The sequence below is a fragment of the Miscanthus floridulus genome, chromosome 1 (genome assembly GCF_019320115.1).
Source record: "Miscanthus floridulus cultivar M001 chromosome 1, ASM1932011v1, whole genome shotgun sequence".
Classification (NCBI taxonomy): Eukaryota; Viridiplantae; Streptophyta; class Magnoliopsida; order Poales; family Poaceae; genus Miscanthus; species Miscanthus floridulus.
The window spans coordinates 135,428,511-135,552,454 of NC_089580.1; the positions used below are offsets into that span (position 1 = coordinate 135,428,511).

The following is a 123,944-nucleotide window of genomic DNA, read 5'->3' on the forward strand; positions in this document are numbered from 1 at the left end:
GCCATGTTTGCTGTCGGCAGTAAAAGAAAGAAGTGGCAGAAAAGATTAAGGCATTGTTCGGTTCGAAGGGACCGTGGCCCTGCAACAGTTATAACCAGGACTGCTAGACTAATTTATATAACCGTGGAATTCGGCTAACCGAACGAGCCCTAAGACTATGTTTTGTGCACGGAGGGGCATGAGACTAAATTTGATGAGAGGACGAGAGGCTAATTAGGAGGCACCTCCGAATTTAGTTTTGATGTTTTATATAAACAAGAAACATAGAGTACCTTTATTTCGTAACCGAAGCTTTGCTGACAGGAGGGGGTATATATTAACTACTAGTAGCGCACAACAGATCAGAATTATCCTAATAACCTGTTTCACTTTATACTCCTATTTTGCTTAGGATCCATATCCATTGATATGGACATAAAGCTTTATTAAGGGCACATGCTGATGTAGGATCTCGGGTGGCTCGCATGCACGCTCTGTGAATTAGTACAGTACTAACCTGTGATCTATTGGAGGGGAGAGGCGGTGCAGTTAACTTTCTTGCACTGTAACTGCATGCCTATGATATGAATGTGAAGTACAGTAATTGAACCACTCTGATGATCTGAGCCGGCCATATCACTCATCAAACCACAGCCATCTGCAGCTGTCAATGCTCCGACGCCAGTTGGTAGCAGCAGTACCATCCATGCCGAGGTGAGTGACACCTCGAACGCGCAACAGGCCCATGGCAGAACCTGTGAGGAGGCGCTCATGTAACGTGGCCCAATAAAAAAAAAATTAAAACTGCTATATACGGAGTAGACAAGTAAGTAAGCCTTTGTTGCTAACTTGTCTTCAAGCCAAGCATTTAACTTTACTAGCTCGGGAGGAACGAGGACCTATTTTATTTCATAAACCAAACAAAAAATATGAAGAATAATAAGTAGATATGGACTAACCCATTCCTCAAAACAAACACACTCTTAATACGTCTTCGTATAAAACTTATAGCTCTCTTGATGATAAGATACACACGACTCTGTAGTTGGAAGTAGTTGGATTTTGTCTATTTGGAATCATCAAAATCTCAATCAACATTTGAAGAGTTAACTACACGACATAAGGTATCTTGCATGCATGTGACATAAGGTATCTTGCTATTGTGTTATTGCCCCTACTTTGACGTCCAGTTGTGATTTTACCCCTGCTTTTGTCATCGTTGTGATTTTACCCCTGTTTTTTGAAAACGAAGCTTAAGTTTACCCCTATTCCGTGAACAATAGGTAATGGTGTCAAATGGGCTCAGTAAGGACAAGTTTACCCATGCGAAATTGTCCCTACTTATCTGAATCCTGGGTACGCGTAGCATTTTACTGTTTATTCTACTGTGTACGAATCCTGGGTACGCGTAGCATTTTACTGCGCCACAGTGGCTGACGCGTGGGTCAGGTCTGTGGGGCTTGGCTGCCAGCACTGTTTCATGAGCCGATCTCGTGGACTCCTCTCTCTGTCTCTGTATTTCAATGGACCGTGTCCACACAGAGGAGGAGGAGGAGGGGGATGGTCACTGCCGTGTGGGGCCCCAAGGGCGAGGTGGCGCCTCCCCGTTGGCCCAAACGACGTGGCCTGGTCACGGCTTTGGATGCCACGACCTCTGTGTCAGTCGTCCTCGTCCTTCATCTGTGAGAAACAGAGGGAGAGCGGAAGAGACAGGGAGGGACAGAGAGAGGAGGAGGAAGGGGCAAGGCTGAGTCGAGGCAGCAGCAGAGAGAGGGAGGGGCATCCTATCGGCGGCAGCAAGGACAAGGGAGCAGCGTAGGGGAGAGGAAGAGCGCGGCGACGGCGGCGGCTTCGGCATGGGTGGAGAAGGAGAGCGAACAGGGGTGAGGTGGGGGTGCGTGGCACCGGCGACGACGGCGGCGTGCGGCGTAAGCGAGAGAGCGGGGCGACAGTGGTGCGGCACGGCGGAGCAAGGTGAGGGCGGCGGCGGTGCTTGCTATGGAGGCTCAGAGCAAGGCAAGGGAGGGAGAGCAGGGCACTACGACGGCGGCGGCCTCAGCGTGACGGCGGTTTCGCGGCGCTCCGATGGCTTCGGGCTTCGGCATCCACGGCCTCGGCTCGAGGTGCTCCTGCGGAGGTGGGGCGCGGTGCTCCCGTGCTTGCCTCGGCGGCAGCCACGACCGGCCTTTTATAGGCGCGCAACCACGAGGGACCGTTGTAGAGTCGGTGGAGTTGCCCCCACTGCGGCGCGGGCATGGACGGCCAACAGAAGAGCGCAGCGCCACCAGCCTGCAGGCCGCACACGAAGCCTCGCCCCGTGGAGACCTCGGCGAAGGCGATGATGGACTGCGCGATGGGGTTGGAAGAGGCAGAGGCGTTGGAGGAGGAGTTGGAGTTGGAGGAGCCCGGGGGCCACGCCCGTCCCTCGTCGCCGCCTAGCCGCACCCCACACTGAGCCGCTGGGGCCTGCTCGCCCGACAAACGGGGCCTGGCCGCTCAGGGCCACGCCCGTGCCCTTGTCGCGCGGCGCAAGGAGCCGCCTAGCCGCACCCCACGCCCACGCCGCCCACGCCCTGCCCGCCCGACGCCCGAGCGCCTGCCCGCCCGATGAACGGGGCCTGGCCGCTCGGGGCCACGCCCGTGCCGTCGTCGCGCGACGCAAGGAGCCACCCAACCGCACCCCACGCCCACGCTGCTGCTAGGGTTTTAGAGGATTAACGTGAGGAGAATGAGAGAGATAGAGAGGATACGGTAGAGGATGGGGGATTGGGGAGAGTACGAGTGGATAAGGGGTATTGTTGTCCTTTGGTCTTACTATGAATGGTTTTTTTGTTTTATTTATTTATTTATTTTAGATACAACTAACAGAGTTAAAAGTAATGGTAAACTGAGCCTTAGTAGTTACAAAGCAGGGGCAAAATTACAACAATGAAAAAAACAAGGGTAAAATTACAACTGGACGTCAAAGTACCAGGGCAGCCCCAGTTGTACATCGTGTAGCACACTGCAGAGAGGGGGTTTGCCCGAGAGTATTCCCGAGCTCGATCTGATTCTCACCCTGTTCGCTGGTTGGTTTCTGGGCTGGTTTGGGCTGGCTGGTGCTGGTTTTATGTGAGAGAAAAATATTGTTGGTTGACTGGTTTGGGTTGGTTGAAACTGATGTTAGAAGACCCCTGCTACAATAAATATGTCTTGTCGTTACGAAGGGATCCGTTGCAACAACTTGCAGAAGCATCGGTCAACTGTTCATCATTTATTGACAATAGTGTATGTACGCCGTAATCATAAAAGTAATTCGCGAAAGTTTAAAAGATCGGGATATATAGCATAAATGAATTCAACGAAAATATGACAACTCTAATACGTGCATCGCATAACTAAACCATATATTCGTTATGTCAAAATAGCACAAACCTCTACCTCGGATCACATTTGCTTCTTGCATCTTGGACGTGTTTCTCTCCTCGATCTTCTTTACCTTGCTTGTTTTTTTTATGATAATAAATAAAAGGACCACTAGTAGTACTTATACTCTTTATTCTAGCAATCAATAACCTATAGATAGACCCCCCGTAGACCTAGCATAGAATTACTTTTCATTAATTATTACGTGACCCACATGGGCAAGGGCAAAGCATATACACCCGCTCTGTTCGAATTGGGAAAGGAACGCACACCTACTCGACATCAAAGCAACAGTGTACACCGGCCTACTCCTCTTCAAGTGGGGCGTGTTTGATTGAAACCTGGGTAGAAGATGCTTGACATGTAGCGTGACTGGATGCTGCCTGTGCGGTATTTGGATGCAGCTCTGGTGAGCTACCTGTCCCAGGCATTAGCCCCCAGGCTCAGGCGCACGAAAACGGTCGTAAATGTTGGCTTGCCTGGACTAATCACCCGTCTAATCACTTATTGCCTTATTTACTGCTATTCTTTGTATTAGCTGGTACCGTGTACACGAAATTCCACGGAAAAAACGTATACCACTAAACCTAAACTAATCAGAAGTCCAGATTGCTTTTTTTTTTTTAGAAACATATTACGTTCTTCTTTTCAGTTCTCTACCAATAAACTGCACTAGCATCGTGTATACAATGTAATTATAAGGGCCTGTTCGGCTGGTATTAGAACCGGTTGATAAGCTGGTTGAAGCTGTTTTGTTGTGAGAGAAAAATGCTGTAGCTGATAAATTCAAATGAACATGCCCTTTATTCCTCGTACAGTCGTACGTCTTTCCTTGTGACAATTTTTAAATAGCTAGGAAAACTATTAAATTTATTTGTAATTTCAAATATATTGTTAATTGATAAAATATGTTGATGATTTTATTTATTTATTGTATGTACATTCTAACAGTAACCATGTATGTTTTAAAATGGTATTATATCTTTTATTAGCATTCTAGGTACATGCTTCCAACCAAACGAAACATCTTCTACCTTACCTGGCTATGTCGATTCCATCGAATTTCCAGGTAGGCAACACTTTTTGCTAGACAAATATTCCAAGCTTCCGTCCAAACAGGCCCGTGGTGCATTAATTACTACTCCCACCCTATACAGTCCATATAGTTTGTCATGTCACCTAGCTCATCATCTGGTACTGGTAGAGAACATACGGCAATCGGCGTTGTTACTGCAGGCTCCTAATTTTCAGAAATAATAGTTTTAACATGTTGTATATATGATCTCTCAAATTAACACGCACACACAGTAACACATACGCACGCTCAAGTGGAGATGAATTAAATGCGAAAGGCTGACTTCCCTGCTACTGCTACTGCTATTGAGGCATTGTTTAAAGTTTTTGGTATCACATCGGATGTTATACGAATGTGTCGTATGGGTTGGTGGGATACTAATAAAAAACTAAATTACAGAATCTATCAGTAAATCACGAGACAAATTTATTAAGCCTAATTAATTCAGCATTGACACATGTGTTACTGTAGTACTTTATTGTTAAATTATAGGCTAATTAGTCTTAAAAGATTCGCCTCGTAAATTAGTCGTAAACTGTGTAATTAGTTATTTTTAGTCTATATTTAATACTCCAGGCATGTATCAGGGTGTAAAGTTTTAAGGTGAGACCTTAAACAAGGGCTGGATGTCTCGCCGTCCATGCATGTTCCTCGCACATGGTGTCTCGCCATGAGCAGGTAGCTGAGATATATCATCGATGCACATATTGATGGCTGTCGCCGGCGGCGAGAGAAAGAAGCAATGCCAGCACGACGACCGTAAACTTCACTGATGAAGCAGCGCGCGCGCCTTCAGCTTCACACACACACACACACACATCGTCACATCGACACTGGAATATATTTGTCGTTTTCACAAGTATTGATTTGTACAGCGCAGAGCCACATGACAGCTTTACTTTTCAACAATCATGCATGGTGCTGTACATTTTTTAGGACACGGAGGGAGTAGTAAACAAGTGCGACAAAGACCATGCAATGCGCATGCTCGGTGTGTTCTTTTTTTTCCCACAACCGTGCTGTGTTATATTAAGGGGTGTTTGGTTTGGGCTGCTAAAGTTTACCTGGCTAATTTTAGTCTTATTTAGTTACTTTTTATCCAAACACTATGACTAAATGAGACTAAAAGGGCATTTAGTCAACTAGTCACGAAGAGGTTGCTAAATGGGACTAAAAGGCCAAAAGTACAGGGGTGCCCCTCATCAATGTACTCCCTGGTCCCTGCCCCCATTCCTTCTCTCCTATATCCTCCGCCCTTCCTCCTGTCGTGCCCTTCGTCGGCGCCCCTTCCCTTCCTCCTCAACTGTAACGGCGCTCCTTCCCTTCCTCCACCGTGACGGTGCCTCTCTCTCTCTCTCTCTCTCTCTCTCTCTCTCTCTCTCTCTCTCTCTCTCTCTCTCTCTCTCTGAGCAAGGGGCCGCCGACGGCGAGCCACTCCGCCTCCACCTCGGTGCCACCTCGGTGTCTCTACCTCGGGCGCGGCCGGACCCGGTGGAGGGCGCGAGCGGCGGCGCGGGCGAGGCAGATCCAGTGGAGGGCGAGGCCGGTGGCGCGGGCGCTGTGGATCCGGTGGAGGCGCCCGCCCCTCCGACGAGCTCCCTCCGTCGACGAGCGGGGTGGCGGATCAGGCGGGCGGGTGGCGGATCCGACGAGCTCCACCACCACGAGCTCCAGATCCGGTGGGCGGGTGGTGGATCAAGCGCTCGGACGCCCACAACTCCGGCTCGAGGCTGCGCAGGCCCTTGTCGGTGGGGAAGAAGACAGGTGCTGTGGGGGGTGTTTTGGTCATCCTACACATCATGGTGTCAGGTTTATGCCCTTTTAGTCCACCCAACTAAATAAGGGCGACTAAAGTTTAGCAGCTGCTTTAGCTGGCTAAAAATTAGCAGTTTGAACCAAACAGGCCCTAAGAGGCGTGCGTAGTGTGTTTTTTTTCCCTCGTGCACATTTTTCCCATTCAATGGAACTCAAGAACGCGACAGATTACCGGCCGGAATTCTTTCTCCTGCTCAACACGTATAATCGCACAAAAAAGAGTTTACCATGAACACGTTTGACGATGACAAAACATTGTAGTCTTGGTAAATCGGCTTAACCAGTTTCCTAAATTGGCTGAGATGCAGATTTGGTAACATTATCGAATCATATATTAGACTTCATCGTTTCGTAGCTCTCATCTAGATAATCTAAATGCATATATAGAACACTTGGTTTTGAATCCGAAGTAGAGACTTAGTATAGCTACGAAAACACCTATATCCATGAAACTTATCAGGTCCAAACCCGACATCACTATTGGAATCGGACTCGACAAAGAGTAATTAGCAGCGATGGAGCTGACCCGACAGTGATAGCTAGGAAGATATCACTGTGGGGTCAAGGCTAGATCTTACAGTGATGGGATGAGGGGTCACTGCATATGAAGCCTCTACCCATCAATAAGAACATGATACTCGTTGCCGAGTCAATGGCTTCATTTCGAAATTTTGTTGATATATATTATTATTACATTAATAGACGTTACAGCATACTAATACTTTCTATTTGACATTTTGAATGTATCACATATATGGCCTTGGCGTCCCTGATCTTCGGATTCTTGGGTTCGCCCTCCGTCTACGTTTGGGAATGGATGAACGAGCGCGCGCGACATCAACTCGGTGCAGTCTTCCGTCGAGACCGGATAAGGTGGTCCGGGCAGATGTTTCAAACTTCTATATTTGTCACTTTTGGAGATGGCTCCTCGACGAGATTCTGCACTGATTCCTGGCTCCCTGATGGCCCAATCTCCTTTCACTTGGTGCTACCACATCAATATATTTTCTTTCCTCCTGCAAAGCTCGAAATTGGACGTATCATATCTGAAGTCCGGCACAAAGTCCAGATAAATAAATATAACTAGTATTGTGACCTGCGTAGCGAATAATAAGCTGGGATGGGCTCACATGTATGTATGTATATATATATATATATATATATATATATATATATATATATATATATATATATATATATATATATATATATATATATAGAACTACTATCCTGTAGCTGGCTACAGAATAACTTATTCTGTAGCCACTTTGAGTTATGATAATTACTATGTTAATTTACGAGATTATAGTAACTCCTTACTAAGTGGTTTAATATAACGTTATGGTAAATATCCCCATGTGTTATAGTAACCCAACTATCGTAAATATGTATTGACATTATGGTAAATTAGTATATAAAATTATAGTAAATGGAGGTGGCTACAGAATAACTTATTTTGTAGCCGGCTATTGAATAGCCTCTCCCTATATATATATATATATATATATATATATATATATAGAGAGAGAGAGAGAGAGAGAGAGAGAGAGAGAGAGAGAGGAGTTTTCTATACGACCGGAGTAGTTACTCGCACCGAGAGTATATGCATCAAGCAGGAGTCGGGGCTGGTTAACGGGCAAAGAAACGTGGACCTGTTTGGACCGGTGGCGGTGGCTATACGGCAGCCGTATTAATCTGGATGTATATACACGAATTAAAAAAGGCCTGTGTCTAGATAATTACCGGAAAAAAACGGATCTGGGCTATGGTGGGATGCTTATAAAAAAGTATGAATATGTACTCCTTTCATTAAAAAAAAGTATGTATATATACTCCTTAAAAAGTATGAATATATACTCCTTTCATGAAAAAGTATGCATATATACTCTATTTAAAAAAAGTATGAATATGTACTACTTATGACCATGTTCGCTTGTTTTATAATCCGTACTTTTCAGCTTGTTTTTTTAGTCGGAACAATATTTTCCTCTCACAACAAATCAACCGAAACAGTGTTTCGGCTTGTTTTTTCAGCGAAGCGAACGGCTTGTTTTTTCAGCGAAGTGTTTTTCATGAAAATAAAGTACGAATACATACTTGAAAATAAAGTATGAATACATACTTTATTATGCGTAAGCCCGCACATACCTACTTTACATACATACTTTAAAAGGTTACGTATCTGAGCATACTCACCAGGGGCATCTGGAACATGCAGAGCCACGTGCCATATGTATATTTGAATTTTTTTAAAACGCAGCCATCGGCCGAAGTTCACGCAACAGATTCAATCATTAATGGGCCGGGTTTGCCGCCTGACATACTTGATCCGCAAACCTCGTGAGGATAAGCTATCCCACGTTAGTTAGATAGAGGGAGTAGTTACCCTGGCAGGCAGTATAGAAAATGCGGATCAAGTAGCTAGCTAGCTAAAAAAATAAGCTATTTTGTAGCCACATCTATTTACGATAATTTTATATACTAATTTATGATAATATTAATATATATTTACGATAGTTGAGTTACTATAACATATGAGGATATTTACTATAACGTTATAGTAAATCACTTAGTAAGGAGTTACTATAATCTCGTAAATTAACATAGTAATTATCATAATTTAAAATAACTGCGTGATAAGTTATTTTGTAGCTATACACACACGCGCGTGTAATGCCGCTGCATGCATAGTGTACGCGCAGACCATCCTGCACATTTAATAGCCACCTCTATCGTTCCAGCGTCATCCTCTTTCCTCCCTATATCCTAGTGGGAAGATTTAATTTGTACCTATATAAATATATAGCCATATACTACGGGCCGTTAGGTAAAAACAGCTCCCTGGAGATTTTTTTTTATTTTTAACATGAGTAAATTTCACGGCCGATCCTTAAAGTATTAGGCGGGTTTCATCTATGTCTCCAAACTACGAAATCGCACGTTTAATTTCCTAATGTATTTAAGTGATCTCATCCAGGTCCAAAATAAATACGAGGAGGGTTAGAAGCTGACGTGGTCGCCGACATGGACATAATTTAAGCGTGGACATGGCATATGGGGGCAGCAGAGGCAGCGGACGGCGGCTGGCTTGGCCATCACGTCGCGCGGCCATGTCGTCGTCGAAGCGGTGGACGTCCTGCTCCGGCACGGAGCTGTCGGGCTGGTTGTCGCCGCTCCCCGCCTCCGCGCTCTCGCCAGTCCGCCAGAGTGCTCGGCGCTCAGTCTCCCGATCGGAACAGGCCACAACAACATCCCCCGTCGCCGTCTCGATTGCTTGCACGCTCTGGCCATCCTCCTCCACCGGCAACAAGAGTGGCAAGAGCAAGGCCCCGCCTGCACCACCGTCTCCATTGTCCTCTGCGCCACCGCCGTCGCCGTCCACGTCCGTGGCCACGCTCGCGGACCACCTCGTCAGAGATGACGCGCCACGGGCTCTCTCCCGACAGCGCAGCTGCACCGAGCTCCCACGCTTCGCCGACGTGGACGCAGAGGCCAGGAAGACCGGGAAGCCGTCGGGGATGAAGGGCGTCGCCGGCCACACGTTCGTCCACTCCATGCGCTTCCTCCTGTCCACGAGGCCTACGGGCGTGACGCTCACGCCGGGCCGCATCGCGCCGTCAGACCTCCGTAGGCTCACCAACGCAGCGTCCCTGGACACCGCCGCCGACGTCGCCAGCTCCGGCTCAGAGTGTAGCGACGCCTCTAGGGGCTCCGCCACCACCACGCCAAGGACGACCTCCACCAAGCCGCACTCTCTGTTGCTTCCGCACACGGGCTCCGTCCGCCTGCTCGGGTCGAGCAACACGCAGTGGGTGCTCTCGCCCACCGCGTCTGTCCAGCCTTCCGACGCGAGCCATCAGGTCCACCATGCAGCCGTTGGGCGCGTCCTTCGACCAGTTCCTCGACGAAGCCGGCGGCAACGTCACCTTCTCCACCGACCCCAACATCCGCGATGCCAACGGTAGGACGTTGGGACTCAGCGCGTGTTTGACCAGGCGAGCAGCTGCTCCGAAAGGTCATGCTCGCCAACTTCACTAGCGTCATGGGCCACGTGCAGTTCTAGTTTAACGCCGATGGGAATGGCGCTGGAAGGCGGTGGCAGCGCTGGGTGCGCGAGCGCGGCGCCCGGGACCACGCCGGACACCGCGTTGCCCGTGAGGTCCAGCACCCACACCACGGGGAGCGCGGCCAGCGTCGCGGCGCTCAGCGGCCCGTAGAAGGAGTTGTTGCGCACCACGACGGACCAGAGCGACGGTGGCAGTGTCCCTAGCGCGCCGAGCAGCGAGCCCGACAGCGCGTTGCCGCTCACGTTGAGGTGGACCAGCGAGTGCATTGCGCCCAGCCTCAGCATGGGCCCTGCGAGCGCGTTATGCTGCAGCTCGAGCCACGTTAGGGCGCCCGGGAGCGCCAGCTGCGGTGGTACCCCACCGGAGAAGCCATTGTGGGAGAGGTAGAGCTCCTACAGCGCGAAGGAGGCAGTGAACAGGGACCCTGGGATGGTGCCAGAGAAGGCATTGCCGGAGAGGTCGAGGATGCGGATGCTCGGCGGCAGTGGGACCCCCGTGGGGAGCTCGCCGTGGAAACGGTTGTCTGCGAGGGACAGCGATGCGAGGAAGGGGAGTGTAACACCCCAGTGTTATGCCTGCATTTAGGCACTGCAAATCATACATATCATGTATCATCAAGCATCCTAATCATACATGCCTAATCATGTAAATAACAATTGAAACACTGCTTCGAAACATTTGAAACATGTGTGAAACCTGAATGTTACATACACCTGTTTAAGAGTTATTTTGCCCTAATTATGTTGCTAGGCTAATAAAACATGTTTGGCTATCATGGTAAATCATCTAGAAATGTTTAGTTCAAATTTTGGAGCAAGGTTTGTATTCAAATTAATTCAAAATTTTGCTTCAAAAATAATTTCCCAAAAATTAGGGTTTTGAGTTAAACATCGACTTTGATTTTATAATTCAAAATCTAGAAAGAATTTGGCTTTGGTCATTAAAGCAAAGTTGTAGAGAATTAAATTCTAATCAACTTTCATTTTTGGTACATTTTCAAAAGTTGTCATTTTCTTGCTCAAAATGATATTTGAAAGCTGACATTTAAAATTTTCTTGAAAATATAAATGGAAAAAGGGCTTTTCTTATTCGCGGGCCGCCGCCTCGTTTCCGGCCCACGGCCGAAGCCGGCCTGGCCTGCAGCCGCAAGCCTCCTGCGCCAGCGCCACGCTCCTCACCAGCCTAGCCCAGCCCAGCGTCATGCCTGGCCTACCTCCGCGCTCGCTCGCCCGCTGACGCGCCGCGTCGTGTCCCGACCGCGGTAGAGCTCGCCCGCCGCGTGGTGGCCATGCGCTGTCGACACCGCCGCGTGTCGTAGCCGGCCTACGCTCACGCCCACGTGCCCGCCTACTTCTGCTGGAGCCGGTGCGCTCACTTGCTCTCTCCCGTGCTACCTCTCCTCTCCGCAAGCACCGAGCGCTCTCACTCTCCCCCTCGCCGCGCCACCGCACCCGCCGGCAAAATCCACCGCGTCTCCTCCACCTCGGCCAGCAATCGTGCGCTCGTAGTTCTGCCTCGCTCTCCGGCACATTGTGCTTGCGCCTGTGCCGACTGCTAAGCCCAGGTAGCGCCGTCTCGCGCCTCGCCACCATCGGCCATGGCGCCGCCGTGCTCGGCCGCCATGGAAGGCACCTTCCTCCTCTTCTCCACCCTGTCTAGCTACCTTCCCGCCTTCGCCATCTTCTCGCGAACCGCATACGCCCGCTAGCTCGCCCTGTCACAGCCGGAAATGGCCGTCGGCCTTGTGGCCGAGCCGCGCCGCCGTGGCGTCACAGTGCCGGCGTGGCCTCCGCCTCAGCCGAAGCTGGGCCAATGAGGCCATGGGCTGACGCCCTGCCAGGCCGCCTCACCCTTCCCTTCGCTCGGGCCGCGCAGGCCAAATGTGGCAGTGGGCCGATTGATTCCCGCGGGCTGGCCCAGTAGCGATAGGATGAATTGTTTTCAATTTTTCTTTATTATTTGAAAATAGAAATGGTTTGGAAAATGTTTGGGTACTCAAATTTGCTCCAAAACTATTGAAATAAAATTTTCTAGGTTCCTTATCATCAGATCTACTTGGGAAAATTATTGCATGTCATTTTTGAGATACTATTCTATAGAATTTTATTTAATCATGTATATTGCTGATAACTTGAAAAATATGTAGAAAAATCTATAGGCTTCAAAAAAATATGATTCTAAGTTTGTTAATCTTCTTATGTAATGTACTTCCTAGGAAAAATATGTTTGATGCATGTGCTGTGGGAACATTTTTAGGTGTAGTTCAAGTACCTTTAATGGCTGATTTTTGTTATTTTAGCTAGGGAGCAAACTTTGTATAAAACATGCATGTGATAATTTTTGTACATTCATTGTATGCTATGAAGAACCTAGGAAAAATATTAACTCTGTTGTTTGAGACTTTTCACAGTTCAAAGTATTTTTATGTTCATAATCATGCCATAGCTTGTTATTTTTGTGTAGGCTAATCCACTCATTCAAATACCATGAAAATCTGATAGTAGACTACTTAGGGTAGTACTATGCTGTAGTAATTTTCTAAGATTTTTCTAAGAAAAATAGGGGTTGCTATTCAAACCTATATTAATTAGGGTTTAATTAAGTGTTGCTTTTTGTGGGATTAAGAAATTAGTAAAGCTTTGGTGTATCTTTGAAGCATTTAATAAGATGTGTTGACTTAACATATTAGTAGTAGAAGAGAATGCAGTAGATGACATGTGCTTGTAGTATATTTTCTTGGATGATGTTGACTACCTTGCATTCAAACATATCCATTGTATTCATCTCATCCGATGCACCGATTGCATAAGCACTTACGCACATCGCATCATACAGGATCACAAACCGAGAACCCAGTCATCATACCCGAGGAGTCCGAGGAGCAGCTCGAGGTGCAGCCGCAGGAAGTGCCCGAAGCCGACGAGGAGGACGTTGAGGAACTTCCAGAGTGCCCCGATCACCGCCCGAGCTCCTTCGAGAGAGGCAAGCCCCGGAGCATTTTCTCCTAGTTTGCGATTATTAATTCAATGCTTTACTTTAATTGATACATTACGTTCAGGAGTTGTTTGCAACCGTTGCCGCATTATACCTTGTCTACCTTTGTTATACTATATCCTTGTTACCCTAGTATCCGTAGTCGAGTCAATGCTTAGCTGGCTTAGACCGGTAGAAGTCGGGTGATTTTTTGTCACCTGCGAGCTATAGGTGGTTACCTGGATCTGCTTGGATGACTATGAAGTCATGGTATAACTAATTGTTAAATGAAGTTGAGACCGAACGGAGACTTCTAGAGTTTTGGACTGTAGTGCTTTCCGTCTGTGTCGATTAAGGACCGACCATTGTTGGGCCTCGAGTCATGTTGAACGCATGCCTTACATTTAGCTGGCCAGATAAAGTACCTTCCGACCACGAAGCTGGGAGATTATTCGGGCCGAGTAGATTGCTCGCAACGCACTGTGTCGGAGCAGGTGTGGTAGGACATGGGGGCGAGATGATAAGACCAAAGTGTAGTCGGTCGGCCCTCGGGTACATGTGGTTCCTGGCAAACTCAAGATTCCTGGATAGTTGACTCGGTGATCAATATCTCAGTTTAGCGGGTGAGTGAGGTTTGTGTAAGGAATAAATCACCAGCTGGTTAGGAATCGATTCGAATCACCATCGCTCCTGGACAGTGAGCACTTGACTTGAGTTACTTCATCGTAGTAAATGTTTATGGAACACTTGGACAGTTATAGTGAATATGACAGTATGAAAGTTGTTTAATGATCATTGGTTATCATTATCTGCTTAATCACATGTTTGCTCTAGTATAGGTGCAAATCTAGTCGATAGGTTAATAACAATTAACTTGACAATAATACTTTAAAAAGGGTCATGAAATGCTAAAAATGCTTCTTTTTGCAAATAAGTCAGCTACCCTACTATAAAGCCCTTCATAATCCTTGGTGTCACTTATTTTTGGTTATGTCGGGTAAGTCTAGCTGAGTACCTTCTCGTACTCAAGGTTTTATTCCCACTAGTTGCAGAAGGGCAGATGTATTACGGCTACTATATCAACTGCCTTTATCCTACGATGGGTGATGCTTAGGACCATGGGCATGGTCATTCCTTATGTCTCGTCTGATGCTTTTGTTGGAGATGATCATTCGCTGGCACTATATTTGAACTCCGCGTGAGTGGGTGTGTGGTTTGAACAAATAACTTCCGCTACTTTTATTCGAACTGGTTTTGTAATAACTATGTTTTAACTCTGATGTATCTGAGATTGCAAACTTTTATGTAATATGTGATGGTGACCGTTAAACTTATTACGATCTTGGCTGGAATGGAAGTTGGTTTGAAATCCTTCGTGATTTCACGGACTACCGGGTTATACGGGCTTAAGTTTGCTAAATCGTCTGCTCTGGCGAATGATTTTCTTACTTAATTTCGTATAATTGGTCGGTTCTGTTACAGGGAGCGAGGACAGAGGGGCCACGGGGAGCGCACCAGTGTAACCCATGGGGGTCGAGCGCGACAGTGGTGATGCGGAGGTAGGAGGAGTTGGTTGCATCGACAGTGGCACAGGCCAGCGTGGCCTGAGCCAGCGGGAGGCGCAGCAGCTTGTCCATGGTGGCATCATTCGTTATTGCTGGCGACAAGAGCACTCGTGCAGCACGACTATGGCAGAGCAATAGCAAGGCGCAATCGCGGATGCTTCTACTGCCTAGGGTGACCCCGAATCGAGAGAGAGAGGCAAGGCAGAGCGAGATCGAGGGAGGATGACCATGCATGAGCATGTGTCCGGCGGCCATGACAGCTGTCGCTCTGAGATTTGGCCCATGGGGCCTCTACCTTGGATGAGCAGTGACGCAATCTAGTGGAGAGGGTGGAGAAGGCCTTGGCATAGCTGGAGTGGAGGGGAACTAGACAATGGCGAGACGACAATGTCCGTGCGCCAGCGTCCTCCTCCAGCTCTGTGCACCAGCAGCTGCACGGCATGCCAAATCATGTCCATATGGACGACTACACCAGCTTCTAACACTCCTCACGTCTAACTTGGAACTAGATGAGATCACTTGAATACATTAGAGAGCCAAACGTGCAATTTTGTAGTTTGGGGACCCAGATAAAACCCTCCCAATACTTTGAGGACCGGTCGTGTAATTTACTCTTTTAACATTTTTTGTAAACTATTTTTAAATCTAACACTGTTTATTTTTTTTTTCAAAACTAACACTTTTGCCCGCGTCTATTTTCCTAGCGCGGTGAAACGCCTGTGCCATGCTATGCATGGTGGCACGGCGAGAGAGATGACGTCGCGACGACCAGGACGCTGACCGGTGATGTGGCAGGTTCTGCCACGCCATAGCCCACGACACGATAGAGCCGGCTAAAGGCCCATGGCCCAGTCCTACCACGCCACGCCCTACCCACCCTCTTGCCCACACGCACCCATCGCACCTGCCCGCCGGCGCGCCTGCGCCGCTCCCATTGCTCACAAGAGCATTATCATTGCCTAGCGCATGATCGTCCGTGTAGCCCACACGGCGCAATCGATAGATGTACCACATGGCCCACACGGCGCAGTCAACTAATCAGGGGATGGATAGACCATAGATTATATTGTTCAACACTCAACAGAGTAAGCTGTACCACTTTGTTCCCTTATCTAACAAAACAGAGTAAGCTGTACCCTTGCCAAGCATAAAAGCTTTAATATCACTACTACAAAAGTTGGCACCAACGGCTGACATACATGACCATAAGCGACTCTTATCAAACCCAAAAGCACAAGTCGAAAACAGCAGCAGAAAAGCACTTCCCAAATCTCACTCTTTGCGAATGATACACACATTCATCCTGTACTTCTTGGTCTTCAGTGGCTCAAAGAGGCAGATATCTCCCGGCTGCAAATTGTTATCACGTGCAAACCGTGCCCACCCTTTGGAAAACCTTTTAACTTTGCGTTGAGCTTTTGGAACCTGAATACAATAAATCACTTCCCAACTCTTGCCATGACACTGAAGAATCAACACTCTGCTCTTCAATGGAAGACATACATCAGAGTATTTTCTGGAGAACTTCTGGTTATAGAGGGAAAGGGTTTTCAATGTTCGAAAGTCAAAACAGTTGAAGTTTTCCATCAAACTTAGCTTGTAAATTTCTTCAAGGAGTCTACGAAGCTAAGCAACCTGCTTGCTGAAGGACGTGCAATTGAAATGCAATATTAATATCAATCTAGAACCGAAAAAAGAGAAAAACATAACTCGCCATAGCTTGAGATCTTCCAGAAATGTTTGACTTCTTCACGACACACACATAGATGGGGATTTTAGAACAAATGGCTAGGAGTCTCTCTTTCAGTTTCTTCTTTTGCATATTATCAAGGCTGGTGCCTCGTGGGAGCATGTAACTCGGAATAGAATGTGCTTCATCGCCCTCTGAAGATGTCATTCCTCCTATGACCAAACAAAACAATGATGTCATGATCTTGTAGATATACATAGATGCTACTAGGTTTGATGACATCGTGACTCAACCTGATGAGTTGGATAGGGATCTTGATGAACTGATACTGATCCTACTCCTATCCCTTTGCTTCAATGCTTTCTTTTTAGTTTTTGGTGTTCTCATAGGAAGATTAGCATAGCTGCTTGAAATGTCAATGGGTTCTTCTCTCTTCCGTCCACCACTAATAGCATTTTTCGTGACAAAACATGGTGGTACTTTCTCGCAACCACTAGGATCAAATATCATAACCTTCATCCGAGACATCCCATCATACTTGAATACCAAGAAGTCCATCTTTTTCAAGTCATGGGCACTAAGAAATGACTTCCACCCAGATTGAAGCACTATTCTACCCATATTCTTTGCAACTTGAACATCAAAAGTATAACCGCCAAGTGATTCAAGAGTAATACTTCCTTCTATTTTGTCTCCGAAATGTTTAGCAAATTTACCCGGTATGACCTGCAACAACAAGATTAACGCAAAACAAAGTTCAGATGAGGTAAGGGAACTGTATAAATTCTGCATCGCTGTATTGCAAGTTGGTTGATACAATCACAGCTAATTATCTTTAAACAAGTGATGCACACCATCATATGATGAAACACAAAATTGATTCCTGATTGCTCTAAAATAAAATTGCTAATATAGTCTTGTAAGTGATGCTATTCCATTCATGGCTACCAACATAGATCTTTACATTGATCAGTAATCTTAGGGACAACATGCTAATATTAATTGGAAACACTACCACAGTCCATAGTATTGAATTAGTAACAAAAGTTAGGGTGCGTTTGAATAGCGGCCACAGCTCACCACAACTCTCGCGCCCAAGCTTCGGTGGCCATTTGGTTCGTCGCTGGACTTACGGTGTGCCGCAATGTAGCCACATCTCTCTAGTTCATTTGGTTGCCATAGGCTGCCAAAAGTCTAGCGCCCGAAACGGCCGCCGCGTTTTTCGTGCAGATGCAGCTTACTTCACTTCACTTCTTAGATGATAATGACCACATTCCAGTATTCCACAAGCTGAATAGCCGGAAACACGGTGTGCAAGAAAATTGCTCGCCAATCTTTTATGGAAATCACCAATCAATATCTTAAAGAAATGCTTGCCATGGTCATCTGTGTGACCATTCCGGTGGTAATTTGCATTCCTCTCCTTGCATCCCTTGGAAGGTTTTCTCATCTTGGTACCGTACCTGCATAAAAAAAACTTTGCTTTTTACCGTTTCTTTGTGCTATGACCTGTCCAATTTCCTCTAATCCTCCCCTTTTAAGTTTTAACAATTCGACATTCTATTCTTTAAGAAACTTAAATGCATTATAGAGGGAAAAACAAACTACATGAACGATCATCTCACACACAAAGAGAGAGATTAGAAAAAATGGAACTAACAAGGGGGACAGCTAGATTACGGAAGAAACAAAAGCACGAAACTCCAATGATGTATAGGTTAAAGGAATTTCCTCGACTATCTAAATAAAATAAATTGATAGAAATCACCAGAGGATAAGGAGAGCATATAGTGATTTGCGTAGAAATGTTTTCTACAGAAGAGGAGAAGAACAGGATAACCTTCCGCCCGTTCCTCTTTGGAGACAAAGACAAAGAATGGGAGAGCTTTTATTGGATATATATGATCTATATAGATGGAATGTGTCATTAACTGCTATTTCTCTCTTCTCTGGTGAAGCCACGCCATCACTAATATTTCAGCCATCCGATCTTAAGTAACTGTGTTGATCATGGCCATCCGTCCTCTCAATCCCACTAACACTCTGTTTAATTGCTTTTGCCGTACATGATAGAGATGACGTGGACATTTTTTTGTAATTAATAAGGAATGATATGGGTTTAGTGGGAATAATGTCATCTTGCATGAAAAGATAGAACATTTAGTGAGTGACTTAGTGAGAAATAACGTGGACATCTTGCATGAAGAGAAAAATTATCTAGTGAGGTTTAGTTTTATATAAGAGTATTATAGATACAGTACTCCACACCAAAGGAATGGGCACAAGCCTTATTAATGTTGCGTCCAGGTCCTGCCGCGCTGTGGGCCTTGGCGCGTCAGTGCCGCTCCAAGATCGGTGGCACGACAGACCTTGCCACGTCACCGGTCAGCGCCCCGGTCGTCGCCACGTCATCCCTCTCGTCGCGCCACCATACATGGCGCGGCACAGGCGTTTCGCCGCGCCAGGGAAATAGGCGGGGGCAAAAGTGTTAGTTTTGGGGGGGGGGGAATAAAACAATGTTAGATATAAAATTAGTTTACAAAAAGTGTTAAAAATAAAAAATTCTCCCTGGACAGCTCCTGGAGCCGTTTTTGCGCTTCTTCAACCAAACGGGGATAAACAGCTCCGCTTCGTGCTCGAAGTCACGGAATATGCGTTGAGAGAAGAGGAGAGAGAGAGAGGGGGTGGGAGTTGAAAAAACGTAGCTTCCACCGGCTCCGCTTGCTCCCATGGGCCCGGCGCAGGGCATCGAGCGGATTTGTCCTCACTAGGCCGTGCGGGCGCCACCGAGCATGGGGCCGCCAGGGTCACCGAAGAGCGAGCGCTCGGGGGCGAGAGCCAGTCCACCGATCGTGGGGAAGCTGTACGGGGCCGCCAGGGTCACCAAGGGGCGCCGCCGTGCGAGCACTCAGAAGCGAGGGCTACACCGCCGGGCGCGGGAACACCGGGCCCATCAAGCTCAAGGAAGATAGGGCTGCTGGTCGATGGGTGCCATCGGGCGCGAGCCATCGAGGCCGCCAAGCGTGGGGGCGGAGGTCCTTCAGCGGCCATACACGAGCGGCCAGGAGATGCCAAGAGGATGAGAGAAGAAACTGAAGAAGGGGGAGAGGAGAAAAAAATAAAGAAAATAATTGAAAGGGGTAGTATAGTCATTTTACCTTTTTCATATATCGTGAGGAGCCATTTACCAAAAGTCCTAGCAAAATAGCTTCCTTTTAATTCATCAGTGAACCTATTCTACAGAGGAGCTAGAGCCGGAGCCATTTTTGGACGGAGCTAGAGCTCTGCCAAGCCAAACAGGCCTACATGTGCATAGTATATATGGAGGTGCCAACGCAGGCATCTTCGGGCAATCCATCACACTTCGCCAAAAAAGCAGCAAGAGCTAGCTAGAAATGATGGCGTCGCAAGGGCTGGCAACATTGGTGACGGTGAAGCTTGGCTCCTTGAGCTGGAACAACTACTCGAGCGGAGGAGGAGCACTCAGGCTTCTATCCCCACCACAGCCCAGGTACTCCTATATAGGAGTATTGTTGCCATTGAAATTTAATTAGCTTGGTTGGCTACTGCCTACTGGTTAGGTTAACACGCAAACGAACTGAACGTACTGATCGATTTCTTGGCCGGGTGCAATGCGCGGCGCTGCTAGTGTGCACGCACTGCGTGCGTGCTCATCATCCAGCTGCAGCAGAGGCGTGGCAGGGAGATGGAGCGCGGGCGCCTCATCAGCTACCTCGGCTCCGGTCGACAGCAGCTCGGAGTTGGAGTGGCCGCCGGTGCCGCGGGAGCAGGTGGAGGCCATCCGGTCGCTCAACGGGTGGGTGGCGGAGAACATGCTCCCGCTGCTCACGCCCGTGGAGTCCGCCTGGCAGCCGCACGACTACCTGCCGCGCTCCGCGGCGGCCGGCTCGGAGGCCAACAAGGCGTTCACGGAGGAGCTGGCCGAGCTGCGGGCCGCCGCGGCGTGCCTTCCTGACGACGTGCTCGTGTGCCTGGTGGGCAACATGGTGACGGAGGAGGCGCTGCCCACGTACCAGAGCATGTTCAACCGCACCGAGGGCGGCGGCGACGACACGGGGGCCAGCGCCCTCCCCTGGGCGCGCTGGCTGCGCGGCTGGACCGCCGAGGAGAACCGCCACGGCGACCTCCTCAACCGCTACCTCTACCTCACTGGCCGCGTCGACATGCGCCAGGTGGAGGTCACCATCCACCACCTCCTCCGCAACGGCATGGTACGTATACGTGCGTGCGCGTGCATGTTCATGTGCAAAATTAAACTGATTAAACGACTGATTAATAACCACGCATTCAAAAAATTAAAGGAAATGCTGATGCCCAAAAGCCCCTACCACAGCCTCATCTACGCCTCGTTCCAGGAGCGCGCCACCTTCATCTCACACGGCCACACGGCGAGGCTCGCGGTGAAGCTCGGCGACCGCACGCTCTCCAAGATCTGCGGCGTGGTGGCCGCCGACGAGAGGCGGCACGAGGCCGCGTACACCAGGGCCAGCGCCGAGCTCTTCGACGTGGACCCGGACGGCATGGTGCGCGCGCTGGCCTACGTCATGCTCCGGAAGATCACCATGCCGGGCCTGCTCATGTCGGACGGCCTCGGCGACGGCGACGGCTGCGGCGACAGCCTGTTCGCGCGGTTCTCCGCGGTGGCGCAGCGCGCCGGCGTGTACACGGCGAGCGACTACGGCGACATGGTGGAGCACTTCGTGCGGCGGTGGCGGGTGGCGGACCTCGGGGGCCTGTCCGGCGAGGGCCGCCGCGCGCAGGAGTACGTGTGCGGGCTGGCGCCCAAGATCCGGCGGATGGAGGAGCTGGCGCACCGGAGGGCGGCCCTCCGGGAGCCCGGCATGGCCCGGTTCAGCTGGATCTTCAACAGGGCAGTAGTGGTGGGCTGAGCCTTTTCCTCAGGGAATAAACTCAGACTCTTCGTGGGCCGTGTGTTGTATCCGTGCTTGATTTCTTTTACCGATCGAGTATTGCTTTCATGAAGGTCATATAGACCGTTGTATGTATCTACTCTGCTGTGTTGCCGTCTACTTCCTCAGTTTGGAAATGTAAGTCTGTCTTTGTCTTTTTCCTTACTACGTGAAACTTCTCTGACTTCCTTCAAATTGGAAGAGGGACAAGAAAAAATAGAAGAGGAGAAAGAGAGGTGAATGAGCCGGCCGGCCTCTATCCATTGGTCCTAGTGTTCATGTACAAACTCTTTTGACCCTTAGGGCGCCGCTAAGATACTTATTATCTATCATAATAATACAAAGATGCGGAAATATTTTGCGTGATTGGGAAAAAAAAGGAACGGAGGGAGTATTATATTCTTCCCTACTACTATGTGAAATGGTTGAAGTTAACAACGAACAAAGACAATTACGTTTTCTTGTAGGCCGTGTAATGGCATGCTTGTAATTGTAAGATCATTTTTTTCTAAGAAATAGCCAAATAGGAGAGGAAGGACCCTACTGATATATTTTTATTTAAAAAAAGTAGTACTGCCAAAAATTACGCGTATGGTACATACAAAGAGAGAGAAAAAAGGAGCTGGACAAAAAAAAAGGTCATCCTGACATCCTTCAATCTTAATCAAACCCAGCCTGATCTCTTTTGCAAGTTCCGTTCAGAGAAACGCCCGTGGGTACAGTTATAGCGAGGTGAAGCCGACAAGAAGTGCATTCTCCAAGTTTGTCCAAGTGCTAAAGATGACGGCGATGCATTTTTTTTTCTTCCTTTGGATGGCCAATGCTAGAATTGAGTTTTGAATGGCATTTATTTGTTGCTTCATAAGTTTGTAGTAAGTGATCTTATTCTCTTAGTCATAAGAGATGAACTCGATTTTATTTTAATTATCTAAAAAATTCTATGTTTTCCCATATCCTCAAAAAAGTGAAGCTGCTTAGAGTGGATTTTTTTTTCTTATAATAACTTAAGAGTGGGTTTGGGCTCGTCTTTATGATGTGTGATGTGCGGGCCTAATTCTGGAACATCAACTCTATCCTGTAATAGCTGGTAACCCCAGCACCCTGTTTTTGGTCTCCATGAAGCTGGAAGAAGCCTTCTGTCCAAAAAAAAAGGTCTAAAGAGTAAAACTTTCATTAGCAAACAAAGTATTCTGATGGTGAATCCAGAATCATATATCTTAATGACAATATTGGCTTACTTGCTTCTATCTAGGCCGGTGATTGAATTTTCAAAACATTGACTTGTCGGAATTCCAAAACGAAATATATTTTAAATTCGATGGAGTATTTGAAAATATAGAGCCCCAAACGGTTTAGAACCAAAAGTCATTCCAGATGCCCTTTACATGGATTTTGATGGGAGAAGTCGAGCAGCACAGAAAATATCGGAAGCGTATGCGGCATTATTTCTTCCTAAGAGCTTATTTGGATGTTACATGTCTATCTCAATCCATGTGTGTTATGGTGGGTTGGTGGGTTATGTGTGAAGCAATTAGCACAGAAAATTGAGGTGGATACATTGACATCTAATCAAGCCCTAATTGTTTTAGATGGCATTTGAAGGATAGGAGTCCGTTTACCTATTTATATTGACAAAAGGAGAGCATGGAAGTGATGCATTCCGAACTCCTTGGATGTCGCCATGACAAGACACGCTGAGTCCTGACAGTGATCTTACACCTGCATTCTGTGTCTGTAGGTAAAGGAGATAACCCAAATAGGAGTATATTGTACTTAGGGATAAGACCGTGATTCCACATCATCGTCAAAACAGAAATAATATCTTTTTTTTCCATGAATAGAAACCTATATAACATCAGAAACCGAGGGTTCTGAGAAGGGCTATGTTCTTACTTCAGGCAATAGATAGCACTTTGTCGATATTTTTCTCAAATATTTTTAGTGAAATTTATCTTATATATAGCTGCCATGCTATTTTCAGACTTTACAAGAGTCTGACATAGGGACACTGGATATAGTAAATTTCACATTTTTTTTCAGAGTCAACACACAAAACTTACAATGAACAACTGCATAATCTGTGAAATCATATGACACCGTAAAAGAAACTAGTCACTGAATGCTATGTGAAGATGAGCGACAATTTCAGGAGAAAAAACCTGTGAAATAACTGTTACATGTGTCAAATCCCAGGGGGGGGGGGGGGGGGGGGGGGGGGGGGGGGGGGGGGGGGGGGGGGGGGGACTTCTATTTCCAATCAAGCATATCTAGAAGCCACAAGATTTCATTCTCTGACCTTGCCGCATCACAGAAATCTAGCTCAATACCAAACACCTCAATGACATTTGCTCCTTTGTACAGGAAAAGCAATGACATCCATGCCCGAATGTCGGATATGAATGGGTGTCTGGGTGAAAACCTGAGATACTCATAAGCCAGAGCACGTGATGCATTACTGTCAATGTAATCAAATGTTGACTTATTTATGATGCAAGCCATCTTGTTCGAATCCTTGCAGTGGGCAAGAACAGATATAGTGATGGTTGGCCCCATGGGAATTGACAACTTGGGCTCCACTTCAAGCATCAGGATGCAGTCTTGGGAATTCAAATGTGCTGCAAGTATATCTGGAATGCCACGGGGAGCGCACTGTAGGCCTGCTCGGAGGGTGGAGCCTGAAACTGCTTGAGAAAAGATGAGTGATCCTTCAAGCCACATATCAATATAGAAAACAATATCCTCGAATGTGAGTCTTGGTACAGGAAGGTTCTGCATCTCCCGTGGCTTGGAGAAGGTTAAATAAAGCTTTTTGTAGTTTGCGTCAGAAGGGGGCAGTTTGCAAATGGACGGCCACTTCCGTGAGCAAATGCATTTCCAGAAGTAATCATCCTTTGCGATTTCGTGCCATTGATGGCACACAAGCATGCAGAATACTAGATCTTTCCCATCCAATAATGGGAAAACAGACTTAAGAACTTCATCAGGAAATTCACTTGCCATTGCTATCCAAGAACTGAATGAAACTGAATGTCCTCTACACCTCCAGGAGGCAAGATTCTGGGGAAAGAAACAGAAGAAGCAATCAGACATGCCTCATTAAATTGTCAAAAGATACTAACTAATTCATGAGCACCAAAAAACAAGAGAAACATAGAAAGGCACTTCAGCAGTGCATGGAACAGCGGTTGCTGCTTTATATATGTAGTCCGGTAAGAATAGCATCCAAATTCCATGAAAAACAAGAATTTAGAGATGTAAGGTCAACCAGAAGTAATGGTTAATCACAATGGAGTCTTCCAACCGTGGTGGGTGGGGTGACTGAGGGGGGTTCAACTAGGGAATGCCTGAACCCCATCACCACAACTAGATGATAGGGACAGAGCACCAAATCAATATCCACTGACACAATGGAGGCATGGAGGTAGAAGTTCAACATCAAGGAAAAACTTGAAGTTATTAATATTGTTGAGGAATCATTCTCAGTATCACAAGATTATGCCCTTTTATAGAGTAAATAAATCAAATATTCAAAAATCACTTCATTTTCCCTTTTGGGTGTGTCGTTAATCAGCAGATTTACTCTGAAGCACAGACCCTGCCGAAGAACACAAGCTCTTCACAGTTTCACACATCTTGACCCCAGTCATTAATTTCTAATAAATCATCATTTAGTAAGCATGGTACCTTTGAAAATAAAAAAAGGGGAACGGTGCTTCAGAAAATGAGCATCACCATTCCCCTGAATTCATCAAACGAAACTATTGCATGGTGGGGAGACAAAAGTTAATTCAAACAAGACTCAAAGGTAGAGCAAGGGGTAGATTCACCAGTATGGTACAAATGTTGGATCCAGAATTCAGAAGATTTAACTTACAGATGATCCTCTATGTATGCAAAGTCTTCTCCAGGGGCGGACCTAGTAAAGCACTGTGCACCCAATAATTTGTGCAAAATAATCGAAGTTACTAGACATGTATTAGATCAGATCCGAATACAAATAGCCAAATAGCTTAAGTTAGGGTTCAGGTGCTCAGTTTCGCACAGCAGGAACGGAAAGAAAAGGGTGCGCATACCTGGTGGTGGTGGGTGCTCGTCGCCGGCGAAGGACGCGACGAAGGCTGGCGAAGGGACCATAAAAAAATCCGGGCACCTAGGCGTAGGGCGTCGGCGTCGGCGGTCGCCCAGTAGCCGCACGAGAGAGAGCGCGCACGCCGGATAGACGGCAGAAGAAGAGACTAAGCCCCTGTTTGGTTGGGCTTTTGGCTTTCGCTTTTGGCCCCAAAAGCCAAAAGCCCAACCAAAGGGGCTGTTTTTGGAGGGCGCTTTTTCAGAAGCAGCTGTTTTTCCGTAGTTCATTTTTGAAAGCTGGGTTAACCCTGTTTTTGGCTTTTGGCTTTCTGCTTTTCGAAATTGGTGGAATAAAAAGCTCTTCCATAGTTGTTTCAAGAGAGATAAAGATAAAAGGTATATTTTATACTTGTTGAACCAAACAGCTTTCAGCTTTTCTACAGCTCACAGCCCACAGCAGCTTTTCCACAGCTCACAGCTCACAGCAGCTTTTTCCCACAGCCACAGCTCAACCGAACAGGACCTAAATACAGTAGGCGGTAGCTACACGGATCCTGGTCCGGCCGGCGTAAATCAGGGCTGAAGTCCGAATGTTTTGTTCAATTTGACTGATAGACCCGATTAATTTATAGTATTTTGTTAGCTTGATGCGGCCATTGGGTGTTTAGATCTTTTGGAATGGCAAAACTTTTGCTCCTAATATTTTGCTGTAAAATTTGTGTCATTTAAACTTTTTGTATTTGGTGTTGAGATATATGGTAAAACTTTAGCCATGCGGATACAGCACGCGCTTCCAAGACATTTTTTTATTCAGTTTTGGGCCTCTTAGATCTCAAATACTAAAAGTTTTACAGCCCAAAATTTATTGTTTTTGTCTATGGTGTTTAAATCTATTTTGCCAAAAGATAGGATAAAATAACAAAAGTTTTAGTGAAAATGGGGAACTAAACATACCCTTCATTTATAGAAACATAATAAAATTGGTTTGGTCACCTCGTGATGATACGAGACTTCATACCAGATGCGGACATGGTCTTCACATCTAAGGCCTTGTTCGTTTCTCTTAATTTATTTTTTTAGTTTAATTTTTTAGTCAGAATAGTATTTTTCTCTCACAATAAATTAGCTGAAACAATATCTTAGTTTGTTTTTTCAGCGAAGCTGACTAGGTCTAAATCGGATAGGACACGGATGCGTGACCTCTGAACAGAGGATCATTCGTACTGGGTGTGGACTTGTGAGCAGGATCGAACATTTCAGTCTTTGGCGTAGAGATATATATACTCCACCGATCGTAATATAAGTGCACATCTCTAATGATGTTGGGACGAAACTGACACTAAGCCATGATTAGGAGAGCCCGCCCCGGCGTTGGCCTTGGTGGATGGGGTGGGCAAGCCCGTGGCGGCTACAGCTATAGCAAGGGTCGCGTCAGGCAGGGATGGGGGCAGGTGCGAGCGCACAAGACGATGGCAGGGGCGACAATGGTGGACGGGATCGAAGGCAAACGATAAAGAAAAAGGAACATGAAGACGAAAGAGGCTAACATACGAGCCTTGCTTAACGGTTGTCTAACAAACCTAAAATAGTGATACCTTAACGACTTAACGTCATTGAGATCCTTTTATTTGGAGGAATTAAAATCTACTTAATAAATTAGATCAATTGGTTTAGAATTTGAATCCAAAGTTCACATATAAGTCTATTTTAAATTTATAGGATGAGAGATGAAAATTGATTTTATAGATCATCAGTATATGTTTCTACTTTGCAACGTATAACACGCTCTTCAACTCGCTCCCTTAAGGTAGAAATGCAACACAGAAGTATCTCTCTCGTATAGTCAACAATAATATACAAATATAATCCACATACAACTATATTAGCTTAATTAATATGTATCTAAATTATGATAATTAAAATAAATTCAATTTCAATCGTCCAAACGAGGGCTTAGTGTTTTCGTCTCTAGTATGAACATAGAATAGGCTATGCTTTTGTTAAGGGGCCTAGGGCTTCCACTCCTCTTAAAAAGCCCGGTTCTGACTCCTCATATGATAGAAGAAACTTTTTTTTCTTCTCCAGTTCTTTAGTACAAAAGCGGCACCAACCCCTCCAGACTTCCTACAAGGAGTCGCAACAAGCCGCGTAAAGTCGTAGCAGACAGGGCTTCAATCTCAATCCTTTAATTAAATATAGAAATGAGATCATTTTATTATTTAGAAAGGTCGGATGAACCCGCTTTCATCTCTGTACTCCAACCAAATACACCCGTTCTAAAAAATGCAGACCAAATTTGTACAAAAAAATTAATAATATTTATTGTACTATGAGTATGTATCATTAGATTTATTATGAAACATAAATTTTATAATATTTTTATTTGATATCATAAATATTAATATTTTTATCTATATATTTAATTAAATTTTAGATACTTTATTCGACAATGCACTTAGAATTATTTTGGGGGGGGGGGGGGGGGGGGGGGGGTGCGGCGGTGGTAGTACACCATAAGAATACGCTTTTACTGGTTCATTCACAGGAAACGTGACTCAGGAATGCGCTTTTGAGCTAAACAGGAAGGACGAAGGAGCCCCTGCCCTGTCCGGCATGGTCCTCGTCCAATCGTCGCCGTCGTGGGCGTCTGGGCGACAACCGAGCACTCGCTTGAGTGGCCCGCGGCGGGAGCAGCTGCAGCGCGCCGGTCGGCACGCTCCCACGCCTCGACGGTGGGCACCAACGACGGCTTGCTGCTGCGGCGCGCTTCAACGGCCGCAGCAGCAAACTACGGTTTTCTCCAGAACTCTCCTAAGCCTCTGCTCTACCTGCGACTCTCTTGCTCCCATGGTAGAAATCCTCCCTCCGCCCATACAGAATCCACGCGGTGCGCGTGCACATGGCTTTTCTGTTTTCCCACAAGAGTCTTTCGATGGAATTCGATTGCATCTTCCTGTGTTCCATTTCTAGCTCCACCACATCGTTGAACAGTAGAAATCTAGGGATTGAAATTCACATTTGGTTTCCTTTCGAGATGTGTGGTGATAATGCTCTGTGGATCCTCAAAGCCCCAATTCACAAGTTAGAGTTGCTCATACGTCACCCCCAGTATGTAGTATGTACACGACCTGGATGAAGGCGTGCAGCACCTGCCCAGACTGGAATTGGAATATCAGATTACCATGGAGTAGTAGACACAATTGGGCATCGCATTCACACATGTTCTGTACACCTGTGTGGACGTGTTACCTGATCCAAGTCAATCAGTCCTGCCCAAGAAGTCCATCCATGAGAAGTTACCCGGTAAGGACCGACATGAGTCCCCCAAGTGTTCCTGCAAATGTCCACCACATAACCATTGATAGGCTATGCACTATAATACAGGGTGTTTTGTTGTCTCTCATCTTATGGGTTCAGCAAAGGGAAATGTAATGGCCACGATGCAGCTGCTGTTGGTGTGGAGTTTGGCATCTGCTGTCATGTTGGTGGCATCTGGAGCCGGTCCTCCCTCTCTTGCTACTCTTGCACACTGCCCCAAGACCTGTGGGGATGTGAGCATCTGGTACCCCTTCGGCATCGGGCCTGGCTGCTTCCGGCAGGGATTCGAGGTCACCTGCGATAGGACCACCATACCTTGGAAGCTCTTCTTGGGCAAGGGAAACACCACCACTCAGGTAACTGCCCTCTATCCTGCAGGAACTGTCCTTGCCTCTATTGTGTACACCATCACCATGGCACCAGGTGTTGGCACCTACAACTTGTCCTGGCAGTCTCCTGGGCGTAACCTCAACATCGAGTCTTACAATTACTTTGCGTTCCTTGGTTGCGGAATTGGGATCTACTTGTTCCACCCAGACACCGGTGACCTTGTAGGCCATTGCACAATCAAGTGTTCCTCCATGGAGGCCATGCTCATAGCAACACAAGGAGGGAGCTGCAATGACATGGGCTGCTGCACTGTCACGTTCCCGGTGCCGTTTCGAGGGTTCAGAGTGACCATCGTAAGCAACAACGATACAGTACCAGAACCCTTCCATGATATCACCGTCAAGGCTTTCTTAAGCTTCCGTCCATATAAGTTTAGTATTATGGATCTATTGTCTGATAAAATAAATGCAAGCATCGTTGCTGCTTCATCCGCATACCTCTCAACTGTCATCGCTGATGAACGCAACTGCAAACAAGCCCAGTTGGATAATAAAACACAGTATGCCTGTGGCAATAGTGATCGCATGGATGTAAAAAATGGAGGCTACTCTTGTGCTTGCTCTGGAAATTTTGATGGTGGCAACTGGCAACCCATACCTTCTTGATGATTGCAAACAAGGTATGCACACAACTCCTCTCTCACTCACTCTCCCCCCGGTGCTTCTTTTTGTCACTGATTATTATATTGTGACACACTTTTAGTCATATTTTGATTTTCTTAACTGGAGCAGAGTATAACCTAACCCCCAAGACAAACTGTTCTCGATCATGTGGAAACACATATATTCCTTTCCCTTTCGGGCTGGAGCCAGGCTGTTTTGCTAAAAGGAGATTTCAATTGAATTGTGCATCCAATCGCACTCTTATTGGAAGACCACCTGCAAAATATGAAGTGACAAATATTTCATTAGATGAAGGACTTGTATGTCAATAAGCTTTCAGAATCTTAAGACGCCAACGCAAATTATTTATCGATATACTATGGAGGTTCTGAGTACTTTGGCCAGCAACTAATTTATGGTCTGGAGAAATCTGACTTATCTGAAGAGTATGGTTCTTGGAGTTGGTCAGTAACCAATTTGACATGTGAAAGTGCAAAACGCGACAGAACTTATGCATGCATCAGCAAACAGTGAGTGCCTTGGTGTTACACATGGGACGATCTATATTGGTTATCGTTGCAAGTGCTCTCCTGGTTTTGAAGGAAACCCTTATGTTCAAAATGGATGTACAAGTGTGCATTCCTTAACCTATCCAATGCATGCATTTGATTGTGCAACAATAGGCATATTTGACAACAATTGCATGCTATCCATTGAATTTGACTGTATGCCATTTGCATATATATATTAATGAGGTGTGGTTGAGACAAAGCAATAGGACCATCATCAAAAGTGACATTTTATCCACTCCATTTTTACATTGTTTGGGATTCTGTTATCAGATATTGATGAGTGCTCGATACCAAACTATTGTAACGGGACATGCTATAACTTTCAAGGAAGCTATGGCTGTTGCCCCCAAGGTATGCATTTTGATCCAGTAAGAAGGCAGTGCACTTCTAGTAAGCGGCAAAGTGTTCTTTTGGGTATGTCACACTTTCCTTGCCATTTGATGTCTCTGCACTCCAGTTGTCAAAAATATAACTTCACAATTGTTGCAATTACTCAAGTAGGTATTGTTGTCGGAATTAGCAGTGGTTTTGGAGTCCTACTTCTTACATTGACTGCAATCGTATTAGTCAAAAGGTGGAAGATAGACACACCAAAGAAAATCCGAAGGGCATACTTCCGGAAAAACAAAGGCCTACTCTTGGAGCAGCTGATCTCTTCGAGTGAAAGTGTTACACATAACACAAGAATATTTTCCTTGGAAGAGTTAGAGAAAGCAACCAACAACTTTGACTCGACACGTATTATTGGACATGGAGGCCATGGCACAGTTTACAAGGGTATTTTATTGTAACACCTTTGGTATTACGATCTTGCTTAGTACTTAGATTAAGGCCAAAAAGAAATTAACAAAATAAGTTTTCAGGTGTTAAAAATTTTAAAACTCATAAGAAAGGATAATTAAATTGTAGATCTCATTTCTATGAGAAGAAAAGCGAACGTGATATTGCGAGTTGGTTCAATTAATGTGTAAACATGCTTATGAAATTATAATAAGAAAAATAGGATAAGTTGTTTTAGATGTTCGACATGAAAAACAGTTTCTATAAAAAAAATGTGACACGGCTTATAATTAGAAAGTGCCATTTTTGAAGAATTTTCATGTGCAAAATACTTAAAATAGTGCTTTAATATTTTGTTCCCACGAGTAGTACGAAGTATGGACTAGTTCATAACATGTTGTCTAGTTGAAATTGACAAGTTCCGACCTTTTAAAAATTCAATCAAAGGTGTTGATGGTTGTTTAGTTCAAGCGGCCTTTCTAAGTATGTAACAATAATCGACGATGCCATTTTGACATTTAAATTTCAATAAAAATGTTTAAGCAATTTTTATATGTTGGAGCACTTTTGGTTGTCCCAAGGTAAGCATAGTGTAGGTTATAATCGCGTTAGTTGTTGCGATACTCTCGCATAAATTGTTTGAACTTTGCTAAGAACGCGCTGCGAATTACAATCTGGTGCTCGTTCACGAACCAGCCTTCAGCGCTCGTTCACAGCCACTCATTTCACCTACCACAGCCTACTCTGTCCTTGCGTCCACTGCCGAGGGGAGCACATGGCTCTACTCCTGCCTACGTGAATGGTTGAGATGGCGACTAGAGGAGGGTGAATAGTCTTTTCTAAAACTTAATCGCGTCGGCTAACCGATACAAATGCGGAATTATAACTATCGGTCTAGCCAAGACTATACCCCTCTATCTATGTTCACTAGCACCTTGCAAAGATACTAATTATGCAACTAAGGTACCGGGCTAACTAGAGCTCTCCTAAACAATTCTAGAAGCAAGGTCACACAAACCTATGCCGCTAGTACTTTAAGCAACAAGGGAGCTCCTACACATGCTAGTAAGCAAAAGCACAAAGCTAACTAAGCTCACTAGCAATGCTCAATAACAAGGCGACCAATGCCAAATTAGAGAGCGCAATTACTTAGCTACACAAACTAAGTAATGTGACTAACAATGTTACACAAACCAAATTAGCTACGCAAGAGAGCTACTTCTATGCTATACAAGCATGAAGGTAAATAGCAAGCTATACAAGCTATCTAATTACAAGAGCAACAACACAAGCTTAATGTATATGAAAGTAAACGCAAGCTTGTGTAACGGGGATGCAAACCAACGGGAAGAACAAGGTTGACACGATGATTTTTCTCCTAAGGTTCACGTGTTTGCCAACACGCTAGTCCCCGTTGTGTCGACCGCTCACTTGGTGGTTCGGCGGCTAATTAGCATCATCCGCTAAGCCCGCACGTCGGGCGCCACAAGAACCTACCCCTTGAGTGAGGGTAGCTCAATGACACGCTTTACTAGAGTTGCTCTTCGCGGCTCCCGCGGGGCGAGCACAATGCCCCTCACAAGCACTTCTCCGGAGCGCCGCACAAGCTTCTTGCGCGCTTCGACGGAGACCACCACCAAGCCGTCTAGGAGGTGGCAACCTCCAAGAGTAACAAGCACCACCGGCTTGTAACTCGATCACCTAGTGCCACTCGATGCAACCTCACGATGCAATCGCACTAGAATCGCTCACTCACACAATCGAATGATCACTATCAAATATATGTGTGATGGAGGGCTCTCAAGCACTCACAAGCATGGACACTAAGTCCCCTTAGGTGCTCTGCACCAGCCATGGCCGAAGGCCACTTCTATTTATAGCCCCAAGGGCTAAACTAGCCGTTACCCCTTCACTGGGCAATGGTCGGGCCGACCGGACGCTCCGGTCGTGTTGACCGGATGCTGGACCTCAACGTCCGGTCGCCCGCAGACGGCCACGTGTCCTGGTTCCAACGATCACTTGACCTGACCGGACGCAGCAGCTTTCAACTGACCGGACGCTGAACCCCCAGCGTCCGGTCGTTTCCAGTAAGGTACCGACCTCGACCGGACGCGTCCGGTCACACTTGATCGGACGCAGCCAGCATCCGGTCACACTCCAGCTTCTGCGTCATCGTACATCAGCCTGACCGGACGCAGCCTGCCAGCGTCTGGTGCGTTTAGATCCAGCGTCCGGTCAGTTGACCGACGCCAGCATCTTTACGATCAACTCATTCTCACTTCTAGCTTCTTCACCCTTGCTCCAATGTGCCAACCACAAGAATTTGCATTCGGCGCAATAGAAAATAGGCATTCCATTTTCCCGAAAGCGCCGATCTCACCCCTGCAAACACCACCAAGTGTACACCACCATGTGTATGTGTGTTAGCTTTACACAATCATTTCCCAAAGGATGTTAGCCACTCAACTTGCCACGCCACTCGATCCTAGCGATAATGCAAAGTTAGATCACTCGAGTGACACTAGATGACCGATATGCAAACAAGTTTGCCCCTCTTGATAGTATGGCCATCTATCCTAAACCCGGTCATAAACTTCTCTACACACCTATGACCGGTGAAATGAAATCCCCTAGGTTATACCTTTGCCTTGCGCATTCCATTCCATCTCCTTCAATGTCGATGCAACACATGCATCAACACGATCAACAATGATATGATCCATTTCATATCATCACATGATCATATTGGTTCATCGATCTTGACTCTACTTGCTCTTCACCATTGCTATCGTCCATCGGCACCAAGTCTTGCTCAAGCTTCACCGTCACGCGGTCCATCACTCCAAAGCCTTCGACTTGCCCTTCACGCTTGCAACCGGTCCATCAAGCCAAGTCTTGTCTTGATCTTCTCCACCTTGATCACATGACTCAATGTCATGTCTCATGTGCATTTAAGCTCCTTCATCATCACATGTGTGAGCTTTGCAACATTTCTAAGCCATTTTCACCTTCATGGCATATGTTGCTCACACACATATACATGTGGACTGATCACCTGTGTATCTCATATAAACACAATTAGTCCACCTAGGTTGTCACTCAATTACCAAAACCAAACAAGGACCTTTCACTACGTCCTTGCCATGTTGCTTGTCTGTTGCTTCGCGCGCCATTAAGTCAAGGTCGAGCCGCTGCTGCCCTCGCACTCGCCCCTCTGCCCTATCTCTCGCGTGCTCTCCTTCCCTCTCCTTGTCTCTACCAAGCCGAGAGCACACCATCGCCACCGTAGAGCGCCATGGCCGCCGCCCCTGCGAGTGGCCAGGGCACTCTTGGTTGCGGCCGGTCGGGCCGCTACCGCCCACGCCTGCGGCCAAGACGGACACAGCTCCACGCCACCACAGTGGCCTCCGTGTTGCTCGTTCACTGTCGCCGTTGCGCCCCTGCCGGCCACCGGTGCTCGCGACTGGTCCATCTTGGGACGCCTCTAGCGAGGCCGCAACCATGCCGTAGCCCCTCCACCACCTCCTCGCCCTTCCCTGGCCTGTGTCACCCTCCTGTGGCCCTTGCCACGGCCACGCGGCTACCTCCTGTCGGCCCCCACGGCTGGTCCGCTGGGCGCCGTCTCCGTCGCTGTGGGAGCCCACTACGGGCGCGGGGAGGCCATCCGGGGCCCTCAGTGCCCCCAGCCGCGACCGCTGTGGTCGTCCAGGCCAAGATGGCCGGCCGATGTTTTCCCTCCCCTGCTCTCGTATGACGGGTGAAGAAGAGGGGGCTCGAGGTAAGGAGGAGTTTTTGGGGGTTTTCTTTAAATATACCAGAGAGGAGAAGTTTTGTATTTTTGTGTAGAACAATTTCTCATTACCAAGGGGTCCTTTCTGCATAAGTCATGGGGAGAGTGGAGGAGCCGGCTAGGCCTTGCATCCTGCTCGGTCGTGGGCCTCCGCCACCGTCGGGTCCATCGGCCGCGCCCCCCGCTTTGGCCGGCCTTGTGCCGCCCACGCCTGGGCCTCGTGTGCACGCTATGCGCCTGGGCCGCGCATCCTCATGGGCCACCGCGGCTACGGGCTGGCCGCGTAGCTCAGTGCCCGGAGGAAATTTCTTTTTCCTTTTTCTTATTTGCAGAAACTTCATAAATCCACCAAAAAGTGTAGAAAAATCACAAAAATGCTAAACCAATTTTGGTAGATTTCTAAAATCATGATCTATCTGATAGGGTATTTCGTTTGCATAGGTTGTATATGTTTTTAGGGTTACTCTAATTATTTTAACATACTTAATATGGTTAAGACATAAACTTGTAGGAATTTCCATGATAAATCAGTGATAGTGTTAGCTCTAAAAATTTTACAGTAGGTTTAAAGTGTTATCAGGTGTTCTCTGTAATTTTCGTATCCCAATAATAATTAGTTTACTAGAGTAGTTAATGTGCCCTAGTTTTGAGTATATTAAATCATTAATAAATAAAAAAGGGACTTGATTTGGTAAAAAGTAGTACTTGTTGATGAAAATGATGCTTTGTTTAGTGAAGTTAATACTTAGCTAATATATTAGTGATTAGAATTAGCTTGTTAGCTTGATTTGTGCACTCATATTTTAAGAAATGTTGTTGCATGTTGATTGATTGCGACATCTCTGCATTTGCATCAATACATATCATAATAGGAACGACGGTGGATCGATGGTATCAAACGGAGTAGCTAAAAAGGTGGTGCCAGGGATGAGGTCACAAAGATGGAATACTAACTTTTGGTTATATGTTATCTAGGCAAGGCCCGATGCATAACCCCTACTTTTCTTCACTTTATATTATGTTTGTGCATTAAGTTTTAAGGAGTTGAATGAAACCCACTTGCATATATTTTTATCCTATGAGTCTTACTAGTACGACAGGATCGTGTAGATTACTATGATACAGGACTCCGGTAGAAGTCGAGTGATTGCCTATCACTCGCGAGAGATAGGAAATATATTATTGTTGTTACTATTTATTATCACATGGAATATATATGAATGATAATTAGAGCCCGAGCGGAATGGTACTTTGGATCTAGACTCAGTTTGGCATTCGAGCGAGGCTCGGATTGCATTTTTTTCGCCTGTATTGGTTAAGGATCGGCCGTTGCATTGGGTTCTAGGCAGGTCACAAACTTATTATCCTGAACACATACTTGTGTATGGGCGTAGGAAGACTCATTACTCTCTTGTCATGGGTTATGGCTCTTTCCAAGCCGACTGATTGGAGGCATGGATGGTGGAGGTCTAAGCACCGCACTGAGTTCGGGACTCAGGAGCGGGGGCTTGGAATCCAAGTTTGGATGGGGACCTAGACCCTATGACAGGAGGGTAGTGGGTTGGTCTTGCTTGTGCCTAGGGTATAAGCGGGGCGTGTGTTTTAGGGTACCCAGCTGGGACACATTGATTCGTGAATCGTCGGGCAATCTGGTATGACTTGTCTACGGTCTAGTAGCGTAGTAAGAACTAAAAGATGAAAGATGGTAAAATGATTCTGATTGTTTACCACCTGCTTGAAAGTAGCATATGTGCTTACATAGAATGGTTAGTTAATGAACTAATGCTGCCTGCAAAAAAATTGAATATAAGGACGCATGTTTAGTAATGCTTCCTATAGATGCAATAAACCCACAAGCCAGATAGCCTTGCATATCCTTGGAGCCTTTTCTTTCCTCATGTCGGGTAAGTCTTGATGAGTATAATTGAGTACTCAGGGTTTGTTCTACCTTGTTGTAGGTAACAGGAATATATGGAGTTGACACTTGTGTGTGGAAACCTCCTGGTGGTTTCAGAGAGGATTCCTTACGCTGTGATCTTAGTTTTTAATTTTAACTCCCACTAAATGTTTTATAAATAGAAGTTTTATAATCTGTTGTCATAGCGTATATATCAATGCTTCATCATGTCATGAATAGATATTTATTTTCGCTGTAACTCTGATCACATGTTTATATTCCGCTATTAAATTAAACTGTTCATAACTCTGATCACATGGGTATATCCCACTGTTATAATCCATAAATATTTTACTCTGATGTTGCATGAAAAGTGATATAAGAAATGGCTAAATTGTTGTAAGCTTTATTCTCTCATTTGTGATCATGATGAAAAAATGTGGATTTTCAGGTTCTCCCTTGGGGTGTGCTCGACGGAACCGAGTAATATAGTGTCCTCCCTTAGGTACTTAGTGTCTAATGGAAGATAAGTACTCTTAGGAGGCATTAGATTAGGCGGTTCTGCCACAGGTGGTATCAGGGCATAAATGAGGAAATAAAGCTTCAGAACCTATTTCTAAAATAAAACTTGACAACAAATTCTTTTCAAAAAGTTAGGACGTTGCATGCGAAGTTATATAAGTAGCCCTATTACTATGGTTATGTATCTAGGATAGATGGCACTCTGCTGACTTAGGTAGGCTTAATCAAGTTTTCTGCAGGTACACTAACCCCGAGCATAGTCTGATAGTGTCGACTAGCTACAAGGAGGGAACGGTGTGCCAAAAATCTGAGAACGGTTGCCCCATATGTTGGCAACAATAGAAGGATGTATAGGATGTGCATTCATGCATATCCTGTTTGTGCATTGTAGTGCCCTTATTGCTTGCAGATACGCTATCCATAGGTGTCATGCGTGTCATGTTGTACATGACTAAACCATCCTTGTTCTAGAGTTGTTATTGCACTATGACTTCATGCTTCGTGTTTGCCTGTGGTTCACGCCTGTTGTGACCCATGTCTCCCCTTACTCTTTTCTACGCTTTTGTCGAACACTTGCCCTATAGTCATACTAATCATTAATGGCCTCGGACATCACACGCCTCGAACGCGTGAAAAATTCGATCAATTCATTTATAGTGATCTCATGCTAGAACCTTGGTGGACCATGCCAGGATCACTGACCGCTCTACCTTTATAAGCAGGGCCTAGCCTAGCCATTGGTACCACCACTCGATGCACTTTAGCTCGTCTAGCTTTTCTTTTGAGCAACCTTTTCGCTTAGTCCTTCTTTACGACCATTGCTAGGGACGACAGGAGCCTAGGTTAGTAGTTACTACCTGAACGTTGAGGGTTTTCCTAGAATCCTGCATACCACCCTACAAAAGCTTGAAGTCAAAGATCGTCCCAAGTATGAGGGCCATGAGTATGAAAAGCATGGCACTAAGCGGTGTGAGGTTACCGTCTACATTGGGAAGAGTGAAGAGTTCCCTAACATCACTGAAGCTTGGAATGTGACCACAACTGGGTTTCGCTTCATCGACACCTATGAGGTTGTGGCCCGCAAACCCTTATGGTACCTTTGTCAGATCTATGAAGAGCCCATTGCCCGTACCCCCGTGAGGTTCTTTCCACCTTTGGAAAAGAATCGACGGGCATGGGGGCTCGCATGGAGGCTTTGCAAGGGCGGGATGCGCAAGAGGATAGTTCTACCATGGTGCACTTGACCACGTACCTGCTTGCTCTAGATAAGTAGTATGACCGGCAAGCCTCGAAGCTAAGAAAGTGCCTCTAGCGTGCCGAGGAAGCCGAGATCTTATCTAGGATGCTCTAGGTGCTACTTGCTAAAGCGCATGCCAGTGCGGCAGCCACTGAGAGCCATGAGACTGCCATGTCAGAAGCTCTGAAGGAGGCTAAAGATTGGCTTGTCCATCAATTAGGGAGGCCTACCTGGTCACCGGGGCCAAGTGTAGGACACTGGCTGCTGAAAGGTAGGATCCCTTGATCGTGGAGGGAATCTCTGTCCATCTGATAGAAAGAAGGAGAACTGGTGTTGCAGTACCACTAGCATCTTCACCCTCGAAAGTGTCAGAAGTAGAGCCTTTGCTTCCCCTCACTTAGCCACTACCCAGAGAGGAGGCAGATCCATAGCCAGGGTGGTAGAAGAATCCGCTGAGCCTAGGAATGAAGATGCGTGGTTCAAAGTAGATTAGTTGCATTGGGATGATGTACCCGTAGTTAGTAGTGTCTTTCGTCGCTGTCATCCAGTATTGTAGTCTTTCCATTGTATTTCATCCGTAGTGGTTGAGGTCGTTCGATCATAGGGAAGGTGAATGATGTGTCGTGAATGGGAGAGTGAGTGCCTATACGCTGTACCCATATAAGACCGTTCGGAATGTGCATTTTATTTATTTTGTTGTGTTTATTATGTCCATCTGCCCTTAGGTCTTAGTAGACGTGCTTATGGTTTTCAAGGATGATGTTAAGTGGGTTATAAGAGAAGTTACCATTCAAATACCAGTAGACCAACCGTGATTCGAAAACATAGGACGCTATATCGACTAATTATGGATGTCCCAGCAGAACACTTGAATCTCTTTAAATCAAATCTGTTGTTGGATTTGAATTCCTTATCCCATGTTGTGAAAGGAACCCTTGTTGTCTGAATCTTCCCTTGCAATACTCCTCTTATTATTTGGTCTATGACCCCACCGCCTTCATTACATGTAAGTTGGTAGTAGTTGCCTGATTAATAGCTTATGATGCCGTGATGAAACCGAGGCCCCCTGTGGACCAGCTGCCACATGGTGACGTTGCTCGACATGCACTAGTATCGAGGTTGTTGACGAAGCACCTTTACCAAGTTACACCGCTGTACCGCTTTTGATACAAATATTCTTGGAAAATTCGAGTGTTCAAACGGGAAATCCACAACGGGTTGATGAAATAGTGTTCTCTCAAAGTAAACAAGAGGAGATGTTTTCGGAGGAAGCATGTATGTTGTGATCTCAGTTCATATCAAATGTTGGCGCATATGGTGAATGAGGAAGAGAAGGAAATAGAAGAGCAAGAAGGAAAAAGTTAGCCTCAGGTAGTAGGGAGTACTTGGAAAAGTCTGAGCAGACATCAAGTCCCGAGCTCTGTATCCATGCAGACCACATTGCGCATACTGGTCACTGTTGCCACATGCCCTACGGACGCTGTCTGTGTTGGGACCATTATCACCCTGTTCTCGTGTGGCCACGATATCGTGCCACACTCGCCGTCCTCATGCACTGTGCGCTTCTCCTTTTCCCAGCATCCGGTCGGCTCTCGATCCTCGCTCTCGTCCCCATACTGGACCCCCCTTCCCCTCTCCTTTTCTTCTTTTGGGGACACGGTCTCCCGCATGCCTCCCTCATCAAGCGAATCCCCTCCTCTCTCTCTCTCTCTCTCTCTCTTATCCTCGTTCCGCTCGCTCGCGCAGGGAGCGCACCATGGCCGAGTTTATCCCCACAGCATGAACCGATAGTGTATCCCATCCATATCGTCTCCACTTCTGGCATGTTGCGTCCCATCTCCGTTCGCCACTATAAGATACCCTTGGTCCTTCTCTCCTTCCTCATCCCCGTCCACTTGAATCCAACGTAGGGCTACGAGATCCAGTCATCATTGTGGAACTAGGCTCATCAGTCCGAGGTGATTGTGTAATCTGAGAAGAAGAAATGATCTAGTTTTCTAAGAAGTTCAAGTCTACCATTGGTTAGTTCAGTCTTAGGGTTCACGATGTTTGACTTCTCAGTCTCCTATTTCTGGATATGTTGGTCATACGCCATGTTTTGGATAATCATTATCTTGTTGTTTCTCCATTGCCCTCGTTTATCTTGACTTCTAGATTAAGCCTTGGTTGTACTGGGCTGCTCTCAACCATGTATCCCTAAACCCCCGTGTGGTTTGGTGTTCGATGTCGTATAATCTTTCGTGTAATTTCAGATTTATGAAATGTAATCGCGTTCTCCCCTCTTGTGATTCTTGCTCTGAATCTCAAGATGAGATTCTTTTTAAGAGGGGTTGGTTGTAACACCTCTGGTGTTACGATCTTACTTAGTACATAGATTAAGGACTAAAAGAAATTAACAAAACAAGTTTTCGAGTATTAAAAATTTTAAAACTCACAAGAAAGGATAATTAAATTGTAGATCTCATTTCTATTAGAAGAAAAGCGAACATGATATTGCGAGTTGGTTCAATTAATGTGTAAACATGGTTATGAAATTCTAATAAGAAAAATAGAATAAGTTTCTTTAGATGTTCGACATGAAAAACAATTTTTGTAAAAAAATGTGACACAACTTATAATTAGAAAGTGCCATTTTTGAAGAATTTTCATGTGCAAAATACTTAAAATAGTGCTTTAATATTTTGTCCCAAGGTGAGCATAGTGTAGGTTATAGTCGCGTTCATTGTTGCGATACTCTCGCATAAATTGTTCGAACTTCACTAAGAACACGCTGTGAATTACAATCTGGTGCTCGTTCATGAACCAGCCTTCAGCGCTCGTTCACAGCCACTCATTTCACCTACCATGGCTTGCTCTGTCCTTGTGTCCACTGTCGAGGGGAGCACATGGCTCTACTACTGCCCGTGCCCTTGCCATGTTGCCTGTCTACTGCTTCACGCGCCATTAAGCCAAGGCCAAGCCGCTCCTGCCCTCGCGCTCGCCCCTCTGCCCTCTATCCCGCGTGCTCTCCTTCCCTCTCCTTGGCTCTACCAAGCCGAGAGCACACCATCGCCACCGCAGAGCACCATGGCCACCGCCCTTGTGAGTGGCCAAGCCACTCTTGGCCACGCCCGGGTGGGCCACTACCGCCCGCGCCTGCGGCCAAGACGGCCATAGCTCCACACCACCTCCAACTGTGCCCTGCTGCACCACCACTGCAGTGGCCGCCTCCATGCTGTTTGTTCGCTGCCGCAGTTGCGCTCATGGTTGGTCCATCTCGGGACGCCTCCAACGAGGCCGTAGCCATGCCCGCTGCTCCTCCACCACCTTCTCGCCCTTCCTTGGCCTATGCTGCCCTCCCATGGGCCTTGCCGCTACCGCCACGCGGCTACCTCCCATTGACCGCCATGGCCAGGCCGCTCGGTGCCATCTCTGCTGCTGTGGGAGCCCGCTGTGGGCATGGGGGTGCTGTCTGGGGCCCTTAGTGCCCCCAGCCGTGGCCGCTGTGGTCGTCTAGGCTGGGATGGCCGGCCGGTGTTCTCCCTCACCTGGTCTCGTATGACGGGAGAAGAAGATGGGGCTCAAGGTAAGGAGGAGGAGTTTGGGGGGGGGGGGTTCTATAAATATGCCAGAGAGGAGAAGTTTTCTATTTTTGTGTAGAACAATTTCTTGTTACCAAGGGGTCCTTTCTGTATATGTCACGGGGAGAGTGGGGGAGCTGGCTGGGCCTTGCGTCCTGCTCGGCCGTGGGCCTCCGCCACCGCCGGGGCCTTGAAAGGTCCTAATATGGCTAGAGGGGGAGGTGAATAGCCTATTTAAAAATCTATAAATCAACTAGAGCAATTTGATTAGTATGACAAATAGCGAAATGCAAACTTGCTCTAGCTCTGCAAGGGTTGCGAGCCACCTATCCAACAATTCTAGTTGCAATAATTACTAGGCACACAACTTGCAATGTTACTACTCACTAAGAGCTCTCAATCTTTCTACTCTAAAAAGCTCCACTAGATGAACTTAAAATAACAAAACAAGCTCTCAATTCTAATTACACTAAAGAGCTTGCCACAACAAGTTTGCAAGAATATAAATGAGTGAGTAGGGTGATTATACTACCGTGTAGAGGAGTGAACCAATCACAAGATGAATACTAAATCAAACACTGGGAGAATACCAAAGGGCAAGAGACAACCAATTTTTCTCCCGAGGTTCACGTGCTTGCCGGTACGCTAGTCCCCGTTGTGTCGACCAACACTTGGTGGTTCGGCGGCTAAGAGGTGTTGCACGAACCTCGTCCACACAATTGGACACCGCAAGAACCTACCCACTAGTGAGGTAACTCAATGACACGAGTAATCCACTAGAGTTACCTTTCGGCTCTCCGCCGGGGAAAGCACAAGACCCCTCACAATCACCACGATCGGAGCTAGAGACAATCACCAACCTCTGCTCAATGATCCTCGCTGCTCCAAGCCAACTAGGTGGTGGCAACCACCAAGAGTAACAAGTGAATCCCGTAGCAAAACATGAATGCCAAGTGCCACTAGATGTAATCACTCAAGCAATGCGCTTGGATTCTCTCCCAATCTCACAATGATGATGAAACAATGATGGAGATGAGTGGGAGGGCTTTGGCTAAGCTCAAAAGGTTGCTATATCAATGTAAATAGCCAAGAGAGTGAGCTTGAGCTGGCCATGGGGCTTAAATAGAAGCCCCCATGAAATAGAGCCATTGTACCCCTTCACTAGACATAACACGGGGTGACCGGACGCTCTAGTCAGTTCGACTGGACGCAGGACCCCAGCGTCTAGTTGCCCGATGCTTGCCACATGTCATCGGCTTCAAACGCTGATCACCCGATCTCAACGGTCAAGTGATGACCGAACGCGTCAGTTAGAAAGTGACCGAGCATAGGACCCCAGCGTCCGATCGTTTCCAGTAAGGGTCCAAACACAAAATTTCACGACCGGACGCGTCCGGTCATGCTCGATCGAACTCACCCAGCGTCCGGTCACTCAAAGTTTCTTCTATGCGCCTCACGTCAATGTACGTTAGCACTGACTGGACTCAAACCATGAGCGTCTGGTCAGTTTACATGCCAGACTGCTATCACTGACCGAACTCTGAACCCAGTGTCCGGTCACTGCACCACCAGCGTGCGGTCACTCTGTGAACCCCTGTCTTTTCTATATAGGGCGCCGGTGGCACCGTCGGACTGTCTGCACTCTACGGGCAGACACTCCGTTGGTGAAGTTTCTAACCCTTGCTCAAATGTGCCAACCACCAAGTGTATCACCTTGTGCACATGTGTTAGCAAATTTTCACAAATACTTTCAAGGGTGTTAGCACTCCACTAGATCCTAAATGCATATGCAATGAGTTAGAGCATCTAGTGGCACTTTGCTAACCACATTTCAATATGAGTTTCACCCCTCTTAATAGAACGGCTATCTAACCTAAATGTGATCACACTCGCTAAGTGTCTTGATCACGAAAACAAAATGACTCCTACTATTTATACCTTTGCCTTGAGCCTTTTCTTTTTCTCTTTCTTCTTTTCCAAGTTCAAGCATTTGATCATCACCATGCCATCACCATCGTCATCATCTTCGCCATTGCTTCATCACTTGGAGTAGTGCTACCTATCTCATAATTACTTTGATAAACTAGGTTAGCACTTAGGGTTTCATCAATTAACCAAAACCAAACTAGAGCTTTTAGGCCTCCCGCCGCGCGGCCCGCTTGGGCCGGCCTCATGCCGCCCGCGCCTGGGCCGCATGTCTACGTGGGCCGCTATGGCTGTGGGCTGGCCGCGTAGCCCAGTGGCTAGTGGAAATTTCTTTTTCCTTTTTCTTATTTGCAGAAACTTCATAAATCCACCAAAAAGTGTAGAAAAAACACAAAAATGCTAAACCAATTTTGTTAGTTTTCTAAAATCATGATCTATCTGATAGGGTATGTCGTTCGCATAGGTTTTGTATGTTTTTAGGGTTGCTCTAATTATTTTAACATACTTAATATGGTTAAGACATAAACTTGTAGGAATTTCCGTGATAAATCGCTGATAATAATTAGTTTACTAGAGTAGTTAATGTGCCCTGGTTTCGAGTATATTAAATCATTAATAAATCAAAAAGAGACTTGATTTGGTAAGAAGTAGTAGTTGTTGATGAAAATGATGCTTTGTTTAGTGAAGTTAATACTTAGCTAATATATTAGTCATTAGAGTTAGGTTGTTAGCTTGATTTGTGCACTCATATTTTAAGAAATGTTGTTGCCTATTGATTGATTGAGACATCTCTGCATTTGCATCAATACATATCATAATAGGAATGACGATGGATCGATGGTATCAAATGGAGTAGCTAAAAAGGTGGTGGCAGGGTTCATGTCACAAAGATGGAATACTAACTTTTGGTTATATGTTATCTAGGCAAGCCCCGGTGCATAACCCCTACTTTTCTTCACTTTATATTATGTTTGTGCATTAAGTTTTAAGGAGTTGAATGAAACACACTTGCATATATATATATATATATATATATATATATATATATATATATATATATATATCCTATGAGTCTTACTAGTATGATAGGATCGTATAGATTGCTATGCTATAGGACTTCGGTAGAAGTCGAGTGATTGCCTGTCACTCATGAGAGATAGGAAATATATTATTGTTGTTACTATATTATTATCACCTGGAATATATATGAATGATAATTGGAGCCCAGGAGGAATGGTACTTTAGATCTGGACTCGGTTTGGCATTTGAGCGAGGCTCGGATTGCATTTTTTCGCCTGTGTCGATTAAGGACCGGCCATTGCATTGGGTTCTAGGTAGGTCATAGACTTATTATCCTGAACACATACTTGTGTATAGGCGTGGGAAGACTCATTGCTCTCTTGTCATGGGTTCTAGCTCTTTTCGGACCGACTGATTGGAGGCGGGGATGGTGGAGGTCTAAGCACCGCACTGAGTTCAGGACTTAGGAGCGGGGGCTTGGAGTTCAAGTTTGGATGGGAACCTAGATCCTATGATAGGAGGGTAGTGGGTTGGTCTTGCTTGTGCTTGGGGTACAAGTGGGGCATGCGATTCAGGGTACCCAGCTGGGATACATTGATTTGCAAATCGCTGGGCAATCCAGTACTACTTGTCTATAGTCTAGCAGCGTTGTAAGAACTGAAAGATGAAAGATGGTAAAATGATTCTGATTGCTTACCACCTACTTGAAAGTAGCACATGTGCTTACATAGAATGGTTAGTTAATGAACTAATGCTGACTGCAAAAATTTGAATATAAGGACACACTCTTAGTAATGCTTCCTGCAGATGCAATAAACCCACAAGCCAAATAGACTTGCATATCCTTGGAGTCTTTTCTTTCCTCCTATCGGGTAAGTCTTGCTGAGTATAATTGAGTACTCAGGGTTTGTTCTACCCTGTTGTAGGTAACAGGAACATATGGAGCTGACACTTGTGTGTGGAAACCTCCTGGTGGGCTCAGAGAGGATTCCTTACGCTGTGATCTTAGTTTTTAATTATAATTGCCACTAAATGTTTTATAAATAGAAGTTTTATAATCTATTGTCATAGCGTATATATCAATGCTTCATCATGTCATGAATAGATATTTATTTCCACTATAACTCTGATCACATGTTTATATTCCGTTGTTAAATTAAAATGTTCATAACTCTGATCACATGGGTATATCCCGCTGTTATAATCCATAAATATTATACTCTGATGTTGCATGAAAAGTTAAGTAAGAAATGGCTAAATTGTTGTAAGCTTTATTCTCTCATTTGTGATCATGATGGAAAAATGTGGATTTTTAGGTTCTCCCTTGAGGTGTGCTCGACGGAACTGCGTAATGTAGTGTCCTCCCTTGGGTACTTAGTGTCTAATGGAAGACAAGTACTCCTGGGAGACATTAGATTAGGCGGTTCTACCACAGGTGGTATTAGAGCATAAATGAGGAAATAAAGCTTCAGAACCTATTTCTAAAATAAAACTTGATAACAAATTATTTTTAGAAAGTTAGGACGTTGCATGCGAAGTTATATAAGTAGCCCTATTACTATGGTTATGTATCTAGGATAGATGGCACTCTGCTGACTTAGGTAGGCTTAATCATGTTTTCTACAGGTACATTGACCCCGAGCATAGTCCGATAGTATCGACTAGCTACAGGGAGAGAACGATGTGCCAAAATCTAAGAACGGTTGCCCTATATGTTGGCAACAGTAGAAGGACGTATAGGATGTGCATTCATGCATATCCTATTTGTGCATTGTAGTGCCCTTATTGCTTGCAGATACGCCATCCATAGGTGTCACGCGTGTCATATTGTACACAACTGAACCATAATTGTTCAAGAGTTATTACTGCACTATGACTTTGTGCTTCGTGTTCGCCTATGGTTCACGCCTACCGTGACCCACGTCTTCCCGTACTCTTTTCTGCGCAAGAGGGGAGATATTTATTTCCACTGTAACTCTAATCACATGTTTATATTCTGCTGTTAAATTAAACTATTCATAACTCTGATCACATGGGTATTGAAAGGATCAAGATGCCCAAGAGGAGGGGTGAATTGGGCTAATTCTAAAATTTTTTGCAATAATTAAACCCTACACTTAGCCCACTTCACCCCTTATGCCTAGAATGTGTTTCTATTGTTCTACCGCACAAAAGTTTTGCACCCTAGGTTCCAATCATACTCTTGCATGGCAATTCTAAGAATATAAAGACAAGAAATGAATTGCTCAAATGTAAATGCTTAAAGTAAAGAGAGGGAAAGGAACGAGGTGATGTTTTGCCAATGTATCGGAGAGTCGCCACTCCCCACTAGTCCTCGTTGGAGTACCCGCACAAGGGTGTAGCTCCCCCTTGATCCATGCAAGGATCAAGTGCTCTCTATGGGCTGATTCTTCGACACTCTGTCGCGGTAAATCGCCCACAACCGCTCACAACTTGAGTTTGGTCATCCATAAGCTCCACCGGATGATCACCAAACTCCCAATCACCATCAAGCCATCTCGGTGATGGCGATCACCAAGAGTAACAAGGACAAACTTTTACTTGACCACGACAAGCCTAATAAGAAGGGTGGATGCACACTTGCTACTCTCCTTGCACTAATGAGGCCTTAATCTTGGATTCTCAAATCTCAATCACCTCACTAGGCTCTTGCACTCCTTTGCACTCTCAAGGTTGTCTCTTAGCTGAACAAATGGGCAAGAGACCTCCTTTGGATGAGTGGAGTAAGTATTTATACCCCCTCATTCAAAACATAATGTTTGGAGGCTGAGTCATCACTCTACAGGGTGACTAGACGCTCCGGTATGGATAACCAGACGCTCTGATCAGTTATCCCTGCCACTATGTCAGAAAGAGTCATTAAGTTCTGACCGGTCTCTGACCTGCGTCTGATCACAAAAAAATGCTCTCTGGAACCTTACAGATGTTGACCGGATGCTGGCACCCAAAGTCCGATTACTTCGCGGTTCAGCGTCCGGTCAGTTACCGGATCCTGACCAATGTCCGATCAGCACTGACCTGATGCATTTGATCAGAAAACTCCCTCTCTAGAACCTCTCTAGAGTTGACCAGACTTTGGCACCCAGTGTTCGGTCACTTTTCACTCAGGGTCCAGTCGCAACCAGATGGCTCCAGTTGATTAAATGAACTGACCGAACTCACCCTTCAGCATCCGGTCACAACTAGACCAGCGTCCGGTCAGTTATTTGACCCTCCATTCACTTCCAACTCGAAATCATATGTAAATGAAGTTTGCTCCAATTGATCTTAGGGCTATTCCTGAGCTACCTAGTGCTAGATTTAACAAGTGTGCACCACAACTAACCCACTAGACTCACCTAGGTCAAGCTACTAGTCCATACCCCCCTTAATACTATGGCCAAAGGAAAAACAAAGTCCTAAACTACTCTAAGTGTCTCTTCAACACTAAATGACACTTAGAACTAGTCTATCCTTAACCTTGTCATCCATCCTTTGAAAATCGAAATGATTTCCATCGTAGGGGCATGACAACCATGATTGCCCAATCAATTGTCATTACCATGACCTAACTTAAATTGCCTCTGCAAAACACATGTTAATCATAGTAATCTCGTATTGTCATTAATCATCGAAACCCAACTAGGGGCCTAGATGCTTTCAATCTTCCCCCTTTTGGTGATTGATGACAATACAACCTCGAGTATGTAAAAGAGATGATGTTTTCAACATGCTTGGTTCATATAAGCTTTTGACAATAAGAGCAAAGGAGTTAGACATGCTTATATGACCCAAGCCAACATGGCATACTCAATAGATATGAATTAAGCAAGAGTACAAGAAGTAGAGCTCATTTGAATCGGAGTGAAACACGGAAGCACAGTAAATGAGCATAACCAAGTGACATGACATATATATAAATTAAAGTAGAGAGCACACATATCACATAAGTATCACCACCATAAGTATGTAATGCAATGCATAAAGGTAAACATGAATGCATAATGTATCACACATAACAAGCCAATAGAAATGAATCATAAGCTATAAGCTCCCCCTAGATGTAACACTCCCCCTAGATCTAATATACTCGATCCCTCTCCCCTTTTAGCATCAAGCACCAAAACCTAAGGGTACAATGGCGGGGCAGGAGCAGACGAGTCGGGCGCTGAGGTGCGGTGAGAAATCTAGAACTGTGCAGCTGAAAGCTCTAGTTTGGTTTTGGTGAATTGATGAAACCCTAAGTGCTAACCTAGTTTATCAAGTGATCATAAGATAGGTAGCACATTCCAAGTGGTGAAGCAAATGAAGATCATGACATGATGATGGTGATGCCATGGTGATGATCAAGTGCTTGGACTTAAAAAGAAGAAAGACAAAAATAAAAGGCTCAAGGCAAAAGTATAAATGGTAGGATCCATTTTGTTTTGGTGATCGAGACACTTAGTGAGTGTGATCACATTTAGGATCGATAGCTGTACTATTAAGAGGGGTGAAACTTGTATCGAAATGCGATTATCAAAGTGCCACTAGATGCTCTAACTCATTGCATATGCATTTATGATCTAGTGGAGTGCTAACACCCTTGAAAATGTTTGTGAAAATATTCTAACACATGTGCACATGGTGATACACTTGGTGGTTGGCACATTTGAGCAAGAGTGAAGAAGATAGAGTTGAAAAAGAGTTAGTCACGTGGGTAACACAGTGACCAGACGCTAGGATCCTACGTCCGGTCAGTAGAAGCAGTGAAAACGCTGGCATCGATCTTTGACCAGACGCTGGGTCACTTCATGATTAGACACTGAGTGGGTGTGTCTAGTCCCACTGATGTGGCAGTGCATAGAGGAGACGTTGAGTCACCGAATGCTGGGTGAGTCTGGTCGAGCATGACCGAACGTGTCTAACCGTGATTTTTCATAGCTAGAACCTTATTGGAAGTGACCGAACACTGGGGTCCTATGTCCGATCGTAGCACTATGCAGCGTCCGGTCATCACTTGACCATTGGGATCGAGCACTCAGTATTTGAAGAGAGGGATGATGTGGCAGCCATCTATTGACCGAACACTGGCAGGGTGCGTTTGGTCAATCAGACCGGAGCGTCCGGTCACCCCGTGTTGTGCCTAGTGAAGGGGTACAATAGCTTTATTTCATGGGGGCTTCTATTTAAGCCCCATGGCCAGCTCTAGCTCATTCTCTTGGCCATTTGCATTGACATAGCAACCTTGTGAGCTTAGCCAAAGCCCTCCCACTCATCTCCATCATAGATTCAACATCTTTGTGAGATTGGGAGTGAATCCAAGTGCATTGCTTGAGTGTTTGCATCTAGAGGCACTTGGTGTTCGTGTTTCGCTGCAGGATTCGCTTATTACTCTTAGTGGTTGCTGCCACCAAGATAGCTTGGAGCAGCGAGGATCATCGAGCGAAGGTTGGTGATTGTCTCCGGCTCCGATCATGGTGATTGTGAGGGGTTCTTGACCTTTCCCCGATAGAGAGCCAAAAGGTACTCCAGTGGATTGCCCATGGCTTGTGTGATCCTCATCTTGTGTTGGTTGTGCGGAACCCTATTAAGGGTTTGGCGTGTGATGCCAATTAGTGCGTGAACCTCCAAGTGAGTGAATCACCACAATGAAGACTAGCTTACCGGCAAGCAAGTGAACCTCGGTAAAAAAATCATTGTGTCATCATTTGATTCTGAGGTGATTGGTTTTCATTCTTGTGATTGAGTGGTTCATTCCTCAACATGGTGGTATAACTATCTTGCTCTCTCTCTTTATATTGCCGCAAACTAGTTATCAAGCTCTTTAGTATAGCTAGTTGTGAGAGCTTGTTAGTTTGGTTAGTGTGGCTCTTTAGTTAGCCTTTGAGAGCACACTAATTTAGTGTAGTGCCATAGTCATTGTGTGGTCAGAAACAATAGAAACTAGAATTGTGGTAGGTGGCTTGCATTTTTAGTAGGCTAGCGCAATACTTGCTTCGCCTCATAATTGTCTAATCGTTTTGCTAAGTGTTGTTGTAGAAATTTTTAATAGGCCATTCACCCCCCACTAGCCATTAGGACCTTTCAAGTGGTATCAGAGCCGAGGTTACCATGATTTGAGGCTTAACAACCTTCGATGTAAAAATAGCTCAAATCAACAACACCAAGAAGCCACCCTAATTTGATGGCTCAAATTGTCCCTATTGGAAAGCTAAGATGACAACTTATATCAAGTCAATCAATAGTAAGGTTTGGAAGGTGGTGGAGACCAAAATTGAGATTTGAGGATGAAAAGGCTCCCACCGTTGCTGAAGAGATGCTACTCCAAAATAATGACATTGCTCTTATTGCCATCCATGATGCTTTGGATAAGAGAACATTTGAGCAAATCAAGAACATTTAGAGAGCTCATGAGGCATGGAAGAAATTGCAGGAATCATTTGAGGGCACTCAAGCCGTGAAGGGTGCAAAGGCATACATTCTCAAAGAAAAGTTTGCAAGCTTTAAGATGGAGGATGAGAGTGTGCCAGAGATGTTTCATAGGCTTCAAGTGCTTATTAATGATCTTAAAGCACTTAGAGAAGAAGTGAAGGACAAGGACTTCTCCCACAAGTTCTTAAGATGCTTACCTTCAAGATTTGGCACATTTATCACTATTCTAGTGAGGAGTGGTTTGGACACCATGACACCAAACCAAGTGTTGGGAGATATAATGACCAATGATACATATAGAGATGATGATGAGAAGGAAGAAAAGAAGGAGAAGAAAGATGAGAAGAAGAAGAGTGTGGCATTCAAGGCCACATCATCTAAGGGCAAGGCAAAGCAAGATACATTAAGTGAAGATGATGGTTCATGGGATGTTGATGATGATGAGAAGATGGCTCTCTTTGCCAAGAGATTTGGCGAGTTGATGATGAAGAAGGGCTACCATGCTAGAAGAAAGAAGTCTTCATCCAAGAACAAGGAAGAGTCAAGAAGGTGATTCAATTATGGAAGCAAAGATTATCTTGTTGCTCAATGTCCATATAATAGTGACAAAGATGATGACAAGAAGAAGAAGAAGAAGGACAAGAAGGAGAAGAAAGAGAAGGACAAGATGACCTTTAAGAAGAAGAAGGGTGGTTCATATGTGGTCACTTAGGATAGTGATGCTTCCTCAAGTGATGATGATGATAGTGATGATGACAAGGCCACCAAGAAGAAGGCACTTGCAAGTATTGCTATCAATGAGAAGCCTTCTCTCTTCGACACTCTATCATGCTTCATGGCTAAGGCCACTAAGGTACAAATTTGTGATGATGGAAGTGATGAGGAACATGATAATGAAAATGAAAATGATAGTGATGATGATGAACCTACTAAGGATGAACAATTTGACATGCTAGAAGATGCTAAAGGACACTTTGGCATTAAAAGAAGGGAATGCAAAAGCTTGCATAAGGAACTAAAAGCCCTTAAGCAAGCCTTTGATGAGCTTAATGCATCTCATGAGAGGCTAGAGAAAGCCCATGAGAAGCTTGGCAAGGCTCACAAAAAGCTTGAAAATGCTCATTCCTCTTTGCTTGATGAGCAAAATAAAAAGAAGCATGTTGAAACTTGAAATGTAGGCTTAACTTGTGATATAATTGATGAATCATTATCTATGCCTATCATTGTTCCTCCCGCTAACCCTTCTTGTAGTACTTCTACTTCCACCTCATCTAGTAGTGATGGTTTCACTTGTGATGCCTCACTAATGGTCGAGAATGAGACCCTCAAGAAGGAGGTAAATAAGCTCACTCACACCTTGGCTAAGGCCTATGGTGGTGAGGACCGCTTGCTTATATGTTTGGGTAGCCAAAGAGCTTCTCTCTACAAAGAGGAATTGGGCTATATCCCCAAGAAAGGTAAGGCGGCCTTTGCTCCTCACAAGACTAGTTTTGTGAAGAACAATGGTTGGTTTTGCACTAGTTGCAAGTAAGTTGGTCATAAAGAGCATGAATGCAACAACAAGAGCAAAAATACTAATGTATCCTTCATTAAGCTTGATTCTTTCTACATGCTTACCACGGGTGCAAATGGTGTAAAGGCTAAGTTCATTGGTAAACCATGGATGGGCTCAAAGAAGAAAGCTATTTGGGTGCCAAAGAGCTTGGTCACTAACCTTCAAGGACCCAAGCAAGTTTGAGTACCTAAAAAGAATTGATCTTCTTTTGTAGGTAAATTATAAAGCCGGAGGAAGGCATTGGGTTTTTGATAGTGAGTGCACTCAACACATGACCGGTGATGCAAGAATGTTCAACTCAATCAACACCAATGGCAATGATGGTTATGATAATATCACATTTGGTGACAATGGCAAAGGCAAGGTCAAAGGGCTTGGTACGATTGCAATATCCAATAACATGAGCATTTCCAATGTGTTGTTAGTTGAGAGCTTGAACTTCAATTTGCTATCCGTGGCTCAATTGTGTGATCTTGGATTCAAATGCATATTTGGGGTAGATGATATAGAGATCATAAGTGTAGATGGCTCAAATTTGATCTTCAAAGGCTTTAGATATGAGAATCTATACTTGGTTGATTTTAATGCTAGTAAAGCTAAATTATCTACATGTTTGTTCACTAAGTCTAGCATGGGTTGGTTATGGCATAGAAGGCTTGGTCATGTTGGGATGAAACAATTGAATAGATTGGTTAAGCATGACTTGATTAGAGGCTTGAAAGATGTTGTTTTTGAAAAGGATAAGCTTTGTAGCTCTTGTCAAGCCAGCAAACAAGTTAGAAACACCCATCCTAAGAAAAGCAAGATGAGCACTAGTAAAACATTTGAATTATTACACATGGATTTGTTTGGGCCAACACAATACACTAGCATTGGTGGTAACAAATATGACTTTGTGATAGTGGATGATTATACTAGATACACATGGGTATTCTTTCTAGTGGACAAAAGTGATGTGTTTGCAACATTCAAATCATTTGTAAAGGGCATTCACAATGAATTTGAAACAACCATTAAGAGAGTTAGAAGTGACAATGGTAGTGAGTTCAAGAACACTAAAATTGATGAGTTATGTGATGAATTTGGAATTAGACATCAATTCTTGGCCAAGTACACTCCACAATCAAATAGCCTTGTTGAGACAAAGAATAGAACACTCATTGATATGGCAAGGTCTATGCTTAGTGAATACAATGTGAGTCAATCTTTTGGGCCAAAGCTATCAACATGGCTTTCTATTGTAGCAACCGCCTATATTGTCACCCATTGAAAGAGAAGACACCATATGAGCTCTTGAATGGTAGAAAGTCCAACATTGCATATTTTCGTGTCTTTGGTTGCAAATGCTATATCTTGAAGAAAGACACTAGATTGGGCAAGTTTGACAAGAAATATGATGAAAGATTCCTACTTGGTTATTCCACTACAAGCAAAGCATATAGAGTTTAGAATTTGGATAGTGGTACTCTTGAGGAAGTTCATGATGTTGAATTTGATGAAACCAAGGGTTCACAAGAAGAGAATGAGAACTTGGAAGATGTAAGAGGCATTCAACTTTCAAATGCCATGAAGAACATGGATGTTGGTGAATTGAGGCCTAGGCAAGTGAATGATGATGAAGATGATCAAGTGCAAGTGCTCTCTAACTCAAATGTGCAAGATGATACAAATCAAGCTAGTACAAGTGGCTATCATGACAATGGACAAGATCAAGTGGCTAGTACATCATCTCAACCCAATGATCAAGTAAATACAACAAATCAAGTTCCAATGCTCCAACCAACAAATATTGCAAGGGATCATCCATTGGACACTATAATTGGTGATATTTCTAGAGGTGTACAACAAGATCAAGATTGGCTTCATTTTGTGAGCATTTCTCATTTGTGTCATCCATTGAACCAAAGAAGATAGATGAAGCATTAAAGGATGTTGATTGGGTGAATGCTATGCATGAAGAATTGAATAACTTCATAAGAAATCAAGTATGGGAATTAGTAGAGAGACCAAAGGGACACAATGTGATTGGAACCAAATGGATCTTTAGAAACAAGGAAGATCAATATGGGATAGTAGTAAGGAACAAAGCAAGATTGGTAGCACAAGGCTATACACATGTTGAAGGTCTTGACTTTGGAGAAACATATGCCCCGGTTGCTAGATTGGAAGCAATTAAAATCTTGCTAGCCTATGCTTGTGCCCACAACATCAAACTCTATTAAATGGATGTCAAGAGTGCATTTCTCAATGGTTACATCAATAAAGAAGTATATGTTGAGCAACCTCCCAGTTTCAAAGATGAAAAGAAGCCCGACCATGTGTACAAGTTGAAGAAGGCATTGTATGGCTTGAAGCAAGCACCTAGAGATTGAGGGACTTCCTACTCTCTAAAGGGTTCATGATGGGCAAGGTTGACACCACTCTTTTCATCAAGAAGATTGGAAAAGATTTATTTGTGTTACAAATCTATGTAGATGACATCATATTTGGATCAACCAATCAAGATTTTTATGAAGAATTTGCAAAGATGATGGCTAATGAGTTTGAGATGTCCATGATTAGAGAGTTGAGTTACTTCCTTGGTCTTCAAATCAAGCAATTTAAAAATGGTACATTTGTGAGTCAAGGCAAGTATATCAAGGACATGATTAAGAAGTTTGACATGAGTGATAGCAAAGCCATTAGTACACTAATGGGAACAAATGGCAACTTGGATAGTGATGCAAGTGGCAATATGGTGGATCAAAAATTGTATCGGTCTATGATTGGAAGCCTACTCTATGTGACCGCATCAAGGCCGGATGTCATGTTTAGTGTATGCATGTGTGCAAGATTTCAAGCCTCACCAAGAGAAAGTCATTTGAAGGCTACAAAGATAATATTGAGGTACTTGAAGCAGACACAAAATGTTGGGTTGTGGTATCCCAAAGGAGCAAAGTTTGAGCTAGTTGGTTACTCCGACTCAGATTATACAGGATGCAAGGTTGAAAGGAAGAGCACCTCGAGCACATGTCAATTGTTGGGAAGATCACTTGTTTCATGGTCATCAAAGAAGCAAAATAGTGTTGCATTATCAACCACCGAAGGTGAATATATATCCGTTGATAGTTGTTGTGCACAAATACTTTGGATGAAGACCACTTTGAGTGACTTTGGAATCAAGTTCAAGGAAGTGCCATTGAAAGGTCCTTGTGTGGTTTTGGTAATTGAGTGACAACCTAGGTGGCCTAATTGTGTTTATGTGAGATACACAGGTGATTAGTCCACAGGTACATGTGTGTGAGCAACATATGCCATGAAGGTGAAAATGGCTTGGAGATGTTGCAAAGCTCACACATATGATGATGAAGGAGCTCATTGCACATGAGACATGACATTGAGTCATGTGATAAAGGTGGAGAAGATCAAGACAAGACTTGGCTTGATGGACCGGTTGCAAGCGTGAAGGGCAAGTCAGAGGCTTTGGAGTGATAGACCGCGTGGCGGTGAAGCTTGAGCAAGACTTGGCGCCAATGGACGAAGGCAACGGTGAAAAGCAAGTGTAGTCAAGATTGATGAACCAATATGATCACGTGATGATATGAAGTGGATCATATCATTGTTGATCGTGTTGGTGCATGTGTTGCATCAACATTGGAGGAGATGGAATGGAATGCGCAAGGCAAAGGTATAACCTAGGGCATTTCATTTCGCCGGTCATAGGTGTGTAGAGAAGTTTATGACCGGGTTTAGGATAGATGGTCGTACTATCAAGAGGGGCAAACTTGTTTGCATATCGGTCATCTAGTGCCACTCGAGTGATCTAACTTTGCATCGTCGCTAGGATCGAGTGGCGTGGCAAGTTGAGTGGCTAACACCCTTGAAAATGTTTGTGAAAATATGCTAACACATGTGCATAAGGTGATACACTTGGTGGTTGGCACATTTGAGCAAGGGTGAAGAAGTTAGAGTCAAAGAGGAGTTAGTCGCGCTGGTCATAGAGTGACTGGACGCGTCCGGTATGTAGATGTAACACCCTAAAATTTGCAATATTTTAAAATAGGTGAATATGATTTAATGATGCCTTTTGTGAGCATTTGAATTTAGAAAAATAATCATTTTTAATAAAACTAAAAGTCAAATATAAAATCAAACATGAATGTGCATACATGCCACTGCATACTATTTTGAATTGCTTGGTTTGAAATTGGATTTCGAGTTGAGTTGGAATTTCATTTTAAAACTTGCTATGAAGAAAAATTCAGAAAAAAAAGAATAACATTCTTCTCCATGCTCAGTCTTGGCCTGTGGGCCTATTTTTCTTTTCCCGTCCGCTGGCCGCTTGGTTTTTTTTTCCCGACGCTGAGGCCCGCTCGGCTTTGCCCAGTTTCCCTAGCCCAGCTCGCGCAGCCAGCGTCGTCGGCCCATGCCGCAAGCTAAGGCCCAGTTTCCCCAGCCCAGTCGCGCGCCAGCCGCTCCCGTGGGCTCACACAAATGCCTTCCTTCACAGCTGACTGGCCGGGCCCGCAAGTCAGACTCATCTCCTTCCCCTTGTTCGTGTTCTAGGCGGACACTGTGCCGTCGCCGATCGAGTCCGCCTCGGCCACGCTCTCCTTGACGTCGCGCTCAAGTTTTCCGTGCCCCATAAATAGCGGTCGTGCCCCTCCTCTCTCCCCTATCTCATCCGGCGATCGTTTTTCTTCGCCAAGCATCCGTAGCCGCTTCTCGCTCGAGCGCCGCCGCCGATCTCCGCTGCCAGCTCGCGCCGGGTCGCCTCTACTGCCTCTCGTCCTCGGTGCTCGGGTCCGGTGAGTTCGCCGATCCGTCCTCTCTTCCCCTATGTTTTTGTTTCGTCGATTGGTGCACTGGAGGTCGAGGTTGGAGAGCTCCAGCACGCCGGCCATGGAGCCGCCGTAACTCAAGCCGCCGGAGCACTGTTCCGGTGCTCTTTTTCTTTTTTTTACCAGATCGATTCTCATCCGTCGGTTTCTAATCCGACGGTTCATAAAAGAAGATACCCCTTCGCTGCCTATTTTTCAAATACGCCCTTATAACTATTCCAGATTCAACCCGCGGTCCTTTGCGCGTTTCACAGTTTGCGTTTCTTTCTTTCGAAAGCGTATTTTGGTTCGGTTTTAGTGAAATACGTTTTCAGTTATTCACAGTTTTGCCATCCAACTTGTTTTAGCCGTAAAATCTCCGTTTTAACTCCGATTAAATCCGTTCAAGTTGCGTTGGGTTCGTAAATAAGTAATCTACACGTTAATGCTACTGTACAGTAGGTTTCCAACTTTTATAATTCGAGCTTAGATCTAATCTATTATTTGTCTATAGGAAATCTTGTTTAAACCATAACTTTTCCGTTTTAGATCCGATTTTTGTGATCTTCGCGTCTGCGTGTTCATAGCGAGACGTGGATTCGTTTTCCAAACTTTTCATCTTGATTCTTTGCTGTTGGTGTACTGTTCTAATCTGTAGCCTTGTTTGCTTTGCATGATTGCTCCTGGATGCTTGTATGTTGCTGTGGTTATCGAGTATAGACGGTGAGCAGTTCTCGGGGGATCAAGGGGACGACTTTGACGAGCAGGACCAGCAGGTGTACACTGCTCAAGGCAAGTATAGCATGGGATCATCCTTGTTTCCTATTCACTTTAATTCATTAAATTCATATTGCATGTGTCGCCTTGATAGGGATTTCCTAGAATTGAACTATTACCTTGTCACCTATGGGTTATGCATGTGGGTAGCTCTGCTAGAGCTCAATTGAACCATGATCTTGTAACTTGACTAATGGTATATGCAATAAACGCTAAAATATGACTTTTAGCAACATGGAAACAGGGGGCTGGAGTGTTTAGCTACTTTCTAAATGCTTCAGATTCCTCTCCCTAAGGACTTATCTGTAAGTGATCATCCGGGACTTATAGTACAGCTGGGAGAGCTACATGGCTCTGGCTTTAGCTCAGTATGAGGACCTTTTCTAGCTTGTTAGTGGTTACCTTTATTGGCGTAAGAATGGCTTGACGAATCGGGTACAGAGCGGCCTCTGGCCTTATGTGTATAGGCTGCGTGTCAATGTGCCATCAGGAAGGGGGGCTCTATATCTGTTTGCCGAGTGAATCTAATGGCCCTAACTTGTTAGACGAACCTTTGAAAGGCTTCATAGTGACCCCTGCCTGCTCACCTTGGAAGTGTTTTGGGAGTTATAAACCCAGGCATATGGGAATCACGACTCACAGTGAAAGTGTACAACCTCTGCAGAGTGTAAAACTGGTATATCAGCCGTGCTCACGGTCACGAGCGGCCTTGGAACCCTTATGGAATAGATGAACACTAAGTAACATTTGTTTATGCTATTCATTATTCATGTTTACATTTGATCATGTGTTTGGCAATGGGAATTGAAACAACTTGATGCTACTCATAAGCTAAAATTGTGACAACTAAAAGCTGATCGCTGTTAAGCCTGTGTCTAGCCTTTGAGCCTCATGAACCCCGTGATACACTTGTTGAGTACAACATGTACTTACGCTTGTTTATTTTCATTACTTGGATAAAAATCCCAGATGGGTAACAGATGACCTTGAGGATGATGATTTCCTTGAGGACTACTAGACTTGTGGTCAACCAGTCGACGTCCCTGTGAATTGGAGCTTCCGTGAGAGATCTTTTTATTATTCCCGCTATATTTATGTGATAACTCTGTCTTATTCGTGATGTAATAAACATTTGTGATGATACCATTCATAATTTGTCGGCTTATGTGTGTGACTGATCTCTGGGCACACATAAGGTTATGCACCCCATTTTATCCTTAAAATTGGGTGTGACAGTAGATCGGACACGTCCGGTATGTGGCTCAGGACTGAACTGCACGGTGCGACCGGACGCGTCTGGTCACCACACCGGACACGTCCGGTGTGAATCTGAAAACACAGTGTTCAATAGTACAGTCGATTGGACGCTAGCAACGTCTGGTCTGGTGTGACCAGACGCGTCCGGTCATCAGTGGGTGCTTACTGTACTCGACCGGACACTGAGGCTCCGCATCCAGTCAGTTTCTAATAGACGCGTCCGGTCGGCCCTAGAGGCTTACTGGACTCGACCGGACTCAGTGGTTGAGCATCCGGTCATTTTGGACTGTGCGTTCGGTCGTCTTGTTGGAGAGCCGCTGGAGGCAACAGTTGGACACGTGGCTATCCAGCAGCTACCGGACATGTCTGGTATAGCGACGTATTCGCGTCCGGTGTGTCCAGTGCAGCGTCCGGTGCTACGTCCGGTCGACCCAAAAAATGCCCAGTGAAGGGGTAACGGCTAGTTTAGCCCTTAGGGCTATAAATAGAAGTGTCCTTCAGCCATGGCTGATGCTGAGCACCTTGGGGGACTTTGTGTCCATGCTTGAGAGTGCTTTGGAGCCCTCCATCTCACACATACTTGATAGTGATCATCCGATTGTGTGAGTGAGCGATTCTAGTGCGATTGCATCATGAGGTTGCATCGAGTGGCACTAGGTGATCAAGTTGTAAGCCAGTGGTGCTTGTTACTCTTGGAGGTTGCCACCTCCTAGATGGCTTGGTGGTGGTCTTCGTTGAAGCCTATAAGAAGTTTGTGCGGCGCTCCGGAGAAGAGCTTGTGAGGGGCATTGTGCTTGCCCCGCGGGAGGCGCGAAGAGCAACTTTAGTAAAGCGTGTCATTGAGCTACCCTCACTTCTGGGGTAGGTTCTTGTTGCGCCTGACATGCGGGCTTGGCAGGTGATGCCAATTAGCCATCGAACCACCAAGTGAGCGGTCGACACAACGGGGACTAGCGTGTTGGCAAACACGTGAACCTCGGGAGAAAAATCATCGTGTCAACCTTGTTCTTCCCGTTGGTTTGCATCCCCGTTACACAAGCTTGCGATTACTTTCATATACATTGAGCTTGTGTTGTTGCTTTTGTAATTAGTTAGCTTGTGTAGCTTGCTAGTTACCTTCTTGCTTGTGTAGCATAGAAGTAGCTCCCTTGCGTGGCTAATTTAGTTTGTGTAACCTTGTTAGTCATATTGCTTTGTTTGTGTAGCTAAGTAATTGCGCTCTCTAGTTTGGCATTGGTTGCCTTGTTATTGAGTATTGTTAGTAAGCTTAGTTAGCTTTGTGCTTTTGCTTACTAGCATGTGTAGGAGCTCCCTTGATGCTTAAAGTACTAGTGGCATAGGTTTGTGTGACCTTGCTCCTAGAATTGGTTAGGTGAGCTCTAGCTAGCCTGGCACCTTTGTTGCTTGATTAGTATCTTTGCAAGGTGCTAGTGAACATAGATAGAGGAGTGTAGTCTTGGCTAGACCGATAGTTTTAATTCTGCACTTGTTTCAGTTAGCCAATATGATTAAGTTTTAAAAAGGACTATTCACCCCCCCCCCCCTCTAGTCGCCATCTCAACCCTTTCAATTGGTATCAAAGCCCGGTCTCTTATTTGTGGTCTTCACCGACCCGAGAGGATGACGAACTTTGGGCTAGAAGTTGTTTGTGACACACACATTTTTTATGGCACACACTATGCACGGTGGAAACGTCATATGCTTGATCATTTCCGTGAATTGGGTCCCAAGGCATGGTGGGTCATAGTTATTGGTTTTTCTCGTGATGCCTTGGATAAGGATAACCTCACCCAAGCGCAAGAGGATTGCTTACAACTTGATCATAGTGCTCTTTATTATCTAACGTGTGCTATACATGATGATATCTTTAGACGTGTGTGGGACATGGAGAGTGCTCATGATATGTGGCTAGCACTCCAAGCCTTTTACAGTGACTCCTCCACATGGGATGATGGTAAATTTAAGAAGGAGGCGCATGAGTGTGTTGAGCATAACCATAATTTGGTGAGTGTGGAAGATTGCTCCACCTCATGGTCAAGTGATGACGATGACGATCGATCAACTACAAGTTCACTTGACAAGGTTGATGATGATGCCACAAGTGTTGCAAGTGATGATGCTACCCCATGCACACTTGATGGTGGTAATGATGGTTCATGCTCAAGCCATGATGAAGATGCTACTACAAGCTCTCCAACTACATCACCACATTGCTTCATGTCACAAGGTGACACCAAGGTAACAAATGATAATGTGGTTGATCATGTTGATTCATATGATGAGCTTGTTAGTAGACTTGCTAGCATGACCATGTCTTTAGAAAATGAGAAAGCTAAAACATTGAACTTAGAAAATGAAAACTCATTTCTAAAGAACTCTTGTGAAGAACATAAGAAATTACTTGATGCTTATAAATCTTCACATGATGAGCTAAAATTGAATCATGAGACACTACTTGCATCTCATGATGAATTATTAGAACAACATGCTTCTCTCATTAAAATGTTTACCAAGAAACTTAAAAATAATGAGAGTTCATCACATGGGTCAATTGATCAATCACATATTATTGCTAACCCTTGTGATGTAGGCAAGAAGCATGTATCCACCTCTTGTGATGATTTATTAAATATGCCATGCTCTTCACAATTAGATGCTTGTTCTACTTCTATGTCTTGTGAGACTAACCTTTTGAAGGAGAACAATGAGCTCAAAAATGAAGTGAAGAAATTGAGCAACAAGCTAGAGAGGTGCTACAACTCAAAAGTCACCTTTGAGCACATGTTGAATACTCAAAGAAACTATGGTGACAAGTGTGGCCTTGGCTTTAAGAAGAAGATGACAAAGGGCAAAAGAAAGAGAGAAAGGAAGATGAAGAAGCTACAACAAAGAAAGCTCTCTCATACCATGTGCTACCGGTGTCATGAAGCGGGACACCTTGCAAATGGTTGCCCTAACATTGAGAAGCTCAAGAAGATAAAAGAAGAAGAGAGGCTCAAGCATGTCAAGTGCTTCAAGTGCCGCACTTGGGGTCATTTTACCTCAATGTGCCCAACCAAGCAATTGGTGAAGCAACAAGTGAAGCCTCAACCAAAGCCATAAGTTGAGCAAGAGAAGACACCCCAAGTTCAAATCAAGATCAACCATGAAGATGGTGGTGATTTGATGATAAAGAAGAAGAAAACAAGAAGGGGTGGAAAGGCAAGGCATCCAATACAAACTCAAGATGCCAAGATGATGAGCAAGAATGAAGATGAGAAGAAAGATTATGCTCACATCAAGTGCTTCAAGTGTGAAAGTATGGGACACTTTGCCTCTAAGTGTCCTACCAAGCTTGAGAAGAAGGCTCAAGCAATCCATGAGAGGCAAGGCAATGAGAAGCACCACATGAGCAAAGAAGAGAAGGCTCAAGCAAAGAGAAAGTGCTACTCATGCCGAGAAAGGGGACACATGGCACATTTATGTCCCCTAGGTGATATTTCTAAGCCTATTTCAATTATTGATAATAATATGCTTAGAAAGAATGGTAATAGTATCTCTATGGTTGCTATTGTAAAACATCCCGCTATTCATACTAAGGCTATGCCTAAGTACGTTGCTCCTAACTTGAGAGGACCCAAACTAGTTTGGGTACCATCAAAAAGTGGATGATTGTTTGTAGGTACCAATGGAATTGGAGGCTTGGTTCAAATGATATTCATCTTGTTGATCATGTAGTTGAGCCAAGTATTGCTAAGTGATGATCATTATCCCAATGCCATGACAAATTGAGTGAAGTCTAAATGTGCTACAACATACAAGTGTCAATTTCAAGTTGTTGGTGATTCATTGAATATTTTTGATGACTTGCAAATAATTGAGTTGAAGCTTGCTAGTTGGATGATCATGAGCTAACCAAGGTATATCTCTTGTTGATCATTTCATTTGGGTGCATATGAGTTGATTGAATTGGATAAATATGCAATGTTGCTTGCTATGAGATGATTGAATGGATAATTGATTAGTGGTCAAGTTTGGATTGATTTGTGTTGGATAAATTCATGAGATGACTTTTAGTAAGTGGTTTGAATGGATATATGTCTTATGGAAGTATTCAAATAAGTTAGTTTCAAGTTTGATTCACATTTGATGAAGTATAGCTCAATTGTTGAAATCTGTCCTATAATTGAGAATCTGAGCTAGCTGTGATCTTAGCCATATTTGAGTAATTAAAACCTATTGGATTGGTATAAAAATTGGTGTGCATGCTCTAGACTTATGGTATAAGATTCTGTACAATTTTCATGAGAATTGGATAAGAAATGCTTCAGTTTTGGAGTGGATCTTGTCAGCTATAGTGCAGCAGTTTTCAGAATATAGCAGTGGTGGAAGAATTGATATATGGCAGCAATCTAGAAGTCAAATGAAGCTCAAATTTTTATAGATGCTAGATAACTTAGTAAATAACATCTCCACCAAATTTTGTTGTATTTGGATTTGTACTTTGGGAGATGCTTATTTCTTTGAAGGGTACAAAATCTGTCAAAAAAGTGACAAATGTTGGATTGATCTAGAGTCACTTTGATTGAAAGGTCCTCAAGTTGGAAACATGTTTACAAGTGTTTGAGATACCTAAGTTTGGTTTTGAGATGATTTATAAGCATGACAAGATATGAGTACAAGGCTATTTGATTGTAGAGTATACTTTGCACACATTCGGTACTCAAATTGAAAGATCAAGATCAAACTCAAGATGAAGTTGAAGTTTAAGTTCTAGTAACTATTGGAAATCATTTGGTAGAAAGAAAAGGACTTAAACAAGAAGAAAGAAAAGGACTTAAATAAGGAATCAAGGTTATTCATCAAGTTAAGTCCATCACTTGGATCAATCAATCAAGTCATTTCAAGTGAGTATCAAGAATGATTCTTGGAGAGAGGTCACTTCTTCCTAGTGTAGGGGCTTGCCGCCTATGTGTAGGTGAACCAAGTGCGGTACTTGGAAGGCTAACATGGAAGTGGTGATCCAATGAACATTTGAGATGCTTAGTTGAAGCAATCAAAAGGGTTGATCAAGAAAAGCAAGCAACACCCAAAAGAGAGCTAGTCATAATATTTCAAGTGGTATTCTCAAATTGATACTCTCATGCAAGCAAAGATCAAAAGATAAAGCAAGCCAACCACAATAAGAAAGTGCACTTGATCATAAGTGGTATTCATTTCATATGGGTGAAGAATGAAATTCAACATGGTATCTATTGGTCTTCACCAAGCTTATAATTGGACTTCACATTGCTATTGGAGTAATGAATTGGAATCTATATGACTATCCTCTACTCCAACATAGCAAAGGTATCATTGTAATATGCATGATCATTTCATCCCTTACTAGTATGTGGTTAGTGCATATAGTACATACTTCATAGGATCATGCATAACAAATGAAATGCTTAAATTCATAGCCTACCACTATTGTTTGAATGATTACTTGATCTAGTGGTTAGTACATGCATTTGTTCATGAGCTAGTGAACCTAAGTACTTGACTCAATTTAGATTGCTAACAAGTGATAAGTATAACATTGGTAAGATAACCCTTGCAAGAGGTGTGAAGAAGCTTGTCATTGGTTCAAACCGGACTTGGAAGCTTAGGCAAATCAATTTAGTTCAAGTCAATCATAGAAGCTCATGATAGTGATAAGAGTACAAGCACAAGACAATAATGCAAATGGATATCTAGTTTGTTTGTTTCAAGTGGTATCTAGACTCAAGTATTTTATCAAGAATCTATAAATGATGTCTAGATCAACTCACAAGTGATATCCTATAAGTGGTACTCATAAAGATAGCAAATGTTCAAGAAATGGTCTTTATTGATAAATCCAACAAGTGGTTTCATACTAGAAAATTCTTTCAAGTGATATCATATCTACACATGGTATCAATCATGCAAGATGATGGTTCCACAAGTGATCCTCAACTTTAAGTGATCATTAAATGAAGAATGCATCCCTCACCTACAAGAGCTCAAGTGTATCAAATGGATGACCCATGCTATCACATAGGGGGAGGTGTCCCACAAATTGATATCAAGATCAAAGATCCTATGTGTGGTATCTCAAGAAGCCCTACACAAGATATAAGTGGTATAAGTTACAAGTGGTATCTTCAAGTGGTGTCATTCCACCAATCAAATGATGTCCATCAAAAATGCAAGATTCAAGCCTCAACCATCTACCCCAAATGCATACCTTTGCATCAATGAGAAGCACACCTTTTATGGAAATTGATGACAAAGGGGGAGAGATTGTACAAAGATATGAATGCTTTGAGATTGAGATTGTACAAGGGGGAGAGATAGGATATAAAAGCTCAAAGAAGTAGAGGTTGGACATGGACATGGACAAAGAGGGAGCAACATTGAAGAAAAGAGATGGATCAAAATTCTTGGACAAGAGAAGCACACAAGTAGGGGGAGCAAACTCATGAACTTTGATAGATTGCATTTGATATGTGCATATTCATGTGCTTGCTTGCATTGCATAAGCTTTCAAATTCAATATGCATGCTTGTGTGGTGTATGCTAGTTGTAGAACTTGAATGATGATTTGATAACTAGCATGCATAGGATGATAGCTAGACACTTGGTATGCTTTTCAAGTAATGCTAGTACCTTGCTTTTAATGTTGATTTCACAAGGTATCTAGTGCTTTTATTTCCAAGTGATATCTAGCTAACCATGGTGCTAAGGATGAACTTAAAGGTGCAACTCTGATTGGTACACGCTTCAAAGGTTTATTCTATACCCCTTAGCATCATTTGATAGTAATTACTCTCCCACAATTTTAATCTATGCATACGTGTGACCTTCAAATCAAACACTCTAGCACATATGTAGGAGGAGTTAATACTACCATCTCGGGTTTGTGCTACTTGTCCAAAATCATTTTCACATGGTAAAATTGCTTGGGCAAGCAACATGAATCCAAAAGAGCTTAATTTCCATATCTTTGTAGAGTTGTCATCAATTACCAAAAAGGGAGAGATTAAAAGGTCCTTGTATGGTTTTGGTAACTAAGTGACAACCTAGGTGGACTAATTGTGTTTATGTGAGATACATAGGTGATTAGTCCACAGGTACATATGTGTGAGCAACATATGCCATGAAGGTGAAAATGGCTTGGAGATGTTGCAAAGCTCACACATGTGATGATGAAGGAGCTCATTGCACATGAGGCATAACATTAAGTCATGTGATCAAGGTGGAGAAGATCAAGACAAGACTTGGCTTGATGGATCGGTTGCAAGCGTGAAGGGCAAGTCGGAGGCTTTGGAGTGATGGACCGCGTGGCGGTGAAGCTTGAGCAAGACTTGGCGCTGATGGACGAAGGTAACGGTGAAAAGCAAGTGTAGTCAAGATTGATGAACCAATATGATCACGTGATGATATGAAGTGGATCATATCATTGTTGATCGTGTTGGTGCATGTGTTGCATCAACATTGGAGGAGATGGAATGGAATGTGCAAGGCAAAGGTATAACCTAGGGCATTTCATTTCGCCGGTTATAGGTGTGTAGAGAAGTTTATGACCGGATTTAGGATAGATGGCCGTACTATCAAGAGGGGCAAACTTGTTTGCATATCAGTCATCTAGTGCCACTCGAGTGATCTAACTTTGCATCATCGCTAGGATCGAGTGGCGTGGCAAGTTGAGTGGCTAACACCCTTGAAAATATTTGTGAAAATATTCTAACACATGTGCACAAGGTGATACACTTGGTGGTTGGCACATTTGAGCAAGGGTGAAGAAGTTAGAGTCGAAAAGGAGTTAGTCACGCTGGTCATAGAGTGACCGAACATGTCCGGTATGTAGATCAGACATGTCGAGTATGTGGCTCAGGACTGAACTACACGGTGCGACCGGACGCATCCAGTCACCACACCGGATGCGTCCGGTGTGAATCCGAAAACATAGTGTTTGGCAGTACAGTCGATTGGATGCTGGCAGCGTCTAGTCATCAGTGGGTGCTTACTGTACTCGATCGAACGCTGAGGCTTAGCGTCTGGTTAGTTTCTAATAGATGCGTCTGGTCGGCCCTAGAGGCTTACTAGACTCGACCGGACTCAGTGGCTGAGCGTCTGGTCATTTCGGACTGTGCGTCCGATCGTCATGTCAGAGAGCCGTTGGAGGCAATGGTTGGACACATGGCTGTCCGATAGCTATCGGACACGTCCGGTATAGTGACCGGACACATCTAGTATTCACATCTGGTGCGTCCGGTGCAGTGTCCGGTGCTACGTCCGGTCGTCCCGAAAAATGCCTAGTGAAGGGGTAACGTCTAGTTTAGCCCTTGGGGCTATAAATAGAAGTGGCCTTCAGCCATGGCTAGTGTTGAGCACCTTGGGGGACTTTATGTCCATGCTTGAGAGTGCTTAGGAGCCATCCATCTCACACATACTTGATAGTGGTCATCCGATTGTGTGAGTGAGCAATTCTAGTGCGATTGCATCATGAGGTTGCATCGAGTGGCACTAGGTGATCAAGTTGCAAGCTAGTGGTACTTGTTACTCTTGGAGGTTGCCACCTCCTAGACGGCTTGGTGGTGGTCTCCGTTGAAGCCCGCAAGAAGCTTGTGTGGTGCTCTGGAGAAGAGCTTATGAGGGGCATTGTGCTCGCCCCGCGGGAGCTGTGAAGAGCAACTTTAGTAAAGTGTGTCATTGAGTTACCCTCACTTCTGGGGTAGGTTCTTGCGACGCCCGACGTGCGGGCTTGGCGGGTGATGCCAATTAGCCACCAAACCACCAAGTGAGCGGTCGACATAATAGGGACTAGCGTGTTGGCAAACACATGAACCTCAGGAGAAAAATCATCGTGTCAACCTTGTTCTTCCCGTTGGTTTGCATCCCCGTTACACAAGCTTGTGATTACTTTCATATACATTGAGCTTGTGTTGTTGCTTTTGTAATTAGTTAGCTTGTGTAGCTTGCTAGTTACCTTCTTGCTTGTGTAGCATAGAAGTAGCTCCCTTGCGTGGCTAATTTGGTTTGTATAACCTTGTTAGTCATATTGCGTAGTTTGTGTAGCTAAGTAATTGTGATCTCTAATTTGGCATTGGTTGCCTTATTATTGAGTATTGTTAGTAAGCTTAGTTGGCTTTGTACTTTTTCTTACTAGCATGTGTAGGAGCTCCCTTGATGCTTAAAGTACTAGTGGCATAGGTTTGTGTGACCTTGCTCCTAGAATTGGTTAGGTGAGCTCTAGCTAGCCCGGCACCTTTGTTGCTTGATTAGTATCTTTGCAAGGTGCTAGTGAACATAGATAGAGGGGTGTAGTCTTGGCTAGAATGATAGTTTTAATTCTGCACTTGTTTCGGTTAGCCAATGTGATTAAGTTTTAAAAAGGACTATTCACCCCCCCCCCCTCTAGTCGCTATCTCAACCCTTTCAGCCATTGTTATGTGACAATGAGAGTGCAATCAAGTTAACCAACAATCCGGTTCAACATGCAAGAACAAAGCACATTGATGTCCGCCACCATTTCATAAGAGATCACCAACAAAAAGGGGACATTTGCATTGAGAGTATAGGCACCAAAGATCAACTTATCGATATATTCACCAAGCCATTGGATGAGAAAAGGTTTTGCAAGCTAAGGAATAAGTTGAACATATTGGATTTCTCAAATATGTGGTGATGCACCCCCACTCATATGACATGCCTCTCCTTCAAGCAATCCAAGGTAAAAGTTGATTGGCATGGCATACATCCTTACTAAGGACTTGTTTAGTGCATCTTGACATCTTTCATATTTAATAGGCTCATTCATGAAAATCAAATGAATTTGATGATTGTATGGTACCACTATTGCTTCTATGCTTATTTTTTATCTAGTGGTAGCATATGACATGTTTGTGGGCTTGTAAACTCAGTGTTTGATCTAGAAAATGAGCTCTAAGTGTTTAACTCAACATGGTACAAGATAACCCTTATTTGGAGGTGTGAATAAGCTTGTCCTTGGATCAAACCGAGTTAAATATTTTTGGCAAATGATTTAGATTGGACCAAATTTGGGAAATTGATCCTCACCTCATTGATTGACATTGATAATCTCAACCTATCTACATTTTGAACCTTTGTGGTCATTGATGACAAAGGGGGAGAAAAACAAAGATATTAGTGATATTAGTACATAGGGAGAAAAACAAAGATATTACTATTTTAAGATAGTGAAAAGACAATAAAGGGAAAGAAATAAAGATATAAGTGATAGGGGGAGAGATATGACAAAGGAAAGGGATCAAATAAAATTTTGAGCACACAAGTAGGGGGAGCAAGCTCATGAACTTGTATGGTGCATTGGAATGTGCATTTCATATGTTTGCTTGCATGGCACAAGTTTTAAATTACAATATCCATGCTTGTGTGGTGTATGCTAGTTGTAGGTTTAAATGATGAAATGAAAAACTAGCATGCATAGGTTATCTAGTGATTTCATTTCCAAGTGGTATAGAGCTAACCATGATGCTAAGGATGGTATATTTGTGCACTCCGATTGGTATCACGCTTCAAAGGTCCATCTTTTATACCTTAGCATAATTTGGTAGACATTGTCTCCTATATTTCCTATTTAAGCATATGTGCAAGCTACAATCCAAACTCTTAGCACATATGTAGGGGGAGCAATTGCTACCATATGGAGTTCATGAAACTTGTCCATATCCTTTACACATAGTAAATATGCTTGGACAAGCAACATGGATTCAATTGAATTTTAATTCATATCTTTGTGAAAGTGTTGTCATCAATTACCAAAAATGGGGAGATTGAAAGCTCTAGTTTGGTTTTGGTGAATTGATGAAACCCTAAGTGTTAACCTAGTTTATCAAGTGATCATGAGATAGGTAGCACATTCCAAGTGGTGAAGCAAATGAAGATCATGACATGATGATGGTGATGCCATGATGATGATCAAGTGCTTGGACTTGAAAAGAAGAAAGAGAAAAACAAAAGGCTCAAGGTAAAGGTATAAGTGGTAGGAACCATTTTTATTTTGGTGATCAAGACACTTAGTGAGTGTGATCACATTTAGGATCGATAGCTATACTATTAAGAGGGATGAAACTCATATCGAAATGCGGTTATCAAAGTGCCACTATATGCTCTAACTCATTGCATATGCATTTAGGATCTAGTGGAGTGCTAACACCCTTGAAAATGTTTATAAAAATATGCTAACACACATGTGCACAAGGTGATACACTTGGTGGTTGGCATATTTGAGCAAGGGTAAGAAACTTCACCGGCGGAGTGCGTACAGTCCGATGGTGCCACCGGCGCCCTATACAGAAAAGATAGGATTTCACAGAGTGATCGGACGCTGGGTCACTTTGTGACCTGACGCTAGATGAGTGCGTCCGGTCCTACTGACATGGTAGTGCATAGAGAAGATAGTGTGTGACCGGACGCTAGGTGAGTCTAGTCGGGCTTGATCGGACGTGTCTGGTCGCGAGTGGAGGCTTACTAGAAATGATCGGACACTGGGGTCCTACGTCCGATCATGATCTAACTAACGCATCCGGTCGTAGCTAGAACCTTACTGGAAGGGACCAGACACTAGGGTCCTGTGTCCGGTCATGGCACTATGCTGCGGCCGGTCATCACTTGACCATTGGGATTGGGCACTTAGTATTTGAAGAGAGGGATGACATGGCAGCCATCCATTGACCGGATGCTGGCAGGGTGCGTCTAATCAATCTGACTGGAGCGTCCGGTCACCCCGACCAGTGCCTAGTGAAGGGGTACAACAGCTCTATTTTGTAGGGGCTTCTATTTAAGCCCTATGGCCGACTCTAGCTCACTCTCTTGGCCATTTGCATTGACATAGTAACCTTGTGAGCTTAGCCAAAGCCCTCCCACTCATCTCCATCATAGATTCAACATCCTTGTGAGATTGGGAGTGATCCAAGTGCATTGCTTGAGTGTTTGCATCTAGAGGCACTTGGTGTTTGTGTTTCGCTGTGGGATTCACTTGTTACTCTTGGTGGTTGCCGCCACCTAGATGGCTTGGAGCATCGAGGATCGTCAAGCGGAGGTTGGTGATTGTCTCTAGCTCCGATCGTGGTGATTGTGAGGGGTTCTTGACCTTTCCCTGGTGGAGAGCCAAAAGGTACTCTAGTGGATTGCTCATAGCTTGTGTGATCCTCATTTTGTGTTGGTTGTGCGGCACCCTATTGAGGGTTTGGCATGTGATGCCAATTAGCGCGTGAACCTCTAAGTGAGTGAATCGCCACAACGAGGACTAGCTTGCCGTCATGCAAGTGAACCTCGATAAAAAATCATTATGTCATCATTTGATTATGAGGTGATTGGTCTTCATTCTTGTGATTTATTGGTTCATTCCTTGACACAACGGTATAACTATCTTGCTCTCTCTCTTTACATTACCCCAAACTAGTTATCAAGTTTTTTAGTATAGCTAGTTGTGAGAGCTTGTTAGTTTGGTTAGTGTGGCTCTTTAGTTAGCCTTTGAGAGCACACTAATTTAGTGTAGTGCCATAGTCATTGTGTGGTTAGAAACAATATAAACTAGAATTGTGGTAGGTGGCTTACATTTTTAGTAGGCTAGTGCAACACTTGCTTCGCCTCATAATTGTCTAACCGGTTTGCTAAGTGTTGTTGTAGAAATTTTTAATAGGCTATTTAGCCCCCCTCTAGCCATTAGAACCTTTTAGCAGCATCATCCTCTAACCCTGAGCTCTAAGCAATCTGACCCTGTGTCACTGGAAGTGAAGGTGAAGTGGTCTAGGTCTGCTCAGGAATTGGCACAGCCTATGACTCTAGAATTATCACTGTAGGAGGTGGCTCTGATGATGCAACAGATAATGGGAGCATCTCAGTAGTCCCGGTAATAGGAGCAACTATAGTAGAGGCGGGGACTCACATCTCTAGAGGTGTAGGCTACCCTATCAACTCACTAAAAGTCACACCAAGACTCCTAGATACTAGGGTGTCAGTCACTAGCACTGAGGAACCCTGAGGCAAAGTGAAGCCTGTAACAATGGGAGTGAAGTGAGGACCCTAGGCTATCACTGGCGAAGCAAACCACTGGGACACCTGCTCTGTAGGTGAAGCAAACTGAGTAGCTGGTTGTCCCTGACTCTGAAGCCCACTGGGCTATACAGCTAGAGTCACTAAAGTGGTGGCAGGCTGGCCAATCTAAGGTATAGACTATGGAGGAGCTGCCCTGATAATAGTAAAGACATGCTACATGAAACCATGTAACTGCTGCTAGATCATTAGCTGTTGCTGCCTCTAGAACTCATCCTATCGACCCTAAACCTATACAAGTGCTGTTGTTGTCTCCTATGCCTGGCATGCTTGGTCCTACCTCATCCGCTCAAGTACTGCTAGAAGAGCAGGATCTATCTGCATTGGCTGTGGTGGTGCTAAGCTAGAGCCACTGGCCTCTCTGTCGTGTGGTCGAGAAGGCATCTGAGGAATAGGCTGATAGTCATCATCAAAACTATCACTAGGGTCACTCTAGACCACACCCTCCTACTGAGCATCTAACTACTCTTCCTCTATCGCTACAATGCCCCTAATGATCTCATCCTACTAGGTTGTTGTCTCTGGGACCTCTAGGCAATGACTTGGCTAGCGAGGTGTCCTCGCACCACTATGGCAGAGCATCTGAGTCATGTTATATGGAGGAAACTCAGTAGTGGCACCTATGTACTCTGCCATCATCTCTGGGGACTTCTGAGTAACTGCCTTTCTAATTAAGAAGGTAATCCAGTGAGCATAAGGCAGTTGTTGGTGACCTCTGAAACCCTTAGCAAGTGTGTCCTCCATCTCTAAAAGTATGACTTCCCAAATATAAAAAATGGTCTGATGCACCAAAGAATTCACTAACAATAGCTGAATGTGAGTCAAACCCTCATGGTAACCCATCCTCAGGAGCAGAGTCCTCCTCATGATAGCATTAAGAAGCTGAGTTGTAGGAGTAAGGTCCCGTGGTGTCCTGCTCAACCCCTCGCCAAATGGCTCTATGAAGCATGGTTGGACAAGATCTGTGGGTGGCACAAGCCTACCATGAGGGCATCTAGGAGGCTCTGTCTGAGCATAGAAAACCTCGTGAAGGCAAATAGGTGACTCTAGAATCCTGAGAATCTCTCTGACCCTCAAGCTCTATAGCCTGTAGTCATGGCCTCTAAATGCAAAGTATATGAATCTGTGCCTCGGGTCAATCCAAAGTGAAGAGTAGAACACATGGACCCATGAAGGAACATAGCGGCTAGTCCATCCAAGAAGGTCTGTCAACCCTGGCAGATATGATAGATGGGGACAAATCTGCTCGCATCTAGCTACAAGTGACTCAATGGAGCAAATTCTCTGAGATCTGAAAGTGACTCCACTATTTAGATATGCATTGTAGAAATCCTCCTACAGTACTGTATAGAAGTGCTCTGAAGCACGCTCATCCTGCCTTGGTGGAAACTAGTCCTCAAACTGCACAAAACAAAGCTGCTGCACCTGCTTGGCCATGGCTGCCCTCAAGTCAAGGTGAGTCACTAGAGGCATACCCTGTGGTCAAGGAGGTGGACGAGAGCCCCTCCTCTGTGCCTCAGGCCTCGATGTCACCTGAGTTCGAGTACAACCAGAGTGTCGAAGCTGTGGTTGTGGCACCTGCTCTATCTCCTCAGTCTACTCTGCCTCCTCAGTCTGCTCTATCTACTAGGTACCCTCTGACTGCCCTGCTGGCTGTGTCTGCTGCTCAATAGTCTCCCCCTAAGGCTGAGTCTCCTCTAAAGTGACACACCGTCCTCCAAACATGACAGTCCTAGCTAGACCACCATGATGACTCTCAACCCTCTCGATGGTAGCCCTCTGAGCTGGTGATAGCTGGTCTATAATACGGACACCACTCCTAGCTCCACCTCTCTCTGCTCACTCAGCGGTGGCTGCCACTGCTGCTGCTCTCTCAGACTCCACATCAACAAGCTTTCTGCTTCTTTGTCGTGGTCTTTTTTGCCTTTCCCTTTTCTTGAGCAGTCAGGCAAGGCGGAGGCCTTGGATCCTCATCACCTAGACCACCTTTGGCATTCTTAACACGTGCCATCATAGGAGCTATAGAGAATTCCACTAACAAGAACCAACTGCCAACTGACACATGCGAGGCTTGGCCTTGATCCGTACTTGTGGGCTTGGCCCCGAGTTAACTAACCACTGCAAAAACAACCTCAAGAACATCGACTCGTTGCATGATGGAACAGATAGGATATATAAATAATCACAATATACATCTAGATGTATGAAATCCTAAGAAGCAAGCAATAGATATGAAATTAGAGGCGATGGCTAGCTACCTGACGAACTGGTGAACTGACGACCAATCAGTAGATGAACAAACTATGGGGCACCACCTGGGATTGGCAAAGGCTAGGGTTAGGGTTTGTGATGCGGCGGCCGAGAAGACGCGGTGGCAGAGATAGACTAGGGCACCAACGTGAATGCGGCAGTGCGATGATAGAGGTGGTCATGCGCACGACAGTGCGGGGCATGGCTAGGTGATGGCTCAGGTGGTGACGCTGGCGCGGACACGGTGGCGCGGGGCTTATGATGTTGGCTCGGGCATGTCGATGCAAAGCGTGTGAGGTCGGTGCAGGCACGGCGGCACTGCTATAGTGCGGGTGTGGGAGCATGGAGCAGGCACAGCGGCGGAGGCACGGCTAGGGCACTGGCATGCGGCGTAGGCGAGGATGGCTGCAACAGCGAAGTTGGTGCAGGTACGGGCGATGCAAGGTCAAATTGGCGTATGGAGATTAGGTATATATGGTGGCCCCCCGTGTCGGATAAGAAAAGGAAAGCGGTATTAGATCCACATGACTTCTACTGACTGGACACACCGGTGGCAACGACCGGATGCTGCCACTTAGTGTTTGGTCAACAACAGAGAGGTCCAAAACCTCTCAAGTTGCGACCGGACGCATCCGGTTACCCTTGATCGGACGCAGCCAGAGTCCATTCAGCACAGATAGCTCCTTCTTTAATTGACCGAACGTAGGGACACCTTCACACCAGATGCAGGATGATCACTGTTTCAGCGTCCGGTCACTCATCTACGCTTCTGTTCACCTCCTATGAACTAATCGGACACGGGAATCCAGAGTTCGGTCGTCATTTTTAGCGATTCTTCAATGTTCCTTCGTGCTGCCTATTCGCAATCAAGTCCCAACTTTAATAAAACCCAAATAAACACCAATTGGGACTGATATGAATAACCTCTCTCAAACCCTCAAAATTTTTAAAATATTTTGCCATAGGCTATAATTATTTTTAAGAAAATAGGCAATAAAAGGGTAACCAAAAGGAAATGACAAAGCAACACACATGCATATGCAATGCCATACTTGAAAGTAATTCTAGTTGCTTGTCAAGTTTGATCCAAGGTTAAGCTTCTTCACACGCTTTTCGGCGATAATCTTAACCATGTTAGACAAGCCCTAAATGCATTACAAAAAAGTAAACATGTTGTATATTACAATGCAATGCAAGGGACAACACAAGCTCATTTTCTAGTGAAGTTACTAAAATCAAGCACATTGAGCTCATTTCTCAACCGACAAAATGTCGCCTCATCTAGCGGTTTAGTGAAGATATCCGCCAATTGATCCTCGATCCTTACACCTTCTAGTGATATATTATTTTTAGCAACATGATCTCTAAAAAAGTGATGGCGGATATCTATGTGCTTGGTGCGAGAATATTGAACCGGATTATTAGCAAGCTTTACCGCGCTCTCATTGTCACACAAAAGAGGTACTTTTTCTAGAACTACACCATAGTCTAGTAAAGTTTGCTTCATATAAAGAATTTGTGCACAACAAGCACCCATGGCAATGTATTTTGCTTTGGCGGTGGACAAGCCCACACTATTTTGCTTCTTGGAGGACCAAGACACTAGTGATCTACCAAGCAAATGACACCCTCTGGATGTGCTTTTCCTATCAATTTTGCAAACCGACATAATCCAAATTGGAATAGCCAACTAGTTGAAATCTAGCTGCTTTGGGATACCAAAGGCCAATTGTTGGTGTGTGCTTAAGATACCTAAGGATTCTTTTAACGGCAACCAAATGAGCTTTCTTAGGATTAGCTTGAAATCTAGCACACATACACACACTAAACATGATGTCGGGCCTAGATGCGGTCAAATATAACAAGCTACCAATCATAGAGTGGTAGAGAGTATGATCAACTATTTTACCTCCCTCATCTAGGTCGAGATGTCCATTGGATGGCATTGGTGTCTTGATTGGCTTACATTCATCCATTTTGAACCTCTTGAGAAGATCATTGGTATACTTTTCTTGAGAGATGAAAATCCCTTCTCTATTTGCTAGACTTGAAAACCAAGAAAGAATGTAAGCTCTCCAATCATTGACATCTTGAACTCCTTCGATATCAATTCACCAAACTCTTTGCAATAGTCTCCATTTGAAGATCCAAATATGATGTCATCAACATATACTTAGCAAATGAAGATCTCTTCATCAAGCTTCTTGGTGAATAGTGTGGTGTTGACCTTCCCAATGGTGAAGACCTTCTCAATGAGGAAATCCTGAAGACATTCATACCAAGCTCTTGGGGCTTGCTTAAGCCCATATAACGTCTTGGATATCCTATAAATATGATTAAGATATCTAGGGTCTTCAAACCTGGGAGATTGATCAACATAGACTAATTCATTTATGAAGCCATTTAAAATGTACTTTTAACATCCATTTGGTATAATTTCATTTTATGATGCGATGGATATGCAAGGAGGATACGAATGGCTTTAAGTCTTGCAACCGGTGCAAAGGTCTCTCCAAAATCCAACCCTTCAACTTGAGAGAACTCCTTTACAACTAGTCTTGCCTTGTTCCTCACTACAATGCCTTGATTATCTTGCTTGTTGCGGAACACCCACTTTGTACTAATGACTCTTGCACCTTATGGTCGCTCTTCAAGAGTCCAAACTTCATTGCGAGTGAAGTTGTTCAACTCTTCATGCATGGCATTTATCCAATCGAAATCTTAAAGAGATTCTTCTACATTTTTAGGTTCAACACAAGAGACAAAAGAGTGATGTTTAATAAATGAAGCAAGTTTTTGAGAGCGAGTCATTACACCCTTTGAAGGACTCCCTATGATGAGATCTTGTGGGTAAGCTTGTAGTAGGGGTGAATTTCTTCTATTAAGCACTTGAGGGGGAGGTTGTGGAGCATCAACATCTTGAGCTTGTGCCACCATTTGATCATGAGAGACATGAGTATCTTTATTTTCTAGTCTCCCATCTTTATCACCATCTTGTGGCACATTTGATGAAGAATGTAGATCAATCACTTGTACATCATCTTCATCATCTTTGGGCTTGATGTCTCCAACCGGAATGTTCTTCATAGCCTCCCTCAATGGTTCATCACCTACATTATCAAGATTCTCATGTGCTCCTTGGGAGCCGTTAGATTCATTAAATTCCACATCATATGTTTCTTCAACCAAGCCGGTAGCATGATTAAATACTCGATATGCTTTGGACTTTGATGAGTAACCAACAAGAAAGCTAATATCATAACGTCTTTAAAACTTCCCTAGGTGTTGCCGCTTCTTAAGATGTAGCATTTGCATCCAAACACCTAGAAGAAAGAGACGTCTGGCTTTTTCCCATTGAGCAACTCATAAGGTGTCTTGTTAAGAAACTTTTGAAGGAATAGGCGGTTGAATGCATAACATGCGGTGTTGATAGCTTTCACCCATAGATCTTCGGGTGTGTTGTACTCATCAAGCATTGTTCTTGCAAGTGTGATAAGTGTCCAGTTCTTTCTCTCTACTACACCATTTTGTTGAGAAGTGTATGTTGCAGAGACCTCATGCTTGATTCCAACTTCATCACAATAAGCTTCAATGTTTGTGTTGTCAAACTCTTTTCCATTATCACTCCTTATCTTCTTGAGCTTCACTTCAAACTTATTTTGTGCTCTCTTGGCAAACTTCTTGAAACATGATGCAACTTCGGTCTTGTCATGAAGGAAGAACACCCATGTATATCTAGAGTAGTCATCAACAATCACAAGACAATAGAGATTTCCTCCCAAACTCTTGTAGGTTGTTGGTCTAAATAGGTCCATGTGAAGAAGCTCTAGCACTCTTGTTATTGACATGTAAACTTTTATAGGATGAGTGTTTGCAACTTGCTTGCTGGCTTAACATGCACTACAAAGCTTGTTCTTCTCAAATTTCACATCCTTCAACCCTCTCACCAATTCATTCTTCATAAGCTTTTTGAGTGAGCTCATTCCAACATGAGCAAGTCTTCTATGTCATAGCCACCCAAGTGATGTTTTGGTGAATAGACATGTCTTCAAGTTAGCATCTTTGGAGGTGAAATCCACTAGATATAGGTTGTTGTATCTAAAATCCTTAAATATGACTTGATCATCATCTTTCTTAGATACAACCACTTCCTTCTCGGTAAACAAGCATTGAAAGCCAAGATCACACAATTGACCAATGGATAGCAAGTTGAAACTCAATGAAGTGACATATAGCACATTTGAAATTGAATGATTATTTGATATTGCCAGTTTGCCCAATCCTTGAACTTTTTCCTTTGAATTGTCACCAAATGTAATTCTTTCTTGGCTATCTACTTCTTCATCTAGTGAGGTGAACATATGAGGATCACCGGTCATATGTTGAGTGCAACCACTATCAATTGCCCAATGACTTCCATTGGTCTTGTAGTTCACCTACACACAAGAGATCAAGCTTGTTTAGGGACCCAAACTTGTTGAGGGCCTTTGACTTTCTCAACAAGTGTCTTTGCAACCCAAATTTTCTTAGGCCTATTCTTGTTGGGAGGTCCTATGAACATGACTTTCATTTTTCCACTAGAGTCCTTCCTAAGCATGTAATGAGCATTGAAAGCAAAGGGTCTAGCATGCTTAGGGAAGGGTTGTGGTGGTGGAGTTTAACACTCATGGGCAAAGTGACCTTCTATCCACACTCAAAACACCTCTTTAGCTTTGGCTTTAACTTGTGTTGTTGTTGGTGTTGTGCTTGAGCTTTCTTCTCTTGATGTGCCAAATACCCAATGCCACTTCTATCCATCTTCATTATGGTGTTCATGAGTAGCTCACTTTGGAGATATTGACCTCTTGTGAACTTGCTCAAGTCAGTCTTGAGATATTCTTTCTCCAACTTGAGCTTCTTGTTCTCTTCTTTAAGTGCATCATGATTTTTCTCCATCTTGAATCTCTTGTTTTCTTCTTTGAGCTTCTCGTTCTCTTCTTTGAGCTCAACATGATTTTTCTTCATCTTGAGTCTTTTGTTCTCTTCTTTGAGCATCTCATTCTCAAGAGCTATATCATAATCATGATCAAGGTTCTCTATCACAATAGTGTTGGTGGTTGATAGCTTTTCAAGATCTTTCTTGAGCTTGACATACTCATCATAGTTGTTGGTCTCGACCACTTTCTTGCCTTTACCACTAGTTACTTGTTCAATGCTCTCAACAATTAAGTCATCACATGATGTAGCTATATCAATCTTAACAACATAGTTAGTAGCATCATGTGGCTCATTGGATAATAGCTCATGAGAGACAACAAGATTATCATGATTAACCTTGAGATTTGTGTACTCTTCTTTTAGCATATTGTAGCTAGTGATGAGCTCATTATGTATCCCCTCAAGTTTATCATGTTTTTCTTTAAGCTCCTTTTTTGAGGATTTGAGCTCCTTGAGTTTGTATGACATAGTTTTATTTTCTTCTCTAAGCTCAACACTAGCCTTTTCCACTACGTCAAATTTAGCTAAGAGAGAATCATTCTCAAGTTCTAGCTTTTTATTTTTAGCTCTTGTCTTTCTAATAATTTTAGTATATTGGTTAAGCAACTTGACAAGATCATCATAGGAAGGTGATTCAAATTCATCATCACTATCACTATCATCATTGCTAGCATGATCATCACCACTACTACCATCATTATTTTGTACATTTCGATCACCCTTGGCCATAAGGCATAGGTGTGTAGAGGATGACGGCGGTGGTGTCGATGAAGATAGTGAAGAGACAATTACAATGGTGGCCACCTTCTCGTTCTCACTTTCATCATCGGATGAGCAACTTGATAAATCAATATCAGGTGAGCCAATCACCAACAATGTATGCCTTGCCATTCTTCTTCTTGTTGTGGAAATATTTCTTCTTGCCATCTTTCTTCTTTTATGGCTTGTTTTTCTTCTTCTCATCATTATCTTCATCACTTGAATCATCTTTCTTGCCCTTGTACTTATTCTTGTATTTATCTTTCTTTGGCTTGGGGCATTGATGTGCTAGATGACCAAGTTCTCCACAATTATAGCAATCCATCTTCGAGATGGGCTTCCTTCTATTGCTAGTGAAGAATTTCTTCTTTTTGCCATTAAACTTGACGCCGTTCTTGTTGAGCTTCTTAAGCATCTTGGCGGTCTTTCTCACCATGAGAGCAAGACTTGCATCATCAATTTCATCATCACTTGAGCTCTCATGATCAACTCTTGCTTTTCCCTTCTTCTCTTGGCTAGCCTTAAATGCCAAGTCTTTCTTCTTGGTAGAAGAAGAAGAGCCATCTTGTGGTGTGATGTGCATATACATCTCATGTGCATTGATCTTTCCCAAGATTTGAGTTGGTGTAGCGGTGGAAAGATCACCTTGATGAAGCACGGTCATAATATGCCATATTTGTCAATGGAGAGGACACTCAAGATCTTTTTTACAATATCGGATGGTTGCATTTGTGTAAGTCCAAGCCCATTGACTTCCTCTACAAGAACATTTAAGCGTGAGTACATCTCATTAGCACTTTCTTTAGGAAGCATCTCAAATGAATTAAGCTTTTTCATGATAAGATGATAGCGTTTCTCACGCTCACTCTTTGTTCCCTCATGGAGCACACAAATGTCCGACCATAGTGCATAGACGTCCTTGTGGTTCCGCACACGGTTAAACACATCTTTGCAAAGGCCTCTAAAGATGGTGTTTCTAGCTTTTGCATTCTATTTCTCGTAATTAACTTCATCGCCTTGAAGGTTTGTGGGTTCCTTAGGTTTTGGGAATCCTTGTGAGGCGGCTCTAAGAATTCCAACATCTAAGGCTTCTAAATAAGCCTCCAGGCGGATTTTCCAATAAGAAAAATCATCTCCCTCAAAGATAGAAGAAGGTCCATCCCCGTGAGACATCTTTCTCTATGCGGTTAAGCCTAATTTAGTGAGCACGAGGCTCTGATACCAATTGAAAGGATCAAGATGCCCAAGAGGGGAGGTGAATTGGGCTAATTCTAAAATTCTTTGTAATAATTAAACCCTACACTTAGCCCACTTCACTCATTGTGCCTAGAATGTGTTTCTATTGTTCTACCGCACAAAAGTTTTGCATTCTAGGTTCCAATCCTACTCCTGTAGACAAGTAGAGTAAGTATTTATACCCTGTCATTCAAAACATAATATTTGGAGGCTGAGTCATCACTCTGCGGGGTGATCGGACGCTCCAATCAGGATGATCGGATGCTCTAGTCAGTTATCCCCGCCACTATGTCAGAAAGAGCCGTTAAGTTTTCACCGGACTCTGACCTGCGTCCGGACAGCACTGACCGAACGCGTCCGGTCATGAAAAACGCTCTCTAGAACCTTACTAATGTTGACCGGACGTTAGCACCGAGAGTCTGGTCACTTCGCAGCTCAGCGTTCGGTCAGTTACCGGATCCTAACCAGCATCCGGTCACTTTTCACTCAGCGTCCGGTCGCAACCAGACGGCTCCAGTTGATCAAATGAACTGACCGGACTCACCCTTCAGCGTCCGATCACAACCAGACCAGCGTCCGGTCAGTCATTTGACCCTCCATTCACTTCCAACTCGAAATCATATGTGAATGAAGTTTGCTCCAATTGATCTTAGGGCTATTCCTGAGTTACCTGGTGCTAGATTTGATAAGTGTGCACCACACCTAACCCACTAGACTCACCTAAGTCAAGCTACTAGTCCATACCCCCCTTAATAGTACGGTCAAAGAAAAAACAAAGTCCTAAACTACTCTATGTGTCTTTTCAACACTAAACGACACTTAGAACTAATCCATCCTTAACCTTGTCGTCCATCCTTTAAAAATCGAAATGATTTTCATCGTAGGGGCATGACAACCATGATTGCCCAATCAATTGTCATTACCATGACCTAACTTAAATTGCCTCTGCAAAACACACATTAGTCATAGTAATCTCGTATTGTCATTAATCACCGAAACCCAACTAGGGGCCTAGATGCTTTCAGGTATATCCTGCTGTTATAATCCATAAATATTATACTCTGATGTTGCATGAAAAGTGACATAAGAAATGGCTAAATTGTTGTAAGCTTTATTCTCTCATTTGTGATCTTGATGAAAAAATGTGGATTTTCAGGTTCTCCCTTAGGGTGTGCTCGACGGAACCGCGTAATGTAGTGTCCTCCCTTGGGTACTTAGTGTTTAATGAAAGACAAGTACTCCTGAGAGGCATTAGATTAGGCGGTTCTGCCACATTTATCTGACCAGCGGGTAGTCGCCATCAAAAGGTCTAAAATTGTGGAGCAGAGTGAGATCGACCAATTTGCTAATGAGGTGGCCATCCTGTCACAGATAATTCATCGCAATGTGGTGAAACTTTTTGGTTGTTGCCTTGAATCTGAGGTGCCGCTTCTCGTATATGAATTCATCTCTAATGGCACACTTCATGATCTTCTTCATGGCAATCTGAGTGCCAAATGCTTGTTAACATGGGAGGACCGTATCAGGATTGCTCTAGAGGCTGCTGGGGCACTTTCTTACCTCCATTCTTCTGCTGCTATGCCAATCTTTCATAGAGATGTGAAATCAACTAACATACTCTTGGATGATGCCTTCACTGCAAAGGTTTCAGACTTTGGTGCTTCCAGATCCATTTCCATTGATCAGACTCGTGCGGTTACAGCTGTGCAGGGGACATTTGGCTACCTAGATCCTGAGTATTACTATACAGACCAATTAACTGAAAAGAGTGATGTTTATAGTTTTGGCGTGATACTTGTTGAGCTCCTAACAAGGAAGAAGCCAATTTTCCTCAACCGCCTTGGTGAAAAGCAGAACTTGTGTCATTATTTCCTTGAAGTGCTTAGAGATAAAACTACTATGGATTTGGTGGATTGCCAAGTTCTAGAGGAAGCTAGCCAAAGTGATGTTGATGAGATTACCTTGGCTGCGGAGATTGTTTAAGGCCTAAAGGAGAACAGAGACCTAAAATGAAAGAAGTGGAATTAAGATTGCAACTCCTAAGAGCTAAAATATCTAGAACATACAAAGAGGAGTCAAAAAGGGGGAGAGAAACCAAACAGTTATTATCTTCAGAGTATAAATCTACTCCCCTGACTATGAACAAGACAGCTGAAAATGGCCTTGCTGTTATACCATGGAGCAAGAAATGATATACTCTACAGAGTTCCCTCGCTGACTGTGCATTATGTTGCTTTGTTGTACTTGTACCATGTAAACCACTGTAACACTATCACCTCATGTTCAATATACCAGACTGTAAGTCGATGTAGCTAGTGAATTTAGTGCAAGGTAGAATGAGTTTACCATATGAATTTCAAGTGTATTGATAAACTTTTCTGGATTTCTTTTGTAGGATTCGGGCCCCCAAGTTTTCACTGTTCATCTTGATTTACTAAGCTTCTATAACTTCTGTTGGTTACTGAATCCAGTGCCAACTTATAACTTCAGACATAATTCATCCTTTCGTCTAGGTTGGTAAAGTTTATTACCGGGTGACTGCTTCTACACATTGAACGTGGATAAAATTTGGTTCCACTCTCAGCAGTCAGCACATTCTGCACAAGTGGTGCCGTGCATTTCTGACAATACGCCTCTGTCTTGACTTCCATTTATGGTAGCGCTCCTATGTAGGTGCTAGTTAGTTTATCTAGTAGCCCTCTTTTAATACAATTTCTGCTTGTACATATTCGTATTTTTGAGATTAAAGTTCGCATTTTTTCCCTGCATTGATGATTACTGAAACTCGTAAGCGATTTTACTGGTGAGATATAAATCTACTTGTAACAGTTTCCTTTTTTATTAGTAGATAATCTCTTTTAGATGTGAATGGTTTGATGAAAACACTTGAACATTTTGCCAATAACATATTTGGGAGAAGCCGTGCTTTCCTGAGGAAACATTCTGGATTCATTTTGTATGCAACTTCTCCATCATTGTTGATGATGCTTGAAAATTACGCATGTTGCCTCATTGATGTCGTTGTGACCTTTGAAGCGCCTTCAGTTTTCTTCATAGTGGCACCTATAGATTGACGTTGTTCATGGTATTTATGGACCTGGCGGAAGGAAATGATGCTATAGAAACTGTTATCGGGAGTTTAGCAAGCTGCAGCCTGCAAATGAGTGCATCTGTTGTAGTCACCATCAATTTCGTCCCAGTTCAATATACAGGTTTGTGAGAGGTGTCTGGATATAGCGCTACCACTGCCATCAGCCTATCCTGAATTCCTGATGCTCTTACTGCATCAGTTGTAGTCACCATCTACACCACCCCAACTTGAAGATACAGAATCGTAGTGATGAGATGTCATATGATGAGGGATCGTCCAATAGGTATCCCCGTGCCGCCATGTATTCGTGCCGAGCATGTTATGTTGCATACGATATTCAACATAAATAGCCCAAAAGATGAAGGTGGCCAAAACATCAACCAAAGATATTTTATCTATCACTGAAGTCTTCAATGATTAATCAACAGCTGAATTAATACAAGGTACTGCATCAATAAAACTTAAAAACAATGATAAATGTATCCCCAGTTCTAAAGGATCCCTGTTCCGAAGATCGAAGGGAACATGAAAAATCAGTGTGACATGTGAGTCCAACGCTAAGAGACACCACATGCAAGAACAAATTCTCAGGACAAGCATTATCATTGATAGATACACACGTGGCTTCAAACCTTCTTAAAAATTACTGTAGGATGGTGAGGAAGATGGCTTGCTTCAGCTCTGAACTCTTGCAACAGAGCTTCCATAGGTTCAGTAGATTTACCTCTTATTTCAACTGTTTGAAGACTTTGGAGATACCGTACCCCTTTAACACTCTTCAGCGTACTACTACGGTATGCCACCACCAGCACAAGTTTGTGGAGCTTCTGCATAGATCCTTCCTCCAAAGTCATTTCAAGAGGACCATCCCAACCTTGAATTGCAAGTAGTTGAAGATTGGGAAACCCAGAGCATCCTACAACAAAGTGCTTTGTAGCAAATGCAAACCACAGCCTCAGAGAGAACAGTCTCGGGAGCTTCTGGAGAACTTGGATGTCATCATCCTTCAATTGGGTGCCACCAAGAGTTAACTTGACAAGGTTATCCAGCGACGCAACCCAACTCGGTAACGCTTCTAGTTTTTCATAGAGTAGGAAGCTTTGTAGGAGCAGCGGTGGGGAGGATGCGAAATCAAGTGGCAAACAAAAGGTCCTCCCATCTGTTTCAATTGACAGGGACACGAGGGACCTGCTCAGCTTCTCAATGACTGCAAGTAGAGACTCCCAGTTCTCCTTGTTCAGACCATTGCGTGACCGTATCCGAAGCTTCTTTAGTTGCACCAAACATTCAATCTCCTGTATCCTCCAAGATGTGTCATCTGAGATCTCTATCAACCCCAAGGACTGTATGCTTTTCATTTTTCCAAAGCCGAACGGCAAGTAGGTATACCCTGAACGAAAATGTTCCAAGTGCTTAAGCTCAGTGAGACTACCAGGCAACTCATCCACACATGTCCCCCTTAAATCCAGAGTTTTCAAGCTCTTCAGATTCCGTATATTTCTTGGAAGCCTATTTATGTTGTGCCCGTTTCTTAAACTCAAGAACTTAAGTTGGAACAATGCACAGATCTGTTTAAGGTGATGATTCCTTAGAAATTCACAGTTTTCCAGATCCACCACTCTAAGAAATCTCGCCTTGTTGAAACAGACAACTCCTGGCATATCTCCAAAGGAGCTTAGCGATCGAACATGTGACAATTCCAAGCTAGTTGATAGATTGTACGACCCACTGCCATGTAAGGAAACCCGTCGAACTTTATCATGGGAAGTCCTTACATATTGATCCCCCATAAGTGATACAAAGTTCTGCTCAACTGACAGCCCGACGATGACCTCCAACATTACGTCATGAATCCTACAAGTTTTAACTTTTCCACTATCACTTATATCAATAGGTTGGATGATGCTCCTATTGATAAATTCTGCAAAGTAGCTCTCAGCAACCTGCTCTGCAGATAGCCCCCGCTTCTCAGATACAAAGCCTTCCGCCACCCATCGCTGGATAACATTTTTCCTTCTAATCTTGTAGTCCTCTGGAAAGATACTGAAATACAAGAAGCAAGTCTTCAAATGGTAAGGCAAATCACTATAACTCAATAGTAGTACATGCTTTACTTTCTCCATGGTTGAGGCATTATCCAACTCAGAGCCAAGAGAGTTATGTAAGGTCTGCCATTCCACCAAACTCTTGACTGCCCTACTAGCCAAAATCCCTGTTATACTATTGATGGCCAGAGGCATACCACCACATTTCTTCAAAATGTCTTCTGAAACTTTCTGCAAGTTTTGAGGGCAGACATCTACTTGACCAAATAATCTCCTGAAGAACAGTTCTTTCGCTTCTATCTGATTTAAGGGTTCAATTTCATAACTACAGTCATGTTTGAGATGAGAACAATAATTAGCCACACTTCTTATCCTTGTAGTAACAATTATTACACTACCGAAATGATTCCTTGGTAAAAAGAACTTAAAATTGTCCCAAGCTGAATCAGACCAAATATCATCAAAAACAATGAGGTACCTTTTGTCATCCAAATACGAACGCAGTTTGTCACCCAGTCTTTTCACATCCCACACCTCAAAACCTTCGAGTTGCTCATCCTGAATATCTAGTATGTCTGAGTTGACATGTTGATTAGAACCATGTGGAATGAGCTGCCCAAGGATGTCTCTCAATATTGCCTTTAGATCAAATTTCTGGGAGACCGTAACAAAAGCTTGACATTGGAACTGACCACTCTTTGACTGTGGACTATCACATATTGCCTTGGCTATAGTAGTCTTGCCTAACCCTCCAAAGCCAAAAATAGAAATTACCCTTAACTGTTTTCCGTAGTCTTCCATTATATATTTGAGGAGCCTGTTCCTCCGTTTATCGATTCCCACGAGAAGACCTTCCTGTATGAAACCAATTGCTTGCCTAGGATCAAGGGCTAAACAGTTTGAGGTTGAAATGGCAGAGCCTTGCAAGCCAGAGGCAGCAGCAATAGCATTAGCACCACTGTACCTTGCATACCTGTCACTAACATCTTGAGCACGATTCTTAAGCTCTTGCACTTGCATGACAATTCGATGGCGGGCATTCAGAGCGGACAAAATATACTTCATTCTACGTAAGAACCCCATAATGCCATCTCCACGGGAGCCACCAAAGTGGTGTTGAAACTCATCAATGCAATCCTCAGCATCATAGGCCATCTCTCTGACTTGCTTCATCCATATCTTAACTTGGACGTCATGGCTGTTAGCAGTCGCAAGGTTCTGGAGGAAGGCGTTCATGCTCTCGAGCTCATCCTTGATATATTGCAGCTCACCTCGGACCCCACCAACAAGTTGGTTTTGTTGAGCAAGAACAGAGCCCAGCTTTCCCAGCAATGTCTTCACAGCACCCTCTGCTGCAGTAACAACAATAGCCTCCATTCACAAGGTTGCACGAGTGAAGCTCTGAGTCTGAAGCAGATACTTTGTTCCTCGGAAGCAAATCCACTTGTCAGTCAGGTCAGTGAGCTTTGCTTTCCCTTTAACATCCTTTGGTCTTTCATGCTTGTGGCAGAACAACCTGCATCGAATTGATTTCACAGAAATGGCACCAGATTACCAAATTGAACCATATCAATCGTCCTGCGTGATTTTGTTATCATAAAACCAACCAAATTAGATCATTCAAGGTGATTAGGATCGCATCGATAGCCATGAATAATCTGTCGAAGAGCAGTTGCTCGTGCCTGTACTTACTAGCTAAAGGGTAACCGGTTTTCGGTTTGGCCTTAGTGCTGTTTCTGTATCGTGTGGCTGTACACATTCACTTGCTGAATGTTGGAGGCCGGATGTTTTTTCCTTAATCTAAAAACTGGTAACTAACGACAATGTTGGGAGCAGAACCATTTATGTACATCTAGTGTGAAGGTACTGTACTGAAGAATGAGCTTGGGAGCAGTCGAGCAGAACCATTTATGTACATCTAGTGTGAAGGTTCCATCAGAAGGGTAGCAGTTAATTAATTGCTGGTTGATCGAATCTAATAAATTCACTTATCATGCAGCAATGAGTTCGTGAGTCTGAATATCTCAAAAAAAATGATGATTCACCGATGGAAAATTAAAAAAAATGCAGAAGTAATTAACAGGTCGATTTGGATGGTAAAGAGGTCTACCTCACCAAGAAAAAGACGATGGGGGCGGGATGGCGCCATGCATGTCCGGACCGGTGGCGGCGCTAAGACGGCGGTGGTTGCCCAGACCAAGCTAGATTCAGATCTAGCGACGGCATATTCGAGTTAAAGTGGGGTTTGTTGTTGAGAGATGAAGCAATAGTCGGGAACTCGGAAGAGATGAAAAGGCTACAAACAAAATGGGAAGAAGCACATCAATTAATAATCCGCCTCGAAACTGCAGCTCAAGTCAACTGAGGATTGAGGAAGAAGCACATCAACTGGGAAGATAGTAGTACACTAGTACTCCTAGATGGAGAGAGAGAACCCTTCCCAAAGTCGATTCTTGCCGCGCGAGATTATAAAAAAAACAAAAAGATCTCCCAGGACGCCAAGGAGACGACGCGACACCAGGAGAGCGGCTAGGCAGCCCAAGCCCAACACGAAGTACTTCGGCCCAAATTGCGGTCCCAACTGACTCGGTCCATTAATGTTGGTCGCTGTGTGTGCTATTTGCCGTTGGCCTTGGCTTGGGGGAGGGACACGGGTAAGAGAAGAGAAACCAGCTACTCCCTCTGTCCCTTTTTCAGAGTCGTTCTAGCCTTGAACCTGGTGCATCGAAGATGCTTTGGACCTGGATGCTGCCTGTGTCCATGTGCATGGAAGAGACAGTGAATGAAGACAGTTTACAACCGTGCCAGAACAACTCTGAAAACGGGACAGAGGGAGTATGTCCGGCGGGGTGCTTTCTGTTAGATCGGCATACCGGATGTTGGTCAACAATCGGGATAATAGAACAAATTGAATCGATCATAATCCATGCAGGCTTGATGTAAGGACGGATCAAAAAGATTAGACGAATTTGTGAAAGGTTAAAGTCCGCGTCTTCCTTTGACGACTTGCAAGGCACCCATTACCTACGGGAGATGTAACAGCAAAGGAACATATGGCACAAACCAGTAGATGTTCTTTCTGTGGTCGCCAAGATTCATGGCGTCACTCCTTGTGGAGTGCAACATGGTCAAGTTGGACGTTACAAGGCGAAGAGATCTTGGAGTTTATTATTCAGGCCAGCATAGTGATGCTCGTGGTTGGCTTCAAGAGGCAGTCGCAGCTCTCCGGCATAAGGATCTTGTGCGGCCGATAGTCACGATGTGGTTGGTTTGGTATGCGAGACGACAAGCTATACATGAAAATATTTTCCAGAGTCCGTTATTGACTCACAATTTTGTGGAGTGCTTCATTGCAGACTTAGAATTGGCTACGCCAAATGTGCAGAAGAAGATAGGGGTGCCAGCCTAGAACAACCCTCGCTGGATCCCGTCCCCTCGGGGAGTGATGAAGATAAATGTGGATGTTGCACTATCTAAGAATTCTTGCATTGTGATGGTGGTAGCGATTGCAAGGGATGAAGCAGACACTTTTTCAGGAGTGTCTGCAATTGTGATGGAAGGAGTTTAAGATCCGGCGACGACGGAATTGTTGGCCTACAGAGAAGGTCTAGCTCTCATGAGTGACCTCATGCTTCGGAAGGTCAGGATTGCTACCGACTACGTGAACATAGTGAAGAATATGCATGGCCCGAGGATGAGTCCCTATGGCCACATCATCAAGGAGATTAAGGTAGATATGGCTTCACATTGGTGGAGGTTGTCTATGAAAGCAGGAACTCAAATGGTAATGCTCATAGATTAGCTAAAAGTTCAATTTATGAATCTGTAGGGCGGCATGTTTGGATGCTTTTTCCTTCGAATGGAGTTTATACCGATTACTCTAATATATGAATAAAGTGGTACTGATTAAAAAAAAAAGCTATGTCCGACGGTGACGGCAATGATCCGAGGACCCCCTGTATACTTAGGATTTCAATCCTTAGGCCATGTTCGCTTCTCTTATAATCTGTCTTTTTCAACTTGTTTTTTCAACCAGAACAGTGTTTTTCTCTCACAATAAATCAGTCGGAACAGTGTTTCGGCTTGTTTTTTCAGCGAAGTGAAAGAGTGGAGAATTGTTCTTCATATGAGTGGAAATCTAGCTACTTCATATACTCTATAATAAGTGGTACACTATTTTAAATTGTTAGTAAAAGTGTTACAATCGGCATGAGAGTCATTGGCTTGAGGGAATCCGATTCGGTCTTCTTTCTCCTATCAGTGGTTAACTTGGCGGGTCCTCATAGAGGGCACGCTAGGTTGTTTTCCATTCCAGGGTAGTCTAGAAAACACGGCACACCCTACATGTCAGGCCAGCCTGAAGCCCGTTAGACATGTTACACCACCATGAAATCCATACAACATCAAGAGTTCATTTTTTCAATACATGAATATGATCACATGATATGCATCACATAAAATTTTGGTAATGTGTCGAGGAACGCTGATAGCTCAGAAGCACATATATATGGAAGGAGATGTTAAGGTAGAGATATATATAAATGAAGGAGGCGTGGTGATAGGTGAAGGACCAACTACACCTGTACCACTAGAACCACAAAAAAATTTGCCCCATGTTGTCTTTTTCTTACCTTTAGGCTGTACCGGTTGTGTTTACCTCCGTCCTCTGCAATCTAACTACACCAAACTTGTTTTCATACTTTTTAAAGAGCTTTATTATATAATTTAGTCTTAACCTTAGCAAAGTATGCAAAGTAATCGGTACCAGTAGGCTGAGAAAAAAGTTGAAGAACATTATAAAAACACTCAAGAAAGAATGCACATGAAAGCAAACTAATCTTCTCATAGGCACGCAAAATGGCTAGCTATCTCAAGATTATGATGCAACATCAATGCAGTTATTTATTTAGTGCTAAACATCAAGATCATCCGCATGTGTACATTGTGTTTCTGAAAAAAAAAGGCCTTCAAAAATTCAATTGAAATGTAAAAGACACACTTTTTTTTTGTAAAAAAAGCTTCATATATGTTTTTAAACACATTGCAGACTCGGACCTCACGTACTACACAACACTCACGTTGTTGTTCCAGTTCCACCACCATAAAGACACTTCGCAGGAAGTTCACGTGTGCCGGCTTAAAAGGGCAGCAGCAACTCTGCACAAAGGTGGACGACAAATTCCTAAAGAGACTAGGAGCACTTGGGTTTTATAACTTTTTGTTTTGGGTGCAAAGCAGATTGTAGGACTGTTAACGCGTTAGGACACGCATTGTCAACTGCTGAAAACTTTTAGCAATGTGGATACGTTTTAATTTTTTTTTTCTTTTTGAAAAAAGAGTAGTCCAATACTGTCTGTATTACCAGCAATGGAAGGAGGCGCGAAAGAAGCGGTCGTCGCTTTGTGAGTCAGGGTAGAGAAAGAGAAGTGAACTCTCCGGGTCAGATCTGTGGTGCCCGTATTTGCCCATTTCGTCCACGAGGATCCGATTCGACCGTTGAAGTTGAGAGCTGAGACGACGCGCACTGCTGCCGATGAACAAATACGGAACAAATAGGGCAGATCATGTCAGAAGGCAACCCCTTGTTTAGTTCCTAACTTAGACACTATGCAAAAAGAAGATTCTCCGTCACATCAAACTTATGGTATATGCATGGAATACTAAAAGTAGAAGAAATTAAAAACTAATTGCACAGTTTGGTTGTACTTTGCGAGGCGAACATTTTGAGCCTAATTAGTCAACGGTTGGACAATTATTACTAAATATAAACGAAATACTACAGTAAAAAATCTGGCACTATACAAACTTTGCACGTTCAAATTCCGACCAACTAAACGCGCTGATTGATCATGGAGTCCCCAGTGGCTGGTACCTGGTATAGTAACTTGAGGAAGCAGTAAAGAAAGGAAGATTCTGAGGGATCAAAGTCACCGACGCCAAGCCGGCTCACCAAGTACTGTGCCAGACCAGGCCTTGTCCTGTAGCCTCTGCTCTCAGTGAAAATTTTGCATTTTCATCCTTTTTAAAAACTTATTTTATAAATAGGCTCTTGACAAAACCTATTCTAAAAATAGACCAAAGTTCGGCGTACGGTAACTCTACGTCGAGATATGCGGCTCGGCGTCCTATGATTCAATGTCAAACTTGCCACGTAAGCGCCAGCGTGTCGATCTGGCCAAAGCGGGGCGTTTAGTCAATTAACGCTGGGATTAGCCATGTCGGGCGTTCGATCAAGTCGCGCCGAGGTGTTGCGCCTGCACAGTACAAGCTAATAGCTGAGCCCAAGCGCATGTACTTGTCCATTCAATATCTTTTGAAGATCCATAAAAAATAAATATAAATCCCCTTAACATGAGATCAATTTTATTAGAACCATAATGTTTCACTCCACGGGACAAAAGTACAAGGATTGATAAAACATTTTCCAAGATTTCTAGAGATAGGTTATAGCACAGTCCATGCTCCATGAAAAATGTATTGTGCAACTGCAGCACCTCGGCATCCGTCGCTGAACGCCGAGATAGCTTTAGAAGACACCTATTTCGCCGTGGTATACATGACCATGCTCTATGCATAATTTGTTAAAATTAGCGGAAGCTTTAAAAGATCATACTAGATTCGTAGAAAATATTAGTAACATTTGTATCTCTAAATGAGTTTATTATGAAAATAAATTTAACGATCGATCTAATGATATTAACTATATACAATAAACATTAATATTTTCTTATCAAGAAACGAGAATAATGACACTTTTTATGGGACGGAGTGAGTAGTCATTAACAACAATGCCTCGGCATTGCACGTTCAAATCTACTCATGATACTTTCATGCTTCTTCCCTTGGGCCGTCCCTTCCCTTCCCCACTATCTATTACTACGCGTGTAGTACTACAGAGGTGCACGGGCACTCTCAGTCACGCTGCATCGTAATTGGACTCGCTGGCGCGCCGCGTCATATATTCCAGCAAGGATCTGAAAGGAACGCACCACCATCTCACGTCCTTCCTACCTTCCTCCAACCGCAATCCGAAGGGAGCTCGTGTCGGTTTATTGCTCTGCTTGTGCTTCTGGTTCTGCTTCTTCTCCGGTGGGCGTGGGCTCTGCTACTGCGATGGAGGCGTCGTCGTTGGCGCTCGTGGCCGCCGTGCTCCTCCTCTCCTCCACGCTTGCTGCGTCAGGTAACAACATAACACGCCGACGCCGTCCTTCTTTAGTTTCTCTCTTCATATGTCCTTTTCCTTGTTGCCTTTTCATTTTCAGTGGGTGCACGCTTGCTTTTTCTTGTCGAATTGTAGTTTTGGCCTAAGAAATTAAGAATTCTTGGGGCTTTTGCAGCCTTTTCGATCCCTCTGTTTCCATTTTGAAGGGAAACAACTAACTAATGATGCCGAAAAGCTCCATTTCGTTCCAGGGCATAAAGGCGTGTTACGTGTCTATGTAGGCTGGGCAAGCTTTCCTCTTCTTCTGTATTGAATTGAATACACTCCTAGAATTCATGCATCCCTGATGATACTGACTGATATGATGATTGTTGGTGGCGTGTGTGTTTCTTTCCGGCCAACAACAACGGCAGATTTCTGCGTGTGCCGTTCGGACCAGCCGACGGCGGTGCTGCAGCAGGCGATCGACTTCGCGTGCGGTCCGCAGGGCGGCGCCGACTGCACGGCCATCCTGCAGGGCGGCGGGTGCTACAACCCCAACACCGTCGCCGCGCACTGCTCCTGGGCCGCCAACGGCTACTACCAGAACAACAAGGCCAGGGGCGCCACCTGCGACTTCGGCGGCGCCGCCACCGTCTCCACCACCGACCCCAGTACCTCTTCTTGCTCTGCTTATCTCTTCTGTTCTGTCGAACAGCAACAACTCCACATCATCTTCAATTCTTAATGGCACTGACAGCAGCTCGTCCTATTGTTCTGAAACATTGCTTTGTCCATGCTTTGCTGCAGGTTTCTCCGGCTGCACATTCGCTTCCGGTGCCACCAGGTACATTTCCTACTCTGCTGCTGCGCTGCTTCGTCTTTGGAGAATCTTTATATTTAATAAACATAAACTGCGCTTATGACCTCCACGCAAATCCCAAAAAAACTAGTCCGTCAATCAGGGCGTCCAACTCCAACGCCTTCCAGCTCTTAATCATGCACCGACACTATCACACTAGCTACCATCACTAGTATTAGGAGTACTCTAGTACTGTTTGTTTACACTAGTATTATACATGTACTGACGTGCACCATTCCCCTGCAACTGCAAGCAAGCTAATGAGAACACGGGTGCAGTGCAGTGCGCACGTCCATGGCAACAAATTAAACTGAACAATGCCTGTTAATTAATTAATAATAATGTGCTGACTGCTGATGATCGCATGCATGCAGCGCTGGTGCTGGGGCCGGGACGGCGGGCACCACAACCGCAGGCGGCGCGACGACGGGCACGGGCACGGGCACCTTCAGCCCCGGCGTGGGCACCAACGGCTTCAACGGCACCGGGGTGGGCAGCAGCACCCTGGGACCCACGGGCAACACCCTTGACGCCGCCGCGCCCGGCCTGCTCCCCGGCGCCGCCTCCCTCGCCGCCGCCACCGTCCTCTCCTTCCTAGCCCTGCAGCCGCGCCATTAATCAGTAGCTCCCCCTCTTGTGTCTCGTCGTTTTCAACAGTACCATACGTCCATACCTCTCTGCACATGAGCCAGCTGCTACATGCTCCATGCATGGAAAGGGGCCGGGGGGAACTGTACTGAAGAAGAATGTGAATTGGTTGGTTCCAGTTTCATTTCACCTGATCACTCCACTACTACCGCCACTAGTAGTAGCAACGGTGGTTGGGGACGGTGACCTTTTGATGCATGGATCCTAGCTACACTACAGGCTAGCTGGTGTATGATTTATTTGGTGGTATGGTAGGATGGCTGTCCCTTTCCTACGAGGACCATTGTCTCTCTTGTACTTGTACCTCTTTGCTTTTCTTGTTTTATTTACAAGAGTTGTCGCTAGCCCTTTGTTCTTAATTAACCTCCCCTTGTGTTCATTATTATCTGCTTGTAATTAAGTGTTTTGATTCAAAGATTATTAGCTGGAGCGAGCACGCGTGCACGTATCATGTCTGGATGACGATCTTACGCCATGTTCGTTTGAGCTTTTTGGCTTATAAGCCGTATTTTTTCAGCTAACAAATAATATTTTTCTCTCACACCAAATCAGCCAACAACATTTTTAAACATGGCTTATCAGTCAAACTAAGCCCAAACGAACATGGCGTTAGGCCTATGTCTATTCTATCGGGAAGCTCTTTTATCCTCTGCACTCTGCAGGTGGTGGCTTCTTGTCTCACATAGAATCTTGCAGCCAGCGCTCCCAATTTGGTGTCGACCTGCATGTGCCCATGTGGATTCGCCCACCTAACACGTTCTTTGATGATCGCTTGTTTTCTACTTTCCCTCCCCGTTCAGTCTCACATAACATGGTGCCTGATTTATCTGAAAATCAGCACGAAGCTTCATGTTTGGATGCAAACGAAATTTTATATTGGGTTGGCGACTCTTGGTGAATTCCATGAAGTAGCAGCATCAGAGTTTTCTTTTTCAGAATTTTTTTTTAAAAAAATGGAAACAATCGGGAGATCTCTTTTTTTTTCAAAGGCTAGCAATCATGACCCCACAAGCACAAGGTACCATATATATGGTGTGAAGTGAATATATGCGGCAAATCAGAGAGCGCCAGCCGCCAGCACATAAGCTGAAACGCTTTGCAGCGTGTGGATTCTGTGATCCTTTCCATGGTGTCGAATTCTTCCCCATCTTCAGTTTGCCTTTTTTGTCTTTGTGCATATGTGGTGGGCAGGAATTCGGTTGTTGGGGAATCGTCAATCAACACCTAAAAAACACCATGCATGCTAGGATATTTTCTACTTTCTAAAGGCTGTGAAAACTGAAAAGGAATACGACCTTACATAAATGCACAAAGGTTGGCAACGTGCGTGCACATAAAAGAAGATTACAAGTCAAAAAAAGATTCATATTGGAAATTGTGTGGTTATATCTTAAAAGATTTACATTAACTAATCAATAATTAAATAAAGAAAGATGGTCCTTAGGTGATGCATGGCAGTCACACCAAAATGGAGTACTCAACTAAACAAGAGCATTTCTTTTCCCTTCCGGATCAACTAAACAAGAGCGCGAAACAATACTAGGCGCAAACACAAATGTTACTGCTTGCAACGCCGGAGCAGCAGGTACAGTGTAGTGCATGGATGTCCGGAAATCCAAATGTCAGTTCGTGATTTCAAACAGCAAGATAGGGGGAGGGAATCAAAGCCTGTTCGTTTAGCTGTGGCTTGTCGTAAACGATCGTAAATTTTCAGCTGAAACATTATTTTTCTCTCACACAAACCAGGCAACAGTACTTCTTCACGAACCAGCAACGATACGAACCAGCCAACTGAACAGGCTGCAAATAGGATAGTCCGGAAATCCGGATTGCGACGCAAGCGCAAACCCAAACAGACCGACACAGGCTAGATGAGAGGAGATGGTGACCGAGCCGACCACGCAAAATCACAAACAAAACGCACACGCACGGTTATTTTTCTTTTCCTCGAGAAGCATGCAACAGCAACGCAGCATATGGCTGGCCCGTTTCTCGTCCTGCGCTGAGCTATATGGAATACATTTATTTACTCCACGTATCATGGTGCAAATAGTTATTAGAGAAATAATGAGCTCCAAGCCTTTTTCTTCTTCTAGCCTGTGTCGGCCTAAACGAGCCCACCAACAATGACATGGAGGAATGTTTCTGTTTTTGAACACTACTACAATCACTGCCGAACTATCAACTGCTGGACTATCACATTCCATTGTTTTAATTTTTTTCGAAAACCATCACATTCCATTGTTTTGGAATCCATAGTTATAAAGTAATGTCGGTTCGTGGTTTTGACAAGCGGTGATAGCTATTTTGTAAAAAAAACACACAATTTTTTTATATGAGATCAGAATAAAATAAACTTTATATTAAAATTATAGAGTTTAAAGAGATCTAAAACTGTGTAATTGATAACTTTTAATTTAAGATGATTTATAAGTCCAAATATTCAATATAAGTTTTTAGATCAGATTTGACATGATTAACAATATTGAATGGAGATAAAGTCAACATCAAAGTTGTAGTACTCGACGAGATCTACAACTTTGTAGTTAACAACCTTTTAATTTAAAATTGTTTTGAGTGCCAAATATATAATATAAGATTCAAAAAATGTGTAGTTAAAAAAATAGCGTCAGCTATATAGTCACATGTGCCGCGTAGCTTAGCTGGTATGTACTCTTTAGGGAACGGGAACGTTGAGGTCTCGAGTTTGAATTAAAAAAGTGTGGGGGTATGGCCCCCGGTATCCTTAAGACAAGACATGGGCCGCATCATCAGAGGTGGCCTGGCCCACAAGATCAAGGCGTGCGCGGCACTGCTCGACGTGCACCGCAAGACATTGTATAGTACCAAATAGGCTACTTTACTTGTAACCCTACCTCCTCCAGAGTATATAAGGAGAGGTAGGGGTCCCCTAGTATGGAGGATCCATCAAGATCTATCACATCTCATTGACATACAGCAATACAATCAGACGCAGGACGTAGGTATTACGTCTTCACGGCGACCGAATCTGGATAAAATCTCGTGTCTGTCTTGCGTCACCATCTCGTTCGTGGCTTGCGCACCTGTCTGTCGATAATCTACTACCTTGGGCATACCCCTAGGTAGACTGCCGACCATATTTCGTCGACAGTGACGCGCCAGGTAGAGGGTGTGCGTACTGCTCCCCAGACGAACAAGATGGTCATCATCCCCGGTTCCATGGCTACGCCAAACGGCCTCACGTTCACCATCGGCCAGATCACCTAGACCACTGGCTCTGACAACTTCATCGCCATGACCACGGAGGAGGCGCAGATCCAATCTGCGTCGACCACCGCTTCACCAGCATCAGCTACGGTTCTGACCACGTTGGATCTGGCTCCGGCCACACCAGCATCGTCTTCAGCCACGCCGACAACCCGTCGTTCGCTTCCTCGCTACAAAGAGAGGCAGATCGACAACACCGACCTACTCGACTCCATCGATCAAGACAACGTCGCTCGGACTACTTACTCCGACCACCTGCCGCGTCGCAATGATGATCGCCGCGAAGAACGGCGCCGTGACAACCGCGACTGCCGCCAGGATGACAGTTCAGAAAGCTCGAGCGCCGGGCAACTTCGTCAACGCTGACCAGATAATGCCATACGTCACCGACCAGACGTTCTATCTAAAGCTAAGTGACGCTTTAATATTTTTCTAAATATTCTTCAATCTTCGTATATCACCATAATGTTTCTCCGAGCTATTTTCTCTATGTTTGCTCTCCAAACGTTTTTCTTTCATGTATACCATCTTAAAGATGACATACAGCTAAGTCTAAGGCGAACCCTCGAACAGTCACGTTGATGCTCGGACGCCTCCAGAGACGGCCCTATCTCTGGCTTCTCCCTACACGTGCACGAGCGTCTGCCCTCTGCGTTATGGGTGGTCGGCAGCGGCTCCTTGGTGACGCCTGTTTCTCTATACGTGCACGGGCTCCGCGCTCGATGTTATGGACTATGGGTTAGTTAGGGCTAGAGACTCAGCTACACACTAACTGTTCGGGCGGTTTATATTAAATATAAATATATTTTCACGCCAACTGATTGCCGAACTATTTACGTCGTTTTATCACCATTGCTGATTTTTCTCTAGAGTTTATTTATTTGTGCGTCATGTACTACCCGTTCTACATGTTTGCATTGCAGGATCATCGTCCAGGTGATCGGACCACCCTGGCACCACACGACTACGTCACCTACTGTCAGGCTCGAGGATTAGCTGTGGGGGTATGACCCCCGGTATCCTCAAGACAAGACATGGGCCACATCATCAGAGGTGGCCTGGCCCACAAGATCAAGGCGTGCGCGGCGCTGCTCGACGTGCACCGCAAGACATTGTATAGTACCAAATAGACTACTTTACTTGTAACCCTACCTCCTCCAGAGTATATAAGGAGAGGTAGAAGTCCCCTAGTAAGGAGGATCCGTCAGGATCTATCACATCTCATTGACATACAGCGATACAATCAGACGCGGGACGTAGGTATTACGCCTTTACGTCGGCCGAACCTGGATAAAACCTCGTGTCTGTCTTGCGTCACCATCTCATTCGTGGTTTGCGCACCTGTCTGCCGATAATCTACTACCTTAGGCATACCCTTAGATAGACTGCCGACCATATTTCGTCGATAAAAATATTTCCGGCTGGTATGTTTAATATCATAATATACATGTTGCCGTCCCTACTCGTACGCCTAGGTGACATGAAACATACTCTCGATTGGAAACGCGCCTAGGCGACATGAAACACACTCTCGATTGGAAATGTAAAGTCCATTTGTGTCTCTCATAAACCACTAGGGTGGTATTTGGTTCTGTGACTAATGCTGATCTCACCTTGCCCATGGACAGGGAATCGAATGGAATAAGAAGTTTGGTTATTAGGTGAGTAGTTCTTGGACTCTGTGCTACCAAGTTTTTCCTTGCTTTGTCGAGAGCGCAGTTTTAGCTCGCCTCCGGCTAGCCAGGCGAGGCTCGCTCACACAAGTGCGGCTAGGCAAACCTACCCCAACTTGCTAAGAATCACACGTCCCTTGATTTTGTACTTAAAAAACTATAATAAATATCTAAAACTTAATTCACCTTGAGAACACAAGGTTGGCATTGCTGTTATACCATTGATGCTCTCGTAATTTATAACCCTTCCCATTTAAGATATTACTGTTTATGTCAATTATTACGTCCATCGTAATGGACGCATTTTTTAATCGGGAACTTTCTAGCCTACACGCTTATGCAACCACCACATGTTAATTATATATGGTTTATGTAACGAGGATCCGACTTTCTTATCACCATCAAAGATGGTTCTATTCACTCTACGATTGAGATCAAAGGAGAAAAGTCTTGGATAATAGAGAATCAACCAACAGAGACAACGTCGTCTTTGGCCACCATAGTTTGGATCAATCTTGTCATTAAGACGTTGGCACAAATTCTACGGAAAATCACCGCTTCATTAAATAACTATCTTGAAGATTTGGGAAATTAAAAATGATAGGAAGCCCAATGCTACACATAATCCATGACTATTGTAAGGAAAATGGACCCTTGGCCCATTTACTTTGGATTTTGGTGTTTGATGACCAACACAACCAAATTAGACTAATGAATTTACAAGTGTTTGTTTTGTAGTCCAATAGGGTGCAAGACATGACTTGGACGAAGGCGACGTGTTGATCCAATGATCAACACCTTAAGAAAGACCTTTAGGAGCACAAGAAAAGACCTAAGATATCAAGCAAAGTCCAAACATGAAGAAAGGAACCAAGCCGTACGCAAGATCGCGAAGAAACGAGCTCGCAGAGGCGACCGGACACTAGACAGGACGCTAGAAGCGCGACCGGACGCTGGACCGGTGGCTCGGCAGACAGGCGACCGGACGCAAGGACCGGACGCTGGCGGCAACCGACCGGACACAGAGCATCAGCGTCCGATCAAGTACAGAGAGGTTCCAGGCGCGCGAAACTGTGACCGGACGCGTCCAGTGGCAGGCGACCGGACGCTGGCAGCGTCCGATCGGCAGTTCGCGGCTGCAACGGTCGGGACGACCGGACGCGTCCGGTCAGGACGATTTAGCGTCCGGTCAGTAGCAGATTTGCGGGAATTCGACCCCAACGGCTACTTTCTCAATGGGGCTTATAAATACAACCCCCAACCGGCCATTTGAGTAGAGGTTGAGCTGAGGAAATATACCAAGGGTGTTGATACACTATTTTAGTGATCTCCACATGTATAGTGCTTAGTGTTTTATTAGATGATTAGCATAAGTGCTTTGCGAAGTGCTTAGGTTGATTAGGCCACCACTCATGCGCTTGCTCTAGGTGTTTGCCTAGTGTTTAGTGAGGTTTGCATACCTCTTGCCACCCGTGCTTGCGAGCACAAGTGTTGTATATCGGAGGGGCTTGAAGTCTTGCGAGATCACACCAACCGCGTTTGTGGTGTGGCCGCCACCGTGTACCGGAGGGAACAAGGCCCACGGCGTTTCGGCCAGAAGCTTGATAGTGAAGACGGTGGGGAGCATCCGGGAGAGGCTTGCCGAGAGGCACATCGGAGACCCACTTGCGCGTGGGGAAGGCCCTAGGCTATCCACGGAGTTACCCGACCGGGAGCTTGGCCCTTGCGAGGGATTCCTTGCGAAGGGCTCCAACGAGGACTAGGGGGAAGCTTACGCGCTTCTCAATACCTCGGTAAAAATACCGGAGTCGTCGACGGGAGTTTGCATATCTCTACCTTGCTCTTTAGCTTCTGCATTTACATTGATTACTTTACTACGTTTGCGGTAGAGATAGCAACACATTAGCAAAACCATAGTTGCACATCTAGATAGCTTATCTATTGCATATGTTTTGCTAGGGTTAGAAAAAAAGGAGGCCATAGTTTAGAGTTATAATTTTAAGTTGCCTAATTTACCCCCTCTCTTAGGCGTCCACGGTCCCTTCAATTGGTATCGGAGCCGGTTGGCTCATATTTAGACTTTTGGCTTAACCGTCGTTGAGCCGATGCTATTGTAGAGTGATTGAGATGGATACCGCTAGGCCTCCACAATTTGACGGCACTCCCTTCCCATACTATAAAGCTAGAATGGCTTGCCACCTTGAGGTGGTTGATTTGGGTGTATGGAGAGTCACTCATGACGGGATGAAACCCATCAAGAATCTCGAAAAACCCACAAAGAGTGATGAAAAAGAAATGCATTTCAATGCTAGAGCTAAGAATTGCTTGTTTGAATCTTTTAGCATGGATGTGTTTAACCAAGTGTTTACCTTAAATACGACACATGAAATTTGGTTTAAACTCCAAGAGCTCCATGACGGCACAAGTAATGTCCGTGAGCAAAAACATTGTCTAGCCAAGCAAAATTATGATTCCTTTGCTACGAATGATGATGAGCTTGTTCGTGATATGTATTCTCGATTGAATCTAATCATCAATGAGCTCCATTCAATAGGATTATTAAAGCTAGATGATGCGGACATCGTGAGGAAGATCATCTCCGTTCTACCACAAAAGAAATATGCAAGCATCATCACCATCCTTCACAACATGGAGAACTTGAGCACCATGACCCCGGGCATTGTCATTGGAAAGCTAGTGGCATTTGAAATGTCACGTAAGATGGGTCAAGGAGAAGCATCTTCATCAAGCAAAGACAAAGCTCTCGCTTGTAGTGAGAAGAAAAAGATGAAGGGCAAGAAAGTTGAGTCAAGCTTAAGCTCAAGCTCCTCAAGTGAAGAAGAAGATGAGGATGATGATGATGAAGAAGATTCAAGTGATGATGATCAATCTTCCTCCTCCACCTCCAACCTTGATGAAGAATCAATCAAATTAATCAACAAGGTGGAGAAGATGATCCAAAGGCTCAATATCAAGGGTGTGCCCATCCAAATTCAAGATCTCATTTTCACCAATCAAAGAAATGAGCAAAGAAAGAGAGGATGCTACGGATGCGGCGAGATGGGGCACTTTATGGAAGTTTGTCCAAACAAGCTCACACCCAAGGCAAAGAAGAAGGCGTGCAAGAACAAAGCCCTCACATCAATAAGGTCATGGGATGATTCTTCAAGTGAAGAAGATCATCACAAGAGGCAAGGGCATAAGCACTCATCATCTAGCTCTTCACATATGTGCCTTATGGCACGAGGTAACGAAAGCTCTTCCTCTAGTGAGAGTGATAGTGATGATGATATGCCTTCTTATCATGAAATTGTGCAACAAAATCTTAAATATGCTAAAGTTTGCACTAGTCAATAAAAGAAGCTCAAAAATTTAAAAGAAGAGCTAGGTAGTTCACAAGAAGCATACAAGAATTTGCTTGAACAATATGAAAACTTTGCAAATCTAAATGTTGAACTATCTACTAAAATTGAGCAACTTGAGGCTAGTGCAACAACAAATGAATGCACAATTAGTGATAAGCAACTTGCAAAGAAAAATAAAAAATTAAAAGAAAAGTTAGCTAGCTCACAAAATGATTATCAAAGTTTGCTTGCTAAAATAGAAATCATGTGCAAACATTGTGATGAGCTAACAAATAAAGTTGCTAATCTTGAGTCTGTCAAAAATACCCCCACCAAGGCATCTAAAAGAAATGACATAATTAAAAAAGATGCATCTACCTCTTGCAATGATTTATGTTTAGACTCACCTTTGTGCAACCAAGCTTGTGTTGAGAAAGTGATTGTAGATATATGCACACAAGAGGTTGCAAAAGAGAATAAGCAACTCAAGCAAGAAGTAGCTCGCCTCACCAAGGACTTGACTCAAGTGAAAGGCAAGGCGAAGCAAACCCAACTTCATCAAGATAACACCATTAAGGGAGTGAAGAAGCTTGATGAAGGACAAACCATGGTTTGCTATGTATGCCACAAAGAAGGCCACAAGTCCTATGAGTGCAAGGTGAAGAATGGCGGAGGAGCAAAGAAGAAGGAGAAAAAGCAAACAAGCAAGCTCTCCAACACCTACACCAACAAGGTGGACAAGAAGGCCTCCACACCTTATCTCTTGAAGAAGAAGAAAAATGACAAGGTGGTGGCCATCAAAGTGAACAAGCAAGCCAACAATGGGGTCAAATGCTTTTGGGTGCCAAAGGAAATCATTTTCAACATAAAGAGCACCAAGAAGGTTTGGATCCCGAAAGGGAAGTAAGAAGTCTATCAGACTTTGGAGAATTTGGAGACTTGGCAAAGTATGGGTACATTTCATGGGGTGCATCATGTTGGACAAAGTCATTGCCAAGTGGGTTAGTGGATACTATGGACCTAAATTCCCCTTCTCATGTTAGGTAACTAGATGTTATGACTTTTTAATTAGTACATCTTAAAATTAGATTTTCCTACAATTGGTATCTTTAAGCATCTAGTTACTCTTCATGCCTATGTTTGCATTTACATGTTTAAATCATTTGCCATGCATACAATAGGTATATCTTATGGTAGGATTGCTCGGTTTCATTTTTAACTCTTGGAGCAAACCTACATGGTTTAAAATTGTTTAGAAGCACGGCACATAGCTTGTCTTACTTTTGTTCATCTAATATGTGCCAAAGTCCAAATTATAGATAATCTCTCCCGGATATCTCTTTGAAAATGATTCTCACATTCATGAGATGTCATCTTTCAAGTGATATTTTTTATTCTAAAATCAATGTGCATGACTTCTACAAAGTATTCTACATTTATGTGCACATATTTAGGGGGAGTCTTTCTACAACTTGGATGCTTTGAGACTAACACTTTTTCAAATAGTATCAATTTTTTCAAACCTATCACTTATGTAGTAGTCTCATTGTAAGGAAATTGGTGTCCCCGGAGTTAAGCATCATTCTTTAATTGGCATCATCATGTTGATTACATTTCTTTTTATATGCTTTCTCCACGCATTATATAGATTAAACTCTCTTGTGCAATAAATTGCTAATTATGCATATGCTTTACTTTCTACCATATGTATGCATACTTTTAGGGGGAGCTTAGTCTATATAACGTGAGAGTCAAATTTTGTGATCCATTTCACTCTATACACAAAGGATCATGGAATTTGACCCTCCCTTGTGCTACTAATGTCTTCTTTTTCGGTGTTTGATGCCAAAGGGGGAGAATTTGGAGGACCAAAGGCAAGCATTAAGTTAATGTCTACAAATGGAAATGGTCCGAGAAAGAGAGGATAGTGGATTATGGATTAGTCTAAGTAATGAGGAGAATTTATAGGAAGCAAGACTGTAATCCATAATGCCACATGGGGACATTTGCAAGGGCAAGTTAGGTCTTCAATTGGTATCATAGTCTTTCAAGTAGTATCTCTTAGAATCATATAACCTTGCCCCTTGCATTGCATCCTAGCAAGTAGATAGTTTTTAAATTCAAAATTTTTATTATTTGCTTGTTTTGGTCGTGTTGTCATCAATCACCAAAAAGGGAGAGATTGTAAGGAAAATGGACCCTTGGCCCATTTACTTTGGATTTTGGTATTTAATGACCAACACAACCAAATTGGACTAATGAATTTGCAAGTGTTTGTTTTGTAGTCCAATAGGGTGCAAGACATGACTTGGACGAAGGCGACGTGTTGATCCGATGATCAACACCTTAAAAAAGACCTTTAGGAGCACAAGAAAAGACCTAAGATATCAAGCAAAGTCTAAGCATGAAGAAAGGAACCAAGCCGTACGCAAGATCATGAAGAAATGAGCTCGCAGAGGCGACCAGACACTGGACTGGATGCTAGAAGCATGATCGGACGCTGGACCGGTGGCTCGGCAGACAGGCGACCGGACGCAAGGACCGGACGCTGGCGGCAACCGACTGGACACAGAGCATCAGCGTCCGATCAAGTATAGAGAGGTTCTAGGCACGCAAAACTACGACCGGACGCGTCTGGTGGCAGGTGACCGGACGCTGGCAGCGTCCGATCGGCAGTTCACGGCTGCAACGGTCGGGACGACCGGACGTGTCCGATCAGGACGATTCAATGTCCGGTCAGTAGCAGATTTGCAGGAATTCGACCCCAATAGCTACTTTCTCAATGGGGCTTATAAATACAACCCCAACCAGCCATTTGAGTAGAGGTTGAGCTGAGGAAACATACCAAGGGTGTTGATACACCATTTTAGTGATCTCCACATGTATAGTGCTTAGTGTTTTATTAGGTGATTAGCATAAGTGCTTTGCAAAGTGCTTAGGTTGATTAGGCCACCACTCATGCGCTTGCTCTAGGTGTTTGCCTAGTGTTTAGTGAGGTTTGCATACCTCTTGCCACCCCATGCTTGCGAGCACAAGTGTTGTACATCGGAGGGCCTTGAAGTCTTGCGAGATCACACCAACCGTGTTTGTGGTGTGGCCGCCACCGTGTACCAGAGGGAACAAGGCCCATAGCATTTCGGCCGGAAGCTTGATAGTGAAGACGGCGGGGAGCATCTGAGAGAGGCTTGCCGAGAGGCACATCGGAAACCCACTTGCGCGTGGGGAAGGCTCGAGGCTATCCACGGAGTTACCCGACCGGGAGCTAGGCCCTTGCGAGGGGCTCCAACGAGGACTAGGGGGAAGCTTGCGCGCTTCTCGATACCTCGGTAAAAATACCGGAGTCATCGATGGGAGTTTGCATATCTCTACCTTGCTCTTTAGCTTCTGCATTTACATTGATTACTTTACTACGTTTGCGGTAGAGATAGCAATACATTAGCAAAACCATAGTTGCACAACTAGATAGATTATCTATTGCATATGTTTTGCTAGGGTTAGAAAAAAAAAGAGACCATAGTTTAGAGTTATAATTTTAAATTGCTTAATTCACCCTCCCCCTCTTAGGTGTCCATGGTCCCTTCAACTATACATACCGTCGATATGAATTGTTGCCACCAGACCTCTTAGAGCCATTGATGGCTGCAATAGGACATGTCTTCCAGATCTAATTGAGCATCAGAGTGTTTGGCTAGGGCTGAAACGATCGTATACGATCATGGATTATTACTGCTGGCTAGTTTGGTGTGAGAGAAAAATACTATTCTGGTTGAAAATTTACGATCGTTTATGACCAAGCAAACATGGCGCATATTCATTTTTCCTCTTCGTTACATATTTGTGTTTTGGTGTGGTTTATTGTACTGTGTTGCAATTAGCTCATGTTGTGAGCAGCTTACCAGTAGTTTTGTAGTAGTTGTTTTTCGTTGAAAACCTTCCTAGAACCATCGCTTGCATGCTCGGTCTAGACCATAATTGGCATCACATGCTCTATCCCTTAAAGAAAAAAAGAAGACATTTGTAAGTGTCAAATCTTTGAACAATACAAATTTTTCTCTTAATCTTTATTCCTTGCTTGGATTTAGGGCAAGATATCGAGCCAGTTTGCCTCGGCTCGGTCCAGCTTGAGCTGGCTCGTTAATATTATGAGCTAGAGGGGCAGCTCGGCTCAGCTCATTACCGAGCTCGAGCTGGTCCGTTTAGCTCGCGAGCTACTAAAAAACTAAGACACACATGTTTATAATATTTATGCTACATTAATTTTAGAAGGTGACGTCCACCATTATGCAACCATACATGATTAATACATGTCAGGTTCATCAAAAGTATCAACCATGCAACATAGCTGATCTAGCCATGATCATGCAATTCCAGCATACTAACTAGTTGCTTGCCACCACAAACTTAGAAAAGCTCATAGATTCAATGTCAGCATCATCATCTTCTCCCTAGAAAATAATCCATAAAATCAATATTTAAGTACCACAATAATTATAAAATCAAAATTCATATGAAACAGCTGAAAATAAGGATTACATACCCATAGAATAGGTGTACACTTCTAGGTCAACATCGTCATTTTCTGGATTTATGGTCATGGGCTGATAGGCCTTAGCTCGTTTCAGCTCATGAGCACTGAAAGGATCAAGATGCCCAAAAGGGGGGTGAATTGGGCTAATTCTAAATTTCTTTGCAATAATTAAATCCTATAGTTAGTCCAATTAACCCTTGTGCCTAGAAAGTGTATCTAATTATTCTACTGCACAAAAGACTTGCAACCTAAGTTTTAATCCTACTCTAGCATGGTAATTCTAAGAATGTAAAGACAAGAATCGAATTGCTCAAAGTAAATGCTCAAAGTAAATAGAGAGGAAGGAACACGGCGATGTTTTACCGAGGTATCGGAGAGTCGTCACTCCTCACTAGTCCTCATTGGAGCACCCGCGCAAGGGTGTAGCTCCCACTTGATCCGCGCAAGGATCAAGTGTTCTCTACGGGTTGATTCTTGGACACTCCGTCGTGGTGAATCACCCACAACCGCTCACAACTTGAGTTATGTCATCCACAAGCTCTCCGGATAATCACCAAGCTCTCAATCACCTCCAAGCCATCTAGGTGATGGCGATTACTAAGAGTAACAAGCACGAACTCTCACTTGACCATGACAAGCCTAATGAGAAGGTGGATGCACACTTTGCTACTCTTGATCTTCACTAATGAGGGCTCTCTTTGGGATTCTTAAATCTCAATCACCTCACTAGGACCTTGCTCTTTTTGGCACCCTCTAAGGTGTTTCTTAGTTGTTGGAATGAGCAAAAGTACCCTTACACACGAGCGGAGGTTGTATTTATAACACCGGCTGAAAAACGAACCGTTATGTGCCTCTGCGGGGTGACCAGATGCTCCGGTCATGTTGACCGGATGCACCGATCAGTACACCCCAAACTCCAGTGGTTAAGAGTTGACCAGACGCTGGCAGCGTCCGATCAACACTGACCGGATGCGTCCGGTCACGTTTCCCCTCACTAGAACCTTACTGATGTCGACCGAACTCTAGACCACCAGTGTTCGGTCACTTGTTGAGCAGCATCCGGTCAGTAGCCGGAACCTGATTAGCGTCCGATCAGTATTGACTGGACGTGTCCGATTAGGATTCTCCCTCTTTGGGACCTTACTGGAGTCGACCGGACGCTAGCCCTCAGTGTCCGGTGCCATGACCTCGCAGCGTTCGGTCACTTTCAGATGCTTTCACCTTGGTCAAATGAACTAATCGGACCCTAAGCCAGCATCCGGTCACACCAGATTTAGCGTCCGGTCAGTATTTGACCCTCCATTCACTTCCAACTCTCGAACACATGTGAATGAAGTTTGCTCCATTGGATCAAAGGACTGTTGTGGAGCTACCTAGTGCTAGTTTTAACTAGTGTGCACCACACCTAACTCACTAGACTTACCTAGGTTAAGCTACCCATTCATACCCCCCCCCCTTAATAGTACGTCCAAAGAAAAAAACAAAGTCCTAAACTACTCTAAGTGTCTCTCCAACTCTAATCAATATTTAGAACTAGTCCATCCTTAACCTTGTCGTCCATCCTTTGAAAACCAAGACGATTTCCATCGTAGGGGCATAACAACCTTGATTGTCCAATCGATCTCTATTACCGTGACCTAACTCAATTGTTTCTGCAAAACACACGTTAGTCACAGTAATCATGTATTGTCATTAATCACCAAAACCCAACTAGGGGCCTAGATGCTTTCAATCTCCTCCTTTTTTATGATTGATGACAATACTACCTCGAGTATGTGAAAGAGATGAGGTTTTTAACATGCTTGGTTCATATAAGCTTTTGACAATAAGAACAAAAGTGTTAGGCAAGCTTATATGACCCAAGCCATCCTGATGTACTCAAAAGATATGAAATAAATATGAGTACAAGTAATAAAGCTCATTTGCATCGGAGTAAAACGTGTAAGCAAAGGCAAATGAGCAAAACACAAGTGATATGACATATAGAGAATTCAAAGTAGAGAGCACACATGTCAAATATCATGATCGCGTAGATATCACTATCACATAAATATAGTAGTAAATATGAATGCATAATGTATCACACACATAAATGCATAATAGTGTATCTCACATATAAAAACTCTAAATGTAATAGATAAGCTAATATAATAACTAAGCTCCCCTAGATAAGTAGCTCCTCCTAAGCCTAACATACTCGAACCCTCTCCCCCTTTGGCGTCAAACACCAAAACCTAAGGGTCGGTCGGTGGGGCTGTAGCGGACGAGCCGAACGCTGAGGTACGAGGAGCAAGGTGGAACTGGGTGCCATCATCGTCTGATCCTAAGCTCTGAGCTATCTGACTCTCTATAGCTGGAAGTGATGCTGAAGCAGTCTGGGTCGGATCAGGAACTGGTGCTGCTGTAGACTGAGCTGGTATAACTGAAGCAACTAGCTCTGATGATGCCACTGAGGAGGGGAGCATCTCTGTCATCACTATGATAGGTGCAGCCATAGAAGGACCTAGAACATGCGGGTATGGAGGAGTGGGCTGCCTTATTAACTCACTGAAGGAGGCTCCAAGACTCCTAGAGACTAAAGTGTTTGGCTCAAGCAGCGACGATGTCTATGTCGGTGTGAAGCCCATCTAAAGTGGTGTGAACTGTGGGGCTACCACTAGCAAAGCGAACCATTGGGACACCTGCTCTGTCGGTGAAACATAATGTGCTGGTGGCTGTCCCTGACTCTGAAGCCCACTAAGCTATAATGCTGGAGTCATCGAAGTGGTGACAGGTTGACCAAGCTAGGGCAAAGCCTATGGTGGTGGGGCCCCAATCGCTGTCACTACATGCTGCATGAATCTAAGAAACTGCTACTGCATGAGGATCTACTACTGATGCATAGCCTATTGCTGCTGCTGTAGAGCTTGTGTCTACTACTGAATAACTAGCTACTGGCGCTGGAACTTGTTCTGCCAAGTCTAGAACTGAGCAAGTGTAGCAGCTGTCTCCTGAGCCCGTCTAGCCTAGTCCTGCCTCATCCGCTCAAGTATAGCAAGAAGAGCAGGGTCAGTCTATGGGGCAGGTGGCACTAAACTAGAGCTACCGGTCTTAGCATCATGTCATCGTGGAGGCATCTATGGAATGGGCTAGTAGTCATCATCAGAACTATCACTAGGCTCGCTAGTGACCAACCCCTCCTACTGAGCAAGCTGCTCCTCCTCTATGGCTGCAATACCCCTGATAATATCGTCCTGCTGGGCTACATTCTCTAGCACCTCTGGAAGACAATGGGCTGACTAGGTGCCTGTGGTGTACTGTGGTGGATCATCTGAGTCAGGTTATAAGTAGGAAACTCTATAGTGGCACCACTATACTCAGCAATCATCTCAGGCGACCTAACTATAACTGCTCTATGGATAAGGAATGTGATCTAGTGAGCATAGGGTAGCTGCCTGTGACCTCTAAAGCCCTCAGCTATAGTGTCCTCCATCTCAGACAGAAGAAGATCCTAGATGTCAAAGACTGTCTGTTGCATCAGAGAGTTGAGAAGCTATAGCTGAATCTGAGTCAATCCCTCTCTGTATCCCATCCTCGGAAGTAGAGTCCTCCTCATAATAGCCTCAATCATGCTAGCGGTGGCATGAGATCACTGGGGTTCCTCCTCGACCCCTCACCATAGGGCTTTGTGAAACAGTGTTGAACCAAGTCCGTAGGAGGTACCATACCATCATGAGGGCATTTGGGGGTGTGGTCTGTCCATAGCACACCTCATGGAGCCTGACTGGCTGCTCCTAAAGCCTAAGAATCTCCTTGATCCTGGTGCTCATCAACCAATAGTCTCTGCCATCGAATACAAAGTGTATGAACCTATGCTAGGGGTCAATCTAGAGAGATGCATAGAACTGACGAACCCAAGATGGAACATATAATCCGGTCCATCTAATCAGATCTGTCAGCCCTGGTAGATATGCAAGGTAGGGGCGAATGTGCTCTCTAGTTGCTGCAATAATGGACTCTATGTTGCACACTCTCTGTGGTCTAAAGACTGCTCCACTATTCAGATAGGCATTATAGAAATCCCACTGCAGGGGTGTATAGAATCTCTTTGATGCTCTCTCATCCCTCCTGGGTGGAAACCACACCTCAAAGTCCACGAACCTTAGCTGCTGCACCTACTTGGCCGTGGTGGCCCTCAGGTCAAGATGGGTCACTGGAGGTGGACCCTGTTGAAGGGTCGAGATGGCAGACTAGAGGGGGGTGAATAGTCTTTTCTAAAATTAATCGTGTCGGCTAACTAAAACAAGTACAGAATTATAACTATCGGTCTAGCCAAGACTACACCCCTCTATCTATGTTCTCTAGCACCTTCCAAAGATACTAATCAAGCAACAAAGGTATCGGGCTAGCTAAAGCTCACTTAACCAATTCTAGGAGCAAGGTCACACAAACCTATGCCACTTGTACTTTAAGCAACAAGGGAGCTCCTATACATGCTAGTAAGCAAAAGCACAAACCCAACTAAGCTTACTAGCAATGCTCAATAACAAGGCAACAAATGACGAATTAGAGAGCGTAAATACTTAGCTACACAAACTAAGCAATGTGACTAACAAGGTTACACAAACCAAATTAGCCACGCAAGGCAGCTACTTCTATGCTACACAAGCAAGAAAATAATTAGCAAGCTACATAAGCTAACTAATTACTAAAGCAACAACACAAGCTCAATGTGTATGAAAGTAATTGCAAGCTTATGTAACGGGGATGCAAACCAACGGAAAGAACAAGGTTGACACGATGATTTTTCTCCCGAGGTTCACGTGTTTGCCAACACGCTAGTCCCCGTTGTGTCGACCGCTCAATTGGTGGTTCGGTGGCTAATTGGCATCATCCACCAAGCCTGCACGTCGGGCGCCACAAGAACCTACCCCGGAAGTGAGGGCAGCTCAATGACACGCTTTACTAAAGTTGTTCTTCGTGGCTCCCGTGGGGTAAGCACAATGCCCCTCACAAGCTCTTCTCTGGAGCACCGCACAAGCTTCTTGCGGGCTTCGATGGAGACCACCACCAAGCCATCTAGGAGGTGGCAACATCCAAGAGTAACAAGCACCATTGGCTTGCAACTCAATCACCTAGTGCCACTCGATGCAACCTCACGATGCAATCGCACTAGAATCGCTCTCTCACACAATCAAATAATCACTATCAAGTATATATGAGATGGAGGACTCCTAAGCACTCTCAAGCATGGACACACAGTCCCCTAAGGTACTCAGCACTAGCCATGGCTGAAGGCCACTTCTATTTATAGCCCCAAGGGCTAAACTAGCTGTTACCCCTTCACTGGACGTTTTTTTGGGTCGACCGGACGCACCGGATGCGAATACCGGACATGTTCGGTCGCTATACTGGACGTGTCTGGTAGCTATCTGATAGCCACGTGTCCAACCATTGCCTCCAATGGCTCTCTAACACGACGATTGGACGCTCAGCATGAAATGATCAGACGCTCAGCCATTGCGTCCGATCGAGTCCGGTAAGCCTCCAGGTCCGACCGGACGCATCTGTTAGAAACTGACCGAACATTGAGCCTCAGCGTCTGGTCGAGTACAGTAAGCACCCACTGTCGACCGGACGCGTCCGGTGATATCAGACTGGACGCAGCCAGCGTCTGATCGACTATACTACCAAATACCGCATTTTCTGATTCACACCGGACGTGTCCGATGTGGCGACCAAACGCGTCCGGTCGCTGAGTATGTCGCCAAATACCAGACGTGTTCGGTCACCATACCGAATGCGTCCGGTCACTCTGTAACCAGCGCGACTAACTCATTTTCACCTCTAACTTCTTCACCCTTGCTCAAAAGTGCCAACCACCAAGTGTATCACCATGTGCACATGTGTTAGCATATTTTCACAAACATTTTCATGGGTGTTAGCCACTCAACTTGCCACGCCACTCGATCCTAGCGATGATGCAAAGTTAGATCACTCGAGTGGCACTAGATGACCGATATGCAAACAAGTTTGCCCCTCTTGATAGTACGGCCATCTATCCTAAACCCGGTCATGAACTTCTCTACACACCTATGACCGGTGAAATAAAATGCCCTAGGTTATACCTTTGCCTTGCGTATTCCATTCCATCTCCTCTAATGTCAATGCAACACATGCACCAACACGATCAACAATGATATGATCCACTTCATATCATCACGTGATCATATTGGTTCATCGATCTTGGCTTCACTTGCTCTTCACCATTGCCATCATCCATCGGCACCAAGTCTTGCTCAAGCTTCACCGCCACGCGGTCCATCGCTCCAAAGCCTTCGACTTGCCCTTCATGCTTACAACCGGTCCATCAAGCCAAGTCTTGTCTTGATCTTCTCCACCTTGATCACATGACTCAATGTCATGTCTCATGTGCAATGAGCTCCTTCATCTTCACATGTGTGAGCTTTGCAACATCTCCAAGCTATTTTCACCTTCATGGCATATGTTGCTCACACATATGTACCTGTGGACTAATCACCTGTGTATCTCACATAAACACAATTAATCCACCTAGGTTGTCACTCAATTACCAAAACCACACAAGGACCTTTCACCTATGGTCGAGGCGGTGGACGAGAACATCTCCTCTGAGTGACTGGCCTCGGTGAAACTAGGACATGAGTATGACCAGAGCGGCATAACTGTGGCTGAGGTGCTGGCTCTATCTCCTTGGCCTGCTAGACCTGCTCACCCTCCCGAGACTGCTATGTTGGCTATGGCTCCTGAGTCTGCTGAGCTGGTTGAGGCTCCTGAGTCTACTGTGCGGGCTGAGGCTGCTGTTGTGGCTCCCCCTGAGGCTGAACCTCGTCAATGGCAACACGCCATCCTCCAATTATGAGGGTCCCAGCTAGACCACCATGAAGGTGCTCAACTCGCTAAAGTGAAGCCATCGCCTCTGGTGAAAGTGGATTAGCAATCTGGACTCCACTGCGAGCACCTCCTCTCTCAGCATGCTCTACGGCCTCAGCAACTACGGTGGCTCTCGCTGTATCTGCATCTGGATACTTGCGCTTCCTTACTACTAACTTCTTGGTCGCCTTGCCTCTTGGTTCTATAGGCTAGCGAGGCAGGGGCCTCGGATCCTCATCACCGGAACCACCTCCGACATTCTTTGTATGAGCCATCTAATGGATTAAAGAAGAATCAACTGCCCCTGACAAAGAAACAACTGCCTCTAACAAAGATCAACTATCGCTGACACTTTCAAGGCTTGGCCTCGTTCCATACTCATGAGCTTGGCCCCGAGTTGACTGTCAACTGCCACTGACACCTCAACGGAACCAGCTCGTTGCACGATGGAATAGAGATGATATACAAATAAATATAATATATCTAATAGATACAAAACCCTAGGAAGCAAGCAATTTAGGTACGAGATTGAGACGGAGGCTTGCTACCTATCGAATCAGTGACCCGAGAAGAGAAGGAACATCACATGGGGAACCACCGAAGACCTAGGGTTAGGGTATGCGGTGAGCAGTGAATCGATGGCCCAGTGCTAGACGTGGATGACTCTGCTGGTGAGAAGGCATGAGGGCTTAGGCTCCTCTGGTGTGGTGGCACGGCGTGGACGGCGTAGGCAGAGGCACAGCGGTGGTGCAGGGAGCTATGGTGACTTAGGTGCACGAAGAGGCACAACAACAGTGTGGGCCTGGCATGCGACGGCGTGGAGCTCGGGCGACGTGGGGGCAGGAGCGTGCGGTGGCATGGAGCACAGGGTGAGCGGCGGCGCTAGGGCTTGGAGAGGTGCTGTGGCGGCGCTTGTGTGGGAGGCGGTGAAGGCGAGCACAATGGCTAGGGTTGGCAGGCACGACGAATCTGGTGACTTAGGGTGAGGTGGCGGCGCTGATGCGGGGAAACAACATGGTGGCTCGTGATATAAAGGGATCCCCCATGGATTAGAAAAGGAAACGGAGAAGAGTCCTAAAACCGCACGTAGTCTACTAACCAGACGCTCCGATGGCAGCGACCAGACGCTATCACCCAGCGTCCGGTTGATTCTAGAGAGGTCCAAATTCTCTAGAATCATGACCGAACGTGTCCGATGGACACCGACCGGACGCAACTCAGAGTCTAGTCAATACAGCCTTCGTCTTCTTCACACGACCAAACGCTGAAATCCTTCTGACTGGACGCTGAAACGCAGAGTCCGGTCACTCCTCCATAGCAAGTTCACCTCCTGTGAACTAACCAGACGCTAGACTTCAGAGTCCGGTGCAGCGTCTGATCACTCTTTCTTCAGCAAATCTTCAAAGTCCTTCGTGCTGCCTATTCGCAATCAAGTCCCAACTTGAATAAGATCCAAATAAACACCAATTGGGGCTGATGTGAGTGACCTCTCTCAAACCCTCAAGTTTTTTAAAATATTTTGCCTTAGGCTATAATTCTTTTTAAGAAAATAGGCAATAAGAGGGCAATTTGAAGACAAACGTCAAACAACAATCATGCAAATGCAATGCAATACTTGAAAGTCAATCTAGTTGCTTGTCAAGTTTGATCTAAGGTTAAGCTTCTTCATATGCTTTTCGGTGGTTATCTTAACCATGTTAGACAAGCCCTATATGCATTATGAAACATTAAACATGTTGTATATTACAATGCAATGCAAGGGACAACACAAGCTTAATTTTTAGTGAAGTTACTAAAATCAAGCACATTGAGCTCATTTCGCAATCTACAAAATGTTGCCTCATCTAGCAGTTTAGTAAAGATATCCACCAATTGATCCTCGGTCATTACATCTTCTAGTGATATATTATTTTTAGCAACATGATCTCTAAGAAAGTGATAGCGAATATCTATGTGCTTGGTGCGAGAGTATTGAATCGGATTATTTGCAAGTTTTACCGTGCTTTCATTATCACATAAAAGAGGTACTTTATTTAGAACTACACCATAGTCTAGCAAAGTTTATTTCATGTAAAGTATTTGTGCACAACAAGCACCCATGGCAATGTATTCTGCTTCAGCGATGGATAAAGCCACACTATTTTACTTTTTGGAGGACCAAGACATAAGTGATCTACCAAGCAAATGGCACCCTCCGAATGTGCTCTTTCTATCAACTTTACAACCGGTATAATCTGAATCAGAATAGCCTACTAATTCAAATATAGCTCCTTTGGGATACCAAAGGCCAATGCTTGGTGTGTGCTTAAGATACCTAAGGATTCTTTTTATGGCAATTAAATAAGTTTCCTTAGGATTAGCTTAAAACCTAGCACACATACACACACTAAACATGATGTCGGGCCTAGATGCGGTCAAATATAATAAGCTACCAATCATAGAGTGGTAGAGAGTTCGATCAACCGGGTTACCTCCCTTATCTAGGTCGAGATGTCTATTAGTTAGCATTGGTGTCTTGATTGGCTTACATTCATCCATCTTGAATCTCTTGAGAAGATCATTAGTGTATTTCTCTTGAGAGATGAAAATCCCTTCTCTCATTTGCTTGATTTGAAAACCAAGAAAGAATGTAAGCTCTCCAATCATTGATATCTCAAACTCCTTCGACATCAATTCACCAAACTCTTTGCATGAATCTTCATTTGATGATCCAAAGATGATATCATCAACATACACTTGACAAATTAAGATATGCTCATCAAGCTTCTTGGTGAATAGTATGGTGTCGACCTTCCCAATGGTGAAGCCCTTTTCAATGAGGAAGTCCCAAAGGCGCTCATACCAAGCTCTTGGGGCTTGCTAAGCCCATATAATGCCTTGGACAACCTATAAATATGATTAGGATATCTAGGGTCTTCAAACTCGGGAGGTTGGTCAACATAGACTAGTTCATTGATAAAGCCATTTAAAATGCACTTTTCACATCCATTTGATAAAGTTTTATTTCATGATGTGATGCATATGCAAGGAGGATACGGATGACTTTTAATCTTACAACCGGGGCAAAGGTCTCTCCAAAATCCAACCATTCAACTTGAGAGAACCCATTTGTAACTAGTCTTGCCTTGTTCCTCACAACAACACCTTAATCATCGTGCTTGTTTTAGAACACCCACTTTGTTCCAATGACTCTTGTACCTTTTGGTCGCTCTTCAAGAGTCCAAACTTCATTGCGGGTGAAGTTGTTCAACTCTTCATGCAAAGCATTTATCCAATCCAGATGTTGAAGAGCTTCTTCTACCTTAGTAGGCTCAAAGCAAGAGACAAAAGAGTGATGAGCAATAAATGAAGCAAGTTTTTGAGATCGAGTCATTACACCCTTTAATGGACTCCCTATAATGAGATCTTGTGGATGATCTTGAAGTAGAGGTGTATTTCTTCTATTGACCACTTGAGGGGGAGGTTGTGGAGCATCAACATCTTGTGCTTATACCACCATTTGTTTATGGGAGATGTGAGTATCTTTATTTTCTACTCTTCCATCTTTTTCACTATCTTATGGCACACTTGATGAAGAAGATGGATCAATCACTTGTACATCATCTTTAGGCTTGATGTCTCCAACCGGAATATTTTTCATAGCCTCCCTCAATGGTTCATCACCTACATCATCAAGATTCTCATGTACTCCTTGGAAGCCATTAGATTCATCAAATTCTACATCATATGTTTCTTTAATCAAGCCGGTGGCATGATTAAATACTCTATATGTTTTGGACTTTGATGAGTAACCAACAAGAAAACCAATATCACAATGTCTTTGAAACTTCCCTAGGTGTTGCTGCTTCTTGTAGATGTAGCATTTGTAACCAAACACCCTAAAGAAGGAGATGTCCGGCTTCTTCCCATTGAGCAACTCATAAGGTGTCTTACCAAGGAACTTTTGAAGGAATAGGCAATTGGATGCATAGCATGCGGTGTTGATTGCTTCCACCCATAGAGCTTCAGGGGTATTGTACTCATCAAGCATTGTTCTTACAAGAGTGATCAATGTCTGGTTCTTCCTCTCAACTACACTATTTTGTTGAGGAGTATATGTTGTGGAGACTTCATGTTTGATTCCAACTTCATCACAGTAAGCTTCTATGTTTGTGTTGTCAAATTCTTTCCCATTATCACTTCTTATCTTCTTGAGCTTCATTTCAAATTCATTTTGTGCTCTCTTGGTAAACTTCTTAAAGGAAGATGCAACTTTGGATTTATCATTAAGGAAGAATACCCATGTATACCTTGAATAATCATCAACAATCACAAGACAATAAAGATTTTCTCCCAAACTCTTGTATGTTGTTGGTCCAAATAAATCCATGTGAAGGAGTTCTAGCACTCTTACGGTTGACATAAAAGCTTTTGTTGGATGGGTATTTGCAACTTGCTTGTCGGCTTGACATGCACTACAAAGCATATCCTTCTCAAACTTTACATCCTTTAACCCTCTCACCAAGTCATTCTTCATAAGCTTCTTGAGTGAGCTCATCCCAACACGAGCAAGTCTTCTATGCTATAGCCACCCAAGTGTTGTTTTGGTGAATAGGCATGTCTTCAAGTTTGCATCTTCGGAGGTAAAGTCCACTAGATATAGGTTGTTGTATCTAAATCCTTTGAATATCACATGATCATCATCCTTCTTGGATACAACAATCTCCTTCTCGGTAAATAAGCATTGAAAGCCAAGATCACATAATTGTCCAATGGATAGCAAGTTGAAACTCAATGAAGCAACATATAGCACATTGGAGATGGAATGATCATTTGATATTGCCACTTTGCCCAATCCTTTGACCTTTCGCTTTGAGTTATCTACAAATGGTGAACATACGAGGATCACCGTCAAATGTTGTGTGCAACCACTATCAATAACCCAATGACTTTCATCGGTCTTATTGTTCACCTACACACAAGAGATTAAGCTTTAGGAATCCAAACTTGTTGAAGGCCCTTCACCTTTTCAATAAGTGACTTTATAACCTAAATTTTCTTAGGCCTATTCTTGCTGGGAGGACCTAAGAACATCACTTTTATCTTTCCACTAGAATCCTTTCTAAGCATGTAGTGAGCATTGAAGGCAAAAGGTCTAGCATGCTTGGGCAAGGGTTGTGGTGGTGGAGTTTGGCATTTATAAGCAAAGTGGCCTTCTTGTCCACACTCAAAACATCTCTCTGGCTTTGGCTTGGTCTTATGTTGTTGTTGAGCTTGAGCCTTCTTCTCTTGATTTGCCAAGTACCCAATGCCACTTCTATCTATCTTCATGATGGTGTTCATAAGTAGCTCACTTTAAAGATGCTTGCCTCTAGTAAACTTGCTCAATCCAATCTTAAGATGCTCTTTCTCCAACTTAAGCTTCTTGTTTTCTTCCTTAGAGCATCATTGTTCTTCTCTTCCTTGAGCTTCTTGTTTTCTTCTTTAAGCTTCTCATTTTCAAGCATCAACTCACCATCATGATCAAGGGTTTTTAGCATAATGGTGTTGTGGCTTTTGATCTCTTCAAGATCTTTCTTGAGCTTTGCATTGTTATTCTTGAGCTGGACAAACTTATCATAATCATTGGCTTCAACCACTTGTTTGCCCTGGCTACTAGAAGTTTGCTCAATGCTCTATAATCAAGTTATCACATGATGTAGCTATATCAATCTTAACAACATCGTTAGTAGCATCATGTGGCTCATTAGATAAGAATTTTTGAGTAATAACAAGAGTATCATGATTAACCTTAAAAGTGGTATATTCTTCTATTAGCTTGTTGTGGCTAGTGATGAGCTCATTATGTGTCCTCTCAAGTTTATCATGTTTATCTTTAAACTCTTTCTTAGAAGATTTAAGCTCCTTGAGTTTGGATGTTATAGCATCGTTTGCTTCTCTAAGCTCAACACTAGCCTTTTCGGCTATATCACATTTTACTAAAAGTGAATCATTCTTAGCTTCTAGCTTTTCATTCTTAGCTCTAGTCTTTATAATGATCTTAGTGTATTGTTTAAGCAATCTAGCAAGATTATCATAAGTAGGTGACTCATATTCATCATCATCACTATCGCTATCATTATTACTAGCATGTTCATCACCCCTACTATCATCATCATTTGATACCTTGCATTCACCCTTGGCCATAAGGCATAGGTGTATAGAGGATGATGGTGGTAGTGGCGGTGAAGATAATGAGTCAATAGCAATGGCGGCCACCTTATCGTTGTCACTATCATCATCGGATGATCCACTAGATGAATCAATGTCCGTGAGCCAATCACCGATGATATAAGCCTTTCCATTCTTTTTCTTCTTGTGGAAGTCCTTCTTGCCATCTCTCTTCTTGTATGGCTTGTTTTTTTTCTTCTCATCTTCATCTTCATTGCTTGAGTCATCTTTCTTGCCCTTGTTCTTGTTCTTGAACTTGTCTTTCTTGGGTTTTATGCATTGGTGAGCTAGATGACTAAGTTCTCCACAATTGTAGCAATTCATCTCAGAGATTGGCTTCCTTCTAGAACTAGTGAAGAACTTCTTCTCGCCATCAAACTTGATGCCACTCGTGTTGAGCTTCTTTAGCATCTTGGTGGTTTTCTTCACCATGAGAGCATGACTTTTATCATCAACTTTATCATCACTTGATCTCTCATACTCAAGTCTTGCTTTGCCCTTCTCTTGGCTAGCCTTGAATGCTAAATCTTTTTCTTTCTTCTTTGTAGAGAATGAGCCATCTTGAGGTGTGATGTGCATATACATCTCATGAGCATTGATCTTCTCCAAGATTTATATCGGTGTAGCGGTGGAAAGATCACCTTGGTGTAGCACGGTCATAATATGCCCATATTTATCAATGGGTAGGACACTCAAGATCTTTCTTACAACATCAGATGGTTGCATTTGAGTAAGTCTAAGCCCATTGACTTCCTCTACAAGAACATTCAAACATGAATACATTTCATTAGCACATTCTTTAGGAAGCATTTCAAAAGAGTTGAGCTTTTTCATGACAAGATGATAGCGTTCCTCACACTCACTCTTAGTTCCCTCATAGAGCACACAAACGTCCAACTATAGTGCATGGACGTCTTTGTAGTTCCTCACCCGATTGAACACATCTTTGCAAAGGCCTCTAAAGATGATGTTTCGAGCCTTTGCATTCCACTTCTCGTAATTCACCTCATCGCCTTATAGGTTAGTAGCATCCCGAGGTTTTGGGAAGCCTTGTGAGGCGGCTCTAAGTATACCAACATCTAGAGCCTCTAGATACACCTCCACACGAATTTTCCAATAAGGAAAATCATCTCCCTTAAAGATAGGAGGAGGTCCATCCCTGTGAGACATCTTGCTCTAGGCGGTTAAGCCTAAAAACGTGAGCATGAGTCTCTGATACCAATTGAAAGGATCAAGATGCCCAAGAGGGGGGGATAAATTGGGCTAATTCTAAATTTCTTTGCAATAATTAAATCCTATGGTTAGCCCAATTAACCCCTTATTCCTAGAAAGTGTATCTAATTATTCTACCGCACAAAAAACTTGCAACCTAAGTTCCAATCCTACTCTAGCATGGCAATTCTAAGGATGTAAAGACAAAAATTGAATTGCTCAAAGTAAATGCTCAAAGTAAATAGAGAGGAAGGAACACGGTGATATTTTGCTGAGGTATCGAAGAGTCGCCACTCCCCACTAGTCCTCTTTGAAGCACCCACGCAAGGGTGTAGCTCCCCCTTGATCCACGTAAGGATCAAGTGCTCTCTACGAGTTGATTCTTGGACACTTCATCGTGGTGAATCACCCACAACCGCTCACAACTTGAGTTGGATCATCCACAAGCTCTTCGGATGATCACCAAGCTCTCAATCACCTCTAAGCCGTCTAGGTGATGGCGATCACCAAGAGCAACAAGCACGAACTCTTACTTGACCACGATAAGCCTAATGAGAAGATGGATGCACACTTTACTACTCTTGATCTTCACTAATGAGGGCTCTCTTTGCGATTCTCAAATCTTAATCACCTCACTAGGACATTGCTCTTCTTGGCACTCTCTAAGGTGTTTCTTAGCTGTTGGAATAAGCAAAAGTACTCCCACACACGAGCGAAGGTTGTATTTATAACACCGGCTGAAAAATAAACCGTTATGTGTCTCTGCGGGGTGACCGAACGCT

The 123,944-nt window shown here is 44.2% G+C and overlaps 4 protein-coding genes and 1 pseudogene across 7 annotated transcripts; 3 read left to right on the forward strand and 2 right to left on the reverse strand.

Moving 5' to 3' along the window:
- The first annotated feature begins 19,940 nt into the window (after nucleotides 1–19,940).
- LOC136494384 (acyl-[acyl-carrier-protein] desaturase 4, chloroplastic-like) lies at nucleotides 19,941–21,743 on the forward strand. 2 transcript variants are annotated; one of them, XM_066490554.1, is made up of 3 exons: nucleotides 19,941–20,080; nucleotides 20,219–20,801; nucleotides 20,892–21,743. In XM_066490554.1, exons 1-3 carry the CDS (start codon nucleotides 19,965–19,967, stop codon nucleotides 21,477–21,479), a joined length of 1,287 nt encoding a protein of 428 aa, XP_066346651.1. In that variant the 5' UTR covers nucleotides 19,941–19,964; the 3' UTR covers nucleotides 21,480–21,743. The 2 variants fall into 2 exon arrangements, with proteins under 2 accessions (XP_066346651.1, XP_066346658.1); XM_066490561.1 differs by having other exon boundaries at nucleotides 20,946–21,743.
- Nucleotides 21,744–23,742: 1,999 nt separating this feature from the next.
- On the reverse strand, nucleotides 23,743–25,728 carry LOC136494401 (F-box protein At5g39250-like). Its single transcript, XM_066490569.1, has 3 exons — nucleotides 25,574–25,728; nucleotides 25,375–25,427; nucleotides 23,743–24,557 (listed from the first exon to the last, which is right to left on the reverse strand). The coding sequence occupies exon 3, from the start codon at nucleotides 24,498–24,500 to the stop codon at nucleotides 23,748–23,750; it is 753 nt and encodes a 250-aa protein (XP_066346666.1). The 5' UTR covers nucleotides 24,501–24,557; nucleotides 25,375–25,427; nucleotides 25,574–25,728; the 3' UTR covers nucleotides 23,743–23,747.
- Nucleotides 25,729–28,181: 2,453 nt separating this feature from the next.
- LOC136463805 (wall-associated receptor kinase 4-like) lies at nucleotides 28,182–84,507 on the forward strand (annotated as a pseudogene).
- Nucleotides 84,508–85,813: 1,306 nt separating this feature from the next.
- LOC136494411 (disease resistance protein Pik-2-like) lies at nucleotides 85,814–89,786 on the reverse strand. Of its 3 annotated transcripts, XM_066490592.1 has the most exons (3): nucleotides 89,536–89,786; nucleotides 87,904–88,941; nucleotides 85,814–87,750 (listed from the first exon to the last, which is right to left on the reverse strand). In XM_066490592.1, exons 2-3 carry the CDS (start codon nucleotides 88,800–88,802, stop codon nucleotides 86,007–86,009), a joined length of 2,643 nt encoding a protein of 880 aa, XP_066346689.1. In that variant the 5' UTR covers nucleotides 88,803–88,941; nucleotides 89,536–89,786; the 3' UTR covers nucleotides 85,814–86,006. The 3 variants fall into 3 exon arrangements, with proteins under 3 accessions (XP_066346689.1, XP_066346683.1, XP_066346674.1); XM_066490586.1 differs by having other exon boundaries at nucleotides 85,814–88,941; nucleotides 89,541–89,786; XM_066490577.1 differs by having other exon boundaries at nucleotides 85,814–88,941.
- Nucleotides 89,787–94,395: 4,609 nt separating this feature from the next.
- Nucleotides 94,396–96,453, forward strand: LOC136494430 (PLASMODESMATA CALLOSE-BINDING PROTEIN 4-like). Its single transcript, XM_066490600.1, has 4 exons — nucleotides 94,396–94,605; nucleotides 95,001–95,240; nucleotides 95,377–95,413; nucleotides 95,803–96,453. The coding sequence occupies exons 1-4, from the start codon at nucleotides 94,539–94,541 to the stop codon at nucleotides 96,044–96,046; spliced, it is 588 nt and encodes a 195-aa protein (XP_066346697.1). The 5' UTR covers nucleotides 94,396–94,538; the 3' UTR covers nucleotides 96,047–96,453.
- The last annotated feature ends 27,491 nt before the right edge of the window (nucleotides 96,454–123,944 follow it).

Bases quoted from the DNA above. Each gene is read 5' to 3' on its own strand.
- LOC136494384 (XM_066490554.1), top strand. From the start codon at position 19,965: ATGATGGCGTCGCAAGGGCTGGCAACATTGGTGACGGTGAAGCTTGGC. The intron at 20,081-20,218 runs GTACTCCTATAT...CGGCGCTGCTAG, and splicing joins CTATCCCCACCACAGCCCAG to TGTGCACGCACTGCGTGCGT. The intron at 20,802-20,891 runs GTACGTATACGT...AAAAAATTAAAG, and splicing joins ACCTCCTCCGCAACGGCATG to GAAATGCTGATGCCCAAAAG.
- LOC136494401 (XM_066490569.1), bottom strand. From the start codon at position 24,500: ATGGCAAGTGAATTTCCTGATGAAGTTCTTAAGTCTGTTTTCCCATTA.
- LOC136494411 (XM_066490586.1), bottom strand. From the start codon at position 88,802: ATGGAGGCTATTGTTGTTACTGCAGCAGAGGGTGCTGTGAAGACATTG.
- LOC136494430 (XM_066490600.1), top strand. From the start codon at position 94,539: ATGGAGGCGTCGTCGTTGGCGCTCGTGGCCGCCGTGCTCCTCCTCTCC. The intron at 95,241-95,376 runs GTACCTCTTCTT...GCTTTGCTGCAG, and splicing joins CGTCTCCACCACCGACCCCA to GTTTCTCCGGCTGCACATTC. The intron at 95,414-95,802 runs GTACATTTCCTA...GCATGCATGCAG, and splicing joins TTCGCTTCCGGTGCCACCAG to CGCTGGTGCTGGGGCCGGGA.